The 109820-nt window shown below is 39.4% G+C and overlaps 3 protein-coding genes and 1 long non-coding RNA gene across 4 annotated transcripts; 1 reads left to right on the top strand and 3 right to left on the bottom strand.

Annotated features, from left to right (window-relative positions):
- Window positions 1-1065: 1065 nt before the first annotated feature.
- Window positions 1066-85980, bottom strand: otog (otogelin). The gene is made up of 53 exons (XM_047362505.1): window positions 85950-85980; window positions 85701-85802; window positions 84233-84390; window positions 79020-79148; window positions 78737-78938; window positions 78459-78589; window positions 78245-78351; window positions 76744-76853; window positions 76404-76529; window positions 73303-73411; window positions 72834-72880; window positions 69560-69705; window positions 66580-66733; window positions 63851-64028; window positions 61400-61524; window positions 59980-60192; window positions 59694-59859; window positions 56852-56926; window positions 56220-56263; window positions 55961-56126; window positions 45399-45506; window positions 44667-44805; window positions 40381-40515; window positions 40156-40302; window positions 39581-39700; window positions 39212-39328; window positions 37146-37302; window positions 35649-35675; window positions 34937-35113; window positions 30969-31247; window positions 29505-29622; window positions 28826-28905; window positions 23666-26148; window positions 23123-23300; window positions 22872-23023; window positions 22701-22790; window positions 22422-22608; window positions 20903-21123; window positions 20615-20753; window positions 19996-20184; window positions 19430-19639; window positions 19230-19334; window positions 16763-16867; window positions 16565-16666; window positions 16222-16320; window positions 16088-16128; window positions 15839-15914; window positions 15028-15206; window positions 11715-11819; window positions 9798-9917; window positions 8343-8388; window positions 4472-4551; window positions 1066-4196 (listed from the first exon to the last, which is right to left on the bottom strand). The coding sequence occupies exons 1-53, from the start codon at window positions 85978-85980 to the stop codon at window positions 3996-3998; spliced, it is 9231 nt and encodes a 3076-aa protein (XP_047218461.1). The 3' UTR covers window positions 1066-3995.
- Window positions 36145-36713, top strand: LOC124866672. Its single transcript, XR_007037875.1, has 2 exons — window positions 36145-36333; window positions 36547-36713. It is a non-coding gene; the product is annotated as an uncharacterized LOC124866672 (long non-coding RNA).
- Window positions 85981-93934: 7954 nt separating the features above from the next.
- LOC124866630 (uncharacterized protein DDB_G0271670-like) lies at window positions 93935-98601 on the bottom strand. The gene is made up of 2 exons (XM_047362507.1): window positions 98207-98601; window positions 93935-96325 (listed from the first exon to the last, which is right to left on the bottom strand). The coding sequence occupies exon 2, from the start codon at window positions 95879-95881 to the stop codon at window positions 93935-93937; it is 1947 nt and encodes a 648-aa protein (XP_047218463.1). The 5' UTR covers window positions 95882-96325; window positions 98207-98601.
- A 4645-nt stretch (window positions 98602-103246) lies between these two features.
- Window positions 103247-109148, bottom strand: aph1b (APH1B gamma secretase subunit). Its single transcript, XM_047362751.1, has 6 exons — window positions 108859-109148; window positions 106630-106800; window positions 106287-106360; window positions 105824-105946; window positions 105228-105355; window positions 103247-104293 (listed from the first exon to the last, which is right to left on the bottom strand). The coding sequence occupies exons 1-6, from the start codon at window positions 108969-108971 to the stop codon at window positions 104126-104128; spliced, it is 777 nt and encodes a 258-aa protein (XP_047218707.1). The 5' UTR covers window positions 108972-109148; the 3' UTR covers window positions 103247-104125.
- Between the last annotated feature and the right edge of the window lie 672 nt (window positions 109149-109820).

Genomic DNA, 109820 nt, shown 5'->3' on the forward strand with positions numbered 1-109820 from the left:
TTGGATACAGTACTCTGAACAATTAACTTCTTTAGCAATGACTTTTTGTGGCTTACCCTGCTTGTGCAAAGAGTCAAATGTGTGGCCTTCTCTGTGACAGCTGGAGCTTGGTTAATCAACAGGACAATGATCCCAAACACATCAACAGATCTAAAACACAGTGGTTGAAAAAGAGAAGAATCAAGGTGTTGCAATGGCCCATTCAAAGCCCTGATCTTAGCCTGATCGAAATGCTGTGATATGACCTTAAAAGAATGGTGCAGAAGTAGTCTTGCCAACGTCGCAATGCTGTAAAGAAGAGAGAGCCAAACTTTCTCAACAGTGATGAGAGACACTGATGTCAGAGTCATGTTGTGAATTTTAACTATCATGCAGAAACAATCTAATGAACAACTGGGACAGTTATAGATGTGTATTGGCTTTTGTAGCTGAGGTAGTGGGACTAAAAGAGGTTCATGCCCACAGCTGAATCATTGGCTTGTTGCTAAGCATTAAAAAGAAAGCATGACTTCATCAAGAAATCCCATCAGCACCAGTATGAAGGGTAGCCCAGTCGTAATGGAACCAACCTGATTCTGATCTTAATTCCTTTTGGTGCCCGTTTAGGCTTTGGGTTTGTTTTGTTGCTGCAGATGTTGCCGTGGCGTCACTCAGCAGGAGCTACATGACTGCTGACGTAAAAGTGCATGCTTCGGGCCGCGTTCCAAACGGCTCAGTATCACAACTTAAACCAGCAGCTGTGTCACTGTGAACCCCATCCTGATCAGATGATCACTATGTGTGCAATTCTCCAGCCCATGGTTCAGACTTACAGGAGAGGTGAATCAGTCTTAAATCGGGTCTATTTTATCCCTCCTGTAGCAGTACCATCTAGCTGTCTATTTTTTATTAGCTCCACTTTCAGCTTTACATCCTTAAACATTTGTTTTTTTGCACTGATGATTCACACATTTTTTTTTCACTCTGACATCAGTTCAGATTCACCTGGGACAGACGTTGGCCAGTAGTAGGACAAAAATATGATCCAACTGTATTTTCTGGTTTCTAAATAATCACTGCAAACTGTTGAGCGTCCAAAAGGTTTATTGAAAAGTCAAATGTACATCTGTATAAAACAAATCCTCTTCAACTTAGCTATCCGGGAGTCTGTTTGTAACAAACATTTCATCCACAGAGAAACATGCATCTGTCTTGTTTGAGAAAATCCAAATCAGACTTGCATTGTGTTGTTTCTTCTCCTTTTGGGTCAAATCTATCTTATAGAACAGAACTTCTGTCTTCTATCAAACTCCAATAAATAAATAAAGTGCTCCACAAACAGCTGGATTTCAATCAGTTAATAAGATATCAGAAATATTGATTACAGAGAGTAAAATCCACATCACAGAATATACATTTTACATCAGCCTTTCTAAGAGAGATAAATCTAAATTATGCACTGCAAAGAATTTTAAGAGCACTTGAATTTAGTTATTTACAAAAACAACACAACTTTTTGGGGTCAGATTTAAAGATAATGATGGTCAAAACTGAGCTGGGAGGTGTTCTCTGAATACCGCACTTTCTTCCTTCTGGACTGCATCCTAACTCATTTAAAAAGTATTTTTCTTTTAAACTAAATAAGACAGCGATGGCAAGATGCTCTTATAAAAGAAAGATGACTTTTCGAATTGGCACGTCTTGTACAGGAGGGCAGGGAGGTGGAAACAGCATAGGGCAGCAGGAACCACAATTTGTTTAAATATAAATATGTTTAATGATAAGAAAAATCACCTAAGTCTGCCCTTAATACAGTGAAGATCTTCGATTTATATGAGCAAAAGAATGATAGACATGGTCTCTTTAGGAGATGAACCTTCCTCTAAAGAGATAACATTTTACAAATAGAAACAATTTCCAGTCAATGTCAAAATCTAAACACGGTCATAAAATATATTAAGATATAAATGCCTCGTCTCGTATGTTTGTGCTTGGGCCTTGTGTTCACTTTAAGGTAATCTGTTTTCTGTTTTGTTATGTTTTTTTAGAAGGTAAAAAGGAGTTTAGAAGTTTCTTCTCAGCGTTTTCTCCTCAAACCTTTATTACTTTAAAAGGTAAATATATTTTTTACAGCCAAAAAAACCTAAAACCCATAAAAGTCTGAAACAGAAAGAAATCACTGTTTGCCCGTACATTCTGTTTGAAATGAGATAAGCAAAATAATCTTCTTCTGTCTGTAAACCAATTAGCACTTCAGCGACTTTAAGTTTTGCCTTACCTCCCAAAAACAGTTTCTCTGCACCAAGATAACAAAGATAATTAAACTTGGCTTTAAGATAAAAAATAATTCAAGGCTGAGGGATGAGAACATACCACAGTTCATGCCACGGCAATGACGGATAGCTTGAGTAAAGTCAGCGAGAGACTATCAACGTCAGTGCAGATGTTTGTGAGCATAAAGTGTCCAAGGTAAGATGTGTTGTTTTTCTATGGTTTTTACTTTTTATGTCTGCTCTCTCAGTAGAGAGACTTCCTTCTCATCCACTGCATGTGAACTTTACTTTGAAGTAACATTTAGCACCAAATGGACCTAGAGTCTGATATGGGAGTTAGATGGTATTCTCAGCTACATTACTTTAGTGTAGTCAAGCCGTCGCAAATAAAACACAGACTATGTGCAGAGAAAGGGAGACATTCATGTCTTTGTTGCCTACTGCCATGCTTTATACAACCATGGCTCAGTGATAGAAAATATTTTATTGACGGTTGGGAGACCTGGGAGTGAAGGACACACATGTGCCCAAGATTAAATGTCAGAATCCTGCCATAATTGCAGTTTTACTAATTATAAACTTTTGGACACAAATGGTTAGTCACCACTGTGGTGAATTATAGCCAAACTGGGCTCTCCTCAGAAATCTTTTGAATCTCTGGGTGTTGCGCTAGCTTATTAGGTTTTCAAGTCACAGTTCTCAGCACTGGACAAATTTGCAAATAAATCTCAATGGTATGAATTCACATTTGAGTTGTAGACCTTGCTTTCCCTAAATTCGTCTTAGGTAGTCTTAAATAGTTTTGTGTTATGCAGTAATACCTAAGTTTGGTTTTCTGTAAGCCACCTACTCTTCAGAAACCTTTGTTTGTTTTCCTGGCTACTTGGTTCTCACTTTACATTTTCAGACTTCAGACAATAAAACACATAAAAATATCAAGAGTTAAAACCATGGAATCAATTGAAAAGAAAATGTTGCAGTAAAATATTATATAAGTCCTGTATTAAATATTATGTGTAGGAGCGATTTTGAGTTATGTGCAAACAATTCAAATTGGCTCAGTATGCATCACTTTTATGGTGTTGAATATTTTTTTACAGAGAGAAGAACCAAATGGAAGAACCATCGAGTTTTGACCAAATAGGCCCTTGTGCCTTTAAAACAGCAAAATTTATTATTATTGGACAATATTTGAAACTTTGTGGAACAGTATGTTTAAAGGTTGTTTTTTTTATTATTACACAAGTAAGCAACACATTTTCCAAGGGAATGGATGATATATGTTTCTACCTGTAAACCTTAAAGCATAGCTTTTAGACCCTATACTCTGCTTTAACTGTAGTCACAATGAGACAGAATAATCTTCAGTTCTGATGTGCTGTCATTTAATAGTTGTCTTTCTTGGATGTCTTTGCTGGGAAAGTGAGTATCAGTGCAATCATTGTGTGGGACAGCCAGTGCTGCAGGACCTGGTTACATCTGCTCTTCTGCTCTACACCTCCATCTCCCTGCCAGCAGAGGTACTACAAATACTTACTGAGATCACTAACAGTCAGAGAAGCCACCTTATGAACCCTCCCAGCATCCTGCAGGGGTGTTATTCACAGTTCCACATCAATCAGTCGCAACGTCCTTAATGCTGTCCTCCTCATATACACTGTGAGGTTTGTAAATCTTGGAGATATTTTTCCTGATGAGACCTTTCTTGCTGAATATCAGTGTATGTTCTTAGAGTGTTTGTGTTTAGGACCACTGACAGGAACAGTCTGTTGGCTCTTGGATGGTGTAGCTGACCCAGGTAGCGTTGCTGCTGCAGTAAAGCTGCACAGAGCGTCGTTGCAGCCCATTCTCCCTGCAGCACTTGCAGAAGCGAGCATACGTGTTGATGTTGTAGTTGTAGATGCTGGCAGAGGGACACTTCCCATCACAGGACACGATGTTCACCTGCAGGAAACAGTCAGCGAAGAGATAAGCATGGATGCAAAAAATACAATCTTTAATCTGTAAAACAGCGGAAAAAAACGGATAAATTAGCATCAGTAGATGTTTTGTGAAAAACACGGGAAATAATTTCCTGTAGTTTTTATCTGAGCAGTTATTTTCAGGTTTTTGTTTATGAGATTACCTGATGCAGAGCAACTAGACCAGAAAAGTGAGCAGCTAAGAATTACTATGACAAACTCCAATTAGTCAGAAGGACCAAAGTAACAATTTCTCACCGGCCGGTTGCTGCGGCAGTCGTTCTTCCTGATCGTCATCCTCACCGTCACTTTCTGACACGACTTCCCATCTTCTTTGCCTGTTTAAAGACAAACCAAAAGAGATTTTGTCGGAATAAAGATGAAAATAACCACAAAAGCCCAATAATCACATAAAAAACACAGGAAAGGAGGATGACAGGCAAGAAAATTGGAATTTGGACAGGTTGATCATGCAACATCAGTTTCATGGGTAGACTGAAGGAAAAAGAAGCAAACTTGACACAAGTAGAACTGATCTACCATGCATTTATACCACAAATAAAACAGATTTAAAAGAGTCTGAGGCAAAATAATCATATTTGAAAATAATGAATTCTGTATTTAAACAGAAAACACATAATCTATCCTAACCAACTCACACATGATGTACAACGAAAGATGCTTTGTGTGGCATTTAATCATTTAATCTTGAAGGGCCGTTTTAGAGACTTTTTCCTTCCAGACTAAGTTTCCTCTGTTTCAATGGAAGGACGAGTACCTTGTTTCACTAAGGTGTTTTTGTTGGAACGCAACATAAAGTGACATACATTAAACTTTAACATACCGTACTTCTAAACCTAAATTTGCAAAGCTTGCATAAAGTTAAGCCCCAGCTTATAAATATTTTTGTTCTGAAGCGACCCGGCCAGAGTCTGACTTGAATCTGATACAGAATCTGTGAAAGGAGCTAAAGATTAGGGTGATGGCACGGAGGCCTTCCAAACCTTCTAAGAGTTAGAGGTTATCACCATAGATAAACTCTTAGTATACAGATGGAAACATGCAAAAAGTTGCTCAACAATAATAAAAAGGTTTTGACTGATGCCAATAAAGATTTTTCTTCTAAATATGGAGAAGAGTACATATATATATATATATATATATATATATATATATATATATATATATAAATGGCATTAACTCTTGCTAGAGTTAATGTCATGTAGTATTTTTATTATTTGTTAATAAATGCCACACACAGCAGCTTTAGTTTATTAGAAAGGTTTTCTTTGTCTCATTTAAAATGTAAGTTTTATGATCTGAAACAATTAGATGTGACAACAAAAGGACAAAACAAATGGAGGAAAATACTTTCCATGGCATGTGAATGTTCAATCACACCTTCATTCCCAAATCGTCACATACTTACAGCTGACCACACTGTGCCAATTTTTATCATCATCATAGTTCTGAAGTGTCTGTTTTAAATGTTTAAAGTCCTGCTGGGTTATATGCTGAAAGCCATGTCAGTGTGGAGAATGTTGATAGAAGAACCTATTTCAGTTCGACAAAGTTATAGATGAAAAGTGTCCTTATGCGGAATAACAGCAGAATGTACTACTCTGCGCTGATCTGTGCTGTCTGTTGTCCTTGTATAACAGAGCACCTTCAAGATTTAAGTAGACTTCTTCTACTCTTTTTCAGTAGAACAACCTCTCACTACAACTACGGGTATGTCACTAGTCAAGTCAAGTCAAGTTAAGTCAAGTTAAGGCAAGTCAATTCATATATATATATATATATATATATATGTATTATATATATATTTCAGCAACAAGGTACTTTAGGTGCACTACCACCTTTGCACATCTGGAGACTGAAATCTTTACCCGTTCTTCTTTGCAAAATAGCTCAAGCCCTGTCAAATTGGATGGAGAGTGTCTGTGAACATCAATGTTCAAGTCTTGACACGGATTATCAATTGGATTTATGTCTGGACTTTGACCAGTCCATTCTAACTCAAGGTGAACCTCTTCTCCAGCCTCGGGTCTTCTGCAACTTTTAACGGGTTGTCCTTCAGGACTGTCCTTTAATTAGCGCTATCCATCTCCCAACCAGTTCTGGCCAGCTTTCTCATCTCTGCTGAGGAAAAGTTTCTCCACAGCATGATGCCAACACCACCATGTATTACTGTAGGAATGGTGTTTTTAGGTTAGTCTAATGCCACAATGTTTTGCATATATGCCAAAAGTTCAGTTTTGGTCATCTGACCAGAGCATCCATTTCTACGTCTGCTGTGTCCCTCAAGTTCTAGTAGCTTTCTTTCAACAATAGCTTTTTCTTACTTTTCAATAAAAACCAGAATACTGGAGTGCATGTTTGGTAGTCATCCTGTTGAAAGAGTTTTCCATCTGAGTTGCCTCTTTGCTACGTCACTGATTAGTGGTCTCCTCGCCTGACCTTTCAGTTTAGGTAGAAATCCTTGTCTAGGTAGGCTTGCACGAGGTCCGTCCTCTTTCTGTGTTAAGATGATGGATTGGACAGAGCTCTGAGATATTCAATCCTTTGAATGTTGTTTTCTAACCTAACCCTGCTTTAAGCATCTCTGGAACTTCCTTCCTGACCCGTCTGCTGTGTTTCTTGGTTATCATGATACTGTTTGCTTTCTAATGTTCTTTAACAAACCTCTGAGGCCTTCATGGAAAAGCTAGATTTAAACTGAGGTTAGATTACACATGGCTGGAATTTATTTACTAATAAGGTGAATTTTGAAAGTAGTAGTTGTATGAGAGTAAATGGGGCTGAATACAAAAGAATGGCAATTTTTAGATGTTTGCATTTGAGATAATGTTCAAGGGGTATAAATACCATTCCAAAGCATTGTAAATAGACATATATTACAGATTTTTGATTTTTTAGGCCACAAATGGAAAACAGAATTCTAAAATGAATTATGAACTAAACCAAACATTTTAATAGAAAACAAAACAGAAGCAGAGCAAAAATTTATATAAAAAGGTGATAAAAACATAAATACAAATAGTCCAATGCTTAGACATTGTTTAATGAGCTTCTGCCTCCGGTGATAATCTGCAGTGAAAAACAGTCTGCCAAATGCAGCTGCAGTGCAGCATCCTCCGCATTGAAAAGACTGATTATAAATAAGCTTAAATCTGATGGGAAAGCCATTGCGTGACGAGTTGGGTATGAAAATGTTTTAGTTTGCTGAAAAAAAAACAAACACCAACACTCTGAATCTAGCGAAACATGCACACGTCTAAGCCCGACTACTGGGCCACTACCAACAGTACATTGTTGGCAATCAACAATGCACTGCCCAGACAGTGCTAATGGGGAGGGAGCTTATCCATTAGGTGCATGATGCACTTGGAGGAGAAAGGGCTACATGTGTTTGTGTCCTCTCAAGTGTGAGTTCATTTTTCTGTTGCCTACACATTTAATTTCTATTAAACTATAATTTTAAGAAATTGAAGTCACAAATTATAGGTTGTAGAAATATTGAATGCTCATTTAATTTGTTTTTAGCTGTTTTTTAATCTTTTGATTTAGTACAGACCTTCCATGAAACGAAGTGACAGCTGAGAGGACATTTCTGTAGGTTGCAGTTGCACTTATTGGGCTCTCCTGTATCTTTTTTCATATTTTTTTAAAGGGAGTACATTGTTGAATATCAACAATGGCACTGAGAAGCCTTGTTGTTGTGGTACCTTGTTCACAGTTTGTGTTAACTGTGGGAGTCATTTGGCTAACTGGGAAGGGGAACAGATGATATCCAGAACCTGGTGGGATTGGTACATGATGGTAAGGTGAAGCACACAAACCACAAACCCACTTGCATGTCATCAGACGATTCTCAGTGACACTGAGAAGCGTAGAAATCTGAACAAGCAGCAGACCAACGATTCTGAAAACAGCAGCTGGGATCCAGGTGTGAGCCAATTCAGATGATGTGATGCAGGATTTTAGGGTTTAAAGTGGACAAACTGAAGTGCAAACATGTTAGAAACATGTTGAACGGCAGGCGATGAAGGCGCTCTTCAGTGTCAGCTGCAGCCTACAGCTCTATGCTAACTACAAAACTGCTGCTACGCTCAGATCAGATACTCACATGTCTTGCAGCAACCGTCCATGTAACTTACGACAGTTCCTCCAATCTGAGTGGAGACAAAAGTCAGCATGTTCAAACTGCAGAAAATGTTAGTTTACCCCAAATACTAATGAGAACTCCAATAAAGTTGTTCTATAGCAGTGGCTCTAAAGTTGTCTTAATTAACAGTACACGAATGCAAGTGTTGACAAGTCGTTGTTAAATTTTAACACTGAACTTTGCAGATCAAGAGTTTAAGGATTAAAAGGCATCAGTGAAAATATTTGTGAACACTTCCAGTATTAAAAATCCTTTTTTAGTTATCTGTTATTTTAAAAGACTGAAAGGAATCGCTGTAAGAAATCAATGTGCAAAATCCTGAAAGCCGTATGGTTCACAACAGTTTTTTTAATAGGAGCTTCCACTTCCGCACCAACAGAGAAGCTAAAAGCTTTTCTGTCCCACTTCAAACAGTAATGTTCATCACAGTTGAGTTACTAGATGTGCTTTACAATACAAATATAAAGTAAAATTTAATCAATTACCTCACGAGGCACAAAGCTACAGGACTTGTCTTGCATAGATAGTTAGCTGCATACTTAGTTACAAATTAAGGTATTAATTAATTAGTTGCTTGTGTACTTGGTCACTTTAATACCATGTTACTCCTTCAGTAGCATATGACTGACTTACTTATTAGTTCTTAGTTAAATGATTACTTAGCTATTTACTAAGTTGCTTTCCTATTTACTTCCTTTGCTACTTGCCTATTAATCTTATGTAGTTACTTATTATTTTAATTACTTTTTTATCTATTATTGCGTTCCTTATTTATTTACTTACCTAGTTACTTAGTCACTTCCTTATTTACTTAAATATTAACCTTTTAGTTTAATTGCTTTATTACCTATTGTTGAGTTATTTACTACTATTTACCACTATTTACTATTTTCTAACCTAGTTATTTAGTTATTTCCTTTCTTACTTCCTTAGTTACCTAGTTAGTTACTTAGTTTCATTGATATATTACTTATTTTTATCATTTACTCACTGATTTTCTAACTTAGTGGCTTACTTACTGAGTTATCTACTTAGCTACTTACCTAGTTATTCACTTACCTATTTACTAAGTTACTTTGTTATTTTATTTTTTTAGGTAGCTATGTACTCACACATTAAGGTACTTTATCACCAAATTACATACTTACATACTTAGTTACTTATGTATTTAGATGCCTGTTAACTCTCATAGTTATTTACTCACTCAGTTATTTTCTTACTTCCTCATTTACTTATTTGGTTCACCTAGCAGCTAATAGGTGCAGATTCTAAAACATCTGGGACTGGGTCAAACTAAATTTCCTTCTAAAAACAAAATCCTCTACTAGTAAGCACTCATCCAGTTTTATTCATGTTTATTCTACATTTCATTAGATACATAGCATCTTTGTGTCTCTGTTTTTGTATCATGCTGACCTTGATACACTCTGTTTCATTGAAGGGGGGGCAGCTGTAAGAGTAGGAGATGAGTGTTGGTCCAATTGAAGTGTCGGAGCAGTCAAACTTCTTGCAGTTTGATTCCCAGGACCTTCCAGGCTGAAAACATCAACATCAGAAAACAAGAGAAAACATTATTTTTTTGGTGAACAGATAAGTAGTAAAAATTTGAAATATGTGGAATGTTCAAAAATAAAAATGTTTTATTATATTTCACATTATTCAATTCAATTCAATTCAGTTTTATTTATATAGCGCCAATTCACAACACATGTTGTCTCAAGGCACTTCACAACAGTCAGGTACATTCATTCCAATTAATCCTAACCATTGAACAGTGCAGTCGGAGTTAGCTTTTTATTGAAATTGGATAAAAAGTTTTTCTGTCTAAGGAAACCCAGCAGATTGCATCTAGTCAGTGACTTGCAGCATTCCCTCCTCCTGGATGAGCATGTAGAGACAGTGGACAGTCACTGGCATTGACTTTGCAGCAATCCCTCATACTGAGCATGCATGTAGCGACAGTGGAGAGGAAAAACTTCCTTTTAACAGGAAGAAACCTCCAGCAGAACCAGGCTCAGTGTGAGCGGCCATCTGCCACGACCGACTGGGGGTTGCAGAACCAGGCTCAGTGTGAGCGGCCATCTGCCACGACCGACTGGGGGTTTGAGAGAACAGAGCAGAGACACAAAAAGAACAAAGAAGCACTGATCCAGGAGTACTTTCTATGGGAAGGAAAAGTAAAATGTTAATAGATGTAGCTCCTTTAGTCGTTTCACCTCAAAAGTAAGAAAGAACAGATAAACTCTGAGCCAGTTTTCCAGGTTAGAGTCTGAAAGAGAGCACATATAATTAGTTACAGTAAAAGCTCAGTCAATTTCCATGTCTTTGCCACAGTGATGTTTACGAACTGTTTCCCCACTATTCATTTGTTAGGTATTTTTGACCTTGGAAATACAGGCACATCTCAACAAATTTGAATATTGTGAAATAGCTTAATATTTTTTGTCACTCATTTCAGAAAGTGAAACTTTGCAAAACCTTGCAAAAGGGGCAGGTTTTTCTAAACAAATTCAAAGTAAGTTAAGTGGAAGCAAAAATTGACAGAGGCTAGAGTTAGCGTATCAAGACCCACTACGCTCAGACAAATCCTACACATGGGCTACAAGCATCTTACCTGGGCTAAGGAGAACAAAGAACTGGACTGTTGTTCAGTGTTTTAGGGTGCCATGTCATCTCCTGGTGTTGGTCCACAGTGTTTTCTGAAGTCAACAGTCAACGTAGCCATTTAACAGGAAATTTTAAAGCCCTTTATGCTTCCTTCTGCTGACAAGCTTTAGATAGTGATTAGAGATAGTGATTTAATTTTCCAGCAGGAGTTGGCACTTTCCTACACTGCCAAAGGTACCAAGAGCTGGTTGAAGACCATGGTGTTGCTGTGCTTGATAGCCCAGTAAACCTGAATTCCATGGAGAAACTATGGGGTATTGTCAAGAGGATGATTAGAGACACTAGAACCAACAATGCAGATGACCTGAAGACCACTATTAAGGCAACCTGTGCTTCCATTACAACAGAATCACAGGCTGATCTCAAACGTGCCATGCTTCATTGATGCTGTAATTCATGCAAAAGAAGCCCAACCAAGTATTGAGTCCATCAAAATAAACTTACTTTTCAGAAGCCTGACATTTCTGTTTAAAATATTTCATTGATCTTGTGTCATTTTAAAATTTCTGAGAAACAGAATTTTGGGTTTTCATTATTTGCAAGCTATAAAAATCAAAATCACAAGAAAATATTAAACTTTTTCAGAATATTCTAATCTTTTAAGATCCTTAAAAGAAATTTAATATATAAGAAATGACCAATAAGCAAAAGAGAAGCTTTTCCTACCTTATAGAGGCCTATCGTCCCATTTTCATGTTGATAGAGGCAGGAAATGTTTTTACAGACACCACAGCATGTTGACTGGTCTTTGGGAGGAACATAGATCTGATTCTGAAACACAAAGTTTTAGGCTTACTCAAACCCAAGAAACAGAACTTACTCTGTCCCCATAAAATATAGAGCCTGGCTGGCTTATCTAAGTTCTGGGTGCACCCCAGGAATGAGTCACTTGCCCCTTCTGTTTTTCAGTTAGTGTTGGATAGCGGTTTTAGAATGCCAGGTAACACTTCGTATCGAGGCTCAATTTTATTGAGTAGATACACATATCCCAAAACCCTTGCTAATCTCACAATTTATCTTTTTGAATATAGAACATGAATGGCCAGGCTGTCCTTATATTCAAAAAGTCAGAGGAAATTCAGTTTTCTCTCCTAATGTTTTGTTGTCTTGTTGCTACCGTTCTCACAAAATTGCCTTTGAATAATATCAATTACAGCATCCTATTGTGATGCTGAAGTCAAAATTGTATTTGATCTTGTTTAGAAAGTTCAAGACAATTCTAGAAGTCAAGTAAAGAGATTTCTTAAGTCAGGGAAAATAGCTGATAGATACTGCATTATTGAAGTACACACTGAATCCTTCTTTATGATTCTGTTACTATTAACACAGAAAGATTTACAAACGTTGTACAGATATTACAAGTAATAAACTATTATTGGCAATATCCTTAAAGACAATTATAAATGGTCAGGGCTGTAAGAAAGAGCTTTTTATTGTTTATGCTCTATGGTATATGATAGGAGTGAGTAGGTATATGAACATTTTGTGTAAGGCCAAACAGCGCAATGTTAGATTTAGGCAAACACTCACTGTGTCTTCATGAATTTTAAAATCCTCTACTATAATAACTTTATTAGTACTCGTATTCGTCGTCTTCCACTTTATCCAAGACCAGGTCATTGATGCAGCAGACTTAGCAGAGTTGCCTAGACTTCCCGTTCCCCAGACACCTCCTCCATCTCCTCTGGGGGGTAGCCCAAGGTGTTTCCAAGCCAGCCGAGAGACATAGTTCCTCCAGTCTGTCCTGGGCCATCACCTGGGCCTTCTCCCAGTGGGACATGCCTAGAACACCTTCCGGTGGAGGCATCCATTCGAAACAGATGCCCGAGACACAGTAACTGACTCCTTTCGATGTGGAGGAGCAGCGGCTCTACTCCAAGCTCCTCCCAGATGGCCGAACTCCTCACCCTAGGGAGTGTCCGGCCACCCTGTGGAGGAAGCTCATTTCAGCCACTTGTATCCAAGATCTTGTTTTTTTCAGTCATGACCCAAAGTTCATGCCCATCGATGAGGGTAAGAACGTGGACCGACCAGTAAATCAAGAGCTTCACTTTTCAGCTCGCTCTCTCTTCACAACAACAAACTGGCACAGCGTCTTCATTACTGTGGCAGCCACACTGATCCTTCTGTTGATCTCCCGCTCCATTCTCCCCTCACTCGTGAACAAGACACCGAGATACTTGAACTCTTCCACTTGAGGCAGGAGCTCCCCTCCAACCTGAAGAGGAAAAGCCACCCTTTTTTCGGTTGATACTGGAAAATACTTTATCAGTAATTAACACTAAATCAGATGAGAATTCTGAACAGAATTTGAACAAATTTTAATGGAAGAATCTCGACATTTGAAATGTTCTTTGAAACTGGTTGCACACACTGATACAGCTTAGGAAATACTTAATGCACAGGGATGAGGTTGGTTTTACATAAAAACAGTCTGTACGTGAAGAATAAATTAAATGCGTGCATAAATCAGTATAATCAGATTCATATTTGCTTAAAAACACCTGCAAAGCATTTCATGCAAATCGTGTGGTATACTCTGTATACCAGACATAACATTACCCAGCAGCAAAAATATGACATAAAATGATCATCACAATTAACATGGTTAACGTCACATGGTTTTGGTTCCAACAACCTGATTATCTCTGCAGAATTTTTTTTTTCAGGTAACTGTGATGTAATATTACGACAAATATAGAAACCCAGCATTTCCAGAACCTTTTTCTGACCTGAGATACTGAGAAGTAGCTTGTTTGCTAAAAACTTAACCGATTATTAAAATAAAGCTAAGAAGGCTCTTTCAGAGCTGGTACACTGGTGCGGTCAGAGCTACCTTGAAATGAACCCACTCAAGACTGTGGAAATGGTGGTGGACCTTCGGGGAACACCACCCCCATACACCCCCCTCACCATCCTCAACAACACTGTATTGGCCGTGGACCACTTCAGGTTCTTAGGAAACACCATCTCTGAGGACCTGAGATAGTCTTCACACATAGACACTGTTCGAAAGAAGGCCCAGCAGAGACTGTACTTCCTGAGGCAACTCAAGGCAGTCAACCTTCCACAGGAGCTGCTGGTCATCTTCTACACTGCCATCATTCAGTCTGTCCTGTCTTCATCCATCTCAATGTGGTTTGGCTCATCCACAAAACAGGACAGGTCCAGACTGCAACGAATAATCAGGAATGCAGAGAGAATAATCAGAGCTGACCTTCCCTCCATCCAGGACTTATACAGGTCTAGGGTCAAGAAAAGAGCTGCTAAAATCTCTGCAGACCCCACACACCCTGCACATAAACTGTTTAGAGTTTTACCTTCAGGCCGCCGCTACAGAGCACTGTTCACTAAAACTAGCCGCCACAGAGACAGTTTCTTCCCCCAGGCTGTTTCTCTGATGAACATTCAATAGAGTACAGAACAACAGCATACAGAGGTTGCAAATGCACCTTTTCTATTAGATATGTGTATATTGTACATTGTAAATTGTAAATTTGTATATTCTGTAATGCAAAAACAGAACAAAAGAGCAAAGTGTACCGGAGGTAAATTCCTTGTTTGTATGTACGAAATTGGCAATAAAGCTGATTCTGATTCTGATATACATTTTTGTAGTCAGACTTTCAAAACTTTTCTGATATTAATAAATGGCTGGGACAAATGTCCTAGATTTTATAAAAATGTCATGCCATTTTTAAATATGTATTGGGCTTGTTTGTTAATCCTTTTTCACATATTACTGTTGCACACAACTGTGCTCAGGTTTTTATGAATCTGATACATGAAATGTAAAGAATTTATATTGATTACCAGTAATTTTCTTGCTATAAAATAAGCTTAAAAAAGCTGGCAAAACTTTTGAAACAATCACAACTTTATGACTTGCCTTCAGACTTATGGATGCATCCAGAAAGATTTTAAGATGTAAAAAGTTGCAAAACATGGTTTTCCATAACTGTGTATTGCTGTGTCTTACCGGTTGGCAGTGGGCGGAGCAGTTGACGGTGGAAGTCCGCAGCAGGTAAAATCCACTCAACGGGTCTAAAACTTGGCTGCAGTGGCGACTGTAACACAAGCCATCGTCTCCGTGCTCAACCAGAGTCTGACCCGGCCGCAATAATCCCCGCTCACCAAACACACACACAGCCTCACGCACTGAACACACACACAAAGTTCAGATTTAGTTTGTAGATCAAATGCTACAATTCTGAATAAAAAAATCTGAGTTTTTGTAAATAAAAATCTATATTTGGAACAAAAAGATTAAAAAATTCAAGTAAACTTAAAAAGGATTTATTAAGAGTCAACTAATTTGGAATTAGTTTAATTTACCAGAGTTGTATCTGCTTGTATTAAACTGAACTGAAATCTATCATAATAGTCAAACAGTCTTAAATTGGAATTGAGTGGATCAGAGAAAATTTGAATTTTATTTACCCCTGTTGTCTTTAATTTTATTTAACTTTGTTTCTAACTAGAATAAATTGGATAACTGAATAGAATTTCACTGTACTAAATAATACATCAATTTAATTGTAATTAAATGAATTCAAATGTGTGGTCTTTCAAGTGTATTTTACTGGACTAAGTTACTGGACTTTTGTCTAATTGGATTGATATCGGACTGGGTCAGGTTACTGATGATGATTGTTGTTGGTTATTAGCTGTATATAGAATAATACTAATCGAACTGAAGAGGGTGACCAGTTTTTTGTTTGTTTGCAGTTTTTTTGCATGGCAGCTGCACAACTGACACAGCCTCAGTCTTTTGTCTGAGCAGAACTCACCGCACTTGTATCTCTTGCAGGCACACTGGTTCTGTGGATCGGACAGAAAGGCCCGATCAAGCTGTGCAGCTTCTCCCTAAATAGGTGACAGTCAGTATGAGGTTGTGATGCATTAGAGATCCAATCTTTAATTCCAGATTGCTATGAATAATTTATGAGAGATTTATGACAGAAAACCTTCTGTTTAAAAACATAATAGAATATTTTTCCCACTGGATTTCTGGCTGGAGTTTGAACTGTAGAACTTACCAGGCTACATTTTGGAGAGATGACCTTTTCACAAGTGCACTCTGTAAACAGAAACATGAGGAATAACTATTTATTTTTACACCAAAGCTGATCTTAAACCTAAAGAGCATCAGGCAGCATGTTGGGAATCATACCGCATGTTTGGTTGGGACAGCAGACATTCGGACTGGAAACGGACACAACTGACATCCCAACATGACAACTCAGCTGAGGACACCTATAGGGCTCACACACTGCGCACACAAAATACTATTCAGAAAGTTTGCCAATTGCAGAAGTAATACATGAATGTTTTTTTTATAAAATGTACTGGCAATTTTCTTGGCAGTGATTTTACAACAGCCTTGAAGCCTGTCTCAATAAACTGTGTGGTTCCCACTTCACTCCCAAGCTTTAATTTGATCCATTTTGCGTGGGAAACTGCTAAAAAAAAGTTTCAAAATCCAAATTAAAAGCCGTGGATGTTTGTTTTCTCACCACATTGGTAGGATGGGCAGCATCGATCTGTGCTGTTTCTGTCGACGCACAGAACCTCACCATCCTGGCAGGAAGGAGGCATCTCAACACAGGAGGAGCACACTGGAGGAAACACACCCTGGATTAACCAAACTGTTGAACCTGACAAGGATTTAATGAAGGTGACACAGAGTAATAAAAAAAAGAGGATGAACTGACTGCAGATGTGGGCCAGGCAGCAGCTGCCGTTAGCTCTGGTGGCGACCAGAGTCTGGTCTTCTCTGCAGGTTGGGATCTCAGACTCACAAAGCTCAGGATCACACTCTGAAAAAGACAAAGAGTGTAAAACAAAAACGTATACAGGTCCTTCTCAAAATATTAGCATATTGTGATAAAGTTCGTTATTTTCCATAATGTCATGATGAAAATTTAACATTCATATATTTTAGATTCATTGCACACTGACTGAAATATTTCAGGTCTTTTATTGTCTTAATACAGATGATTTTGGCATACAGCTCATGAAAACCCAAAATTCCTATCTCACAAAATTAGCATATCATTAAAAGGGTCTCTAAACGAGCTATGAACCTAATCATCTGAATCAACGAGTTAACTCTAAAAACCTGCAAAAGATTCCTGAGGCCTTTAAAACTCCCAGCCTGGTTCATCACTCAAAACCCCAATCATGGGTAAGACTGCCGACCTGACTGCTGTCCAGAAGGCCACTATTGACACCCTCAAGCAAGAGGGTAAGACACAGAAAGAAATTTCTGAACAAATAGGCTGTTCCCAGAGTGCTGTATCAAGGCACCTCAGTGGGAAGTCTGTGGGAAGGAAAAAGTGTGGCAGAAAACGCTGCACAACGAGAAGAGGTGACCGGACCCTGAGGAAGATTGTGGAGAAGGACCGATTCCAGACTGCGGAAGCAGTGGACTGAGTCTGGAGTAGAAACATCCAGAGCCACCGTGCACAGGCGTGTGCAGGAAATGGGCTACAGGTGCCGCATTCCCCAGGTCAAGCCACTTTTGAACCAGAAACAGCGGCAGAAGCGCCTGACCTGGGCTACAGAGAAGCAGCACTGGACTGTTGCTCAGTGGTCCAAAGTACTTTTTTTGGGTGAAAGCAAATTCTGCATGTCATTCGGAAATCAAGGTGCCAGAGTCTGGAGGAAGACTGGGGAGAAGGAAATGCCAAAATGCCAGAAGTCCAGTGTCAAGTACCCACAGTCAGTGATGGTCTGGGGTGCCGTGTCAGCTGCTGGTGTTGGTCCACTGTGTTTTATCAAGGGCAGGGTCAATGCAGCTAGCTATCAGGAGATTTTGGAGCACTTCATGCTTCCATCTGCTGAAAAGCTTTATGGAGATGAAGATTTCATTTTTCAGCACGACCTGGCACCTGCTCACAGTGCCAAAACCACTGGTAAATGGTTTACTGACCATGGTATCACTGTGCTCAATTGATCTGCCAACTCTCCTGACCTGAACCCCATAGAGAATCTGTGGGATATTGTGAAGAGAACGTTGAGAGACTCAAGATCCAACACTCTGGATGAGCTAAAGGCCGCTATCGAAGCATCCTGGGCCTCCATAAGACCTCAGCAGTGCCACAGGCTGATTGCCTCCATGCCACGCCGCATTGAAGCAGTCATTTCTGCCAAAGGATTCCCGACCAAGTATTGAGTGCATAACTGTACATGATTATTTGAAGGTTGATGTTTTTTGAATTAAAAACACTTTTCTTTTATTGGTCGGATGAAATATGCTAATTTTGTGAGATAGGAATTTTGGGTTTTCATGAGCTGTATGCCAAAATCATCCGTATTAAGACAATAAAAGACCTGAAATATTTTAGTTAGTGTGCAATGAATCTAAAATATATGAATGTTAAATTTTCATCATTACATTATGGAAAATAATGAACTTTATTACAATATGCTAATATTTTGAGAAGGACCTGTATAGCTCTACAAGATGTCACAAGTAGGAGTAGTGAGTGCTAATTTGTGTTTATAGGTTAAAGAATACATCTACAGTCAAGGTAATAAGAAAGTACACCTCTTTCAATTGTGGGGATTTTACATATCAGGGCATAACAGAAATGATAAGTTTTACACCAGGCTCTGAAATTGTTTGAAACTAAGATCAAGCTGGGCTTTTTTTTATAAAACAAAGATGATGCTAAAAGGGAAAAGCGGTGGGTGAAAAACTAAGTACACCCTAAAAGCTTGTAGATCCACCATCAGCAGCAATAACTCATTGTAGCCATTTTCAATCTGACTTTATCGGTATGTAACATCATTGTGGACCACGTGTCCCTTAATTCATTAAGGTTTGCAGATATTTGTTTCTGCGCAGCTCTGTTGAGTTCTCACCACAGCATTTAAATCAGGTGAATATGTGAACTTTGACTGAGCCAATGCAACATATTGATCCTTTTCTTTTCCAGCCATTCTGTTTTAGATTTGCTGCTGTGTTTGGGATCTGCATATTTGTCTACCCTTAAGGTCAGTTTTAGCCTCTAGAACAGGAAAAGGGTGTACTTTCCATTTACTATTGCTGTACTTGTCCTGAGTATTTATTTATGTGATAAAAATTACCTCCAAAACAAGCGCCAGTGGTAGATGAAGATGATGCATAACTCAAGCTCTACTATAGCATAGAGATCGGGTAAAAAAGAAACTCACCACAGACGTAGTCTGGACAGCAGGAGTCTGGTCTGTAGTACGACACCAGCTTTTCCCCATATTTACACTCAGGGGGGAAGTGATCACACAAGCTCTGATTACACACTGCAGACCAACATATGATATCACCACATTATGTCAGTGTTCAATGGTTCTTAAATAAATTAAAATAAACTAAACAAGCAGTTCCGTAGGCCCACCGCAGACTTTGTGTGGACAGCAGCTGGTGTCGTCAGACATGCTGATGATCATTTCGCCAGTTCGATGGCAAACTGGCCCCGGCATGCTCGAGCAGTTGTACTCCACAGGAACGATGGTGTCATTGTCACAGCGATACATGCAGCATCCGTCCTTTGAGGCTTTCCACACCTCACCGTGTGCATGAGGAACGCCGGAGCTGTCGGTGCAGGCTGCAGACAAATATACACCGTATCTCAGACAGAAATGCCAGAATTATACAGAATTTACTTAATACCAACATAGATTCAAAGAGGAACCAACTCCAGCCTAAAAAAATAAAATGAATTTATTGTATTTCACTTTAAAAGCTCATGTACCACGTCACAAATAATCTAACTTAACATAGATCTAGATTCTTAAATTGTGCAACATGTAATATAGATACCTGACCTTTTAATTTAATTTTCTTTTGCTTTTTTAATGGTTTAGAAACTTTTAAGACATACCAAGAAAATCTTTTTTTACATTTTCATATATTTATAATCCTGTGAGCATCAGACGCAAGCTACTAAAGCAAGGTTCTTACCACACTTCTCAGTGGGGATGCAGAGAGCAGAGTACGGTCGATGGAGCAGGGTGCCTTTAGGACACACGCAGCCCTCTGTCAGGCCTGAGCAGTGGTCCGGATCTGAGTCAGAGTCGTGGTTCGGACAGGACTGAGAAGTGCAGGCTGGTAAACAGGCCTGGTAGCTCAGAGTGCCAGGACACACAAAGGCTGCAGGTAAAGAAAATATTAGTGCTAAAGTCAGGATTTCTGCATAGTTTTTACACATGTTCCAGATGAGATTTCTACTGAGGTCACACCTTGAATACAATACATGAACCATCCATCCATCCATCAATGGATGGATGGATGGATGGATGGATGGATTGTGGAATAAAGCATTGAAATACAGATATTTTTTCATAATTTAGCTGCTTTTTCCATACTTATCCAACCTTGGAATATACTAAATAAATCTTCATAGTTTTCCTAAATGCACAAAAAGCCAGCTTCTTCTATTTAAAAAAAGGATTTATTACATTTATAGTTTCAGAAGTTAGAAACAGAAATGGAGCCGTTTAAATAAATCCTAACATCTCTTTCCTTTTTTCAGTATCTTACATAGCTGCTGTAAATATTTGGCATAAAAAAAGAATCTTACGGCAGTAATCTGGCCTCCTCCACTCGATGCAGATACTGAATTTATGGCAGGATGCCACATAAGCAGCCAGAGCCACACACTGATTGTTTACGTACTCTGAGTCTCTCACCCAAACCTCACAAAATGTGCTGGGGGGCATCTGGAGACAAAGACGCAATGGTTAAACTAAAACTATGTAGCAAATGTGGACAATCGTGTTCTCATATATAAATAAGATGGTTTCAGGAAGACCTTGTATTCTAAAAGAACAAGCACAGGAAGCTGATGAGGGGTTTAGAGTAAACATACAAATGTGTGACAAGGGGTGAATGCGTTGTCTTCTAGCATGGCCAGACAGCGTGAGCAATCACTGGTGGAGCAGTTGTGCTCACGTCGGCGGCTATAGCTGACATAGCTGGTGGTGTTGGGAACTTGCCAGCTGTCGATAAACATAGTTGGGTCCTTGCTTACACCCAAAATGGTACCATTGGGCAGCGTAAGGTCATTGGTAATGTCTCCATCGCAGAATCCTAAGGGGGTTGGAGGAAAATAAAATTAAGTCAAAATGTCCCTGAATGTGGCAAATGTGACTTTAAGATCAACTTAATTAAGATGTTGCTAATTTTGCATACAGCAGTTAGTAATTCATCAGTTATTACAATAAAAAGATTTGTCAGGTACAGTCATCAGGATCTAGTGCCATCTACATCACTTTGGTTAGTAATAATAAATGTATATTATTATTGTAGTTTTATAATAAAAATATATAAAGATGTTTATAAAGAAAACTAAACTGGAACAGACAAGACCATGGTGAGATGTATGTGAGGATGTAGAACTATCTGAGGCTTTTCTAGGCTACAAGATATTTAAAGTGTTTTATGAACATGTTTTAAAAAGGAATTGTTTCAGATGGTTACAGCAACAAATTCATTTTAAGGATTTGGGCCGTGCCATCGTTTGCTGTCAGGTGTGAAGAATAAACAGAATGCTAGTACCAGAAGGGGAAAAACATCAAAGTGGTACATATTGTAGTAAGGCCATAAACACAGTGGTGAGTGAGAAGCATTTTGTAATAGCTCTTCAACTTGAAAGCCATCATAAGAGTAGAAGGGATATGAGCGTGAGAACACTGGCTGCTGTGTTTTCAACATATCCAGCGCTTTGTTTCAAGATTCATTGTAAGACTCAAAGAAGAGACTTCAGTTGAGATTGAGGCTACAGCTGTGAACGTTAGAGGATTGGAAAATGGAAACTTCACTCATCTTCAAAAGTAGATCTCAGACCTACCAGAATAGTTCATTGAGGGCCAGAACTGTTCCACTTTATTCCGAATGTCCTTAAGTAAAATTGGGGTTGGACATCACAAAATTAATAAGAAGTAAAATGGCATGGTCCAAGAACAGAGCCTTGTGGTATTCCTTGCTTGTGTGGAATATGGGAAAGCAAATGATTCCTGGCAATATATTTCTTTTTATAACAAAAGAACATTATACTGGTGACATTTCCATCATTTAGGTTCCTCACATTTAAAACCGTATTAGAACCAACATAACTGTATGTCCAAGTTTGCATATTTACCCTGAAATCATGTTTCAGTCGACATTGTACAGTATATACTGTATATGTTTTCTGAGTAGTTCAGTTATTATGAGTAAACTTTCGTAAATCCATATTTGGAGTCTTCGATTGTACCAGCCTCTATAACAGTCAAATTTTCACAGTAGCAGTGTTAAAGGTTACGTAACACGACATTAGTTACAAGACAATATGGGTTCCTTGGAGGGAAAATAAAAAACTACTTTAGAATCAGTTCAGTTCTTCTTACCACAGAGCCCCATGGTAGGAAGCTTACTGCCGGAACTGTCAGTGTCAATCACCATCATGCCAGTGCTGTGGTACCATTGCACCTTGAGGCCAGCCGGGCTACGGATCAGGTACATGTTGCCTGTGTCGTAGATCTCAAAGCCGTACTTTTTAAAACGGGGCTTGGCGTATCGTGAGTTTACGTAGAGCTAATAACAAAAAAATTCAGAGTGCAAGGAGTCAAACATTGACCTAGTGCAGGACATGTAAGTTTAAACTAGCAATAACATGAGTGTCTTACTCTCCTCTGCAGTCTGTTGATGACAACGTGGTTGGATTTGTGTGTGATGTTCAGTGAGACCAGACACAAGTTGGTGAAATTCCAGATGAGCTTCAGGAAGAATTAGAAAGACATTAATCACTCATCCTAAGTGTCTTAAAGAAACTAGGTTTATGAGATGATGTCTCTCACTGGTATCTCAGAGTCCGCCGGGCATTCCCGAATCAGGACACTAAGGGTCTCATTGGGCAGCTGGGTAACAATGTATGAGGCGGCTTTGAAAATGGCAAAGCTGTCCCCATCAAAAGTGATCACATTCAGATCAGGAAACATCGAGCAGCGACCTAGGACATGCAGAAAACAATAAAATAGCTGGGGAACTCTTCGTGCACATTTCTGAAGAAGAATTTTCAAAAACGCTTAAAAACCCTGTTTTTCCTTACATGGGCAATCCCATTTCGGGCAACACTTGTCTCCATTAACCAGAACAGCAAAACCAAGCAGTCCACAGTTTGGAGGCCCGGCTGTAAAGGGGCAGCTCTGGGATTTGTTGAACAGGATGAGCTGGTTGTTGACACAGATGTACTTTGTGCATTCGTCAACAATCTCTGCATATGGAGGCTGAAGAAACAACAAAATCAAATCTGGAACATAGAGATGCTTGTACAACAGGTAACCCTAACCCTATTGGACACAGAGCTACTCTCTTTAAAGGTTTTTGTGGCACTAGTGGCCTTTATTCAATAGTAGCTGGACAGAGAGAAGGGCAGAGAGAACAGGAAGACAAGCAGCAAATTGCCTGGGGCCAGGAATTGAACCAGGGACAACTGCACTTAGGCCTTTGCATATGGTGTGCCTGCTCTACCAATGAGCTATGTGGCAGCCGAACAAAGCTATTCTAAAAAAAAATCATATCTACTTTTGTCTGAAAGAGAACCTTGAATTTGGAAAGCTGTTGTGCCTGTGAAAAGTCTGTGTGAGCTTACAGTGCACATCCTTATAGGTGTTTCTGTCATCAATGTTGATTGTTTAGTTGAGCGGCTCATTGTTTCCACTGCTGTAAGAGGAGAACTCCAAGATGGTGTTGAAGCTGGACTTGTATGAATCTTTTGGAAGGTGGTGATGGGCCCTTGTGGAGGTGTAGTTGGAACTGAAATACCAGGCATCTGGGTTGAGACAAAGACATCAGGACGCTGGGATGGAAATGGTGGTATTTCAGTTTGTTTGGTTGTGGTTGACTCTACAACGAAGACGGTTGTAGGTGATGGTGCTGTTTTTGGTGAATGGACCACTACTGGAGCTGTTATGGTGGTTGAATGGGGACTTGCTGCTGATGTGATAACATGATCAGTTCTGGCTGCTGATGTTGCAATGGTTGGAGTTGTAGCTGGCGAGCGGACTGTTGTTGATCTGGTGGTGATTACTGAAGGTCTCGTCGCAATGGTGATCTTTGGGGTGATGGGCCTGATTGAGGCTGACGTCATTCTGGGTGTACCTCTTGTTGTTTCAGGAACTTTGGGTGTTGCTGTGAGGGTTGATGTCCTCACAATGGTGGGTGTAGCTCTTGAAGAGGACACCAATCTGGTTGTGACCTTGTCCAGGATGGTAGATACAGCTGGAGCTCTTGCAGAGGTTGTTGTGCGGGGTGAATACAACGACGGAGAAGATGTGCTTGTAGTTGTAGTTGATAGTCTGTCGATATCTGAATGTGAAGTCTCTGTAATCAACCCAACAAAGACAGGCTTAACGGTGGTGTGAAGACTAGAGAGTACAGCTCCGGTAGGACTTGTGGTAAGGAGGGTCTCAGGAGAGGCGGGCACACGGGGAGCCGGGGTTGTAATCAACTTCTTTGTAGTTGTGGCTCCACTTTCTGGAGCTGTTGTTTTCATTCTGGTGGTGGTAGTTGTTGCAAAGGTGGAAGTTGTCCTAGATGTTACTGAAGGATGAGGAACTTCAAGAGATTTAATAGACATGGTAGCAGATTCAGAGGGCAACCCAGACATTGGAGGTCTGTAGGTAGCAGTGGAAGTGGAGGTGGTCTGCCAGTGGAAGAGATGCCAAGGCACAGAAGTCCGCTCAGTATGGGAGGGATGGGAAGTGCTCTCTGTTGTTGATGATTGTGGTAAAGTAGTAATTACTGTAGAGGGTTTTGTGGTGAACAGAACATCTGTGGAAGTCGTGGATGTTTCTGGAACCACAAGGGGTCTTGAAGTTAGCTTGCTGGTGGTGGTTTTCCCTGTTAATGGGACAGCAGCAGACCATGAAGTCCTTTCATAGGCTGTTGACGTACCCCAAGAAGGAGTGGTGCTGTCTGTCATTTTCGCAGGTGGATGTGAAACTGTTGTTGTAGAAACTGCAGGGGTTCTAGATGCTGGGGATTTCGGGATGGTAACTCTCTTTGTGGATGATGCTTGCCACCCTGTAGTAGCTGAGGGGGAAGCAGACGCTGAAGTTGTAGAGGGGGTAGTACGATGGATGGTTGTTGTGGATAATACAGAAACAGTTGCAGAAGTTGTATGATCAGTTTGAACAGTGTGCAAAATCCTTTCTGAGGTACCACTTTGTGTTTCTTTACTGGTAGTTAATGGAGTAACTAGTCTAAATTGTTCTGTAGTCTTTGGTGAAGTTGTTGTTGTTAAAGATAGAGTTCCTGTTTCTACAAGAGGTGAGGTGGGAACAGGAGAAGCTGTTGTAGAGCTTGTGCTTGGTAATTCTGGCAGGATAAATGATACTGTTGCCATTCCCTCTAACGTTGCAGCTTTTGTACTGGTGCCTGTATAGAAAGTAGTAGTTGTACTGGAGACAGTGGTTCTGTCGCGATCTATAGACGTTTCTGAAACTGAAGGTGAAATTGGACTTAAAGTCGTTGTTGTCCAAGTAATTGCTGAACTTGCGCCCTCTGCTGTGTCTTCATGTGGATGTACAACTGAAGAAGTGATGACTGAGGTCGGTCTCTCAGCGGAAGTTGTAGTCTGTGCTGCTGTAGTGGTTACAGCTGTGGTGGTGAGTGGGGCGCCCTGGGAGTCGGTCAGTTTAGTGAAAGAGGTGTCAAAAGGAGCTCTGGTTGTCCTAGACTTGGTAAGGCTGAATGGGCTGAGGGTAGTGCTTGTCCACCTGGTTGTCCATCTTGTTGCAGCTGTTGTGGACGGAGTTTTACTTACTCCGACTGTGGACAGCGGCTCCACAACCTCTGGCCTGACAGCAGATGGCACTGTTGGCCCAGAGAAAGTTCTGGAATGTTCAGGAGTTGCAGAATGAGTGATGGATTCAGGCTGGGTCGGCTCATCATGGTGGGGTGGTGCTTTGGATGAGGTGGTGTATTTGCTCCAAGAAGTACTACTAGACATAGTGCTGGTGGGAACTTTTACTGTGTGATCTGTGTGCAGAGGTGTGGATGATGTGGTGGTCTCAGAAGTTTCAGTTGCAGTAGAGGGCAAGGTAGTTGGGAAAGAATCTGGGACCCTAATACCTGAAATGCACAAAAATTAGCGTTAAAGAGGCAATACACTCAAAGATTAGAAGCAAATTTTAAAATATTTGGTCAATATTAATTGTTTTTGCTGAAAACTGTTCTACAGCAGGGAACATCTGGGAACCTTGTCAACATTTTCAAGGCTAAAATTCATTTGTTACCTTTGGGTTTATTGAAGGTGTGGTCAACCTAAAAAGCTCAATATGTTTGATTACTAAGCTTACTTAGTTCAATTTCTTTTTTATGTTTAGCATTTATCACAGTTTTTCTTTTCTTAATTTAACATTGTCACTACTTTTGAAACAAAACAAAAAAACCTAATTGTTTATCAGCTGCCAAAAATAGCAAATTACTTAATAATGGGAAAAATAATACATGTATTGTAAAATAATTAAACAGACAGGTGGTCGTTACCAGTAACTTGGCAGATCAAACACTGGTCACCAATTTATCTGATTGATAAAAATTCGGCAAAATTTTGTATACAGTGGGATTGAAATTCATTAGGTGATCAGAATAATAAACATTTTGGTCTGAAATGTGTTAATCATAATACAAAAATGTATTTTATTATTACCTCCTTATTTTTGTGTTTTCAGGATTATTTAACTTAATAATTTACATTTTTTTTATTTAAAAAAGGTTTTCATTTTTAAAGTGATCTTATCGTCTTGACTTATTTATTTACATTAAAGGTTTGGGCATTTATCAGTGGGCTGAAATGAATAACCTACACTGCACATGAAACACTGGCGACCAAAACAGCGACACAAAATGTGAAAATAGCATCATTAGGTGAGTAAATTAAAAACAATGGGGTCCACAGGAGTGAAAATAATTACTTCATGCACTGAACTAGTTTTAAGGGCCATAATTTTAATAGACTGCTAATACCCTTTTTTGAAATTCAGCCTGGATTAGATACTTTAAGACCAGACTAGTTAGTTGTGTTTTAAAGATGTAGAGAAAATATCTCAGCATTTAATGCAGGAAACAAATATTCTGTTAATATATTAAAATACTCTGAATGTTTTGGGCCCATAACTCTGAAACTTCTAAATAAGCTAAGGATTTGACTTTGTGTTTCATGAATAAATAAAGGTGAAATAAAACAAATTATAAAATCAGCTGCAAGGACTAAGTTTTCTCCTAATCAAGAAATGTACAAATTGTTCCAGTTTTCAAAACGTAAAAATAAGCATTTTCTAAATGTTCAAATCGTATACATAAAATTATGGCAACCCTTATTTCCAGCAGAGCACAAAGACTTAGAGCATAACACCTAATGAAGTCTCTGATGGGTTCTGGTATTTTGGGCAATGCAATTGTTACTTAAGGACAAGACCATATACAACTTAACTTATTGTTGAAAAGTTCATTTATTTCAGTAACTTAGCTCATTAAATGAAACACAATATATAGATTAACTGCACACAAACTGATGCTTTCAAGCCTTTATTTCTGATAATTATGAGGATTTCCTGCTTATAGCCTGATGAAAATGTGACATTTAAGATTAGAATATTACATCAGACCAATCAGAAAAACGTTTTGATACATACAAATGGGGGCTTTTTGAAAGGTATGTTTTATACCTGCTTAAAGATTCTTATTAAAAAAGAAAGAGAGAAAATATCCACTGAGCGGCAGTTCTGTGGGCGCAAATGCCTTGTTGATGCCAGAGGTCAGAGGAAAATGGCCAGACTGGTTCGAGCTGATAGAAATGCAAAAGTAACTCAAATAACCACTCGTTACAACCAAGTCATGCAGAAGAACATCTCTGAATGCACAACACGTTGAACCTTGAGGCGGATGGGCTACAGCAGCAGAAGACCACACCGGGTGCCACTCCTGTCAGCTAAGAACAGGAAACTGAGGCTACAATTCGCACAGGCTCACCACAATTGGACAATAGAAGATTGGAAAAACATTGCCTGGTCTGATGAGTCTCAATTTCTGTTGAGACATTCAGATGGTAGAGTCAGAATTTGGCGTAAACAGAATGAGAACATGGATCCATCATGCCTTGTTACCACTGTGCAGGCTGGTGGTGGTGGTGTAATGGTGTGGGGGATGTTTTCTTGGCACACTTTGGGCCCCTTAGTACCAATTGAGCATTGTGTCAACGCCAGAGCCTACCTGAGTATTGTTGCTGACCATGTCCATCCCTTTATGACCACAGTGTACCCATCTTCTGATGGTTGCTTCCAGCAGGATAACACACCATGTCATAAAGCACGAATCATCTCAGACTGGTTTCTTGAACATGGCAATGAGTTCACTGGACTCAAATGGCCTCCACAGTCACCAGATCTCAATCCAACAGAGAACCTTTGGGATGTGGTGGAACGAGAGATTCGCATCATGGATGTGCAGCCGACAAATCTGCAGCATCTGTGTGATGCTATCATGTCAATATGGACCAAACTCTCTGAGGAATGTTTCCAGTACCTTGTTGAATCTATGCCACGAATGATTAAGGCAGTTCTGAAGGCAAAAGGAGGTCCAACCCAGTACTAGCAAGGTGTACCTAATAAAGTGGCCGGTGAGTGTATGTTCTAATTTATTGAAGAGGACTGTAGATCTGAGTAGATTCTTTAATTTCGGTCAGTCTTTAAAATTACTATTACAAGTCGACACTGAATAACAGTGAAGCAGATTTCAAGCTACTCACAGTCTTCAACATGGACACATCGACGGGTGACTTCATCCAGGACCTTGTTCGCAGGGCAGGCAGGAAGGCACCCCTCCACTCTGTACAGTAGACAATTCACAGACACAGGAATTCACAGGAAAACCTCAACACGTCCACTCCAACGCCATAGCTAAACGACTCTACAAGGTTTCCTCTTGTAAATAAAATGGAGAAACCTTAATAAAATCAGTGCAGTAATCTTATTCTACTTTAAATATGAAGCAAGATATTAATTAAAATGTACCCTTTTCTTTATTACTCTAAACAGTAATCTACAGCACAGTAAAAGATATCACACTATCGTTAATATTTTAATAAAGATGAGGACAAACAGGAAAAACTGTGTGGAAAACTGAGTAAATCCTTGATACAAATATATGACTTAAGAGGGAAGCTTAAACCAGATAATAAGCGCTAAAAGAAGAAGTTTGCTTGATGTTATTTCAACATTCAATTCTTTTCATTTTAATTGTTTAATATGTCCTGATAAGTAAAACCCTTGAACTGAAAGGGAGTGGAAAGGGTTGAATCGGAGTTTCGGTCTGATTATAATTCAAAGGCCTGAAGCACAGTCTCTAATGAACTTTGATAGTTTCACATCATTCTACAACATTAAATGTCATCAACTGAAGCTTAAGGAAAAGGTCAAAGGTCTCACTGTGGGATGGTGACGCAGAACTCGGCGAATGGGTCACTGCAGGTCCTGAAGCAGGGACTGATGCAGGAGTCGTACCTCCACTGACACTGAGGACCTGGTGGGGTGTCTGGTCTGGGGCCTGACCAAAAAACACACATAATTTAACCTTCTGTTATTAAATCAGCATTAAAGATTCCTTTCTTTCATTAAAGAAAACAAAAAAAAAAAACAAAAAAAAATCCAGCACAATATTTTCTGCTCAGTGTAAATATGTTTATGCCTTAAGTATAAAACTAAACACTAGGTTGCTTTTTAGATCCAATGTACAAAATCTAAGTTAGATGGCTAAATTGAATAAATTTAAAACTTTCAGATTTATTTGCTGATGAAGTCGTTAAAGCCTAATTTTTGGAAATGTGTATGCTTAAGCAGATTATAATAATCTACATGAGTGCATCATATTTTTATGTTAGCAATAAAACATCAAACATTAGCCATATTTAGTGCAAAATGTCTAGGAGGCTTAGAAGTCGATATATGTGTCATCATAGCTGTCTAAACTGTAATTTGATGTACACACTTAATGGATGTGTGGCTTTTGGTTCTGCTCAAAGAGAGTTTATTACATTCATCTAATTTAAAAAGGCAATTAAAAAGGGCCATTTTCTAGTAAAACTGTGCTGCAAAGATAAACTCACCCCTCATTGCTGATGCTTTTTGGTCACATTAATAGGACAGATATGTATTTACAGAAACCATGAAGAAAAGCAAACTTCTGCAGTGCAGATTTCACTTAAGGTGCATTCACACCAGAAAAGTATTTGGTCCACTTGTTTGGTCTGGACCAAAAACGGACTTTTCCTTGATGCTGTTCGCTTTTGTACTTGAACTATAGTGTAAACAAAGAGACAAACATGACAAACGTTGCTCCCACTGGGACTGGGACCAAGATGGGAAATTAACTCTGGTCCGTTTTTAGTGGACCAAACATGGCAGGTGTGAATACACTCTTAAAGAGGGCAGGAGCGTCACAGAAAATTAACATGAGTTCTGAAGTGTGTCCGACATCTTTGGAAAAGATTTCTGTAATCTACAAATGATTAGTCATAATCCTGTTCTTCCTGTTTTTTCTTAATATTACAAATCTAACTATAAAATTGTCTAACAGCTACTGCATCATCTCCAGAGTTTAATGAAAATCTTTCTTATAATATACATTTGCCAGACATCAGTGGGGTTTGCTGGAAGTTCTCTGATGTGTTGATTAGATTGTGTGATTGTATCCTATCTTAATCAAAATGAGTTTCGGTTGTTCACACCTGTTAAACTTCATGGCATAGTTGCAACACTTTACTTTTATAGCTTTTTGTTTTGTACCCACTATATTGAGAAGATAGTGGGTACAAATGAGCGGGTACCGTAACTTTAGTGGTTCAGGGTGGGAATATGTCCCGTGTGACTATAAAGGATGTTAGTGATGCTGACCTGTCAGTCTGAACAGGGAGGCCCTGCGAAAACTGTAGGTGTGTCTAAATTTGAGCAGGTGGAGGCGGGGCAGAGTGAAGTGAAGGAAGAAGCCTGGTTTTGCGTGCGACTCTAGTGAGTCGTAGCCCGATATCCAGGTGTTCCTGTGGAGAATGAAGGTGGCTCCATCCCAGAATGCATCACTTTCCTCCCACTTGGCCAGCCTCACCTGGCCACTGGCGTTCGCGTGGAGAAAGTAGTTTGGTCTGTCGGCTGCTTCAAAGGAAACCCGCGATGCATCTGTGCATAGGGAAAATAAATGATTCATTGGAAAAGAAGCAACACCATGCACCTGTGTTTTTAATTGTTTAATCAAATCTTTCCTTTAGTTTAGAAGAGCGAGCATATGGACAACAAAGCACCAGCCACGACCTTTATTGTGGGTGGCTTAAAACATTTTTGTTGCCATGCTTATGGTCCTCAATGTAGCTTTGGTGAAAATAAGAACATCAGCAAACACTGCAGACAATACACCAACAATTCATGTAGCTCCATTAAAATTACCAACCTTTAACACTTGTATTTTATGAGATTATTATATCACACTCATTTTAAATTCTGCTCCTCAGATTTAAGTGATTTTACACAAATAAAAGTTAGGATTCCCTTTTGCAATTGTCTTGAAAAAGTAAAGAAGACTGAAATTTTAGAAGATAATTTAAGATGGAGTTATAAGTGCAGCTGCAAGTTGTCATTTAGATTGGGTCTAACTTGTATGTTAGCCCCAATCCCAACTGAATTATTATGGGAGATGCTATTTCGTAGCTGCCACAGATGTCTGTGTGTAAAAAAAAAAAAAAAGGCCGGTGATTGTGCATTCTGAAGTGGGAACTGGCCAGCTTCCTGAGTTCCTGGTTCTTGTCTGTTGCTGAACTGACCAGACTGATGGCGAGCTAACCCTAGTCCGAACCAGGAGATCTGTTAAATCCCCACCACTCCTTCCAGTGCGGTCGGAGGCGTGCAAGGCAACCACATATTCATTTTCACTCTGGACTCAACTGGATCCTTCCAGTAACCTTTTTTTACTCCCCTCAGTGAGTTGAACTGTTGAACTTTTTGCCTTCGCAAAGAAAAAAAACATTTGCGGGAATTCATGAAGTTAAATTTTCAAGTACTTGTCTCTATATATTTTTGTAAATATTTTCTAAATACAAATCACTATATTGCGCACTATATTGTTGTCAGTGTGTGTTTACAAGGTACCACTTCCACCTCCAGTAGCCAAACCGAGAATCTTCTGATTTAGCTTCATTATTAATTAACTCATATAAATAATATTTCGGATACATATACATATATGTTACAAACAGGCTTACTAACAGATTAAGTCTTTTTAGGATCATATAATAGGCTTTTTGTATAGATTATTCCAGTAATGGTCTTTATGACACCGTGGCCCTGAGCCACATTTGTAAAGGTTTGAAATAATACAGCTCTTAACTGTGATGATTTTCTTAAACCTGGGTCTCAATGCTTACTTTGGCACAGCAGATTATACTACTGTATACGGATTCGTAGACGGGAAGAAGTGTAAATATCACAGTAACTGCTATTGTTCTTGAGATATTGAGGATGGAACACAAAAAAAATGAAGATTTTTTTTTCCCTCGCCAGACATTTTTCTGCATTGTACAGTATATAAACCTTTTAGAAATATCATGAATAAGGTTACAAATCCTTAATCCACTTGTCGACATTACCTGTGCAAAGATTCATGCAGCTGAGGTAAACTAGAGCAAAGTTACAGAGCTTTTAGTAAAGACATACCTAGGTGTTTTCCCTTTTGGCACATGTTGGCACCATTTACAAAAAATTGTGTTTTCACTTGCAAAACATAAACTTTTTTTACATGTCTAAAATGGTTCGTTTTAACATATTCTTTATTCGTTTTAACATAACCTCTTAAGCCTTGGGTTTTAAGACGTTAACTAAGGGAACGTAGAGCAATGAACGTGGGAAAAAAAAGTACACATCCTCCCCGTTTCCGGGGGAGGGTGCCATGAGTTAAAAGACAAGACTGCACAGGATCCCAGTTTAAATTATGTGATTAAAATGATGTAAACAAAAGAAACAGTTCAAAACCTCTACATGTTCTGATATTTTCTCAAAGTGAATCATATTAATCATATTAAAAACTCCACACTTGATGGGAATAAAAGTTTAATGTTAGTTTCAATTTAGCCTTGGAGTATACAGGTCCTTCTCAAAATATTAGCATATTGTGATAAAGTTAATTATTTTCCATAATGTCATGATGAAAATTTAACATTCATATATTTTAGATTTATTGCACACTAACTGAAATATTTCAGGTCTTTTATTGTCTTAATACGGATGATTTTGGCATACAGCTCATGAAAACCCAAAATTCCTATCTCACAAAATTAGCATATTTCATCCGACCAATAAAAGAAAAGTGTTTTTAATTCAAAAAACGTCAACCTTCAAATAATCATGTACAGTTATGCACTCAATACTTGGTCGGGAATCCTTTGGCAGAAATTACTGCTTCAATGCGGCGTGGCATGGAGGCAATCAGCCTGTGACACTGCTGAGGTCTTATGGAGGCCCAGGATGCTTCGATAGCGGCCTTTAGCTCATCCAGAGTGTTGGGTCTTGAGTCTCTCAACGTTCTCTTCACAATATCCCACAGATTCTCTATGGGGTTCAGGTCAGGAGAGTTGGCAGGCCAATTGAGCACAGTGATACCATGGTCAGTAAACCATTTACCAGTGGTTTTGGCACTGTGAGCAGGTGCCAGGTCGTGCTGAAAAATGAAATCTTCATCTCCATAAAGCTTTTCCGCAGATGGAAGCATGAAGTGCTCCAAAATCTCCTGATAGCTAGCTGCATTGACCCTGCCCTTGATAAAACACAGTGGACCAACAACAGCAGCTGACACGGCACCCCAGACCATCACTGACTGTGGGTACTTGACACTGGACTTCTGGCATTTTGGCATTTCCTTCTCCCCAGTCTTCCTCCAGACTCTGGCACCTCGATTTCCGAATGACTTGCAGAATTTGCTTTCATCTGAAAAAAGTACTTTGGACCACTGAGCAACAATCCAGTACTGCTTCTCTGTAGCCCAGGTCTGGGGAATGCGGCACCTGTAGCCCATTTCCTGCACACACCTGTGCACGATGGCTCTGGATGTTTCTACTCCAGAGTCAGTCCACTGCTTCCGCAGGTCCCCCAAGGTCTGGAATCGGTCCTTCTCCAAAATCTTCCTCAGGGTCCGGTCACCTCTTCTCGTTGTGCAGCGTTTTCTGCCACACTTTTTCCTTCCCACAGACTTCCCACTGAGGTGCCTTGATACAGCACTCTGGGAACAGCCTATTCGTTCAGAAATTTCTTTCTGTGTCTTACCCTCTTGCTTGAGGATGTCAATAGTGGCCTTCTGGACAGCAGTCAGGTCTGCAGTCTTACCCATGATTGGGGTTTTGAGTGATGAACCAGGCTGGGAGTTTTAAAGGCCTCAGGAATCTTTTGCAGGTGTTTAGAGTTAACTCGTTGATTCAGATGATTAGGTTCATAGCTCGTTTAGAGACCCTTTTAATGATATGCTAATTTTGTGAGATAGGAATTTTGGGTTTTCATGAGCTGTATGCCAAAATCATCCGTATTAAGACAATAAAAGACCTGAAATATTTCAGTTAGTGTGCAATGAATCTAAAATATATGAATGTTAAATTTTCATCATGACATTATGGAAAATAATTAACTTTATCACAATATGCTAATATTTTGAGAAGGACCTGTATAAATTTCCAATCTGCACCTCTCCCATCATTCACCAAAATTCCTGCTTCCCTCTAGGTTCATTCTTCTCAGTTTTGGTTCTGATGAAGAAATAACAGCAGAGATCAAGAGGAGCAAATTCTTGATGGTAAATCCATGTTTTCTGTAAATAATAAATATAAGCCCACCATGTGGTCGAGCTCTGCTGAGACCCGGTGTCATCATGAACTCTGAAAGGATCCCAGCAGTGGCGTTGACGCTGATGTTGACCCGCTGCAGGAACACAAAGCCGCCTGACCCGCTGGCTGCCAACAGAGTCGTCTGATCCCTGAAGGTGAAGAGCCTGAATGGACCTTTACCCAGAACTGCACAAAGGAGGAACAGATTTTACAACAAATCCAACCTGTTTCAAATTGTGTTTGCATTTGTTGTTTGTAATGTGAGTTTTATGTACATTCAATGCATCATTAGCTTTCTTGAGCCTATAACGTCTGTTAGCAAACAAAACAAAGCTTGCCTGAATGAGCAAGTTTTAGAAGTCGATTACAGTTTTTTACATGTTTACACAGTTTACAGTTTCACTTATTTTTGTTCAGAAACCGTAAAAATGTGGCACTTTACCCTGGATTGAGTCGTTAGTGCTCAAAGGCAACTTATGGCAGATAAAAATCACCAAAACATCAACAAAACTCTTCATCAGTAACTAAGAAAATATAGAAAAGTATTCCTCAGTTAGCAATATGTATCATCTGTACAGAGTGAACAAAATCTGTAAATTAGAAGAGAATCCAGGCTCAAGTGTTTATTATGGGAATTAAAGTTTTTCTGGAAAAGGAAGCGTTTAAAAATCCAAACTGTTATATGTACAGTCTACATAAGCAGATAACGTTTTTTTTTTACCTTTGTTGTAGAATTCACAATCATATGCTGTAGAAAAGGAAAAAAGAAAGTAAACAAGAGAATAATCAATGGCAGGACTGTTAAAAAAAATCTTACAGTATGCTATTTTTCTGAAATACAAATATGTATTTTTATTGAACCTCTCTTTAAAACATTAAATGATGACAGACTATAACTGAAGGTTATAGACTTCAACAGGCAGTTGGTAGCAAGAACCCTAAAGGTCCAATTTAAGTGTCAGGATCTGGGTTGTGTTTGTGTTTGTGCTTGCTACATCTGTTCAGTGTTCTCAGACGATGCTGGAGCTCTCAGGTGACAGGTGCGACTTATTCTACTGATTACTTTGAGGAGTACTTAAGCAGGAGGCTGCCAGTACTTCAATGCCAGAGTGCTTAGCCCACAGTGGTAACAAGCTCAAGGTAATCACTAAGTCTATGTTTTGTTTTGTAACCTCATGTAACTTTGTTTATGCTCCTTCGCAGGCTAAGTAAACCTGAACCCTGGATTTATCTCACTGAATACTGACTACTTGTCTGGAGTTCTTCCTGAATGATCAAGGCTATCTACGTTCAGAGGATTTCATTTCCTATCTACTGTCTTCGTTTGGATTCGCATCTAGCTGGCAGTTTCCTGCTACCTTCGCCTCTTGGACCAAGCCGTAAGCGTACCCTGTCCACCCTCGAATGTAAGCATCAGCACATTGAACTCATTCCTGTTTTGCTCCGAGCTCACACTGAACAGCACCTAAAGAAACTTCTACAAACCTGGATCCTGAATGCCTCTTCCCCTAGCGACCTGACCACACCCATTTAGTTAGCTGTTCATTAATTCCTTGTTCTTAGTTCGACATCATTCAGTTCCCTATTTTCACAAGTTCTCTTCCCTTCTTCCCATACAGTTGGAGAATCATCCGTTACGATCCCGATCATCTTAGTCACAATGAACACCTTCTATATATTCTGTTCTCCGGAGTGTTCTCTGTATGTGGGTCAGATCTATTGCAAACAAAATGACATTAAGGCTCTTTGCTGTTCTGTGTTCATAAAACAGTGGTTCATTTCTTGAGTTCATGAGTCTTTTTATGCCTCAAATTAAGGAACAGACAACTTGGAAAACCTTACAAAGCTGCGTATTCCCCCTGAATAAAACAGTGTGTCACACTCGGGCGTGCAATAGTTCAATATTTACTCGCCTGTGTGTTTACAATGCTTCTTAGTGCAGAATAGTAGGGTCATCACAAAATAAACATTTTTGCATTTAAGGACAGATTACGAAATAAATTTCCTGCAAGCACAAAGAGAAACTTTAAAAGAGCTTCAGAGAGCCTGGGGATCTTTCTATGAAGACAACAATAAAAGATTCTTAAAAGCTCCGCTTGGAGGGAGAAGATAAAGAAATGATGCATGGTTCAAGACTTTTACACAGGTGTTTACATCGCTGTTCATACATCTGTTAGGTAGAAACAAATAAGACATATCAGTGGGAGGTTTTCCTTACGACAGAGAGAGGGTGAGCGCCAGTCGACAGGAATGCCCTCATGGCAGCAGCGCTGGGCGTACGCCGCCACGCTGGTGCAGAAACACTCGCAGTCGCCTCCACGGCTGCAGGCGCATGTATCAGCAAGGCAGTTCATGTAGAACCAGGTAACATCCACCTGAGAACAAACAGATAGCTGATTTTGAGGCTTGAAAGTTAAAGTTTAGTGAAACATTTGAAAAATTGGTGATTCCAAACAACGGGTCTAAATCTGTAGTACTGATGGAAAATCGTTCTGTTTGAACAGATTCATCTAAAGAAAAGCCTCTGACTAACTATAACTTGCAACAATAGCATCACCTTTTTTCAGGTCACCCTGACATGCAGTATAGAGTACCAGAAACATTTACATAAGTCACGATAGGAGTTTCAATAAATGCAGTACGCCCTGTATGTATCAGAATACTTTGTTGATATATTCAGAGTTGTGTTCTGAATAAAAAGTCCCCTGTTATCGACTCTGAGAGGAAAACACTTTTTGTCCGTTTTATCATTTCATTTAAGAATTGTTTGTGCCACTGTCCTCTCCAACACCATCTGCTTATCAACTGATTAGACTATTTTCAAAAAGTTTATTCTCAATCTAAAATGTCAAACTTACATACTATATAGATTCATTACATGCAGTGTGATATATTTTAGGTGTTTATTTTGATGAATCTGGCTTACAGCTAAGTAAAACAATAGATATAACTCAGATAAATGGAATATTACATCAGACACATAAGTATAGTATAGTATAATTTAAGTTTGGTGTCTTGGCTTATCGCTCCATAACCATGCCGCACAAAATGTCATCAGCCATTTTTCTTTTGCAGGGACTTTCAGCCATTACTTAGGATTTTAAAAGCCCTCCATGCGATTCGACACAATTTTACCAGAGTAATTTCACTTTCCAGGGTCCACACTTTCCCCAATAAAAGGTCCTGGTCTGAGGTAGGACTTTCAGATTTCAGATATGTGCTGAGCAGCGAAGATTGGTGGACCCTTACCTGCCATGTTCTGACTTCTGCTCACCAGCCATATTTAGGACCTGCATGTTGTTGTTTCCTACTTGTTATGGGATTTATATGTAAGCCTACTTTTTGTGATTGAGAATAGACCAAAGGAAGAGGATATATGGTCCAGGCTCTTTTGAGCGTTTTTGCTGATAAACACATTCAGTGGGACTTTGAGTTTTACATAAAATAATGGCTGCGTTGACTTTGGACTTTGGAAAACACACTGGGCCAAGAGCAGTGGATAATGTGGCAAACAAAATCATCACTGACTATTGAAACTTCACATTTTACCTCAAGCAGCTCAGATACTTTGCCTCTCCACTCTTTCTCTAGACTCGGGAACCTTGATTTCCAAATTAAATTAATGTTTTGTTATCTGAAAACAGGAATTTAGACCACTGGGATACAGTCACATCCTTTTTCTATTTAGCCCAGGTAAGAAGCTGATGTCTCTAGTTCAGGAGTAGCTTAAACACAAGGAATGCAACAGTTGTAGCCCACTTTCTGGGTACATGTGTAATGTTTCTTCAATAACTGAATCTAGCTTTAGCCCATCTGCTGTTCTTCACATTCATCTCAATGCTATAGTTCTCCCTGTTGCTTGTGCACCTTTTCTACAACACTTTTTATTTCCACTTAACTTTCCAACAATATGTTTGAGCACAGCAGACAATTTTTTTTTATGAAATCCCCTTTCATAACTTACCTTCCTTGTGGAAACTGTCAATGACTGCATGCTGGAAAAATGTCAGGAGTCTACCCCATGACTATGTAGGCCAGCCGTAACATAACATTTCTGTATTAAAAATCTTCTTTTTATTAGTGTAATGTAATCTCATTTTCTACAACAACTACAAGATTAAAGAGAAATAAACACCTAAAACATATATGTGTGTGTGCAATATCTGTGTGCAATGAATGTACATCCTATATGAGTTTCACTTTCTGAATTGATTTACTAAAATAAAGTATATATATATATATATATATATATATATATATATATATATATACACCACTCCTCACCACTGGGTGGCAGGTCTGAAAGACCTCACTGAGCAGGACGGCGCACTGACGCTTTGCAAACGGCTCTCTGAGAGGACTCAGGCTGCAGGGGTGTCTGATGTCTGGACTGTTCACACACTGGACACAAGCACACAATAAACAGGAGATTCAATCTTATCGTAAGATTTACCACAGAAAAATATTAACTTTAATATTTTAAATTAAATTAAAACTGGTCACTCTGGAAAAATTATAGCATAAATACAGGTGAATAAAACCTTTTAAACAGTATGAGGTAATTGATAAAACATGCTGATTAAAAGGGATGAAATTACTCAAGGATGACTCAGTTAGAAAAATTATCAATTATTTAAAGGATGCTCTGCTCACCTCTGTTGCCGTCCAGCTGTTTCCAAACTCCTGCGGTGTTGGAGAGTCGATGTTATCAGGTGTCCGCATCTCGTTGATCGTCTTTAGGTCAAAGTTCCCACACAGGCCGCTGAGTTTCCCCTAAAAACATTACGTTATCTTAATTTGCTTTTTCCTCACATCTTCATATGGAGCTCATGAAAGTCTGTACATGATGCAACAGTTTAGGAGCCACAAGCACAGAGTTCTTATTTTCTTCATGTGTGCCGTGACTATGGGTGGCAGCACTGAGATCCAGTTAGAGAAAAAAAAAAAAACACATTTTGATTCTGACTGATTTGTGGGGATAAAGGTTTAAGGTTTGGGCCACAAGGTAATTGTAACTAGGCTGCTGTAGGAACATTTTGCTTCCAACCAGGGAGATTTTGTCTTGCTGTTATGGGGACTCATAGTATACTCAGATAATTTGTTCTTGTATTTTAAATTGCTACAGAGGCTTCATTAGATCAGTCAGATCTCAGGAACCTGAAGAAGAAAGATAGTGTTTTTATGTTAAAGATTTGCAGAGTAAAAAAGGGTCCAAAATGGAGTCCAACCTGCCAACGGGGTCCAACCTGGATGTGAATTGTGGTCTTGCGGTCCCACAAGACCGTCACATCTATTTCTGGGAAGTGAATAATTGTGAAATATCCAGCTGGCCAGATGAACATCTGCTGCTTCCTGTCAATCACACTAGACGGATTCTGCATGGGATGGAGAATCCTGTTACCTTCTCGATTTTACAACAAAAACATATAAAACACAATCAAGATGGTGCTTACTAGCTTCCCAGAATCATCGTCAAAAGATATGAAAGATCCCCCAATGTTGATCAGAAGTGATTTCCTGCAGATGATTCCGCTGTCAAAGCAGTCAACGTTCTCGGCCATAACATTCAGCATCACATCAGCGCTGCTCTGTGGATGAGATGACACACTCTTAGATACAGCTGAGATCTAAACAGCTTGGAAGTTAAGCAGAAATAAGTACTTGCAAAAGTTTTAAGTTTGAAAACATCAATTTGTTCTTTGTTTCTGCAGACCAACCATCCATCTATACTGGACATGCATTTCCTCTGCCTCGTCAAAATGTCTTGTGGGAGCATTGTAATGACCCATTAATTTAAATCAGGTGTGTTTCAGCAGGAAAATATTTGAAATATGCAGGACATCAGCCCTGGAGGACTAGAATTACCCATCTATGAGCCACACCCAACGAACACCCTCCTTCAAAAGGCCTTCCCTTTTTTCAATATCTGGTTTAACCAATTTAAGGATGTCAGACCACCCTATTGTCATTTTGCCCCTTACTAAGACATTAAATATCCATATCACCATGTAGTAAGATGTCAGCTCTTTCAAAGGAGCGAGAAAAACTTATCATGCCATCTTCCTGCAAACCTAACAAGACATTGACATCCACCTAATTTCAACAAGTTAGACAAGAAAAACATTTATCAGAGAAGCAACCAAGAGGCCTTCAGTATCTGTGGGTAACTCAGGATAAGCTGCAGAGATCCACAGCTCAGGTGGTACAACCTGTTGACAGGATAACTATTATTCACGTTCTCTATAAATCAGACTTTCATTGATGAGTGATCAAAAGAAATCAGAATCAGCTTTATTGCTAAGTTTGTGCACACAAACAAGGAATTTGACTCCAGTACACTTTGTTGTCAGTAAAGATTTATTTTCCTTTTTTAAATATAAATGGAAATAAAAAAATATATAAACTATCTTTAAAATGTACAAATATACACAAGTGACTTTACAAGAGAAGATAATGTGAGATCAGTCCAAGTATGCATGGTGTTGTTCTGGAACTTTTCAGAGAAACAGCCTGGGAGAAGAAACTGTCTCTGTGGCGGCTGGTTTTAGGAGACCTGAAGGTAAAAGTCTAAACAGTTTGTGTGCAGGGTGTGTAGGGTCTGCAGATATTTTAGCTGCCCTTATCCTGACCCTAAACCTGTATACATCCTGGATGGAGGGAAGGTCAACCCTGATGATTCTCTCTGCAGACCGATTGTTGCAGTCTGGACCTGTCCTATTTGTGAATGAGCCAAACCTCACTAAGATGGATGAAGACAGGACAGACTGAATTATGGCAGTGTAGAAGATGACCATCAGCTCCTGTGGAAGGTTGTACCTCTGGAGTTGCCTCAAGAAGTACAGTCTCTGCTGGACTTTCTTCCGAACATTGTCTGTGTGAGAACCATCTCAGGTTTCAAGAAATAGTGGTTTCTAGGAACAAATATGGTCCACAGCAGACACAGTGTTGATGAGGATGGTGAGGGGGGTGTGTGGGGGTGGTGTTCTCTGAAAGTCCACCATCATCTCCACAGTCTTGAGTGGGTTATCTTCAAGGTGCTTGTGACCACACCAATGTACCAGCCGCTCCACCTCCTGTCTAAATGCAGACTCATAACTCTCCTGGATCAGACCGATAACAGTGGTGTCATCTGTAAACTTCAGGACTTTTATATACTGGTCCACTGAGGTGCAGTCACTTGTGTAGAGGACGAAGAGGAGTGGGGAGAGAACACACCCCTGGGGGGCGCCGTTGCTGTTGGTTCTTGTGCAGGAGAAGATGCTCCCCAGCCTCACTTGCTACTGCCGGTCCTTCAGGAAACTACAGGGGGTCCAGCAGACCTGTGATGTCTTTCAGGTGTTTCAACACCAGTCGCTCAAAGGATTTTATGACCACAAACATCAGAGCAACAGGCCTGTAGTCCTTTAATCCTGTGATGGTGGGTTTCTTGGGTACTGGGATGATGGTGGAGAGTTTGAAGCAGGAAGGAACCTCATACAGCTCCACTGACTTGTTGAAGATCTCAATGAAGATGCGTCTCAGTTGATCACCGCAGGCCCTCAGGCTTGATGGGGAGACATCATCAGGTCCTGAGGCCTTCCTTGTTATCAGGCCCTGAAAGAACCTATTTACATCTTTCTCTGAGATCATTAGTGCAGGCAGGGGGTCTGAAGGTAGGGGTTGGTTGGTGTATGCCAAGACTTGTTTCTCAGTGGGATGTGGAGGAGTTGGGTTGAGGTGTGAACTGCTGCTTTTCATACCTGCAGTTTATTTGGCAGGCGAGGATTCTGCTCAGGGTTGGGTAAGGGCTTCTGTAGGCAGTCAGGTTTTTCAAATCATTCCAAACAGCAGAAGCATCTCCATGTGAGAAACATTTCTTTAGCTTCTCACTGTAGCTTCTCTTCGCTGCTTTGATCTCCTTCGTCAGTTTATTCCTGGCCTGCTTTTACAGGGCCCAGTCCCCACTGCAGAGAGCCTCTTCCTTATCCCTGAGCGGCTTTCTCAGATGTGAAATGAACCAATGTTTGTTGTTGTTGTTTGTGCAAAATGTCTTGGTCTGCACACACATGTCCTAACAGAAACTGAAGTATGATGTTACCACCTCAGTGAGTTGGTTTAAATTAGTGGCTGAAGTTTCAAAAACAGTCCAATCTGTGCAATCAAAGCAGGCCTGTAACATCTGCTTTGACTCATCAGTCCACTTCTTAAAAGTCCAAACCACAGGACTGGAAGCTTTTAGTTTTTGCCTGTAGTTTGGGATGAGATGGATCAGACAGTAATCAGAAAGTCACAAAGCAGCCCTGGTGACAGCATGATATTCATCCTTTACAGTTGTGTAGCACTGATCCAGATTGTTTTCATCCCTGGTGGTACACTTAATGTGATGTCTGTATTTGGGAAGTTCATTGGAGAGGTTTGCACTGTTAAAATCACTAAGAGCAATGATAAGGAAGTCTGTATGTTCTTTCTCCACATCTGTTATCAGCTCAGGCAGTCGTTTTTCAGCCTCTAAAGTGGAGCCTTGAGGTGGTATGTTAGCGCCAACCAATACAAATGAGGAGAACTCCTTCGATAAATAAAATGCTTCACAGTTTAAGAGAAAGGACTCCAGGTCAGGATGACATGTCTTCTTCATCACTTTGGTATCACTGCACCAACCTTTGTTTACATAACAGCAGATTCCACCTCCTCGTTTCTTTCCCGATAAGTCTGCATTGCGGTCCACTCTTAACAGCTGAAAGCCTGGTATCAGAAGTGCGCAGTCCGGGGTGTTCCCACTCAGCCAGGTTTCAGTAAAGCAGAGGGCGGCAGATCTGAGGAGGTCCGAGTTTTCACAGGTGAGAAGAAGCACATTTGCCAGGTGGTTTGAAGGCAAGGGAGCCGTCAATTAATAAAATGCGAAACCAGGACTGTCGGATGTTTAGAGGTTCCTCTCTGCTAAAAGAGACAACCGAATGGTGGCAGAGAGCACCACAAAAATACGCAGAAAACAAGAGAGCAAAGCTCCAAAATTGCCATTACAGGCGTCATCTTAGATGATAGTATTGTTGAAAGAAAGCCACGAAAAGGTTCAGTTTGCAGTTTTTAAGAAGTTATGGATGGACCACAGCAAACATGTGGAAGAATGTGCTCTGGTCAGATGATGTGTAAAATGTTTGAGGCTGCAAAAGACAAGACTGTGGTGAAGGTTTATCTTTTAGCAGGACAACGACCCTAAACATAGACCCGGATCTAGAATGGAATGGTTTAGATCAAATCATATTCATGTGATAGAATGGCCTACCTAAAGTGCAGACCTAAATTAAAATACAGAATTTGTGGCATGTTCTGAAAATTGGTGTTAATAGATGCTTTCCATCCAAGTTTGAGCTATTTTGCAAAGAAGAACGGTTAAACAACTTCACATGGATAAGACATAACCCAAAAGACTTGCTGCTTTAATTACAGCAAATGGTGGTTCTGCAAAGTATAGACTCAGTGGGACTGAATACAACCACATACCAAACAATGTTTGAATATTTATTTGGGGAAAACATTTGAAAACAATGTATCACAAATACACTACTTGAAAATGCACTGAGATACAGTATGTGGTTGCAACACGACAAAGCTCAAGACACTTAACCTTGAGGTATCTTTTTGCCATATGGTAAAAATAAAATTCAAAATGGTATCTGAATGTTTTCTGTCTTTCTCTAATAAAAAATGAATAATACAAAAACTCAGCAACCAAACTGATGCAGAAATGTATGTTAAGTACCTTAACAAGATAAACTTTGCAGGCACCGGCGTAGTCAAACAGTAGCCCATCAAACGTTCTATAGTGGCGATCACCGTAAGTTGTGCACATAGATGGACATGGACGAAACATACACTGGAACATCCCGTGTTGGCAAACACTACAAGGAAAGAAAAGCTTCAATTGTTCAGCATCAACTTGTTCCCACTTAGTGCAGGAACTGCTTTTCATATCTAATTGTCTCCATTTGTGAAGAGCCTCTGGTCTACTGAAGGCAGAAAAGTGATGGTAAATTGGCCAAAGCTGGATTGCCACTCATTGTGCCATTAAGCTGTCATCTACATCATCTTCCCTGGCGTTAACTTAAAGGAGAAGGATGGGAAAATAACTGAGATCACTGGGAGGTTTCTTTCACCGGCCATGAACAGTTTAAAGGAGATGGAATCAGAGACATGCAACAAGGGCCCGCTCTGTTTTCAGGGCCTTTCAAGGCCTTTTTTCTGTCTCGTGATAACAGAGAATTACACATATCAGATGGCAACTTTTGCTGCTCTGACAGCCTCAGGACTCTGTGGTGTCAGACTAAATCTTGCAGTGGAAACTTGTTAGAGATTTGTCTTCATTCTGAAATATCTTTTTAGTAGAGGAACACAAATTTGTAATAAGAAACCTAAGAAAAGAAAAAAAAGCTACGCTCACACAGACAAAAAGAAAATTTTATCAAATAAAATAAATTCATAGGTGTGAACGTACCACTGGTAGCAGGAAGAAGAAACTCTATCTCCAGGGAAATATTCTTTTCCTTTCCACAAACAGGGGCAACTATCAGGTTCAAAGCATTCATCCCCATGTTTTAGTAACCTGGAGAGAAAAGAAATATGAGATTAGGAATTCCTGTTTTAAAAATTATGTTCACAGTACACAGATTATGTATTTTAATTGAAGTGGAGAATGGATTAAATGTCAAACCTAGCTAATCTCCTAGAGCAAAATCTGGTTTGTCTGTTCATCCACCTATATTGGACTGGGTTATAGGAACATCAGGTTAAGCAAGTGTCTTTGGACTTCTGTTACCATAACTACCTTGTACAGCCCACCCAAGGTACTCGGTGCTCTCCCAAATACATTTCCAAAATGCAGTATTTCTAACGAGGACTAGATCTTTACCTTTCATATCACTTACGACCTGACCTGGATGATCAACACCCAGGCTATAATCAACACATCCCAGCAGAGACTCCACTTTCTGAGACACTTTAACTCTGAGTGGAGTTAAAGAGGAAGCTGTAGGTTCCACTATTTAAATTCATTGTATTTTTGTATACAATGACAATAAATTCTTCCATTCAATTCAATAGCTTCTCTTCTATCTGTAGTGGAAGTTCTTCAAAAACACCCTAAAATGACTCTTTGGGACATAGCCATCCCATTTCACACTCCTTTAAATATCCAAGGCCTCTACCCTGTCCTTAAAAATGAACCTGCCCACTCTGTGTAGGAAGCTCATTGCTGCTGCTAATATAATCCCATTCCTCCCATCAATCAAGCACATGGGCATAGGGTGAGGAATGTTGACTGAATAATAAATATGCAGGTTGACCTTTCAGACACTGCTTAAATCATCCTATAAATCTCCCAATCCTAACCCTAACCCCTGCTTCCATCTACCCTGATTCATGAATCCAACCGCAGGACAGCTAAACTACTATGAGTGGCAGTAGCTCATTCCCAACCAGCAGTTGGCAACAAACACTTTTCCTATTCAGGATTACGCTCTTCACCTGAGAGTTCTAATCTTCATTCTGGTAGTTTAACTTGACATTAAACTGCTGGAGCTATGAATTCAATGACATAAACAGAACCACATCATCTGAAGGCTCCTGAACAAGAGAGCCCCCAAAGAAATGTTGTACATAAAATTTATGAACAAAACCAATTACAAAGGGTAACATTGGCAGAAATCAATACTTACTGGAATCAAGTCAGTGTTATTATAGGCAGTGCAAACCAAGCTTTATTCTCGTTGTATAGGTATGAAAGACCCTAAAGTACCACCAATGAGGCACCAACGATAAGATCAATAAATATGTTTTCTGGAGAGTATTCATGATTTATCTTTGGCAGAGCTGCAGCGTAAGCTGGCATGGTCCACAGCTATTATGACAGTCAGCCCCTCAAACTCTGATACAGAATTAGGGATTTCTGTACCTCATGGACTGTTGTCCTGCATGTTTTGGTGTCCCTTGTCCAGCATACAAGTCCTTCTCAAAATATTAGCATATTGTGATAAAGTTCATTATTTTCCATAATGTAATGATGAAAATTTAACATTCATATATTTTAGATTCATTGCACACTAACTGAAATATTTCAGGTCTTTTATTGTCTTAATACGGATGATTTTGGCATATAGCTCATGAAAACCCAAAATTCCTATCTCACAAAATTAGCATATCATTAAAAGGGTCTCTAAACGAGTCATGAACCTAATCATCTGAATCAACGAGTTAACTCTAAACACCTGCAAAAGATTCCTGAGGCCTTTAAAACTCCCAGCCTGGTTCATCACTCAAAACCCCAATCATGGGTAAGACTGCCGACCTGACTGCTGTCCAGAAGGCCACTATTGACACCCTCAAGCAAGAGGGTAAGACACAGAAAGACATTTCTGAACGAATAGGCTGTTCCCAGAGTGCTGTATCAAGGCACCTCAGTGGGAAGTCTGTGGGAAGGAAAAAGTGTGGCAGAAAACGCTGCACAACGAGAAGAGGTGACCGGACCCTGAGGAAGATTGTGGAGAAGGGCCGATTCCAGACCTTGGGGGACCTGCGGAAGCAGTGGACTGAGTCTGGAGTAGAAACATCCAGAGCCACCGTGCACAGGCGTGTGCAGGAAATGGGCTACAGGTGCCGCATTCCCCAGGTCAAGCCACTTTTGAACCAGAAACAGCGGCAGAAGCGCCTGACCTGGGCTACAGAGAAGCAGCACTGGACTGTTGCTCAGTGGTCCAAAGTACTTTTTTCGGATGAAAGCAAATTCTGCATGTCATTTGGAAATCAAGGTGCCAGAGTCTGGAGGAAGACTGGGGAGAAGGAAATGCCAAAATGCCAGAAGTCCAGTGTCAAGTAGCCACAGTCAGTGATGGTCTGGGGTGCCGTGTCAGCTGCTGGTGTTGGTCCACTGTGTTTTATCAAGGGCAGGGTCAATGCAGCTAGCTATCAGAAGATTTTGGAGCACTTCATGCTTCCATCTGCTGAAAAGCTTTATGGAGATGAAGATTTCATTTTTCAGCACGACCTGGCACCTGCTCACAGTGCCAAAACCACTGGTAAATGGTTTACTGACCATGGTATCACTGTGCTCAATTGACCTGCCAACTCTCCTGACCTGAACCCCATAGAGAATCTGTGGGATATTGTGAAGAGAACGTTGAGAGACTCAAGACCCAACACTCTGGATGAGCTAAAGGCCGCTATCGAAGCATCCTGGGCCTCCATAAGACCTCAGCAGTGCCACAGGCTGATTGCCTCCATGCCACGCCGCATTGAAGCAGTCATTTCTGCCAAAGGATTCCCGACCAAGTATTGAGTGCATAACTGTACATGATTATTTGAAGGTTGACGTTTTTTGAATTAAAAACACTTTTCTTTTATTGGTCGGATGAAATATGCAAATTTTGTGAGATAGGAATTTTGGGTTTTCATGAGCTGTATGCCAAAATCATCCGTATTAAGACAATAAAAGACCTGAAATATTTCATTTAGTGTGCAATGAATCTAAAATATATGAATGTTAAACTTTCATCATTACATTATAGAAAATAATGAACTTTATTACAATATGCTAATATTTTGAGAAGGACCTGTACTTGTTCCAGATAACTGAAGTATTGCCTCAGCCCACCTCCAAGCTCTGTCGAAGCCCTCTATTGACCAAATAATTAAAATCAATTAAATAAAACAATAAAAACATACAGGACAATATCCCTCAAGGACCAGAATTGCCCACCCTTGGTCTAAGGTCATTGTTCTCAACCAAAAATAGGTGGAGTCTCAAGCAGCAAAGTTTAAGTATCTTGCTGTCTTGTTTACAAGGATGGTAGGAAGGAGTGCAAGATGGATAGGCTGACTCATCTTCCAATTCTCGCCTGTAGTTATAATATATGGATTGTGACCAAAACAACTAGATCCCATAAGCAAGTGGCTAAATGAGCAACTTGCATTGGTGCTCTGACTTAGAGATAAGGTGAAGGGCTCCGTCATCCAGTATAAGCCCAACTACAGTTCATTGGCATCAAAAGAAAGATGAGGTGGCTCAGGAGACTTATCAGGATGACTCCCTTTGGATGTTGTCCATTTACATCCTACTGAGGGGAGACCCCAAAGCAGGTACGGGACACACTGGCCTGGGAGCTCCTTGGGATCCCCCAGAATGAGCTGAAATCTGTTGCTGAAGAGAGGGATGCCTGGCTTTCCTTCATGAACAGGTTACTTCTGTGACCTGATTTTGGATAAGTGGAAGGCAGTGCATGGATGTATAAATTTAGTTTTGGTTCATATGTCTATAACCTCCAAATGTAACCATACATTTCAAAGATAACATAAAATGGCAAAAAAAAAACTGAAATAAAACTTCAACTAAATAAATACTATCAACTTCTGAAGAGTTGAACTTCCTGAATTTGTCTTTAGCTTAGACAAACTCATTTGCCAGAACGCTGACAGATGCAGAGCAAAAGCAGGTTGGCTTCCACCACAGGAAAATTCCAGCAAATAAAAGAGAGCAAGTTTCAAGAGTGAGCAACTGTGAATGAAAAGGAATAACACCCGTTCACTACATGAGAAAACCAGACAATTAGGATTCTCAGAGATAGTGAGAGAAAAACAGTCTTTGTCTGGATCCCTGCATTTGCTCTCTTCCACTCTGCAGGACCAGGCTGATAAGCATCTTGTAATATTCAGAGCTGAACTACATCCACTGGTGAGGCAGCAGACAATGAAGTGCCATACTGAATGGTGCCGCCATAAACCTCAGGTTCATCTGAGTAGAGTTACACAACAGATAAAACGCTGTTAACAGCTTCCTTTATCCACACGCCAAGTGGCTGTATCGATTACTCTGATCAAAGATTCTGCAATCACTCATCCTCCTGACCTACGAACATGCCATAAATTAATCCTCACAGATACAGCCAGTTGTGCTGAATTTTAATTTCATGGTACAATGTAAAACCAAGTGAGGATGAAGTTACTGTTAAACTAAAAAAAAGAAGAGCAAGCAAATTCCCAAAACAATTCAGCTGTGCTTTTTGCTGCACAGTTGAACTCCGCAAGGTCCAATCAAGTTTGGAAATGGTCTCAGCTACTTTTGTTATATGTGTTAATGCATATTAAATTTGTCACTGTAAAGGTTTAAAATTTTATTTAAAAATAAATATCTGAAAAGTTTTGTGTGCATCACTACCTATTCAGCCCCCCAGAGTCAATATTTTGCATAATAGGTCAAGCTCAGTCAGATTGGAAACACAGCGTCTGTGAACATCAACTTTAAACCCTTGCCACAGATTCTCAACTGGTTTTAGGTCTGGATTATGACGGGGTTATTCTGGCACATGAATATGATTTAATCTAAAAGATTTAATTGTTACTCTTGCTGTATGTTAAGAGAGGTTGTCCTGCTGGAAGGGGAACCTCCGCCCAAGTCTCATGTCTTCTGCAGCCTCCAACAAGTTTCCTTCCAGGACTGCTGTATATTTCGCTCCATCCATCTTTTTTGGTAACTTAAGAAAAGCATTCCCACAGCATTCTACTACCACCATGAGTCACTGTGGAGATGGTGTGTTCAGGGTGATGTGCGATATTAGTTTTCTACCAAACGTTTTATGGCTTACTTTCAGCAACCCCAATCTTTTCCCATATAAACAGACGTGTGTGCTACATGACTAGTACTTGTACTGTCAACAGTTACCACCTGAACTGTGGATCTCTGCAGCTCCTCCAGAGTTACCATCGGCCTAACAGCTACTTCTCTGATTAAACTTGCCAGTGACGCACAGGGCTTGGTAGATTTACAACTGTAAAACACTCTTTCCAAAGAATTGTTCAAATCTTGGGATATTGTTTCAGAAATGAACTGCTATAACTTTCTCCACTACTTTTTTTTTCTGACATGTCTGCTGTGTTCCTTGGTCTTCATGATGCTGTTTGTTCTCTAACAAATTTCTGATGCCTTCACAGAACAGCTGCTTTTAAACTGAAATTAAATTATATACAGGTGGATTGTATTCATTAATTAGATGTCTTGGCAACTGGCTGCACTGGATTTTTTTAAGGGTATCAAATTAATGACAAGCTTTTTAAATTTATTTTATAAAAATGTTTAAAAACTAACATTTTCCTTCCTCTTCACAATTTTGTGCAATTCTGTGTTGGTCTGTCACATAAAACAATAAGAACCAGTTTTAAACTGGACACCTTTTTACCAGCATTTTGTCACAAAGACACAATTATTTTCCAGTTTTTTTGTTGAATTTTTAATGACACAGTTACCCTCAGTTTACCATCCTCCTGTATTTTACTTACACTCTGTGGCAACCCAAAACCATCTAATTTCATTGTTAAAGTTTTGTACATCCCCAGTGCAACACTTGTGATTATTTTGATAAGTAGACATGAACGTCTCAAATCTTGTACATAATATCTCCCACATTAAATCCTACCTACATATATGACAGTTTTAATCATTTTTACTCCGGTTTTACATATTATTTGATTCAGGACATTGATGTTATTGTAAAGAAGGATTATCTCCACTATCTTAATCAAAAATTCAGTTCATTGCAAAGTAGTAATATCTTTAAACATTTTTTCTAATTCCTTTGACATACTTAACAAGACAGTTATGTGTGCAAAAGCAGTGGCTAATCCAAATAAAGTTTAATGCATATTTTTAATCTAATCATCAGTGTTTTATTATTTTTTATTTGTGCAAATCATATAGACAGTTTTCTTTGCTTTAAATCCTCTAGCGCCTCCTTTAGGGAAGCCCTCCAGGTTGGGATGATGCACTTCTTCCTTTGTCTTTGCTGGATTTTTCCTGTTTTTAGAGGATGTTACTTTCAGATACTGTGCATCTGCTTGTGAATGTATTTTTTGCAATGAGACATACATTTTCTCCCATAAAGCAGATTCTGCACAATCTGCTGTCATGGCCAGGTCCAAGAAACCTATAAATGTTTGTATGAGTTATAGGTCAGAGTTAAGGGGAACAGCAAAAAACATTCTTCCCAAATGGTCAGATTTAAGGACTAAATTGAAAATCTAAAATAAAAAAGGTGATGTAAAAAGAGAAACTTTTAAAGACTATCAGGAAGTCTGGAGAACCGCTGATCAAGAACGGTTAAGAAGACCGTGAAAAAATCAGGCTATTTGGAAACTAAATATAAAGCCTCAGGCGGGGGTTTAAAACCTTTGCACAGCATGATGTGTACATATAAACTGTAAACTGACACCAAATTCCAGGAAACTGCTGGCTTCTGTTTTGGACCTAAAAGTTCAAGTTTATATGAGTTCAGCTGACACAGAACTAGGGAATGAATGGTCGACATTTTGATCATAAACAAAGTGTTCCTTTGTGAGAGAAAAACACAATGGAGTCCTCAGTCAACACGGCAGCTAATTATTTCCCATTAGAAGTTTCAAAGTCCTGCTGCAGATAAATACCACACAGTTGAGTTGAGGTTTCTTTTTAAATTTTCATCTTTTTTTTTACTTTAAGTGGCACACTGACGCAGCCTTGCTGTGAGAATTTTCTATGCTCTCTCCAAACGTGTGTTGGCTTTCTATGGATGCATCCTCAGCCTCTTAACTAGGCTGACACAGCCAAATTCAGCACAAACCAGCCTTTTTATTTGATGATACACAATTAAAACATCTCCTTCACCACATCCTGCTTGAGCAGTTCTAGTTGGACTCACACTGAGTCACCAACAACCTATTATTAGCAATGTTGTTGGTTTCCTGGCACTAACACAGCTTCAAAACATAACAAGGATTTTCAGCATGGTTTAGGTTGGAACCATCCATGAAGCTTAGTGTTGGCCTGCTTTATCCATTCCAAAACCGGCTTTTATGTGTGTTCAGGATCATTGTCCTCTTGAAACAATCAACCTATAAACCTTACAGTTGATTTGAGATGAGGGTGAAACATTTGGATGCGATGCACCAGTACCCCTAGCAGCTAAACAACCCCACGGCATGATGCTACCACCACCGTGCGTGAAAGTGTTCTTAGCTGTGAAAGCTTCCGCTTGACTCCTCCGAACATATTTCTTGTTAAAGTGACCAAACAGCTCTTGCCAATGTGGTCAGCTGTGAAATAAGGTCAAGCTAAGGTTGCTGCCATTCATATGAGAGTGACAGGTTGGATCTTCTGCCTGATCTTGGCAAAGTGGTGGCACATCTGAATAACTTGTAGTTCTGTACAGTTAATCCTGGAATCTGCTGTTGTTTAGAAATAGTTCCAACTTGTATAAATCTACAAGCTTCCAAAGAAAAACAGCTTCACCAGTCATCACAAACAAGGTGCTAATAGGCCTTTAGCTTGTCAATATTCACTAAATATTAAAGATTTAGCTGAATGTATGTATATATTTAACACAGTTTGTATAACTTCTAGAAGGTAATAGCTTTTAAACACCTGTTAGTAGACATACAATTTCAATATACATTTTATTTATCAGTTATCTATCTGTTTTTTTAAGTTTTTTCATTGAGAGATTATAGCTGCTTCTGGAATTGTCGCTAATAACACTTCATTGTACCCAAATGGCAATAAAGCTTCTTCTTCTTTTTGGAAAAAAATAAAATAATTACAAACTGGAGGACCTGATTCTTGTTTTCAAAATGATTTCAATTGTGTGCCGTATAATCATTCCACCCAAGAACAAATGGTTGTAATGAATCACTAATAGCCCCAAATCAACGCCAATTTTATCCTAATGAGGTGAAGATTAAAACTTCTGCAATTGTACATGAGATTAAAAAAGACAACCAAACCTTAACCTCAAACCAAAAATCAAATCCTAAATAAACCTTTGACCAGCTTTGCTAACACATGTATGTCCTTCCTGAGTAGTTTAGCATTTTAAGTTCACACTGATGATTCAGGTTGATGTAACCTCAAAACCTTTACATAGTCTCTTAATTAGAGCTACATCATCACTGAGCATCAATGAGACACCTTTGTGACCATATTTACCACTAAATCAGTTCCCTCTCAGGTTTCAGGGAGTTATTAACCAGTATTATCAAGGCCTAAGTATCAGATCCAGAGTCTAATGTCATAATGAAGGTCATCTTGGTTTATGTGGCGAAGAGCGTCACTCCAGTGACATTTGCAGGTCTTAGATGACTTTTGAGGCATCTCTGCACATCACTGACCTTTTCACAGAGTCTGGTGGCGCCCTGGGTTGCTATAGACTTGAAACTGAAAACCTACACTGGTGACCTAGAATCAAAACAAATCTGCTGAGCAAATAAATGATAAAAATGATTTCCAAGTAACCAGAAAATAGTTGCAAACTCATATTCTCAAGTGTAGGGCTGCCAAAATTGAATTCCAAGATGACATGTTTAAACTAATCAATGCATGCGCATTTTATCAGGATGAGTCTTGGTTTATGTCACTAAACAAAACACCTTAACTCCATTCTCAGAGTGAAAACCTGAAGGGTTACAGGGATCGGATGGCTGACGGGCCTCAGTTTGTCTGTCTGCATCATCTTCTAGCTTTAAAGACTTTTCTGTCTCCAGCAGATAAATTAGAGAGTACTAACCAGCAACAGACAATTTAATCACATTACACCACGTCTTAAATCACTGCACTGGCTCCCTGTTTCACAAAGAGTAGATTTTTAAATTCTGCTATTGGCCCATAAAGCACCACGATGAATCATCACAAGACCATAAAGATGGTCTTGGGCCGAAATACATTTGAGAGTTGCCTGTCTAGTATGAACCATGCAGACTCCTCGGGTCTTCAGACAGCTGCTCATTTGGTGTTCCAAGGACCAGAACACTGCAGAAAAAAATACCGGCAGTCATTTTAAAGCCTCTATGTTAATCTGTTCTGCCGGAAAGGTCACAAGTCATCAAGCTTGACACAAAAACAAGATCCCAATCCACAAAAAATATGTTATTTCATTCTCTGTTTTTTCACAGGCTTTCTAAATGTTGCTGACCTGTAAATCTTTACTCAGAATGTATATTTTTCATTGCACCAAAAACCAACAGATCTCTAAAAATATTACAGCATAAAAGTGATAATGTGAGATTCAGTTTAGTCTACTTTGTTGTATTTAGGGAATCACAGGAAGAAACATTATCTACATACGGAAAAAACACAGAACAGTGGTGAACCTTCCCATGAGTGACCAGCCTACCAAGAGTTCATCTACAACTCATCCAGGAGGTCACTCAGAACTACTTCTACAGCTCTGAAGGCTTCGTTTTTTCAGTTAAGGTCAGAGTTCGTCATTTAGCAATAAGAGAGAGACTCCTGTGATAGGCATGTAACCCTAAGGATGTGAACTGGTGCATGAAAACCCTCCAGTGTGTGTAGGTTTAGGAGGCTTTTTTTTACATACATTTGCTCAGGGTGTCTGTCTGATATTGAAATATATTTGATGTTCTGAAATATTTCGTTGTAACAAAAAAGCAAAAACAGAAGAAATCTATAAGGGGGGAAAATACTTTTTCACTGTCTTGTACAAGGATGGACAACAGAAGACTTGTGCAACGTTCCATTTTCTCTGAGGAATCCTCCGTCTCACTGTTTGAAACATCGGGAGGAGAAAAGCTAAGAACTACCATGACTTCTGTGTGCTGCGAACACTGAAGCCTCCTAAGGTGAGCCATGTGTGGGGTTACTTTCATCAAAGATACTGAGCAGGTCCCAGTTCTGCCTAGAAACGTTATCTCTGGGCTCCAGCATTATGTAGCACTGTGTCACAAGAAAAAAGGGATAAAGGGCCTCAAAGAACATCAGACCTTTGAAGTCAAAACACTCCACAGATCTTAACACTACTGAGAATGTGTGGCTTGCTTGCAAAAGACAAGATTGGGTGACCATCAGTCAGGGTTAGGTCCAGATGTTGATGCACTAGACTACACTACATGTCTTCTAAACACTGCTCCATTTTTAATCTGAAAGTAAAGATGAAAGCACCTGGGTCTGGTTTGGAGTTTGATTCAACAAGAATGACACTGGGATTCAATAGGCGTCCTTACACACACACAACATAAGCCACTACTCACCCGGGCGGGCAGGCACATCCAGAGACACAGGGCTCGTGTGCAGAGCAGGTGATGTTGAGCAGGAAGGACTCACAGGTGCGCTCACAGGCCACGCCCCTTCCTGGTGTTAGGTTGTTTTCCCCATCAGAGCAATTCAGGTAGAGTTGACCTGGCGGGCAAAGCCTGTCTGCAAGGAGTTAAAGAGAAAATACAGAAAATATTATCTAAAACATCAAGTACAAACTACAAAAAACCTGAATCAGGGTAAGAATCATCTTACCAGTTTCTGCAGTCTGGGACACCAGTTTACCATTAAGACAGAGCCTGTATCGGAAAATGTTAAATGATCAGCATATATTATATATTATCAGCTTATAACATCATCATATATGACAAGTTTCATATGCTGCACATCAAAGAGTTCCAGTGAGTCAATTCACAACACATGTCGTCTCACTTTACAGATTTTAAGTCAAGAACATCCATTTTAATTGATCCTAATTATCAAACAGTCCAAGGAAACCTAGCAGATCGCATAGAATCAGTGACTTGCAGTGAGTATGTCATGCTCTTAATGTTCATAGTTTAATACAATGCATTTGCTAATTAATAAAATAAACTTGTTTAAATGTAACTGTTGCCCTGTGGAAACAACATACATTGAAGGTATCATAATGACATCATCAAATGCTAAAAGGACTGCTTCTGCAATGCAACCCATCTCTGGGTGGTTGCTTTGCAACAGAGGTCATATTTTTGTAACATATAAAGCAGGTTGCATGCCAGGCTTTCCACATGATTTAGGAAACTAAAACTAAGCAAAACAATTTCTTACAATAAACTGCAAAATTTGTAAATGAAAAAATACAATAAAAGCATTTTGGGAAAAAGAAACTTTAGAGAACATCTTACTGAACACCTGCTGACGTCATGATCACATCTCCTGGTTCGTAATCTGCTCCAAGAAAACTGCAGGGACACTCACTCCTGATTAAAAACAAGAGAAACGTATTAAAACAAAAGACAAAATCCTGCTGAACTCAGATCGTTGACATGATTATCTTGCTTAAACTTGTGGCAATTGAATTTAGTTAAATTAAATAGCTCAAATTTACCACAAATGTTCTCTTAATGCATTTTACAAGGCGAACAGGACCGGTGTAAATACTGAAATATACGACAGAATCCATTCAGTGCTGGGGTCATCCATTTTGGGCTGAGTAGTTCAACATGTGCAGCTCAACAGACGTCGCAGCTCTGATGTCACTCAGGATTATAAAACGCGCGGAAAATAAACTTTCATTGCCATTTCCAGCGTGTCTCACGGGACGATGCAACAGAGGTGCATATCTGGAGCGATAGAAACTCGCAGGTGAGTTACTGTTTTTTCTCTCCACACGACCATTCCCAGAAGCGCTTGAAAGATGGAATGGTGAGATGTTGTTATTGAGTTGATCATGATCGCTCAATCGATCAATCCTAGTGTAATGTAAAGTACAGTTTATTTTGCCAATTCGTTGTATCTAAGGAACCCCAGCTGACTTTGCAGCAATCCCTCATTTAATTTCCCTCTGGAATTATAAAGAATTTTTGAATTGGAATTTTAAAACTAATTGAGCAAATAAACCTCAAATTAAGTACAAAACATGTTCATTTACACCAACAAGCACTATTTTTGTCACTGTTAACAATATTGGTCAAGATTAGTCTTGATATTTAAACTATTTCAGGGAAAGAGTGCTAAACAAATAATGAAACACAAATCTGCAAAAAATTAGCTATAGTGTGTAGGAATGACGCCTTCATAAGGGAAATTATGAATTAATTAAAACAGTATTTTTCTGTGCGGTATAATTCAATTCAGTTTTCTTTATATAGCGCCAATTCACAACACATATTGTGTCAAGGCACTTCACAACAGTCAGGTACATACATTCCAGTTAATCCTAACCATTGAACAGTGCAGTCAGATTCAGTTATTTATTCAAATTGGATAAAACGTTTTTCTGTCTAAAGAAACCCAGCAGATTGCATCCAGTCAGTGACTTGCAGCATTCCCTCCTCCCAGATGAGCATGTAGAGACAGTGGACAGTCACTGGCGTTGACTTTGCAGCAATCCCTCATACTGAGCATGCATGTAGCGACAGTGGAGAGGAAAAACTCCCTTTTAACAGGAAGAAACCTCCAGCAGAACCAGGCTCAGTATAAGCGGCCATCTGCCACGACCGACTGGGGATTAGAGAGAACAGAGCAGAGACACAAAGAGAACAAAGAAGCACTGATCCAGGAGTCCTTTCTATGGGAAGGAAAAGTAAATGTTAATGGATGTAGCTCCTTTAGTCATTTCACCTAGAAAGAAAGAACAGATAAACTCTGAGCCAGTTTTCAAGGTTAGAGTCTGAAAGAGAGCACATATAATTAGTTACAGTAAAGCTCAGTCAATTTCCATGTCTAGGAGAGAGAGAGGGTTAAACACTAAAAGACAGGGCTATGTGGATCATTGGTAGAGGGTGAGCATTAAGTTGTTGCCCGCAGAAGCTCGGACAATTCCCCTCTCCAGAAAGGTGTCACAGGTAGACACAGAGCCAGACCAGGTGTAGCTTCTAGGAAGAGAAAAGAGAGAACAAGGTTAAAAGCTGAAATAACAGCAAATAATGCAAAATTGGAGAGTAGTGTGAGAATGTAGCGAAGACGGTGAAAGTGGTCGTTATGTCCTCCAGCAGCCTAAGCCTATAGCAGCATAACTACACAGATAGTTTCAGTTCAGATTATTTAGTTAAACGGCGCTTATTTACAACAATGTCGTCTCAAGGAACCCCACAAAGGGTCCCACTGATGGTCATTGTTATACTAAAAACCACAAGGATTGGGATACCTCTCTCTGTCAGACTGATTATAACCATTAACAAGACATATAACAAGACTTTATGTTTTAATTCAGTTATACATAAAAGGTTCATTAAAAGAAAATCTGAGGATTTGCTAGGTCTCTACCCTAATGTGTGAAGAGTTATGTTAAAGTGGTTTTGTGTTGCCCTAAACAGAAAATTAACTGTGAGTGGATAGGGAGCAGATTTAGGAGATGACATGAGAGCTGGAGGTGGTTGATGCAATAAGGAAACCTGCTTAAAAAAGAAACCAGTATAGATAAAATTTTCTTTAAAACAGAAAACAAATATTCACAGAAACCGTATGCTATGTTAAACTGTATTAAGCTAAAAGCCATATAGTCCAGCACCTCACATCAGCCTCTGTACTACAAACTCTTTCTCACTTGTTATCAGATATCTGTGTCGTCCCCTGCCCGAGAGGGGATGAAAAGGGGGTTTCAGGGTGGATTCCTAGATGTAACTCTATCACATGGTAAGTAAGGCACTGTGCTGCAGTAGGATGTAAAAACCTGGGACATTTAAGAGGAATTAAGCTGTGAGTCTTCCAGGGCGGAGCACACTGAAAGGGAGAGCACAATTATGGGGGTCCTCGAGCTCTACAAGGATTTCCACTTAAGGACTGACCCCAGATTCAGAGCAGATACAAATATCACTCTGAGAGGATTTGTTTGGTGGAGAGCTTCCAGTTAAGCAGCTGTCTGCATGAAAAAAGGGACAAGGAAGACTGGAGCTGCTTCAACATGCAACACGAAGGCAGACATTCAAACTGACTCTTGAGCTAATACCAAAACGGTTTTGACTTGTGAATAAAATGATGAATCAGTAAAACAGATCAGACAGAAACCTCTGGTTAAGGTCTTACCTGTGCACACAGGTGTGTGTTCGGTGGTTGTAGAAGGACCCCTGGGGGCAGACGCAGCCCTCCTCACAGTCCCCCCCACAGTGCTGCGGGACGGAGAGGGAGGAGCAGCGGCGCGGGCAGGAGGACACGCAGGTGCCATACTCCATGGTGGCAGGACAGGTGACAGCTGGGAGAGGAGAAAGTCACTGATAAACAAGTAATGCATGATTGTAAAGTGGAAAGAAAAATTATAGAAAAGAAGGTAAAAAAAAAAAGCAGAAATTAAATATCTTAGCTGAATCCTCACCACAGTCAGATACGTGAGATCGAAAGTCAATGATGACAGAGAATCTCCGACAATGCCGAGCGTAATGAGCCAAGGAAGAGCAGAGGCAGGTTGTCCCGCAACTACAGGTGTCTGCGTGGCATTGCTGATGGAAAGGTGTCGGGCTGAGGTACTCATGACAGGCGGAGAACAGATCTTGATTAAGAATGTCACACATCTCTGAGGCGTAGGTCACTGGGCATTGATGGAAAACACAGGGACATGGTTATTATAATGGTTTTCACGTTACTTCAAAAGTGTTTCCCTTATGCAACCCTCTTGGGTATTATTACTGCACATAACTGAGTAACGGAGTAGAGATATTTAAGGTGAATGAGTTGAAGTACCAAAGGGTCAGTCATCCATATTAATGCACAGTGCATTTGATAGGTGAAGAAGAAAGTGCAGGCATGGGGAAGTACAGGTAAGAATCAAATGCTTTGGACATATACAGAAGAGGAATAGAGGATATGTGGCTCAAAGGATGCACAGCATGGAGCTGACAGGCAGGAGAGAAGTTTCATTGATGTGAAGGAGGCAATATGTAGAGGGTTGGAGCAGCAAAGGAGGATGTTGGAATCAGATTAGATGGAGGCAGATGAACGTCTGTGGCACCACTGAAAGAAAATTTCCTATCTCAGACATTTCACACAAAATTATTACTTCTGCAAATCATTGCAGAATATAAAGAAAATATGAGTCATCTGTGATAAATATTTATGTTTCTGTGATAAATAAAAAGTTAACAATGAATGGATTTAAAAATATATTTTGTATCGTACTAATTACACATCTCCCACAGATGCACCAATAAATTGTCTCATTCCCAGAATCGGTCAATTTTGAGCCTGACCAGGCCTGACCCACCACAGAGTGATCGCAAACTTCAATATTTAATCTTTCTCTAATCAGCAAACACTATAAGTGCTACCAGGTGACGCTAACAACAACTCTCTTTAGTAAGAAGGCCAAAAGTTTGCTAAATTTAGCATCATCTTTAAATATAAAGTTAAAGGAAGCATACATATGTAAGAAGCAATTAAAAGGGAAAGCTATTTACTACACAGTCAGCATTTAATTTTCATTAGTATGGATTTAAGGCAGCAATGAAAGCACTCTGGTGTAATAATATTGTGCATGTGTTTCATTGAAGACCCAGAACACCTTGTGGACAATTACATATAAATATTGTATGAATTCCAGCAAAAAGGTTTATTTATAAAATCTGCTATGCCACTGATGGAAAACGTAAGTTATCATATTAAGCATCACATCGCCCAAATTGCATACAGTTAAATTTAATCCTTATGAAAAATGTGAGAATGGGTCGAAACAGAAATATAGAATCACATATTTAGCATAACCTATCCACTCATAAGAAACAATAAAAAAAGAAACTAACCAGCCTGCTGGTGAGTGTCACAGGGGTCCAGCTGAGGTGTACTCAGGCTGAGTGAACAGGCTGATGACACCTTCCAGGCATTTCCAAACAGATGAGGCGTGCTCTCGATCATTCCAGATGGAGATCTGCAGGAAGAACAGATCACAGCTTCAGGTTGGCATCATGCAACATCATCAGATCTTAATGCAAGGATCCGGATTTTGTATCCAGGATTACCAGCATCTTTAATTGATTAGTTTCTTTTGATTTATAAAGTTTTAAGCCAGAAGTCCTGCTTTGAGTAGAAAACATGTTTATTTGTAAAATGACTAAAATATTATACTTTGCTTTCTAAGCAAACTCTGATTCCGCTGTTTTTGAGACAAATGATTTAAATTTGTATTGCATTTAAAATCAGATTGTAATGCAGGTCACTGAACCCAATCTGTCTATAAAATTGTTTTGTATAATTTATACCTGTTTTACTTGTAAAGTGCTTGAGATGACATTTGGTATAAACTCAGGATATATAAATAAACTGAACTAAGTTGAACTGAATGCATCCAGTTCTGGTGAAAAGCTTTCATACATACACTTTCATTAATTATGAGTATAATTCCCTTGCTTACTGAATAATCCGCACAGAGAAAAAGTTATACAAACACACTAAACAAAATCTTTAATCTGGTGGTGCTAAAAACTCAAGAGTTTCTTGAAGTACAACTCAGTTAGGTGGTAGTTGATCTCTGCCAGCAAAAAGCTGTTTTTTTGAGAGTGCTCATTGGATTTGCAAATACTCAAAAGAATGAGGGCATCCAAGGAACTCGGAGAGCATCTAAACAGTAGAATTGTAGATTTACACAAGTCTGAGAAGTCTTCTGGAGGCATTTCTAAACATTCGTAGAATCAGTTCAGAAAAACTGTCCTCTCAAATGAAATACAATAGGTTAGGATCTTCAAGAGCAACCCAGGAACCACCAAGGCTAAAGCCTGCCATATGCTGGAACACCCCTGACATTGTGAACAATGAGGCCAGTTTTGCATCACCATGGGCAGATGGTGTACAAACCATGAAACAAACCAATGGCTCTAATCTAAACACGTGAATACAGCTGAAATATACAGCAGCCCACATGGACAAGCTTTAGGAGAAAGGTTTCATTGTCAGGCGAGACATAGCTTGAGCAGTTTGTCCACCATGACAGTTATCTTTGTAGAAGTGGATGTGAGGCCTTAAAGGTTAAAAACACTATCAACCACCTAGCATGGTGGAAGTAGCATCATGCCAAGGGGCTACTTTGCTGGTACATTGCACAAAGTGAACGGAGTAAAGTAGAAAATCTTTAAATTGTTCAGTCTCACCTTACCAGCTAGATGGTTGAAACTTCCCAAACACACATCAAAACTGGTTGATGAATGAAAAACAAAGACTAACATTAAGGCTCTAGAATGGCCTTTCAAATAGCCGACTTCAACCATTTATAAAATGCTTGGAATACGCTTCAAAACTGAAAGCATGGCAGAAAACCAATCAATATGAATTAATTCTACCAATTCTGCCAGGAAAAGTGGTCAAAGGTCCATCTAGAATTATACCAAAAAGTTGTTAATGGCTACAAAAGGTTGAAGTTAAACTTGCTAAGACACATTTTGCTAATGCTAGTATTTCTGAAAGAATAAGATGGGTCTAACATATCTTCTCTTCAGTCACATACCCAGATTATCCAAATGTTTTATGACACACAGCTCCTTCAGAACAGGCCTAGTTCCCATCAAAGGTAGATTTGTAACTTTGACCCATCTCTCATGTCGCCCGGTTGCAATAGTGAAACCAGAACAGTTGCCACCAACAACCGATTGATGTGTCGTCCGATTTCTCCTATCACTTATCGAATATTTCTCTTTGAAATGAGATTAGCAGAGGATGGTGGGGTCTTTATTTTTCAAATCAAGAGTATTACTTTTGTTTTCAGACAGCAGATGTGCACATTTGTTGGAAGTAGGTATAGACAATTATCGCAGCTTTATTGTAAAGGGATGCCTGTATGTCCAGCATGAAGGCACAGTGTATAACAAGCATCTCCTCAAGCAGTGTTTCCAGTTTTCCTTTAGCAGCAAGCAGCCACTTCAGCCACCAGCAGTGATGTATATCCACTTACAGCTGTTAGACAACATCCGGCCATTATGGTCGGCACAGTGGAGCCCCTTTTCCACTAACAGTAAATTCCTTGTTGAAGTGGCGTGTCCAGTTGGGTGCTCATCTGGTCGGCCTAAAAGAGCTGATCAGAGAGCGAGTCTTTTGATGTGGAGCCGCCCCGACTCGTGTGCATTACAGAGGGTAATAGCACTTCACCTCGCTCCCTTCACCTGAAACAGGAGTACGCGCTCCCTCGCTCTTAATCGTTGGTGAGGAGGAGGGAGGGGTTAACGGAGGGCGCAAGAAGTGTCAAAGGCCAGCCATCGCACACTTACAGGAAGTCATCTTGAATGTTGCCGTTGAACGTGCCGCACAGCCCCGCCGTGTCGTCTTTCCACGTTTCGTCAGCCTGCAGGTAGAGACGGAACTCCGTCCAGCTGTACTGCAGACGGAGGCCGAAGGACGTCCTCACCTGGAGGAACATGGACGACAGCTCCTGGATGTGGAAGACGTCTGTTTGAAAGGGAAAAGGAGGACATTTAGACTTTGGTTGTTTTTTTTTTTTTTTACAAAGCTTCTTTTTATTTATTTTTTACATCACCAGCCAAAGATGTGAAAATAGTTTAACAATAAAGTCATCTGTTATTATAAAATCCAACCTTTAACACAAGTGTGACTATTCCATGGATAAAAACATTCCCCGGTAAGAATGTTCCACCCTAAAAAATTTATATAAAAGTAACTTCATAAAAACATTTCTGTAATTTAAATAAATTTTTTCTATGAACTTTAAATTAATAATCTGTGATCTCCCTTTTCAATGGGGTGTACTTGAAGACTTTAAGACTTGCTTCAAACTAGGAAACACCAGAGAACATCCCTTTCATGTAAGGCAGGTGTGTGTTGATCATCATGGGTTAGTAAAAGGCTACAAGAAATAGCTACAAGCCTGAACTTGCCCTTATCTACAGTCAGAGCAATTATTGAAAGTTTATGGATGTTTTCACACCTATAGTTTTTTTACTTTTGGTGAAAAACTCCATGTGAACCGAAACCGGTCTCTATTAACCACGCAAGAACGATCAGTCTGTTTATTGGTTAGCTGTGTCTGGTACCAAATGGAAAAACAGAAGGCAGATTGTTTGTTTTGAGCTAGTCAAAAACATGGAGAATTTAATCACTTCGTTTGTGTGTTTCTGGGAACCATTTCAGGTAAAATTATCTGGCATTTGGAAGGAATTTGGCTTAAGCTTGTAGCAAACACCTGGTAGCTGTTTTGGTTTGAGGTCGGAATACATTGCACCGTAAACGAACCGGTCTAGAGTTTGTTTGGAACAGTACCAGCAACTTCTTGTCCAAACAGTCACGGTACGGTTGTTTTGGTTCGCACCCTAATTTTAGGGTATGATAACCCTCTAAAACAACTGGAACTGGCGCTATCACTACAAATGTACACATGCTGAGTTTGCTGAATGCTGCGAGGACTTAACTGGAACTAGTGTGCTGGCGTCAGACAAGACTTACATTGTTATTTTCAGCAAAAGACATTTCAGGTAGGTCTGGTGTTGCATGGATGAATATCTGAAAAGTATGGTGTAGGATCTGTGATGTTGTGGGCCTGTTTGTCCTAAAAATGTCCAGGGAACCTGCATAGCATCATAAAATCTTTGACACAATATCTTAAAGAAAAATCATCTGATTTTCTCAGTTAATTTGCAATCTGATTGCAGCAAAAGTAAAATACAAATGAGAGCATTTGTTTGAGAAATTTGGTCACATTAAAATAAAATTCTCCTTCAGTACTCCTTTGTTCAGCTGTGTCTCTTTAATAGATGAAGTTGCTACCACTAAGCTCCTGAACTCTTTTTGTTTTTCTTCCCCGTATAAAACACACCTGGTCCAGTGCTTTCGTGTTTAGCTGTGTTCCTTTCTGGCTAAAGGAATTAACTGTTCTACTTCTGCTTTTTTTTCTGTTTACCTTAAAAAGTACTCCCTATTTAGTACTTCTGTTTACTAGATGCATCTCTTTCCTTGACAAATCCATTGACAGACATATTGCTACCATTAAGCTTGTGTACTATCATAGTTTTCCTTTCCCGTATAAAGTACGCCTGGCGCAGAGTTTCTGTGTTTAGCTGTGTGTCTTTCCCAGTTTTATTGTTGTTTTTCTTTATATTTTTTCAGGTAGAAGTTACCGCCTGTTCAGTGCTTCTCTGGTTAGTGCCTCTGGTTCAGTGCTTCTCTCATACTCGGCCTAGTTCTACTGGAGGTTTCTTCCTGTTAAAAGGGAATGGCTTCTTTCTACTGTTGCCACATGTTTGGTCAGTATAAGAAATTGTTGCAAGCTATGGATTTAATGTAATCGTCTAGGCGGCAATAGATAGATAACTCTTTCCCAATCTACTTTAAATGGTAATCTGAGTTATATTTAAAATAATTGGAATAGATTTATTTTGGCTTGAATTGGACTGTTTGAAATTCAACTTATTGACGTGAAATAATTTGGATCAAATAGGTCAGATTCTATACAAGTAGATATGAATCTGACCTGTTTGGGCCTTGAGATATTTGTTTTATATCTGTGCCATATAAATAAACAGAATTAAATTGAATTACAACTCATGTAATTTATTCAAGTAACTGTTTAATAAAATTCAGATGTTTTTTTTATAAATCTAAAGGATTTATCATTTTCAGGTAAAAGGACAGACCTTTGAATAGATAAAGGATTTAGAGTTATCAGCCAGATCCTGGGACAGAACATAATGTTAAATGCTGATGTTATGCATTTTTGTACCAAGTATCAGATGATCCTCACACAGTTTCACATAAAATGCACAAAAGACCATTGATTTGACCACCAAGACGCCGGTTTGTAATAAGAGCAACACTCAGAGGGACAGCATTTTCTGCAGTACAATGTAGGAACTAAACAGCCTGTATTGGGAAAACATTTCTTCAATAGCACAGCTGTCATTCAATCTGTCTCTAGCATGTATCATACAGTGCTGAAAGAAGTAGACTCCTGGATGTGAACAATGTGATAAAAGATGAGGGACAATACCGTCAGAATAGGGCAGTGAGATGCGGTACTGCCCGGCCATGAAGACCTCGCCGACGTGACTCAGTGTGATCTCTGTCCTTGTATCCTCGTCAATGACCAGGTTAACTGATTGGATGCAGGCCCCATCTAAATTCTGCAATCGAGACAAGATGGACTTTTCCCAAACAGAAGCAATTCAGGAGATACACAGACAGCAAATTAACAGGAGGAGCAACAAGTAGTCAGGAAAAAAAAACTCAGGCAACATTGTGTCCCACATAATGAGATAATGTGGATTTGGAAGTTTTTTGCTAATACAAAGGAAAAATGTTACATGATCACAAAAAATGTGTTAGTGAAACTGTATTCTATGTGTTCATTGTTAGGATTATGAACAATAAATACACTGATCACTTTTCTTCCTGAATAAAAAGAAGTAAAGGTTGCTACTGTTGTTGTGGGGTATTTTGCAAACCTGATCACTCTTAGGAGTGAACCAGTGTGTGCATGGTTGCCTGTCCTGTTTGTCTCTGATCACCTTGTGGTTGACTCCCCACCTTTTGCCCAATGATTGTTGGAAAACATTCTTCTAATTTTTGCATATTGTCCCAGGTGATCAGGAGATCAAATGGCAAAATATTGAGATTTTTTCTCTGTTCATTAAATGCAAACTTAAAAACTCACACTTTTTTGGTCTGTAAATTAATTAACAAACAGCATGTGCTTAATGCCTTCTGTGTATTAAAAAGAAACAGCTACAGTTTAGGAACATATATTATGCCCTAAAGGGGACAATCTTGTAATGCCTTTATTTTCTGTTGGATTTAAAATTAATACCATAGTCAAACAATATGCATTTTTACCATTACAGCCAAGGTTAGTTATGTCCAATGTTTTAATCAGGTCACCCCTCAGAGAAAACTGGAAATTGGCATCAGTCCGTAGTATAGTAGTAGTAGTACTTCACCACCTTCTAAATACAGTGCCACAGTTCTCAACTGTTGTGCATTTTGTCACAACCTAGGCACAAACTTCAATGTGTTTTTCTGTGATTTCATAGACAGATCATCAAAAGCTAGTGCAGAAATGTTTTTAACATTTTTTTTCACAAAATCTGAAAAGTGTGGGTGCATTTGTATTCAGCACCCTTTACTCTGATACCCCTAAATAAAATACAGTGCAAGAAACTACCCTTAGAAGTCACCTAAATATTAAATACTGTAAAGATGTGTGTAAATTATCTCAGTCTAGATGCAGCTGTTCTGTGAAGGCCTCAAAGGTTTGTTAGAGAACATCAGAGAACAGACAGCATTAAGAAGACCAAGGGACACAGCAAACAGGTCAGGGTGGACGCTGTGGAAACGTTTAAAGCAGGGTTAGGTTCTAAAGCAATATTCCCAACCTTAAACATCTAACAGAGCCCTGTTCAATCAGTCATCTAATAATAAAGAGTATGGCACAACTGTAAAGCTACCTTAAAATAACCTTCCACCTAAACTGACAGGCCAGGCAGGGAAACCATAAATCCCAAAAGAAGCCTACGCAAAAATCATTATGTGGGGCAAAAAACTAACGCTGTACATTACACAGAACACTGGATCCCCACCATTAAACATGGTGGTGGTAGCATCATGGGTGTTTATTTCAGAAGGAACAAGGAAGCTGGTCTAATGGTCTAATGGGAAGATAAAGCTAATTACAGGGGAATCCAGAAAGAAAAAACCTGAGACTGAGGTGAAGGTTCACCTTCCGACAGGATAATGACCCGAAAACATACAGGCAGGGCTACAGTGGAATGAATGGTTATGATCAAAGCATAGACGTGTACTTAATTGGCCAAATCAAAGTTTTATCAGACCTAAATACACTGAGAATGCCATACATTTATTATATATGATATTATTATTCTTAATATTTGTTGTAAAATTGCAATTCTGGGTACAGGACTTCATACAGATCAACTGTATCAAACCAAAGCACATAATCCCATTCAGGCTGCAAAAAAGATCAATAACATGGAAAAGTGCACAATTCTGCTTAAAGTGGAAGGTAATTAACTGGTCCCACCTAAGCGGCTGTAAACTCCAGTCAAAATAACCAATGTCCTATAATACTTCTCTTCTGACTTCCCTGTTGTTGTTTAAATATTCTAAAAATATTTCATATTTAACCAGATTTGGAAAATTCTATAAACTAATTTCATATCCTTCAATGCTTTTCAGGATTACTGAGCTGGTAAGTTCTTAATCACACCAGTGATCTAAACTAAATAAAAATAAAAATTGTCACAGTTTGCTTAAGCAGATTACTGAGATGTTTTCAGGATGTTTTCAGGTTTTTACATCGCTGACAGCTAATGATCTGCCTCGATGAACCGCTTCTTTCATAAGTGGCACAGCTCCATAGACGAAAAGTTTTAGCCAACACCTCTACCCTCCCTACTTTTTCCTTCTCTTCCCATCATTCAACTCCTGCTTTACCTGCATAACCTGCTCTCTGTCCAGAACTAACCCCCCTCCCACTCCCTCTTCACTACAAAGCCGTCCACAGCTCTGTCAGTCAGGCCAGATAAGGTAATCCTGCTCAGTTGGCTGTTAGAGGTCTCGGGCCTCTGCTCTGATGAGTGGGACATCTTATATCTCACCACTTCACCCCCCCCCCCCCCCCCCCCCCCCCCCCCCCCCCCCCCCCCCCGCCCCCCCATCACACACCACCACCACCACCCTCTCTGCTGGGAAACCGAGGGCTGGCAGAGAAGAGGAGAAGCACTGAGCCTTTTGTCACTTTTCTTGTTCATCATCTGCTCCTGCAGTTGCAGCGCGGCTCTCGAACAAAAACCCCCTCAACTCAGCAGGGATTATTGGACACTTAAATTTTGATATGATCTACATGACAGACAAATTGCATGGATCTGCAACCCGAGCCAACAAAACAGTTTTGACTCCAGAAGCTACAGTAAAAGACCAATAGGAAAAGAAATAACAGGTTAGGAGTAACTCACAGTTCCGCAGGGGGCGTTCTGGATGGTGACGGTGAATTTGCCCGAGTTGCGACTTTTGGCGAGGACATATTGACATGTCGCAGGGAAGGTGAAGATCCTCCCATCAAACGACCAAAAATACATATCACCGGTCACGGAGCACTCCCCTGTTAAGCAAATCAACATATTGTTTCACTTATTTTCAACTTTGCTTCTACACACATATTACCAAAGGTCCCCTCATGCTGTGATTGACATTTAGGTCTGCAGGATATAAGAAAACAGGTGATTCCCACATTATTTTTTTTAAAACTGCAATCACAATACTGGCTGCAAGTAACAGCTTTCATTTCAACAGCTTTGTTTTTTGTTTTTATTCATCATGATACTCCAATTATTCTTCATCATCATCTTTATCGGGTCTAGGCATCTCAGAAAATAAGAGCCTATTTAACCAAACACAATTCAAGGGTCTTAAATTAGTGCTCTGTATTTTTCTTCTGAGATGCAATCATCATTGTAATATTTAATTGCACAAAATTAAAATCGCCAAGACTATTAGAGTGCAGTGAAAAACAGTATTTGCCCTCAACAGAATTCAGTTGTTAAACTTTTAAACCAGAAATAATGGGTCATACCTTCCAAATAGTTCTGTTTATATATCATCAGTATATTTTGCCCAAAGTCTTGGGGATCATCAAGATGTTCTTTGGTAAATATGAGGCAGGTCTTTTTTTTTTGGACAGAAGGGGTGTTGGCCTATGAACTCTCCATGGATGCCATTTTTGTCCATTCTCTCTGAGGGGTTAGATTATATTTTCACGTAGTGTTAATTGGATTTTTTCCCCTAAAATTAAATCATCATTTGTAAACATCTGTATCTGTTTATGCATGTTATCTTTTGGCTGAAAATAAAATGTGAAGATCCAAAACATTTAAGGGTGAAAAACCGCAAAAGCAGAAGAAATCTTTTAAGGCAGCAGATCCTGTAATTCAATAAAGTTTTAATATCTTCCAAGCTTTAAAGCATACTCTGCACTGAAAGACAGCCTTCTTGCCTTTCTGTTCTGTCTTTTTTCACTAAAGAATGTTTGTTACATCTGGCTGTTCAGTTACAGATTGCAACTGATTGAAAACCTTCCGAACACATAGGAGAAACAGGTCTGACAACTAAAATCTAAGCCAAATATAAATAAAAACAATTGATGTTGATCCTGTGAAATATTCAGAAAATTTTGGGTTCAAATAAATGTTATGCCTACAGTTTCTGCTCCATAAAAAAATATTCACGCATTAGTTTTTGTCTAATTTCACTCAGTGTATCTCTGTCAGACGTTTGGTTTTTCTGTCACATCAGCCTATATGGGTCTACACACCCAGTTACAGCCAATTCACTCTTGTTAGATGAAGTACTGTTGGATCTCTATACTATATTTCGTACCTAAAAACACTGTGGAGACATAAATGTGACATGAATAGCCTACAGAAGGTTCTGTTACTCACAGTCCAAAACATTTTACAACACACTATAATTTTCATACACTGACTGTATGTTTGAGGCTTAAATTCTTGCTTTTTTTCTGCTTGCCTGTCCAATGAAGAAATAGTGCTTTTGACTTTCTGTCCCTCTGCCTTTCAGAAAAGGTGGGAATCACCATAGCAACCATTTTTCATGCAGTAGCTGCTATAGTTCTGGTTGTTGTTGGACTGTTAGAAGACATGAACTTCTCCCAATGGTCTTTTGAAAAAAGCATGACAACTTTTAAGTGCTGAAGATTAGGGATGCACTGAAATAATGACCACTTTTCCTCTCTGCTACATTTTCATATTACTCTCCAATTTTGCATTATTTGCTGTTATTTCAGCTTTTAACTTTATGTTCTCTTTCTTTTCTCTTCCTAGAAACTACACCTGGCCTGACTCTATCTACCTGTGACACCTTCCTGGAGGGGGGCATCGTCCAAGCTTCTGCTGCCAACAACTTAATGCTCATTCTACCGATGATCCACTTGGACCTGTCTTTTAGTGTTTAACCCTATTTTTCTCCTAGACATGGCTACTGACTGAGCTTTTACTGTGACTAACTCTATGTGCTCTTTTTCAGACTCTAACCTTGAAAACTGGCTCAGAGTTTATCTGTTTTTTCTTCCTAGATGAAACCACTAAAAGAGCAACATCCATTAACATTTACTTTTCTTTCCCATAGAAAGTACTCCTGGATCAGTGCTTCTGTGTTCTTTTTCTGTTTCTGCTCTCTTCTCTCAAAACCCCTGTCGGTCAGGGCAGATGGCCGCTTACACTGAGCCTGGTTCTGCTGGAGGGTTCTTCCTATTAAAAGGGAGTTTTTCCTCTCCGCTGTCGCTACATGCATGCTCAGTATGAGGGATTGCTGCAAAGTCAACGCCAGTGACTGTCCACTGTCTCTACATGCTCATCCAGGAGGAGTGAATGCTGCAATTCACTAACTAGATGCAATCTGCTGGGTTTCCATAGATAGAAAAACTTTTTAACCAATTTGAATAAATAACTGAATCTGACTGCATTGTTCGATAGTTAGGATAAATTGGAATGTATGTACCTGACTTGATATCTGTATGATTCGAATTGACTTTGTGAAGTGCCTTGATACGACATGTGTTGTGAAGTGGCGCTATATAAATAAAACTGAATTGAATATCCGATATTAATATTGCTATTATGGTCAATAATCAATATTTACTATATTATACTATATACATTACATTTATTGACAAGCTTTTCAAAACTGAGAAAAAAACGACCACACCACAGACATTGCTTCTCTGCTTCAGTTAAACATCCCACAATCCAGTGCTCCATTGCTATCACTGTCACATGACCAAACTAATACCAAAAGACCAACCCCCTCCCATCCGCCTCTAGAAACACAAACAGCAACAAAATGGAAATAAACATTGTTTTTTTAATATTGACCTAGTTATACTTATGGGACCAATACTGATATGTTAAACATTAACTAACATTGATTGATTCCAGTGTTAATACAGATATATATTATGCATTCCTACTGAAGATTTAAAAAGAACCAATGCTAATTTATTGCCGTCGTATCTTCTCAAACTTATTGCAGTCTTACATAAACATTTTTCCATCCTTTTATTTGGAGGAATCTTTATGTAGTCTATCCTGCAAAGCATTTCCAGACAATTAAGAACGGTTCTTGTCTAATCCCATGCATTTGGACCTTAAAATCTATTATAAAAATTATTATCACACACAGTTGGAGTAAAATCCCACACAAAGGAAAGGCACAAACCTGGACAGCTGTTGTCAGTGCAGTTCCACACTCCACCCAAACATGTGCTGAAACAGAAAGCAGAGACGTCCACAGGTGGTTCTGGGGTACATGAAAGGCTGAGCTAATAACAGGATTACTGACAGAAACTGGACACACCAAGCACAGGTGGTCAGATTTGAGAAGATTAAAGAGACTGAATGCAGCCGTTATAAAAAGATGGGACTTTATGCAACTTAATATGGTGTCTGTGCAGACAAGGATGGTGTTTAGGGAGTAAAAAGGCTGTAAAATAAAATAATAAAGGATAAGTGTTTTTTGTCAGGTCACAGACCTGGTAAGTAGGTATATAAAATATAAAAATATGCTTTTTAAAATTTTATTAAGTCAACAAGATTGTAAAGGTTTTATACATTTTATGTAGTACTTTAAAAGAGTAAAAATCAAAGATATTTTCCCCAACAAAAGAGAGAAGTTCTTAAATGCTCACCAGTTGTTGCACTCCTCCTGCAGCGTTTGTCCAGAGGGATAAACCATGCCGTGGTACTCACAAGGACATTCAGTTGGTGCTACACAACTTCCATCCTCATAGATTAGACCTGGGGACAGATATACAGACAACCTTGAAGGATTTTCAACATTAGCTCACAAAAATTATGAAATAGCACAACAAACAAATAGACAAAGTTAGAATAAGTTTTCAGCATGTAGCACAACACTCAGGGGGATGTTTTTCAGTCAAAGTTGGGGTTCATGTGTTCATCAGTTAAAATCTCACACTAAATAAAAATCTTGTTTTAAATGAGACTGATAAATAGAGCACCATAAGAAACAAAAAACTAAATAATGTAAAATGAACTTGGAAAGAAAATAAAAGGCAGTGGAGGAAAACTAAAACTGAAGAAATATGATCTTGTTTGCATGTAGTTAAAAACCAAGCTGCAGCATTTTGTACCAGTTGATCTATAAATCCCTGACTGAGTCCAAAAGGAAGCTCAATACACCAATCAAGACAAGATGCTATAAAAACATGTCTCTTTATAGGGGTACTCAAATACAAATCTTAAAGGGCCATAAAGAACCTCTTCAATGAAGCCACACACCATTATACAGTTACATTCAAAATAATCCAAGCATCTCAGGAATTAAAAACACATAACAAACGTGCTTTTAAATGTGGAAATTGCTTTTCAAAATACCTGTGCTTGCTTTCATAATGCCGTTTCAAACTGGAAACAAACTGGAAACCTTTTTCATAGCTTTGGTCTCCTGGCAAATTAAGCCCATCCATTGGTCCAGCACAAGACCAATGGATGACTGCAAATTGTTCTGTCCATTTGACTTTGAAATGTCAATTTTCACTGTCCACTTTTCCAAATTTGTACAAGTAATTATTTCCAATCTAGGCATCTACTGCTGAGGAAGTATCAATTATCGAACAGCTTGTAAAAACATGCAGCTCGTGCTGCAGCAGAGATGTCAGAGTGACACTGACAGGCTGTCAGTAGGTTGTTGACATGGAGATGACAGTCCACGTTGCTCTATCACATTACCAACCAGTGGGCATCTGGTCGTCTTCCCATTATTGTGGAAACACAGCACATACAATACCACACCACCTCGGCATGGAAACCTGGATACAGTGAAAGAATCACAGCTTGGGGGCACAAATATGTGGCTTGCAGGCCCACTGCAGACAAGGAGCCGCCTACTGAGGCCCTCTATTATTATTTGGTTTTAGAAAAAAGAAGATTTTTGTTTACTCTCGACTCAGAAAGCAGAAATTTGTGATACTTGTTTTGAGTCCAAGGAGCAAACAACATCACATGGGTGGTGCTGCTGGGCTTAAAGAAAATGACTTCAGTCTTGTTTTCATCACAATACTGAACATTTTCTGCCATTGAAGTGGCATAACTTCTTTTCTGTCAGATGTTAAAGGAAAAAAAAATATTTTGGAAGGAAAAACGCTCAGAGGTCAAAGCAGGAACAAGGTCAAGGCAGGAAAAAAAGCAAAACTCAAAAACGAAAGCTTTATGGCGAATGTTATGGTTGAGGTGCAAACACACCCTCCATTTCTGCTACCTGTGTGACCCCTTCTCTTTTCCAATGGTTATAATCAGTCTGACAGAGAGATGTATCCCAATCCTTGTGGTTTTTAGTATAACAATGACCATCAGTGGGACCCTTTGTGAGGTGCCTTGAGACGATATTGTTGTAAATAAGCGCCGTCTAACTAAATAATCTGAACTGAAACTATCTGTGTAGTTATGCTGCTATAGGCTTAGGCTGCTGGAGGACATAATGACCACTTTCACCCTCTTCGCTACATTCTCACACTACTCTCCAAATATTGCATTATTTGCTGTTATTTCAGCTTTTAACTTTATGTTTTCTCTCTTTTCTCTTCCTAGAAGCTACACCTGGCCTGACTATGTGTCTACCTGTGACACCTTTCTGGAGAGGGCCATCGTCCGAGCTTCTGCGGGCAACAACTTAATGCTCTACCAATGATCCACATGGCCCTGTCTTTTAGTGTTTAACCCTTTCTCTCTCCTAGACATAGCTACTGACTGAGCTTTTACTGTGACTAACTCTATGTGCTCTCTTTCAGACTCTAACCTTGAAAACTGGCTCAGAGTTTATCTGTTCTTTCTTTCTAGGTGAAACGACTAAAGGAGCTACATCCATTAACATTTACTTTTCCTTCCCATAGAACGTACTTCTGGATCAGTGCTTCTGTGTTCTCTTTGTGTCTCTGCTCTGTTCTCTCAAACTCCCAGTTGGTCGTGGCAGATGGCCGCTCACACTGAGCCTGGTTCTGCTGGAGGTTTCTTCCTGTTAAAAGGGAGTTTTTCCTCTCCACTGTCGCTACATGCATGCTCAGTATGAGGGATGCCTGCAAAGTCAACGCCAGTGACTCTCCACTGTCTCTACATGCTCATCCAGGAGGAGGGAATGCTGCAAGTCACTGACTGGATGCAATCTACCGGGTTTCCTTAGATAGAAAAACTTTTTATCCAATTTGAATAAATAACTAACTCTGACTGCATTGTTCAATGGTTAGGATTAATTGGAATGTATGTACCTAACTGTTGTGAAGTGCCTTGAGACAACATGTGTTGTGAATTGGCGCTATATAAATAAAACTGAATTGAATTGAATTATTAAAAACTCAGGCTACAGAGCAGAATATGATGCAATAAAAGTTTTTTTCTGCCTCAAAGAGATTCACTGGAGATGTTATCAGTTTTCACATTCATACATTTTATCCGCAACAAATTCCACCCAAAGTCTTAGGAACATTTTCTCTCATAAGTCAAAGATTTATTGGATCAGTGAGCTTATAATATTAGGTTTCTGGTCTTATAATACAAGTGGGCCAAGGAAAGACCTCCCGAAGACCACTTTGAAAGAATACAAGAAAGTCTAACTCATTAGCAGCGAGGTATAGTTTTCCCAATTTTTATGTTTGCAGTGAGCTGTGCAATATTATTTTACATTAAAACCTAAAAGAGGATGTTTTAAACGAATAAAAGATATTCTTACAGGATACTTGTTTCAGATGATTAAATAGGGGATTCAACACTTTACCTTCAGGACAGTAGCATCCATCTAAGCAGGCCAGCTTGCTGTCTATGCATGTTTGTTCCAGGTTGCAGGAGTCTGGGCAACAGCTGATGCATTCCCTGTAGAGCAGCCCCAGAGGACACTGCTTCACTGGTCACAAAAAAGTAAAATACAAAAGAGATTCAAAACCTTTCAACCCATCACTTTGACTTGAAACAGTCAGAAACGGACCGCTTTCTGTTTTTTAAAGAACTTTCCAAACCATGACGTAATGTTGAAATGGTTAGTGATTAATAGATCAGATCTTAGCAACCACTATATCCTCAGTTTTCTGTTTCTTGACTACATGCATGTAAAAGCGTACCACACTGTGGAATGTGCTGCCTCCAGTTGTGCAGTGGGTGGTCAGCATGGGCGCAGGCTCGGGCGTATTCGCTGAACACCTGGCATACCACATCGCCGCTGGGACCCGACCTTCAACAGAGTGAAAAGACAGAAAAGGACTGTTCCGAGCAGACCAAGGAGAGGTGTGGTTACACAACCTGGTTCACTGGGCTGATCCAACTGTGCAGCTCAAAATAACAACCCACACAGCCTGCTTTGCTGTAAACAAAAAGCTTTTCCTGGGGTAAAATGATGACAAATCACTGTGGTGTCAGTAGTTGTTGATGCACATTACTGGGGCTCATCTTCTCAAGATCAGAATTTGAAAGATCAATTCCATAGACACACAAATGGGTGTAAATATAACACATGATTTTCAGAACTAAACACTCAGTGCAGTGTGTCATTGATTGTTAGTGGATGTGCTTGATCCTTACAAAAAAAACTAAAACAATCAAGAAATTTCACTGTAAAATAGCAGAAATGCAGCCTTTGAGCATAGTCCGCAAATTTTTAAAAGGGTTGAGGCTGGCGCTTCAGGGAAGCCATTTTGGATGTTCTGTTTTGACTAGTTTTATCGGTCAGAATCGTTGTCCTGTTGGAACACCCAATTGTGTCCGAATTTCAACCATTTCACCCAAACAGACAGCACCAGATTATTAGAAATTGGTTAAGCTGATCAGGAGCAACTCAAGAACCACCACAACTCCAGCCTGACAGTAACCAGAACCTGCTGGAACATCAGTCTCACTGTCCACAGTGAAGTCAGTTCAATATCCCCATGGACTGAGAGGGTGCCTATGGAGAAAGAAGCCCCTGCAACAACATCAACACCTTCAACCTGTATTTAGATGTTCAGGCACCCTTATGAACAAGCCAAAGGTTTTCTGGTCATGTGAGACGAAGATTAAGCAGTGATGATTCCCAAGACACATTCAAACTGGTTTCGGGATGAATAAAACAAGCTAACAATGAACTTTCTGAACTCCAGCAGAGGAGTAAATACCCAGCCAGGAAAAACCACAGTGTGGTCAAGGTGGGACTTGCTCAGGGACATTTCATCAAATGTTGATGGGGTGTGCTCTGTTTATATTTGTAGAATTTAACCTCTGTGTGGATAAGAAGAAATTTATACTAAAACCAAATTTTAATTTATAATACCTCCTTTAAAATTGTTGCTCATGTTAAATGAATCATTAAAAGCTTACGTTTATTTGGAAATTCATGCTCTTGATAAGTGCAGCAACAACTTTGTCTACATTTTAAAACTTTATTAACAGAGACTGATTAAAACTTCTGGATTTCATTATTTAATTACCGCCTAAACCATGAATTGATAACATGGCTACTTAAATGATGGATTATATGGATAATTGCAGTTTACAGCACATTCGTTTTATTGATATAGTCAAAGTCCTGTGTTTTCAAGAGGATGAAATGAAGTTCTTTCAACAATAAAGATTGCAATCAGTTGTTCTTACATGCAGAGGTCGTTGTAGCAGCTGGCCATGTAGGACAGCGGGCTCACAAAGTCATGGCAGCTCTGGAAAGGCAGGTCCAGCAGCACTGCACAGACCTCCTCCACTTTCTGCAGCCAAAAGATCAAACATAAAGTTTCTCCAGACAACACTTAATTGATCTGGCTTTATTTTTTTTTAGCTATGAGTACTACTCTTCCTTTTATTCTTGTCTCACCAGAAGGTTTTCAGTATCAACATGAGCACAAGGTGATGAGAAAGCAGAGTGAACCAGGGGGCATCTGTCCTGGTGGGGCTCCATCTCCATCCAGCTGTTCCCAAACATCTCTACGTTCTGGGTCAGCAACCCTGAGAGACAGCAACAAAACATTCAATCTGACTGTTATTTAGTTTCAATTATTTGCCATAAATGCCTTTATTGAAGGATATTCTCTGTGAATTAGTTCAGTTAAATAACAAATGATTTTGTGCAGATAAGGGAACAAACAATATCACCGTAGCTCGTCTTCAGGTCGTCCTGGATGTCTGCATTGAAGTTGCCACACAGGCCGCAGGTTCGGCCCACAAACTCCGGGCTGAGTTTAATGTAGACTGAGCCGCTCAGACCCTCCCAGGCCAGGGTGAAACCCTGCTGCTGCGTCACCAGCACATACTGGGAAATTTGCACCAGCTGCAGGTTATGGATGTGGTGAGGCAGCTGCAGGCTAAACCAACAGTGGGCAGATTTTTATGTCTGGAGATGTAAAGTAAAGCATTTGGATAGCAAGCATTGTTAAACTTCAAACCTTTCGCCTTTGAAAGTGATGCTGGTAGCGTGCAGTTGTATCTCGCCCTCCCACGGCAGAAAGACACTAACAGACCGTTGACAAGTGTAGGGAGCAGAGCTGCAGTTTGGGTCATTGTGGACCTGCAAATATACAGATCCAGGACTGTATAAATCGTGTTGAGGTTAATGACGACATGTTCCTTCAGATGATGGCTAACATCTTGGCTTTAAAGCTGCTGCAATGCTGCTACAAGGCTAATTTAAAAATAATGTTAAACCATCCCAGTCCTCCACTAAACAGTTGTTGTTGGAGGTGGGGTTTTCAAGGTTTTGTTAGTAGTAAGCAGTGCTGTGCACAAACGCATTGAAATGAGTGGTGCTAACGTTTTTGGAGCACTATAAACGTAACTTTCGGGTTGTTTTACATGACGATCTTGAACTAAGCACAGGACTCCTTGACAACATTCAAACTGAAACAGCCTCCTACTACATCAACGGTGAGTGTGTGGAGAGGGTCCATACCTTCAGGTTTCTTGGTGTCCTCATCTCTGCCGATCTCTATTGGACAGATCACACCTCAGAGTTCATCAGGGAGGCTTAGCAGCATCTACACTTTCTGAGGATCCTCAGGATGAACACCCTGTACTCCAATCTACTGCTGACCTACCACTCATCCATGGAGAGCTTGCTGACATACTGCTTTACAGTATGGTACAGCAGCTGCACTGAGGTGGACATGGGAAGGCTTCGGCGGGTGGTGCAGACGGCACCGTTGGTTGCCCTCTTCCCTCCCTGACGAACATCTTCACCTCCCACTGTCTCAGCCAAGCATACAAGATCACCAAGCACAGCTCAAACCAAGGTTTTGGACTGTTTAACCTGTTGCCCTCCAGGAGGCGCTACGGGTGCATCCAATCTAAAACCAGCAGGCCAAAGAACAGTTCTGTTGCTATTACGATGCACTGACCCCCATAGTTACCCCCGCTCCTGCATCAAGGGACATCCCCTCCACCAACTGTGCAATATATTATATATTTATATATTTTTCTACATTACTGTTTTTTCTTCTTTTTTAAATTAATGCTCTGAAATCTCTGCAGTGCAAAGGAGCAGCTTTTTAACCTTACTGTATGTTTGTATAATAACAATAAAGAAATTCTATTGTATTCTATTCTATGTACAACAGAGACGAGCAGAGGAATTAACCACCTCATTCTGTCACTTTTAAGATTTATCTCAGCCAAACCTATAGCAAAAAACAGCCTTGAGTTTACATGAGTGATTATTTTACAGGTTAACAGGATTTAACTGATTTCTTTTAAAAAAAAAGCAACAACAGGCTTCTGGTGCTTTTCAGTCAAAATTTCAGATCATTTTTGGTTTTTGACAATTAAACCAAAAGAATATTTAATGAAATCAGTTTTATTAGGAATGCTGCCATCTTAAAAAACACTTTATATGTGCAAGGTTTATGTGGTCTGAACATAGTTCCGAATATTTAGAAGGTGAACTAGGCAAGCTTATTTCTATAGCACCACTCATGCACAAGGCAAGCCAACATTAAAGGACATCAGAGGAAAGAGAAAAAGGAAATAATAAAGCATAAGCATCGTAAAAGAAACTGAATTTTCTTTTATGATTCACTGAGAGGCTTCATAACACCAACTGCTGGGCATCTGACATTGTGTTATTAAAAGCTAATTTAAATTCAACTTTAGACTAAAGTATAATTTTAAACTTACATCCCATCCAGCTCTAGTATTCAGTCTCATGCCTGAAATAGGCAAAACGTTCTTTAGTCAGATTCTTTGATCAAAAGCAGCAGCAAACAAAAATGTTTTTGGTTCTGATTTAAAGGAGCCAACTGTTTCTGTATTTCTCCACTATGAACATAAATGAATTTAGTTTTAACTGTTGGGAGGTTGTTGTATTTTTTTAAGAAACTTAAACTAATGGCTATTCTGAACATAAACAATTTAGGAGCAAATTTGATCAAAAACAGCAAAAAAATAAATAAACCTGTTCTCGCAGTTTAAGTGAATTCTGGCGCCACCTTATCCAGAAACTGAACAACCACCCAATTCCTTTCATTGCATATTCTCGGTTTAATGTAAACTGCTCACAAAAATAAAGGGAACACTTAAACAACACAATATAACTCCAAGTAAATAAAACTTCTGTGAAATCAAACTGTCCACTTAGGAAGCAACACTGATTGACAATCAATTTCACATGTTGTTCAAATGGAATAGACAACAGGGGGAAATCTTTGGTGATTAGCAAGACACTCAATAAAGGAGGGGTTCTGCAGGTGGGGACCACAGACCACTTCTCAGTACCTATGCTTTCTGGCTGATGTTTTGCTTACTTTTGAATGTTGGTGGTGCTTTCACACTCGTAGTAGCATGAGACGGACTCTACAACCCACACAAGTGGCTCAGGTAGTGCAGTTCATCCAGGATGGCACATCAATGCGAGCTGTGGCAAGGTTTGCTGTGTCAGTCGGCGTAGTGTCTGGAGGCACTACCAGGAGACAGGCCAGTACACCAGGACATGTGGAGGAGGCAGTAGGAGGGTAACAACCCAGCAGCAGGACCACTACCTCCACCTTTATGCAAGGAGGAACAGGAGGAGCACTGCCAGAGCCCTGCAACATGACCTCCAGCAGGCCACAAATGTGCATGTGTCTGCACAAACGGTTAGAAACCGACTCCATGAGGATGGTATGAGGGCCCGACATCCACAAATGGGGGTTGTGCTCACAGCCCAACACTGTGCAGGACGCTTGGCATTTGTCAGAGAACACCAGGATTGGCAAATTCGCCACTGGTGCCCTGTGGTCTTCACAGATGAAAGCAGGTTCACACTGAGCACATGTGACAGACGTGACAGAGTCTGGAGACACCGTGGAGAGCGATCTGGTGCCTGCAACATCCTTCAGCATGACCGGTTTGGCAGTGGGTCAGTAATGGTGTGGGGTGGCATTTCTTTGGAGGGCTGCACAGCCCTCCATGTGCTTGCCAGAGGTAGCCTGACTGCCATTAGGTACCGAGATGAGATCCTCAGAACCCTTGTGAGACCATATGCTGGTGCGGTTGGCCCTGGCTTCCTCCTAATGCAGGACAATGCTAGACCTCATGTGGCTAGAGTGTGTCAGCAGTTCCTGCAAGATGAAGACATTGAAGCTATGGACTGGCCCGCCCGTTCCCCAGACCTGAATCCGATTGAGCACATCTGGGACATCATGTCTCGCTCTATCCACCAACGTCACGTTGCACCACAGGCTGTCCAGGGGTTGGCGGATGCTTTAGTCCAAGTCTGGGAGGAGATCCCTCAGGAGACCATCTACCGTCTCATCAGGAGCATGTCCAGGCGTTGTAGGGAGGACATACAGGCACATGGAGGCCACACACAATACTGAGCCTCATTTTGACTTGTTTTAAGGACATTACATCAAAGTTGGATCAGCCTGTAGTGTGTTTTTTTCACTTTAATTTAGTGTGTGACTCCAAATCCAGGCCTCCATTGGTTAATAAATTTGATTTCCATTGATTATTTTTGTGTGATTTTGTTGTCCGCACATTCAACTTTGTACAGAACAAAGTATTTAATGAGAATCATTCATTCATTCAGATCTAGGATGTGTTATTTGAGTGTTCCCTTTATTTTTTTGAGCAGTGTACAAAACAATACTTTGCAAAAGTATTTACAGCCCTTGAATCTCAAGAAACTTTGAAGTATTTTATGTGATAAAAAAACACAAAGTAGTTCAACATTTTTAACAAATAAAAATCCTAAAAGTATGGTGTGCCTTTACATTCAGCCTCACTGGGCCGAAACTGTGGAACCCTCTTTCCCTGCATCTAGAGACCCTTTTTTCTTTACAAAATCGCTGAATCTCAGTCAGACTGGATGGACAGGGTGTGTGAACATCATTATTCAAGACAACCTCCACACTGGGGTCAAGTCTTTGGCATTCTCAAACTTTTTCTTCCAGTATTGGCCTGTATTTAGCTTCAGAGTGTTCAGGGTGATGTTCTCCAGCACACTCAGCATTTAGCATGTAAGTCACAAAGTCTAGATTTGGCCTAATCTGGCCAGAGCACCTTCTTCCCCTACATGGCTGGTGACCAAACAGGTGTTCCATATAGATGTGTGGAGTGCAGGACTATCAGCCTCTTGACTGTCACTTTGGGTGGGCATTAATGCCTTGGTATAGGTTTGCAGATGAGACATACTCTTTCCATGTTCAGATGATGAATTCAACAGAGCTCTGTGAGATGTTGGGATATTGTTTTATGGCCTAAACCTGCTTTACATTCTCCACATCTGTCTCTCTGACCTGCTTGCTGGGTTCCTTGCTCTTCAAGATGCTGGTTGTTCTCTAACAAACCTCTGAAGCCTTCACTGAACAGCAAGTTTTTTATCAAGATTACATTACACACAGGTGGACTCTTTTTACTAATTGGGTGGCTTTTGAGACTGTTATTTTATCAAAACATAACATCCTAATAAAATTCACTGAGGTTTTGGTTGAAATGTAACAAAATGTGAAAATTTTTACTTTTGCCATAACCTGTTTTGGCACAGTTTTCTTACAGTCACCCTAAACAGCATGAGACTTCCTGTTACTTAGAGCACACCCACTTTGATTTATCTCGTTTGTCATATACACTTCCAGTGTTGTTGTAAAAACCCACAATAGAGCCAAACTAACAATTACAATCAGAAAAAACATCACATTTTCTAACTGCTCAATTAACATGCATCATAAAGATACAGCTAAATGATTTAAAGTTATCGGGCTGTTTGTAAATGACTTAATAAACATACAGAGTAGTACAAAGGATTTTGAATCTTAGCCCCTAACCTAATGCATTTTTTAAGATGAAACCTGTTTTTTTAACCAAGCAGTAATCATAATACATGTACATCTTTTGGTTTTCCCAGGAAAAGATACAGTATCTCCTGCCAGTGGTTGGAAACAAAGCCCTCGTCTGTTTCAGTTAGTTTGAAAGCATTCTGGGAAATTGCTGTATTTAAAGGTAATTGACTCTAATTACCCTTTGAATTAACTTAAGGACAATCTTTCCTCAGGCTGGGACTACTAGCAGAATCCAAACCTAACTGAGCCGAAAGCTTCCCCATCTGCAAGAGGGCAATGAGCCAAAAAAAAAGCGTTTCAGCTTCTCAATGTCAGCAGGATTTGTTTAGACTGAACTAACCTGGACAACAATGCTGGCTTGGGTGGTTTCCTCACAGTCTTTCAGCAACGTGTATGTGCATCGGCCAGGGAAGTAGAAGTAAAGACCGTCAAAGGTCTCAAAGTTGTACTGGCCCCATGTCCTACAGGTCATCTCTCTCTCAAAGCCAAGATTTGGAACTAGGCAATATATATGAAATATAAAAATTTAATGAGCTTGATATAATGATGTATAAGAGCAGAGTAAATTCTGGAAAAATGGGGTAAAATTATTATATAATGTATAACTAAACCAATTTTAAAAGCAGGATCATGATGCACAAGGTTACTGAGCCTTTTCTTTAAACACCATAGGATGAAATAAAGGAATAGACCCACCAGAGAAATTTTGTAATTGATCATAAAACCTGTGACAACATACTTTTGGAGACATTTTCTAAATAGCTAGAGGATTCAAGATCATCAGCTGAAACAATGGTTATATTATTGTGTCACCTCTTTGTTGGGGTCATTTTGGAAACTTAATGTTAGCCTGCTTTATCAGTTCTGAAACAAGTTTGTGTTTTTGATTATTGGCCAGTTGGAACATCCTGTAGTGTGCAATTTTTAATCAATCTGGGGCAAATTATCCTCCACAGATGAAAGGACGTTTGTTAGGATGCTCAGGAGGAACCCAGAAACCAAAAGGGTCCAGGCTGTCATAAAACTAGAGGATGAACACCAATGTCACTGTCTACAGTGAACCCAGTTATACATCACCATAGTCTTAGGGGTGCCGAGCACAAAAAAGACTGAGCCATTTGGCCAAAAAGACAAGACAAATTTTTAAAGTAGCCAATGTGATCAAAGTGTACCAACAGTTCAACATGGTGGTGCAATGACATGGGCTTGTTTTACTGCCACTGCAAAAAGCAGATGTAATTTAAACCTTGTGGAAGATGTTTACAGAATAGTTAAAGTAGCTATTGAGGCAACGGTGGGTCCATCAACAAATTGGACCTAATAGATTAAGAATTAGGATGTTATCTAAGTGAATGTGCATGTGAATGTAGGCAGAGAAATACTTTATAGTGTATGTTTTACACTAATTCATATTTTTAAATAAACAAAGAATACATCAATAAGAGACCAAAAACCTCTGAGTTTCATATAAACCTAAACTAATAAGACAGAAGGTCTTTTAACTTGGTATATGTGATCTGCATACATTAATGTGAACTCATTCATATGAACCTGGCTCAAGCTATGAAAAGTAAAATTATGTGAAATGTATGTTAAATTCTCAGTGTCTAAACAGAGAGAATGAGGGTTTTATGTACAAATTCTTTATGAAAAGGAGAAAAGAGTTACTCCTTATATTTTCCAATACCAAACTGACTTTAATATTTTGTTGTTCTGTGTAACTTGGTTAAGCTGAAGATAAATATACTTGAACTGAATTCAGTGAATTTGGAGACATCTACAGTATGTGGCATGACGTCTGAGGTCACCTGTCTGGCATCTGTGTCCAGTGGCCTGAAACAAGCTGCAGTCACATGACTCCGATAAGATGCACTGTCCTCCATTAAGGCAGGGATACTCACATGGCTCCCCTGAGAGAGAATGGTAAAACAGAAGAATTACCATGCAGCCAGTTGGAATACAGACACTTAAAGGGGATTGCTTCTCCTTTTGTTTTGCACAACATATTAGATATATACACAATCTCCTATATGTGTACTGGAACTATAACAGATTACCCATCTCCACCCCATCTGTTAAAACTTCCATGGGCCTACTGAGCATCAGTTAACATTCTAGTCAATGAATACACCACAGACCACCAAAGATGGTCCCCTCAGCTTGCATTAACACTATCTGCTATGTGGGATTTTGCTTTCTCTGGTCAGTCAAGCACATCGTGCACAAAAGCATTGGTATGATAAAAGGGACAATGGAGATCACCTGAGGTTGTTAAATCAGATGAAAGCTATTTTCCTTCTGTCCTTTCTGTGAACGGAAGGTAACACTGACGCTTCATCTGTCACTGAAGCCACAAAGTCTTTAAATAACAATAAAAGGTTCATAAAGATCAACATTGGAAAAATTTAAATAGAGCTGCATTAAAGAAATTTAGTTTCATCACAAACTACAGGTCCTTCTTAAAATATTAGCATATTGTGATAAAGTTCATTATTTTCCATAATGTCATGATGAAAATTTAACATTCATATATTTTAGATTCATTGCACACTAACTGAAATATTTCAGGTCTTTTATTGTCTTAATACGGATGATTGTGGCATACAGCTCATGAAAACCCAAAATTCCTATCTCACAGAATTAGCATATTTCATCCGACCAATAAAAGAAAAGTGTTTTTAATACAAAAAACGTCAACCTTCAAATAATAATGTACAGTTATGCACTCAATACTTGGTCGGGAATCCTTTGGCAGAAATGACTGCTTCAATGCGGCGTGGCATGGAGGCAATCAGCCTGTGGCACTGCTGAGGTCTTATGGAGGCCCAGGATGCTTCGATAGCGGCCTTTAGCTCATCCAGAGTGTTGGGTCTTGAGTCTCTCAACGTTCTCTTCACAATATCCCACAGATTCTCTATGGGGTTCAGGTCAGGAGAGTTGGCAGGCCAATTGAGCACAGTGATACCATGGTCAGTAAACCATTTACCAGTGGTTTTGGCACTGTGAGCAGGTGCCAGGTCGTGCTGAAAAATGAAATCTTCATCTCCATAAAGCTTTTCAGCAGATGGAAGCATGAAGTGCTCCAAAATCTCCTGATAGCTAGCTGCATTGACCCTGCCCTTGATAAAACACAGTGGACCAACACCAGCAGCTGACACGACACCCCGGACCATCACTGACTGTGGGTACTTGACACTGGACTTCTGGCATTTTGGCATTTCCTTCTCCCCAGTCTTCCTCCAGACTCTGGCACCTTGATTTCCGAATGACATGCAGAATTTGCTTTCATCCGAAAAAAGTACTTTGGACCACTGAGCAACAGTCCAGTGCTGCTTCTCTGTAGCCAGGTCTGGGGAATGCGGCACCTGTAGCCCATTTCCTGCACACACCTGTGCACGGTGGCTCTGGATGTTTCTACTCCACACTCAGTCCACTGCTTCCGCAGGTCCCCCAAGGTCCGGAATCGGCCCTTCTCCACAATCTTCCTCAGGGTCCGTTCACCTCTTCTCGTTGTGCAGCGTTTTCTGCCACACTTTTTCCTTCCCACAGACTTCCCACTGAGGTGCCTTGATACAGCACTCTGGGAACAGCCTATTCGTACAGAAATGTCTTTCTGTGTCTTACCCTCTTGCTTGAGGGTGTCAATAGTGGCCTTCTGGACAGCAGTCAGGTCGGCAGTCTTACCCATGATTGGGGTTTTGAGTGATGAACCAGGCTGGGAGTTTTAAAGGCCCCAGGAATCTTTTCCAGGTGTTTAGAGTTAACTCGTTGATTCAGATGATTAGGTTCATAGCTCGTTTAGAGACCCTTTTAATGATATGCTAATTTTGTGAGATAGGAATTTTGGGTTTTCATGAGCTGTATGCCAAAATCATCCGTATTAAGACAATAAAAGACCTGAAATATTTCAGTTAGTGTGCAATGAATCTAAAATATATGAATGTTAAATTTTCATCATGACATTATGGAAAATAATGAACTTTATCACAATATGCTAATATTTTGAGAAGGACCTGTATAAAGTTGGCCACTGTTTAAGGATCCTAATGACGAGTAACATATGTTTCAAGAAAAACGTCTAACACATAAATGTCTAAAAGAGAAGGCCATATTGATCTAATGTCGCTTATTCTTTAATATAATAAAGCACAGTTTAGAATAACACTTGATTCTTATTTAAATTTGTCCAACACTTTGTAATATTTTTAGGTTTCTTAGGAGAAATACAGACAGGTCAGTACACCAAAACTATATATATATATATATATATATATATATATATATATATATATATATATATATATATATATATAAGTTAAGCAAATGTATTCGCTTTTGTTACTGTTTTTTTTTTTTCAAACACATCTATATATTTTGCAAAGATTTCTGGTCAAAGTTGGACAACAGTTTCTTACATTAGAAAGCTAAAGATACACAAGACAGACTGTTACCAGAAATAAAAAGCTAGCAGAGGAAATTGGATTTTGAAGCATTTTTTTTGTTTTTATATTTTTAAATAATTAGGGATGCAGCTATCGATTATTAGTAATGCAAACTGGATTCTCAGACTGCAGGTTTACTGGTGGTTCCTAGAGTCTCTAGAAGTAAAATGGGAGGCAGATCCTTTAGTTATCAGGCTTCTCTCCTGTGGAATCAGCTCCCGGTTTTGGTCCGTGAGGCAGACACCCTGTCTACTTTTAAGGGTAGGCTTAAAACTTTCCTTTTTGATAAAGCTTATAGTTAGAGTGGCTTAGGTTATCCTGAGCTATCTTCCTTATTTTTTACCTCCATCTTCTTCCCTCCCTGTTGGATGGAGTAAGGGGGACTCAGGTTTAGCCTAAACCGGCTCAGTTATGGTTGAGGTGCAAACACACCCTCCATTTCTGCTACTTGTATGACCCCTTCTCTTTTCCAATGGTTATAATCAGTCTGACAGAGAGAGGTATCCCAATCGCTGTGGTTTTTAGTATAAGAATGGCCATCAGTGGGCACTAGATGGACAAACTGATGGAGAAACCTGGCTGCAGCAAGAGGATTATGTTACTATAAATGAGTCAACTCCTACTAATTATTTAAATTTTCATATTCCTCAAATTACTGGGCGAGGAGGAGGAGTAGCAACCATCTTTCAGCCTGATTTATTGATTAGCCCCAGACCAATCAATAGCTACAACTCTTTTGAATATTTCATCCTTAGTTTTCCTCATCCAAATTGCAAAGCACTAAAACATCTTCTGTGTGTTGTTTTGTACCGTCCACCAGGCCCTTACTCTCAATTTTTAGATCAGTTTTCAGACCTTTTATCTGATTTAGTGTTAAATACAGATAAAGTTATTATAGTGGGGGATTTTAACATTCATGTAGACGCTGAAAATGATAGCCTAAATATAGCGTTTAATGCTATCTTAGACTCAATTGGCTTTGATCAAAACATTAACAAACCTACCCACCTTTGTCTTCATTCTCTGGACCTTGTGCTGACATATGGCATTGAGTGTAAAGACATAACAATATTATCTCATAACCCTGTCCTGTCTGACCATTTCTTAATAACCTTTGAGTTTAATTTAACCGAGTACTCCACACCTGAAAGAAAATTTCATTATAGTAGATCATTATCAGGCGATGCTGTAACAACCTTTAAAGAATCTGTTCCACTTTTAATTTCCTCATTATCACTGAAAAGCACAGTGGAGGGCAATACTTCTGTTTCTGCCCCTTCACAAATTGATTCTTTTGTTCATAGTGTTTCTTCATCATTGCGTGATGCATTAGACAATGCAGCCCCCTTGAAAAAGAAGGTAATCATTAATAAGAGGCTAGCTCCTTGGTTTAATTCAGAGCTGCGTACTTTAAAGCACAATGTTAGAAAATTGGAGAGGAAATGGCATTCTACACACCTAGAGGATTCCTACTTAATCTGGAAAAATAGCCTACTGTTGTATAAAAAGACACTTCGCCAAGCTAGAACAGCTTATTTCTCATCATTAATAGAAGAGAACAAGAATAATCCTAGGTTTCTCTTTAGTACAGTTGCTAAACTTACACAGAGTCATAGCTCTGTTGAGCCATCCATTCCCTTAGCTCTTAGCAGCCATGACTTTATGGGATTCTTCTTAAATAAAATTGATTCTATTAAAAAGAAAATCTTTGACATACTCCCGAAGATGATTACTTCATCCTCAGCAAGTGAGACAACATTGGAAATAACTGCAGAACCTGATTTGTGTTTGGACTGTTTTGATCCTGTGAAGCTTCCTGAGTTATCAGAAATATTAGCTTCATCTAAACCTTCAACTTGTATGTTAGACCCAATCCCAACCAAATTATTTAAGGAAGTGTTCCCTCTGATTACCAGCCCCATTTTAGATATGAGTAATCTATCTTTAGTAAATGGATATGTACCACAGGCTTTTAAGTTAGCTGTAATTAAACCTTTACTTAAGAAACCTTCGCTTGATCGAGATGACTTGAAAAATTACAGACCTATATCCAATCTGCCATTCTTATCTAAAATACTTGAGAAAATTGTTGCTAATCAAATGTGTGAGCATTTATACAGCAATGACCTGTTTGAAGAGTTTCAGTCAGGTTTCAGAGTTCATCATAGCACTGAAACAGCTCTGCTGAAAGTCACTAATGATAATCTTATGGCCTCAGATAATGGACTTGTGTCTGTTCTGGTTCTGTTAGATCTCAGTGCTGCATTTGATACAGTCAATCACAAAATTTTCTTAGAAAGGCTGGAATATGCTGTAGGGATCAGGGGAACAGCGCTAGGCTGGTTTAAATCTTATCTGTCTGACAGATTCCAGTTTGTTCATGTAAATGATAAATCATCTTTAAACTCCAGGGTTAATTGTGGAGTACCACAGGGCTCAGTACTTGGGCCAATTCTCTTTACCATATATATGCTTCCAATAGGTCAAATTATTAGGCAGCATAGGATACATTTTCACTGTTACGCTGATGATACTCAGCTTTACTTATCCATAAATCCTGATGAGCCCAACCAGTTAGATAGACTACAAGCATGTCTTGAAGATATAAAAACTTGGATGACGTTAAATTTTTTGCTTCTAAATTCAGACAAAACAGAAGTTGTCGTCTTTGGACCGGAGTCTTTAAAAAAGAAACTGCTTAGTCAATCACTTAACCTGGATGGCATTAAATTGACCTCTGATAATAAAGTAAAAAACCTTGGTGTTATTTTTGACCAGGACATGTCATTTAAATCCCATATTAAACAGGTTTCTAGGATTTCCTTCTTTCATCTCCGGAACATTGCCAAAATTAGAAATATCCTATCTAGGAGTGACGCTGAAAAACTAGTCCATGCATTTGTTACTTCAAGGCTGGACTATTGTAATTCGTTACTATCAGGATGTCCACAAAATACAGTTAAAAGCCTTCAGCTGATTCAAAATGCTGCAGCAAGAGTTCTGATGAAAATTAAAAAGAGAGATCATATTTCTCCTATTTTAGCTTCCCTTCATTGGCTCCCTGTTAAGTCCAGAATAGAATTTAAAATTCTCCTCCTCACATATAAAGCCCTTAATGATCTAGCTCCAACATACATTAGAGATCTGATTGTTCCATATGTTCTTAACAGATCACTTCATTCTCAGACTGCAGGTTTACTGGTGGTTCCTATAGTCTCTAGAAGTAGAATGGGAGGCAGATCCTTTAGTTATCAGGCTCCTCTCCTGTGGAACCAGCTCCTAGCTTTAGTCCGTGAGGCAGACACCCTGTCTACTTTTAAGGGTAGGCTTAAAACTTTCCTTTTGATAAAGCTTATAGTTAGAGTGGCTTAGTTTATCCTGAGCTATCTTCCTTGTTTTGTACCTCCGTCTTCTTCCCTCCCTGTTGGTTGCAGTAAGGGGGAGTCAGGTTTAGCCTAAACTGGCTCAGTTATGGTTGAGGTGCAAACACACCCTCCATTTCTGCTACCGGTATGACCCCTTCTCTTTTCCAATGGTTATAATCAGTCTGACAGAGGGAGGTATCCCAATCCTTGTGGTTTTTAGTATAACAATGACCATCAGTGGGACCCTTTGTGAGGTGCCTTGAGACGACAATGTTGTAAATAAGCGCCGTTTAACTAAATAATCTGAACTGAAACTATCTGTGTAGTTATGCTGCTATAGGCTTAGGCTGCTGGAGGACATAACGACCACTTTCACCCTCTTCGCTACATTCTCACACTACTCTCCAATTTTGCATTGTTTGCTGTTATTTCAGCTTTTAACCTTGTTCTCTCTTTTCTCTTCCTAGAAGCTACACCTGGCCAGGCTCTGTGTCTGCCTGTGACACCTTTCTAGAGAGGGGAATTGTCCGAGCTTCCGCTGGCAACAACTTAATGCTCACCCTCTACCGATGATCCACATAGCCCTGTCTTTTAGTGTTTAACCCTTTCTCTCTCCTAGACATGGAAATTGACTGAGCTTTTACTGTAACTAATTATATGTGCTCTCTTTCAGACTCTAACCTTGAAAACTGGCTCAGAGTTTATCTGTTCTTTCTTTCTAGGTGAAACGACTAAAGGCGCTACATCCATTAACATTTACTTTTCCTTCCCATAGAAAGTACTTCTGGATCAGTGCTTCTTTGTTCTCTTTGTGTCTCTGCTCTGTTCTCTCAAACCCCCAGTCGCTCGTGGCAGATGGCCGCTCACACTGAGCCTGGTTCTGCTGGAGGTTTCTTCCTGTTAAAAGGGAGTTTTTCCTCTCCGCTGTCGCTACATGCATGTTCAGTATGAGGGATTGCTGCAAAGTCAACGCCAGTGACTGTCCAGTCTCTACATGCTCATCCGGGAGGAGGGAATGCTGCAAGTCACTGACTGGATGCAATTTGCTGGGTTTCCTTAGATAGAAAAATTTTTATCCAATTCGAATAAAAAGTTAACTCCGACTGCACTGTTCAATTGTTAGGATTAATTGGAATGTATGTACCTGACTGTTGTGAAGTGCCTTGAGACAACATGTGTTGTGAATTGGCACTATATAAATAAAACTGAATTGAATTGAATTGAACTGTCTACTTTTAAGGCTAGGCTTAAAACTTTCCTTTTTGATAAAGCTTATAGTTAGAGTGGCTTAGGTTATCCTGAGCTGTATCCTGTAGTTATGCTGCTATAGGCTTAGGCTGTTGGAGGACATAATGACCACTTTCACCCTCTTCGCTACATTCTCACACTACTCTCCAATTTTGCATTTATTTGCTGTTATTTCAGCTTTTAGCTTTGTTCTCTCTTTTCTTTTCCTAGAAGCTACACGTGGCCTGACTCTGTGTCTACCTGTGACACCTTTATGGAGAGGGGCATCGTCCAAGCTTCTGCTGGCAAAAACGTAATGCTCACCCTCTACCGATGATTCACATGGCCCTGTCTTTCAGTGTTTAACCATTTCTCTCTCCTAGACATGGCAATTGACTGAGCTTTTACTGTGACTTACTCTATGTGCTCTCTTTCAGACTCTAACATGGCATTTTAATAATGCACTGTTTAAATAAATAAATAAAGTGATAATGCATTTTGTTGCATGTTGATATTGTGCAAAACATTTGTAAAAACATAAACAATGCTTAAGAGAAAACTATGCCATTTGAGAAGATCTGGATAGACCATATTTACAGACAAAAGAGGTTTTTCATGTAAAATGCAAAATAGATTGTTTCAGCCCAAGAAGTAATGACATAATTTTTTGACAAACTTATGTGCATGTTGGTCATTGTTTACAATGCAAGATGGATTGCTTAAATATAAACAAATCTTGTGTCTCGTAGATTTTAACAGTAAAAAGATTTCATTTGTGGTAAAAAGTGACGATGGCCATGGTGGACCTTTTATATTGGTTAAGCATCAACTCATACTTATGACAGAGACATTTCTCACCAACTTTGACAATCAAAAAAATAAAGTAATTTTCTACTTATAGTCTACTGTAAGAAAACGTGTTGATATGATGATGAAAATCAACATTTCTCAGGGTAACATAGCTTAAATTAGTTTTTAGGTACTTTAGGTATTTTTGAAAACATTAATTCACACTTTCTTCCAAACCTTTGCAATCTTACCTGAAATTCTATGTTTCAATGACTTCAGGGCTTCCTTTGCCTGCCTGGTGAGCTGCGAGACATTAACTGGATGATCATTTGGTGAAAAGGCTCTGCTGACTGAGTTTCCCGATGTTGTTGAACCATATGTCAGTTGCTTAGGTGATAAAGATCCATTCAGTGACTGGTCTGTGTTTACCAACTTCAGCAGGGTATGATTATTCAATATCAGATTTTGAGATGTGTGCTGCAAAGTTGCTGAACCTGTCATTGATTTATCAGCTGGAACTAAAGTAGCTGGAGATTGATTAGCAAATGTAGTTGTGAGAAAGGACTGAATTGTTGGGTTTGATGAAGTTGCTGACGGGCTCAGAGGTGTTTGGCTGGATGACAACTGGGTTGATTTTGTTGTACTTCCCACTGAATATAAGATCCTGGGAGGTGATTTACTGACTGGTGTTTGGCTAACAGGCTCTGTGCTCTTCAATGATAGTCCAGATTTTGTTGTGCTTATTGGTGTATGGTTAGACCCTGTCTTTTTAGGTGCTGACTTTCTGGATGGTGCTTTAGCAGGTTTTTGTTTTTCTTTTGGGGAACTGCCTAATGACTTTTTAGGTGTTATTGTACTCTCTATTTGCTGACTAGAGTGCTTTGTCTTTTTTACAAGTTGAACTGGTGCAGTTGCACTGTGTGGTGATTGGGATTGTTTGAGATCTGTTGTTTTGGTTGGCCTTGAACTGGATGGTGTGTTACTTTCAGATGATTTGGACATTACTGGTGTGGTTAGAGACTGATTAGGTGGGGCTGCAGTAGTTGGAGACTGGCTGGTTTGTGTTAATCTATCTAGGGCCTGCCTTTCTACTGCTGCGCTACTTGGTGTTTGTCCAGTTGGCATTGTAACAACACCCGTTCCTTTATTGACTGATGCACTGTTGGTTGACAACTGGTTTGCTTGTTCTCTGGAAGTTGTTGATTTGCTGTTTCGGGTTGTTGTGATGGGTGATTGATTGGCTGATGCTTTGGCGGCTGGTGGTTGGCTAGATGGTCCACCTTTGTTGTGCATCCAACTGGGTGGTGTCATGTTATTGGGTGTTTGGTTTTCTTTACTTGTCCAATATGGTGGTTGGTATTCTGTAATGTCAGATGTTTGACTAACTGACATAACAGTGGTTGTTTGTTGTTCTGAAATCACTTCAGTGGTTGACAGTTGGCTAGATGGTTCTGTGGTTGACATTGACATGCTTGTTTGCAGTGAGCTGTCTGTTGATTGGCTGGTAGATGTTGTGGTTGTCAGTTGTTTGACCTCTGATTGGCTGGTTTTTACAGTCTCAGTTGGTGCTTTACCAGACAAAGTTGTGCTGCTAGTTGACTTAATTTCTGTTGTGGTGCCTGCTGATTGACTAGTTAGTTCCATACTTATTATTGACTGGGTGGTTGTTTGTGACTGGATACTTGAAACTAGATCGGTTTGGTTTTCCTCTGCCTGAGTTGTCTCAGTCGTTTGGCTGATTAATGCTGTTGTGGACCGTTGTTCAAATGGTGGTACTGGGCTGACATCTGAATAGCTGAATGGTGAAGCTGTTGTTGATGATGAATCAGCTGAAATTGTGTTGCTTGGTGAGTGACTGATCTTCTCTGTGGTGCGTCCTGATTGACTTGCTTGTCCCATGATGTCTTGAGACTGGCTGGTTGTTGGTGACTGACTGGCTGATGCTAGGTTGGTTTGGGATTGGACTGGTTTAGTTGTTTGGCTGGTTGATGCTGTTGCCCTCTTTTGTTGAGTGAGTGGTACTGGGCTAACTTCTGACTGGCTGTACTGTGCAATTAAAGTAGTTGACTGACCAGATTTGGTTTGTAATTGGTTTGATGGTGCAGTCTCAGTTAAAGATTGACTGGGCGGTTTAGTGCTACGTGATGATTTGCGGGTCTGCTCCATCTTTTTTATTGATTGACTAGTTGTTGTGGGTTGGATTGCTGATAGGTCTGTTTGTGATTCATCCAGTTGTGCAGTCTTAGTTGGTAATAGATTAGGTGAGGTTGTGTTGAGCTGTAATTGTATGGTTGTAACTGATCGCGTGGTTGGTACTGTGGTGGTTTGGGAATGGTTAGATTGTCTATTCTCTGTTAATGACTGAAGGGATGGATGGGTGTCATTTTGTGTATTGCTGTCTAGATCCTGGCTGTCAGGAACTGTTCTTGAGGATGATTGACTAGATTCCTTCGTGGATACAGACGACTGGTTAAGGCTTTGGCTCAATAGGTCGTTTTGTGACTTCTCTATCCTGGCAGACGTGAAGTCGGATGCAACCGTCCCATTTACCGGTGATCGCCTCAAGGCTGAAGAGTTTGTTTCTAAAGCAGAAGTGGCTGAGTGGAGGTCCTTCAAGGAGAGAAACTAAATCATTATGTGTGTCATACAATAATTGCTACCACTTAGTCATAAGTTATAAATACAATTTTGAATCATTACATTTTTTCTGTAAATTAGACCTAAACATATAATTGTGAAACAAACTGAGCTCTTATATTTATCAGTAAATATGCAATCAAATTATCTCCTCTACTTCCTTACAGATGTGCTGTTGGGGAAATATTCCTCTCTGAGTTATATTGCCCAAGGAGAGCGGGGAAGATGGAACAAAAGAAGGTTTGGGAAAGAGGAGGCTTAAAAGGCGAAGCGACCTTTGTCAATGATTCTGTGATACAGCTTTTTCATCCAGGTTATCTGAACCTCTCTCTCCATTTCGGGGCATAATCAGATGTGTGATGTCTGTTCATGTGAAATTTGTAATCATGGGATGTTTTTGGTGTGGTGAATTGTTCTTTGCATTTACTTTGATTCTGGTAGCCAAGAGGCGTCATATCATAACTACCTCCAGGGAAACAACAACAACACTTCAGGATTAACTTTGTCAGAGGTTGAAAATGCAAAGTATCAGATTTGGTTTGGAAAGATTTTTAGCAAGCTTGCTTTCATAAACCACTGGGCCACCTTGTTCTAACAGTTTGAGTCTCACTCGATACCTAAGCCCTGAAAAAAGAGGCTTTCATCTCACGTGGTAGTTTTGAGTTCAGCTCAAAGATCTAAATTGAAGTAAAAGAGCTTTTGACCTGTGATCTGTTGCTACTAATTGCATTGTGCATTTATGAGCTCCCATAGTTTTGACCGGATTTTCACGCCTCCTTGTTCTGAGGGGACGCCAGACAAAACGGAGACCAGATAGCAGCTCCGGTGGAGGAGGAGCGAGACAACAGAGCAGCTACTGAAAAGTGCTGTTGGGACACACTCGCATGTCTACAAGCTAAAGAACAAACGTCACTGTGGAACAACTTTACCTTAGCATCACGCCACTTCAGGCACTGTACATGGCCATTTAATGTACACTATTTGCCTGTTCTTATTAGAATATAAAAATGTAAATATGTCTACAGTAAAGATCTTTACAGTAACTTGTGAAAGCATTTATACTCCTTGAATATTGTCACATTTTGTCACATTAAACCAAACGTTTCTGAACATTAGTATTTTACATGATAGATCAAGAAAGCAGGGCATAATTGTGAAGCGGAAGGAAAAGGATGCATGTTTTTTTAGATGTTTTACGAATAAAAATCAGCAACGTATGGTGTGCATTTGTATTCATCCCCTCTGAGTAAACACTTTGGAGAACACCTGTCAGTGTAACTACAACTGAAAGTCTCTATCATCCTCTCCCAAGAGGGATTGAAATTTTTAACTGCATTTATTTGAGAACTTTGACTGGGATGGTCTAATACATAAATATTAAAGCTCTGACTATATGTTTTTCTCGTTAAGGTGAACATCTACCCCAGTCAGTTTTTGCTCCATCCATCTTACCCTCAACCCTGACTAGCTTCTCTTTTAATGTTGAGTAAAAATGTCCTCACAGCCTAAGGCTGCCTCCAGTATGAAGATGTGCTCAGTGGGATGTTAGTTTTTTGGCACACATACCCTTTTGCATGTGGGTGAAAAAGTTAGTTCCCCTGTGAGCTATGGATATCTGCAGCTTCTGAGACTATTATGCAAGCACAAAATTGTCCCATTATTCTTTTAGATCACTTGTGAATCTAAGAACTCAAAGACCATGTAGAGAAATTGAGTTTCTACAAAGTCCTGACCAGTATGAACATATATTGACTTTGTTTATAATTTTCCAAGTTTGGGTAATGGCTCACTTTTTGCCACTCTTCCATAAAGAACATATATGCGCATAGTTGTCCTATTAACAGATTCACCCACCTGAGCTGTGCATTTCTGAACTGCCCTTCAGAATTTTCATAACCATCTTGGCTGCTTCCCTTCTTAACCCTCTCTTTGCCTGGAATGTCAGTTTAGGTGGACATCCACGTCTTGGTAGGTCTACAGTTGCCACATCCTCTTTCCAAGTTCAGATGACGGATTAAACAGAGTTCTGTCAAATGTTCTAGGCTGGGGTTATTGTTGTAGAACCTAACCCTGCTTTAAACCTCTCCACAACCTTCTCCCTGACCTGTCTGCTCTGCTCCATGATGTCCTCTAACAAACCTCTGAGGCCTTCACAGAACAGCTGAATTTAGACTAAGATTAGGTTACGCAAAGATGGATTCTATTTACTACTTAAGTAACTTCTGAATGCAATTAGGGCTGGACACAAATCAAACCATACTTTTTAACTTTTTAGTTGTAAAACAAATTCAAACCATGTATAATTTTGTTTCCCTAATTATGTATATGGTTTGTGTAAAATGCCAAAATAAAGTTGGAATACTTTTACATTATTGTAAATATTAACAATGGAAACAGCTATAAGGTTTTTTAATTTTAACTTTAAACTCTTAATATTGTTTAGCCTTAGCTGAGTGTATAAATAAAAAAACTTAAAATTTATACATGGAAGACGCATTCGTATAATACAGCACATCTCTAAGCAAGCATTGAAAATGTCCTTTCTGAAGATGAGAGCTATGCTGATTTCTCTGTGATCTGTGACTGTGTGTTTGCCGCTCCAAGTAGCTCCATCAGCATCAGTGATCAATGCAGCAGCCTACCTGCCCTCCCTGGGAAGCGGTGTCCCATTTCTGATGCTTTATCCTGCTGCTCCCGCTGCTGGGACACAGAGAACAAGGAGAGGTTTGTTCCTGTTGCTGAAGCTCCCCCCCCTCCCCAGACAGCAGAAACCCACCACCAACCCAGGAACCATCCCACCATGCAACAAACAAAAAAACAAAACAACTAATACCAGAGGGTTTTTTTTTGTTCAAAATATGCGTAATTATCAGCCAAATAATCAATTGAAGGATCATAAAATAGTGAAAACTGTCAGTTGTATTTTTTCAGTATTCCGTATTCTACATTATTTACTTTTTTGATCATCAAACAGTTACACTCAAGAAGTAACAACAAATACATTTTTCAATTAAGTTTCGATTTTCTATTACATTTCAAAATGTCAGCCTGCATTAACGAGCACTTCAGATTAACAAATAAAAAGGCCATTTAAAATACATTTTTAAAGTTAAATCAGAACACACTTAAAAGCAACGCATTTATAATAAATAACTCACTTATTTAATGCCTCCCAGTTTGAGACATTCAATCTCTCAACACCCCTGGAAAGATGCGCTGAAATAAAAAAATAATGATAATCACAAGTCATGCATAAATAAAATAAAACAAGACCATCTAAATAGTTTAAAAATGAATAAAAACCCTAAGCTGCGTATTGAAATCCTGAGCTATTAGGTTAATTATTTTACACTTTTCTAAATAAATGTCTCCCAGCTGCATCCAGCTGCAGGCGAGACTCACCTTGATAAATGAGGATCACATACACAGTTATTAATAAGTGAAACGGCCTCTTCCAGCTGCGTATAAATAAATCGGGATCCATTCCTGATCCGGTCAGTGAATCAGACAGGTCTGGACAGCATCACCTGGTAAAAACCCTCCGACTGGACTCCACGCGCTGCCCCATCGGTTCACCCTCCAGGGGTCCGCCGCGCGCCTCAAGAACCGCTGCACCTGGTCATTAGCATAAAATATGCGCGGGTGGGCGGGGCCACATCTAACCCGCAGTCATTATCAGACGTAAAATTCCTAAATGTCGGGGAAAATGGTATATGCAGTCACAGAAATGATCAATTGCAAATCAAATGTTTTTATTTGTTTCTGTAACCTCTCTGAAATATTGCGAACTAGGTTCAAATTTTCCTCAGGTGTTTACTGTGCTTTCAAAAGCAGCCAGCGCCTTCTAGTGGCCAATTGATTAATATTTTGATACAGCATTCTAGATTATAAACAGGTGAGGAAAGTAGCTGAAGCCCAAGTGCCAAAACCAACAAATAAATGAATAAGTATTTATGTGTGGTAATTTAAATAAAACTTTTATATACATTAAATGAATATAAAATGAATCACTAACTAAATACACAAAGAATTAATGTCTACAAAGTCGTTTAAATTATCTTGGAACTGATCATTATGGCTCATGAAATAGAATTACTAGATGTGAAAAAAAGATAGAGATAACAAAACAAACAAAAATTATATAATTCTAATATCTATTTTTATATCAAATATTTCATCATTTCCACATTTGTGTTTGTATTATGTAATCACATCAATTATAATAAATAAATAAAATAAATAGTGCTTCTTCTACTGGTTAAGTCTTTTTAATAAAATCATTTTTCTCCCACCTGGGCTTTGGATTTTTTTCTCTGTGTCACGTAGCCTTGTTTCTTTAACAACTGGTTATATAAATTACCTTGAATTTGTGCAACTAATATAGAAAAGTTTAGGTATGCAGTATTTTTAAGTATTATTCTCATACCCTTTTTGCTTGATGACGCTCCATCTGGCTTGACCTTTTTAGGATCTAAATGGTAACAGAAACCTCAGACGTTACGCTTGAAATATTACCAGCGTGACCCCTGTGTCACCAGTGGCAAAGACCTGCATTTGCATGTGAAAGTGTGGTTTTCGGCAGAGGAAACACTTCCTGTGTCTGTCAGTCAGTCTGTCTGTGTGGGTAAAAAGGCCATTGACTGACTGAAGCCCTCAGAGACCTCTCGGGCTTTGTGCGGTCAAGCCAGGAGGTGTCTGCTTTCATAAATGGAAAGGGGACCTGAGGAGAGCAGCCGGGGTACAGAGGAATGACAAAATCTGGCGGCAACATTAAACGACTGATATAACGTTGAAGGCCACTGTCTCTTAATTTCACATAAACTCGCTTTGTAGCTTGATTGTATTATGGAAAACTGGAGCATTTAGACTTTGGGTTCATTATATACCTTAGACATAAAACACAAAAAACATACTACTATATAACTGCCTAGTTTGTCCTGCAGGGATGGATATTACTAAAGGAAATTGGACATAATTAACTATTTACTTCCATATGACCTGAATTCCATCTTTGCATTTCTATTTTAGCAAAAATCTGCATTTGAAAAAGATGAATGAATCCAAATAAGTAGACAGAAACATGCCATTGAACTCAAAAATGTATATTGCTACAACATTTCTGTAGTAACACTGATCTCAATTGTCTTTCTGGTGAAGGCCTAGGTCCCAAACCATTGCAGCAACAAATATTCACTGCAACTTCAACTGTATGCCACACTTTGTTCTACTAATTATTATGTTCGTTAGTGTTTACCAATCCTGCATGTGTCACATGAGCTGCTCCCACGTGTGATTGATGGAGTCACCCCTTGCTTGTTTAGGTTGAGAGATTATGTCAGGAAAGATTTGATGCAGACTGGTGTTTATTAGACAAGTTTCTACTTACTGGCATTTAATGGTCAAACGATTATGACCTTATTATAATTATACAAAACTGGACTAATTGTCAATGGTTTTCCATTAGAATCTTACCCCACCACCTTCTCACTGGATTAAGACTAAGCCCCTATGAAACCAAAAGCAACTGGACTGCAGCAGTTTATTTTGTGTTGTGCTGCAGCTGCTGTAAAATAAAATCCTGAAGCTCTTTCCATCTTCTCCTCCTTTCTCTCTCTTCATTAAATATGTTGCCAGGGCTTCTCTTTAACAGGTAGGTCAAACTCATTTTCTATTTGAACTGCAGCCTGAAAGACGTACAAATTCCCTGTTTCGGTTCAATTTGGAGGGTGCACAGACATCCGCTCAGTTGGGAGTCTTATGCCACGAAATGTGCAGGCCATACAGATCTCTATGTACAAGGGACCTGAAAATGGCACTGTCTGTTTTTCATTTCCAGAGAGCCAGAGTTTTTGTTGTAGAGGCTTGGTAAAACCCTTTTGGTCTAAAAAAAAAAAAAACATCTATATGTGCAATTTTTAGGTGTCCCATTTCAGAGGGTTGTATGGCATACTTGTCTTTATGTGCAACCAGTCTGAACATGGTTTGATTATTTTTGCTTGGTGAAATCCTTTTGGTCAAACATCAGTCTATATGTGTAATTTAGAGGTGTGAGTTCTTCTCCTTACCTAAGAGCTCTGTAGCAGAAAATGACCTAAACCCTGCACAGATTTTTTAATATTTTAGAGAACAGGAAGTAGTGTTAGAGAATTTTGTTAAATTCAGCTGCTTGGTGAAATAATTTTGTTCACAAAAAACAGTCTACAGTATAAGTGCAATTTGGAGGTGTGTGCACTTTTTCCCAGCAGGGACCCCTATATGGTACTCGAAGGGCAGGGCATACTTACTTCTATGTGCAAGGGACCTGGGGATGACTAGAGGGTGTGGCTTGTCTGTTTTAGCTGCTTGGCAAAATCCTTTTAGCTGGAGCCAAAACAGTGTCAGGATGCAGTGCACACACTCCCACTGCTTCCAGATGGCTACCACTGTTGCTGCCAGGCTACCATTTGTTGATGTTAACCCTGATATGTTGCCAGGATGATCTTGCCACACAAGTTTGATGCAGTCATGGAAGAGGTAACGGAGAATGCACGCTTTGTGGTGTATCCCAGAGGACATTTCCAAAACGTATAAATTCAGAAAGGACACTAGCATTCAAATGGTCTGACTTGGATGTAAATATAGGATTGTTAACATTTTTTTTAGATGCTTTCAGATTACTCCTTGCCTTATGTAACATCTCAGCATGATGTTAATTTCACTGAGGCAAAAATGAAAAGCACTAGTAACAAAAGTTTCAGCTCTGTCTTCATTTGTTCAGTTCAATTTAGACTGCTGCCCCACACAGCCTCCAGAAACTCATTTTCTGTTAGTTCAGAACATTATTTTAATTTATGCCAAACAAAAACCTATTATTTTAACAAATCTGCAAAGATCTTTGAAAGAGCTGACAAAAGATTGAACATAACCAAATTTATTCTTGCAGGTTTGTACCCATCAGGTTTTCCACCTGTTCAAATGTGATTCTCTCATGGACTCAAGCCAGCTAAACATGCATAACTTGCATCTTATTCTAACTTCCATCCCATTTGTATTACACTTCAGAATTCAATTTTCACAAACTGTACATAAAGGTAATCAACATAAAAGCAAGTGCAATGAAAAAACATTCAGTGTGAGAAATTTGACACTAAAACAAAACAAAAAAAAAAAAAGAGCAGATGAATGTGAACTTTCAAAAGATCACAGAGTAAACACTTTGTTGCATTTGAGTTTATATAAACATAAAACATTCCTAAACCAACAGCTATTCTGAAAGGAAACCGTTTCAGCACATTCTTCTCTCCAGTTTGGACTGTAGGCCAAGAATGGAGGATGAAGACCAGCCACCCCAAGCTAGTAAAATGAAATCAGTCTAAAGAGCTCAACATAACCAAGTTAAAACTAAATACCAACCATGTCTTCATTTCAGCTCAAAGGCATCCTAACAGAATCGTGGTTTTCAGAAATGTCTCCTTATATACAAAAGTTTTTCAAAATGAGAGCCCTGCAAATTCAGATCACACATCTGTCAGATGACGTTTTCAGTGTTTTTTATTTGAGCAGAATCTAAGTGTTGTCAGAGAATATCTTCTACAACGTCAGCAGGAAAAGTCAGGGGGAAAAGGCCGACACTGACCTGACATGACTCACCTTTGTTTCTCCAAAAACCTTTGCTTTTAAGCTCCCATGTGAAACAGCTAATTAAAAACGTTCAGTGTGTGTGTGTGTGTATGTGTGTGTTTATGAACGTTGAGATCTTTGGACTGAGTTCTGTAAACTCCTGAGCTCGCAGCGTTATCTGGGCCGGTGGTTGGCCAGCAGGAAGTCCTTGTCTTTGCAGGTGAGGCAGAGTTTGAGGTTCCTGAGGGAGCCTCCAGCCGTGTAAAATGCCCAAATACCCATTGAGAACATGATTATGTAGGTGGGAACCAGGCTGGAAATGTACTGTGGGTTCTGGAAGGTCTGCAGAGACACAAAGTTTGAATTATTACATTTAGTTTTTCCTTTAAATTTATGATTATTCTTTACTAAGCGGAGATTTCAATTTAACCCTATGAGATATTACGATCAGATGTTACAATTCTCTACATAAAAATATAGGCGAAAACAATAAAGTGTTTTGCGAATCTAGTCCTTACTTTTGACACAAACTCTTCTCAAACCAAATCAAAGATTGTTACACTCAGGCGGCCTGCGCAGCTGATCCAATGTTACAATAGCAGAATGGTCTAATTTGGGAAACATGTACGCAATATGTTTTACAATATCTCGAATCATTTGTTAGTCATCTGAAAGTGCTCCACAAGGATGCTTTCTGGGACCATCACTGTTTCTGCTTTATCTCAAGAGTTGGAGAAGGGATGCATCCCAAAGTTGCAGGATAGTAGCTCTTGATAGCTGGACTTGGACACCCCTGTTTTAGACTGACTGTTGGAGGCTTCAAAACCTCCTTTAGAAGTGCCAGCTTCTTCTTTAAAAACCCATAACTGGTCTACATATTGTACCAAATTAAGTCCAAATCAGATCATTCCATCTGCACGTTAAACTTTGTGACAATATGTAACAAATATTCTGGTCGGATGTCCTTATGCTACAGGTAACATGATATTTTCCTAATGGCATTAACTGATGAGCCCAAAATAAGCTGTCTAGCCATCAAGCAGGAAGATTGAAAAGCTGTCTTGTGAAAATGCCAAACGTTTTAAGCTTGAATGATCAAACAAATCTCAACAATACATTAATAGTCCAGAATAATCCAACAAAATTCAAAAAACCCTTAATGACAAACAACAAGTGCGTAAATCTGGCTGACAGCATATCCTTGTCATTTATTTAACATGTGACCATCGCAAGGAAATTCAGTCCAGTTCCTCTGGACTAAAAGAAAGTTACTCACCAAGCAGGACACCACGAGGTGACTGATGACGACAGCAGCTACCGCCAACCAGCGCTGCTTCTCACAGCCATCGAAGAAGACGACACCCCAGAACATGTGAAGCAGGATGATGGCCATGGTCATGAAGGCTAAAGTAAGGAATTTCAAAAGAGAAATGGGGAGAGGATAGCAGCATTAAAGAGTGCTAAGTTTCCTCTCTATAGTTGCTCGTTTTATTAGTCTTGAATCATATCAAATGATGTTAGAGTACTCGCATATACTTCGAAACCTCTTTTTTTTTTACAGGTGGAGGTTATTAAAAATACAAATCATAATTAGCTTCAGTTAAACATCCTGAATAGTGAGCAATGGCATTTTTGATGCCATTTTTCTATAAAATGACTACAATTTCTGTAATAAAACCAAAAAGATCAAGTAAGAAAAACAAATCTGAATGTCATCTTTGTGATTTTCTATGTGATGAACGGTTTTAGTGTTTTCTGTTAACAATGCAGATTTCAGAGTCTAGAAAGGGGATTTGAATGCCTTACACAGTATAGTGTGTACCACAAACAAATAAATAACCAATCTATGAAAGACCCTTTCGGAAAAGGTACCTGAGGACAGGAAGTAGTGTTGAGAGTCACCGTGGATGCCTATGGTCCCTGGCCCCACAGAATCAGCCAGGATGTTGACCACAGAGAATGCTCCGCTCATAAAGCCAAAGCCAAGGCCAGACACTGAGACAAACAACAGTAACAATGCTTTAAAAGCTCTCTGGCAATCAAATAAATCAAGACTTCTCTCTTGTTAAAATGAAATTATTCAGAGATTTAACCAACAAATGCAAACAAACAATCAAATGATACAGTTTGACCCCGTCCCTATTTGGCAGCGTCCACAGGTACACACTGTAGTCAGTGTTAATTATAAGGACAGGATGACAAATCAGAAAAAATATAGATAATTTTGAACAATTTCTTAAAACTGTTTTAAACTTTTTTTTGTTTTTAAAAGTTTAACCTAACCCGCTTCTGACTGAATCTAGGAGTACCAATGTGAGGAGCAGCTGATCCGTACCATAGGCGAGCTGTCGTATGGATATTGGCATCGTTTCCTCTTGACTCAGCGCAAGGAGGCCTTCGTTTGCTTTCCTGAAGGAAAAAACTATTTAGTTTTATGTTTTCTCTTACTTTGGGTTCTGTAAACAGAATAATGAATGAGAAATAATGCCAGTGAATGAAAGCTTAGATGTAACAGTGAGACTGAGACATATACAATTCATGAATATGTTCATAAACATGCTGGGAAACTATAGAACAAGCTAAGATTTTTATAGAGAATCAAGTAGGAAAATGTTGTTCCCTAAAAACATTAACATAGAATGATGTCAGTGTGGTGACAAGACACCAAAGCCGCTTACTTGAGCAGTTTGTAGTAAGCAAAGCGGAATGTTTCCTGCAGCAGGACTGACAGCACTACACCAAAGATGAGCAGACCCTTCTGCTGCGATGCACTCTCCTTATTACTGATCTGGACTGAGATGAACCACACCAGGGAGGCCAGCAGCAGCGACACTAGCCAGAAAAACGCTCTGAAAAAAAAAAAAAGTATATATGAAAGTTGAGAAGATTTTAGGTTTTTAATCAATTCTTTGAGAATTCAGAAAATTCCAGAAGCAGGTATTAATGTTTGCCCCGGACATGCCACATGTGAGTTCCTTCATTTCAAGTAAAGAGGCAGAATTTTGAGGTTCCTAATCAATACAGTGTCTTCTGACTGATAAGTTAGGATCACTTTTTTTTTTCTAAGCCTGATGATACTGAGCTGATAAAGGATGTGAGTGTGACACACATGACACCAGGCAGATCTCCGAGTGCTACAAGATTAATGTAAAATCTTCAAACAGCTGTGGCCTAGTAGGTGATAAGATTCAACTCGCAACTCTAAAGCAAGCCTACTGATTCGGTTACATTTCAGACCCAAAGAAATTGGCAGAAATTACACCTGCTAGTCTTTCAGGCTTTACATCTAAAGAATTTCTGTACATTCTTATTTGCAAAATAACTCATGCTCAGTCAAGATGGAGGGAGAGTGTCTGTGCTTATTAATTTTACAGATGATTTAGGTCTCACACATGAATAAGTTTTGATCTAAACCATTTCATTGGAGCTCAGGCTGTATCTTTAGTCGTCCAGCTGGAAGATAAACCTCCACCTCATTTTTCAGTCTTTAACTACCTACAGCCGATTTTCCTCCAGTTTTGCCGTTTATTTAAATCCATCTATCTTCAAATCAACTCTGACCTTGTTCCCAGTCCCTGCTAAAGAAAAATGTCTCCACAGCATGATGCTGTCACCACCATGTTTCAATTCAATTCAATTCAATTTTATTTATATAGCGCCAATTCACAACATGTTGTCTCAAGGCACTTCACAACAGTCAGGTACATACATTCCTATTAATCCTAACCATTGAACAGTGCAGTCAGATTCAGTTATTTTATCGAAATTGGATAAAAAGTTTTTCTATCTAAGAAAACCCAGCAGCGCTACTGGGATGTTGTGTTCTGGGTGATGTGCAGTGTCAGTTTTCTGCAAAAGCTTTTTTGCTATTAAGCCAAGAAGTTACATTTTGGTTTTATCTGATCAGATCACCTTCTTCCAGATATCTGCTGCATCACCACATGGCTTGAGGCAAACTGTAAACATGCCTTTTTGGGGCATTCCTTCACAGTCTTTCCTTTTTTTCCTCCAGAGATACCGTGGGCTTCCTGTCTGCTTCTCTGATTAATGTTCTCCTTGTTAGGCCTGTCAGTGTACTTCATAATTTAGACATTTCCAAAACTCAGATCGCAAGCTCAAGAAAATTAACTGAAGAAAAATATACAATCACAAGAAAAACTATCTGCTGAACTCTTATTCAATCATTTATGACATTTTTATAATTATTGGAATATATTCTACATTTTTCATTGAAGCTATTTCTAAAGACAACGACTCGCTAATTGTTATTCTTTTCCAATAGCTACAATATGGGTTGTTAAAGGATGTAAACCTGTTTTTTAAAGTTCACTGCAACTAGAACAACTTAAAACCCATACAACCTAGTTTTCTTACCCCTACCCATATTAAGTTCTTAGAGAAACGTGTCCTGCATGTTTCACATTACTGAAATGAATGGATCACTAGAAACGTTTAGAGACTACAGACACTGAGTATCAAGGACCAAAATGATACACAGCTAAGATAGACGCAGTTAGATAGCTTGCACTTGAATAAAAGGGAGAACCTGGGGGTGGCGTAATTCAAATATCGGACAAACTGTTAGCTAGTCTTGTTTCTTCTATATACCTGGATTTTTAGAAACTGGTGTATCTCTTGTTGTAAATATGAATGTTTGATCATACTCATAACAAACGCTAGGTGACGGGTTTTTTACTAGTATAGGTGAATACAAGCAAAGCATCGTGTATTTGGATTTAAACGGAAAGTGAACAAAAGCTATCATTAGCAACCCAGAAGAGCTAGCCGGCTAGCCGGATTGTTAACATTTCATTTCGTCATCTAATATAAATCACCCTGAAACTATTGCACCACCAAACAGACACATCCGACATCAAGCTCAAACCTCAAATAAAATGTTTTCCCACCCTGCTATGAGGAAAATCACCCTCAGCGGCTCCCGGGCGATGGTAAACAGGAACAGGGAGACGGCTGGGCCGAAGGCGATAAATGTGCAGCCAAAAAACACCGCTGCCGTCATTTTCGCTCGTTAGATGAAGGGCCCGGTGGCTCTAAAACCTGGTTCTGTTCTGTTCACAGCGAAACCACAGTGATTGGTGTTTGATTTTGTCAGGTTACAGCGTAGTCTGGTCGCTGATTCTCTTCCTATTTTCACTTCAGTGTATCACAAGGTAGTCATGACGTCACGTTCTCTCACGTGACATGAAAAGAAACAAACATTTATTTTCTTTTTTCTTTTTTTTCTTTTTTTTTTTTAAATGTTTTTCTTCTTCAGGTATTTTTGGACGTTGGCAAAAATACTGAAGGTGTGCATAACGCCACCAACAGGCATGGAGTGTGGTTCATGATGATTTAATGTCTCAAGTGTGGCTGTCTTTACTATATTACCAATCACTATATTATCAACTGTTATTGATAAGTTTCGTTTTTTTGAAAAAAAAAAAAAAAAAAAGAGTAGTGGAATAATAATTTGTTTATGCTTGCTCCTTAATTTCCTTTGCAATGTGTTTATTAGGTTAAACTTTTCTTTATTTATATTATATTGTAGATATGTTTATACTGTTTAATTTGTATTGTATTGCACCGACTACGCCAAAACAAATTCCTTGTATGTCCAAAAACGTACTTGGCAATAAAGCTTTTCTGATTCTGATTCTGATTCTGAATCTTTTCAAATTTTCTTCTCATGTCTTCTTTCAAGCTCATATTTCTGACACTCCAATATAACATGTTCTGTTGTTTCGGAAAAACTATTTAAATATATAAAATATTTATACAATCATGAAGGCAGATTTGATTTATTACTGCATGACTGAAATACGAAGTTCATTAATAAATAACCACATAAATAGTAAATATATAAAACTTC

This window comes from Girardinichthys multiradiatus, chromosome 4 (genome assembly GCF_021462225.1).
Source record: "Girardinichthys multiradiatus isolate DD_20200921_A chromosome 4, DD_fGirMul_XY1, whole genome shotgun sequence".
Lineage (NCBI taxonomy): Eukaryota > Metazoa > Chordata > Actinopteri > Cyprinodontiformes > Goodeidae > Girardinichthys > Girardinichthys multiradiatus.

What these genes read in the sequence shown, in the direction of transcription:
- otog (XM_047362505.1), bottom strand. Translation starts at nt 85,980, where the DNA reads ATGGAAGTTTTAACAGATGGGGTGGAGATGG. An exon ending in TGGATGCTACTGTCCTGAAG is followed by an intron (nt 73,412 to 76,403) that starts GTAAAGTGTTGA and finishes ATCTGTCCCCAG; the next exon opens with GTCTAATCTATGAGGATGGA. An exon ending in TTCAGACCTGCCACCCAGTG is followed by an intron (nt 37,303 to 39,211) that starts GTGAGGAGTGGT and finishes GTTTGTTCTCAG; the next exon opens with GTGGATGTTACCTGGTTCTA.
- LOC124866630 (XM_047362507.1), bottom strand. Translation starts at nt 95,881, where the DNA reads ATGGAGCAGACCCGCAAATCATCACGTAGCACTAAACCGCCCAGTCAA.
- aph1b (XM_047362751.1), bottom strand. Translation starts at nt 108,971, where the DNA reads ATGACGGCAGCGGTGTTTTTTGGCTGCACATTTATCGCCTTCGGCCCA. An exon ending in GTGATTTTCCTCATAGCAGG is followed by an intron (nt 106,801 to 108,858) that starts GTGGGAAAACAT and finishes TTTTTTTTTCAG; the next exon opens with AGCGTTTTTCTGGCTAGTGT. An exon ending in ACCTCGTGGTGTCCTGCTTG is followed by an intron (nt 104,294 to 105,227) that starts GTGAGTAACTTT and finishes GTGTCTCTGCAG; the next exon opens with ACCTTCCAGAACCCACAGTA.